Source organism: Xenopus laevis, chromosome 4L (assembly GCF_017654675.1).
Source record: "Xenopus laevis strain J_2021 chromosome 4L, Xenopus_laevis_v10.1, whole genome shotgun sequence".
Classification (NCBI taxonomy): Eukaryota; Metazoa; Chordata; class Amphibia; order Anura; family Pipidae; genus Xenopus; species Xenopus laevis.
Genome location: NC_054377.1, coordinates 51,606,654 through 51,750,832, shown reverse-complemented (window position 1 = coordinate 51,750,832; position 144,179 = coordinate 51,606,654). Strand labels below are relative to the sequence as shown.

The 144,179-nt window shown below is 40.5% G+C and overlaps 2 protein-coding genes and 1 pseudogene across 5 annotated transcripts; 1 reads left to right on the top strand and 2 right to left on the bottom strand.

The window, feature by feature from the left end:
• Window positions 1–33,296: 33,296 nt before the first annotated feature.
• slc22a31.L (solute carrier family 22 member 31 L homeolog) lies at window positions 33,297–43,668 on the top strand. Its single transcript, XM_018241501.2, has 9 exons — window positions 33,297–33,763; window positions 37,915–38,018; window positions 38,684–38,838; window positions 40,492–40,660; window positions 41,242–41,387; window positions 41,477–41,585; window positions 41,748–41,956; window positions 42,038–42,149; window positions 42,307–43,668. The coding sequence occupies exons 1-9, from the start codon at window positions 33,482–33,484 to the stop codon at window positions 42,695–42,697; spliced, it is 1,677 nt and encodes a 558-aa protein (XP_018096990.1). The 5' UTR covers window positions 33,297–33,481; the 3' UTR covers window positions 42,698–43,668.
• Window positions 43,669–43,861: 193 nt separating this feature from the next.
• Window positions 43,862–95,009, bottom strand: cdh15.L (cadherin 15 L homeolog). Of its 4 annotated transcripts, XM_018241500.2 has the most exons (14): window positions 74,198–74,341; window positions 53,953–54,123; window positions 52,320–52,475; window positions 51,704–51,848; window positions 51,457–51,617; window positions 51,208–51,333; window positions 50,645–50,830; window positions 49,077–49,330; window positions 47,940–48,082; window positions 47,541–47,780; window positions 46,305–46,544; window positions 44,992–45,128; window positions 44,174–44,338; window positions 43,893–44,093 (listed from the first exon to the last, which is right to left on the bottom strand). In XM_018241500.2, exons 1-14 carry the CDS (start codon window positions 74,249–74,251, stop codon window positions 43,893–43,895), a joined length of 2,379 nt encoding a protein of 792 aa, XP_018096989.1. In that variant the 5' UTR covers window positions 74,252–74,341. The 4 variants fall into 4 exon arrangements, with proteins under 4 accessions (XP_041446098.1, XP_041446099.1, XP_041446097.1 ...); XM_041590164.1 differs by lacking the exon at window positions 74,198–74,341 and adding an exon at window positions 94,929–95,009 and having other exon boundaries at window positions 43,862–44,338; XM_041590165.1 differs by lacking the exon at window positions 74,198–74,341 and adding an exon at window positions 76,668–76,716 and having other exon boundaries at window positions 43,862–44,338.
• On the bottom strand, window positions 94,273–111,049 carry LOC108704820 (annotated as a pseudogene).
• Window positions 111,050–144,179: the final 33,130 nt, after the last annotated feature.

The window sequence follows — 144,179 nt, the reverse complement described above, 5'->3', positions numbered from 1 at the left end:
TCCTTTGATCGTGAGAAAAGGAAAAATTGGTATAATATAGCTGATATATTCACAGATGAAAGTGAAGATGAGCCAGAGCAATATATATCTGCCTTCAAAATTACTGAAGGATTCGGTAATGAACTGCACAGAATGGATGGTTACCATGATGCGGAAGTTTCATATCCAGAAAAGGAGTCTTTGCAGTCTGAAAAACACAGAAAATATTCTAATGACAAGCAGCATTCAGGAGAAAAACAGAGAGAGCGTGACTTCAAAGAGAGAAAAAAAGATAAGATACAAAATGATGTAGGGAGGGAAAAAAAGGACAAGAACAATTTAGAAAAACATAAAGACAAGAAGGATAAAGATTCTGTTGAAAAGTCACGCAAAGACAAGGTTTTGATAGATTCTAATCAAGATAAGAAATGTAAGCAAAAAGGACAGAACGAGAAAGAGAAGCACCTCAATGAAGATAAAGCAAAAAACAAACATAAGGATAAATTTGAAAAGGATCATTTTAAAGACCGAAAATTTTCAAAAGGTGATGCAGAAAAAAGCCTTTTGGAAAAACTTGAAGAGGAGGCACTTAATGACTATAAGGATGATTCAAATGATAAAATCAGTGAAATATCTTCTGACAGTTTCACAGATAGAGCTCCAGACCCAACTCTAACAAACATGTTTGATACTTCTATACATACAAGTATAGAAGCATCAGAAGATAAATTTAAGGATTCCGTACCTTTGCAGTGTTTAGCTGAAAAGCTCAAAGATAGAGAGAGAAATAGGCATTCCTCTTCATCATCTTCAAAAAAGAGCCATGACAAGGACAAAATACGAAAAGAGAAATCAGATAAAAAATCTGAAAAATTGGATGATGTAAAGGATCCCTATATTAGGAAAGAGTTCTTGCAATATGATGAGGAAACCCCTCTACCCGATGCTGAGGCACATGTTTTGCTTCCTGACAGAAATGAGCCTGAAGAAGAAGTTGATAGAAGTGTAGACTATGTGTTCTCTTCTGAGAAAGACAAGCATGATCTGGAGCGTGAATCTTCTAAAAAGTCTGAGCGTGAAAAGGCTTATAGTACCACCTCTTCTGTTGTAAAAGATAAGAAAAAGAAAGAGAGGCACCGTGAAAAAAGCAAAGATGAAAAACACAGAGACAAACATTTAGAAGCATTTTTTAAGCATCATAGAGATGAGCAAAAAAATGTAATAAGAGAGAAGGAATTGGCACAGGTTATTCTAAAAGACAAATCAAAGGACGAGGTGGTAAAATGTGGAGGGATTAAGCTAAAAGAGAAAACAAAAGAAAGTGATAAAGAGAGATCTGACTCTGTCCGAATAAGTAATGGCAATGAGAAAGTAAGCCATGTCAAGGAATCCAGTAAAAAAGACATTAGACCTAGAGAAAAACTTCTGGGTGATGGAGACCTGATGATGACTAGCTTTGAAAGAATGCTTAGCCAAAAGGACCTAGAAATAGAGGAGAGGCATAAACGTCATAAAGAAAGAATGAAGCACATTGAAAAAATGAGGCATAGGTCAGGAGACCCTAAATTAAAAGACAAATCAAAGAATGAAGATTTCCGTAAACGAAGTTTAGACTCCTCCTCCAAAAAGCCACTAATTGCAGATTCTATACAAAAGGAGAAAAAGGCAAAAGAGTTGAATTCAACAATGTCAGAAAATAAAGTGCAGTCTGTAGTATGTAATGATTCTAAAGACTGGCTAAATGGTCCACAAACAAAGGAAATTCTTACTGCATCTCCAAGGCCAGATCAAAGCCGTCCAACAGGGGTCCCTACTCCAACATCTGTGATCTCTTGTCCAAGCTACGAGGAAGTGATGCAGACTCCAAGGACACCTTCATGCAGCACTGAGGACTATCAAGATCTGTTTGAGTGTTCAGATACACAACATTCTTTGCCAGTGTCTGCCATGTCTATGAATGCTTGTTCACCAACATTTTTTGACAGATTCTCAAATACATCTAGTGGAATTTCGGAGAATCCTAGCCAAACACCAACTAGGTCAGTTTCCTCTGCCAACCGTAGTCGATCTATATCTGTTGACATTAAAAGAGCACCTGAAGATGAGTTACACTTGCCTGAAAAGTTTTTCAGACAACAAAGTGTTCCAGTTTCTTTGAGCTGCAGTTCTCCTGTTCAGATGTCAATGGATGACAAGGTTCCTTTACCTGTACTCCCTGCTGAGAAATATCCTTGTCTTTCTCCAGGTTATTACTCTCCTGAGTACAGGGCTGAATCTCCTGGTGTTAATAAAATAGTATCAGTAGATGGTGGCAATATTACTGTTTCACCTGAATGTGTTTATTCATGTGTACCTGGAAAGTTGTCAACACCAGAAAGAGATGATTTACTAGAGCCTTCCACGGAAAGTGCCATTCCTCCAACTGAGTTACCCCTTCCCTGTGATTCTGCAGAAGCACAAAAAGCAACGGAGTCTATTCTTCCTCAAGAGGAGAGTTTTTCACCACCTGAATCTAATTTTATGCCACACGAGTCCTATCTACCACCTGAAAATAACTTTATGACAAATGAAAATAGCTTTCCTGCAGAATCTGACTTTATGCCACAGGAATCCACTTATTTACCCCAAGAGACCACTTTTTTACCTCAGCAGTCAAGCTTTATCCCCCAGGAGTCAGGCTTTTTGCCACCAGAACCTGCCTATTTAGCTCCGGAGCAAAGCTTTGCAGTTCAATCTGAGCCTGATTTTGCCCCAACTGAAACTGCATATTTGCCAGATGATGCGGTTTTCCAGACACCGCAGACTGAAAGCACTTTCCTAACACCAGAACCGGCTTTTATGCCGCCCCCATCCGAATCAAATTTTATTCCATCGGTTGAGGAAAATGCATATTGTTCCAGCATCTCAGAGCAGAACCTAGAATGGTCCAGTTCTCCTGTACAGAACTCTGAATCTACAATGCCAACTAGTCTCCTTGGAAACACCTTAGAACACCCTATCAGCTGGGCAGTTGGGCCTGATTTACTGAAGTCTCCCCAAAGGTTCTCTGAGTCACTTAAACATTTTTCTTCATCAGATAAAGGCAGTGATGCTGAAGTTCCTTTTATTCCGTCAGAGTCCCCTTACTCAGCTTCTCGAATATCCTATCCAATATCAGAACAAGCTTCTGAAGGAAATAAAAATGACGCAGATATTATACCGCAGCCTCATGATCAGCCCCCTTATATGTCTCCTACACCACTTGCATCCTTTTTTACCAACTGCAGACAAGAGGAACCTCAGCCGCTGTCAGAAGAGTCTCTTTGTTTAACAAATGAGGCTCAGACAGAGCCAATGGATACAGAGAACAATAACTACACAGAGTCCACTGACGTTCGTCGTCCTGATGCAGAAGAGCCGGAATCATGGTCTGATCCATTTTCAGCTGCAGATGATGATTTAGATCTTGGGCCATTTTCTTTGCCAGACCTTCCATCCCCAGTTAAAGAAGATGCAGATGAACTAATTAGTAGGCAGCAGATTGTTGCTGGAAGTCCTTGCATAGCCCATAATGAGTGTGACACAAATGACATGAACCCTGTTAATATTAATTTTCAGGGGGCCGTAACTCCAATTGAAACAGATAATGTAGTTGATGTGGAAAAAAATTTACAAATTCAAGATCAGAAAAGTGACCATACAGAAGACACGCCTGTAGAGCCTATAAAAGTTGCAACAAACAACTCTGACTTTGAGTCTGTAACATTTACACAGTTATCATCACCAGAGCAAACTGAGAGAGAACAGACAAATCTTCCTCTGAATGGCAATTTGCAAGAATGTATAGGACCACCTGAAGACTCTTCTACAAAGTTGGTGGAAGAATGTAAACCTGTTGAAAGTGTTAGTCATGATTCACCTGCAAATGCTGAAACTCCGTTAATAAACACCACAATAGAAGACCCAGAGCAAACTGCAAAAGTTGATGTTCCCAAAGCACCCAAAGTCGAAGAAATACCTCAACGGATGACCCGAAATAGGGCTCAGATGCTTGCGAATCAAAATAAACACAATGCATCTGCTGTTGAGAAGGAGATGCCTGCAGTTACAGTGCCATCCACACGCGGAAAGAGCAGAGCCACAGAGGAAGAAGAATCACAAACCCAGCACCCTCGCAAGCGAAAGCTTCAAAAACCTAACCAACTACAACAACAGATTATAAGTAAAACCAGCCAACAGACTAGAGAGATGATTCAACAGACATTGGCTGTCATTGTCGATGCTATAAAGCTGGATGACATCGAGCCATATCACAGTGACAGGTCAAACCCTTATTTTGAGTATTTGCAAATAAGAAAGAAGATTGAGGAAAAGCGGAGAATCTTGTGCTATATCACGCCACAGGCTCCTCAGTGTTATGCAGAATATGTGACCTATACTGGATCGTATTTGTTAGATGGCAAACCTCTCAGCAAACTTCACATTCCAGTGGTGAGTTATTGAAATTCTCCTTTAATGGGTCACTCACTTCTTTAAACCTTTACATTTTATTGTGCATGTAAATTAAATAAACATTAAATTATATAAGATTCTGGTTACAAAAAAATATGCTTTCTTGCTAGGCATTAAATTAGCTATAAACTCCAGCTAGATCTTGCATTTCAATAGCCTGCAATTTATATTCCTTCCTTAAAGGCATTGGCAGGGCAATTAAGGTAACAAATCACTCCATCACCAACTATCTAGTTTAATGGCACTCACTTAGACCTAGGGGTGCCCGGCTGATCAGGTAATTTTTGTGAATAGCATTGGGAATGGATGAACACAGGAGTTTTGTATTCTGTCCTTTCTGTAAACACATTTTCATTATCTGACTTGGCATTACTTTTTATGTTAATATCGCTTTTAGAAAGTTTTTTTTTTCAAGCTTAGTGTATAGAGTGATACAGAGAGTACACATTAATGAATAGTAAAAAAAAAAAAAAAGAAAAGCAGTGTTTGCTACTTCTCTTAAGTGGGTCAAAGTATATTAAATACGACTGATACAACTATTCTTTAACTAATATTTATAACAAAGCAGTTTCTGCTTATTACAATTTAGAGGCAGCAATATTTTTTTATGGTTGGACTTGGTAATCCCATCATGGGGATATTGTCCCTCATGGATGACTATGCTGTAATCCTCAATAAAATTAAAATGTAAAAAACCAGATGGTGGGAACTGTGATTTAGCACACACTCTTAATAAAACTATGTGCAAGATACTTCCTGTGAACTTTCTACAAGGAAAAAGCAATGGATAGCGTTACTCAGCCACACTGTGTTCAGGATTCATGGGTATTTTCCACAATTGACTGAAAACCTGCTGGCTGGCACTTACCTTATACCGTCACAACAAAGATAAGGACATTACTATACTCTTCACATACAATTATTTATACAAGGTTTTTATTCCTTTATTTTTAGTGAAAAGTTTGTTTGGCATAAATTGAGCATTCTAATACATCTCCTCAGTGTTTCAGGATGATTGGCTTTGGTAATTCTAGGTTTTTGTTGTATTGCTTTTTTGAAATACCTTGAATATCCATTATAATCTTTGAAAGGGCAGTTTAGTTTGAAGGATGTGTATACAGTTAGGTCCATAAATATTTGGATAGAGAACTTTTTTTCTAATTTTTGTTCTGTACATTACCACAATGAAAATGCAGCCTTTCTGTCCGAAGTTTAGTCTTCAACAAGTGAAATGCATGCTCAATTGGGTTCAGATCAGGTGACTGACTTGACCATTCGAGAATATTCCATTTGCTTTATTAAACTCCTGGGTTGCTTTTGCTGTATGTTTTGGGTCATTGTCCATCTGTATTATGAAACGCCTCCCAATAATTTAACTGCATTTAGCTGGATTTGATCAGACGGTGCCTCTGAACACCTCAGAATTCATCCAGGTGCTTGTGTCCTATCATGGATAAACACTAGTTTCTTGCCATCATTCTGGTAGATGTTGATCTTTGTTTCATCTGTCCAAATTATTGTTTTTTTTCTAGAACTGTGCTGGCTTTTATAGATGGGTTTTTTTTTTTGTTTTTTTTTAGCAAAGTCCAATCTAGCCTTTCTATTCTTGAGGCGTATGAGTGGCTTGCAACCTTGCAGTGCACACTCTGTATTTACTTTCATGCAGTCTTCTCTGTATGGTAGACTTGGATATCAATACGCTTACCTCCTGGAGAGTGTTGTTCACTTGTTTGGCTGTTTTGAAGGGGTTTCTCTTCACCATGGAAATGATTCTGCGATCATCCACCACTGTTGTCTACCGTTGCTGAGTTCACCAGTGCTTTCTCAGGATGTACCAAACTGTAGCTTTTGCCACTCTAACACTCTACAACTAATATTGTAGCAATTTCTCTCAACAACTAATATTGTTGCAATTTCTAGAATGTTTTTCGCAGTTTAAGGATGGATTCTTTCACATGCATGGAGAGCTCCTTTGACCGCATGTTGTCTGTTCACAGCAAAATCTTCCACATACAAGCACCTCCCCTCAAATCAACTCCAGGGCTTTTATCTGCTTCATTGATAATGACATAACAAAGGAATTGCCCACACCTGCCCATGAAATAGCCTTTGAGTCAATTATCCAATTGCTTTTGAGCCCCTAAAATTAAGTGATTGTTTTAATAAAAAAGCCTTTAGTTCCTCATATTTTTATGCAATCTTTTTGTTCAACCCACTGAATTAAAGCCGAAAGTCTGCACTTCAACTGCATCTGAGTTGTTTTATTTAAAATTCATTGTTGTAATGTACAGAACCAAAAGATTTATGGACCTAACTGTATACAATCTCAAAAGTGACTTACTAACTTGATTACCAAATGTTAAATATTGCCTACTGCTTTCATGCATAGAGAAAAATTGTAGCAGGGAAGGGGGGGGGTTAAGTATAACATGTGACTTGTAAACATGTAGGCAATGCATTGCCAATGTTAATACATTATTATATATTTTTTTATTTTTAGATCGCACCTCCGCCGTCGTTGTGTGAGCCTCTCAAGGAGTTGTTTCGGCAACAGGAGGCTGTGAGAGGGAAGCTTCGCTTACAACACAGCATTGAACGGGTGAGTACCAGCTACTTACAGGTACACTGGAGAAACTGTTGTGTGTGACATTAGACAAAGTGTTTTGTTGGCTGTCATTTCATTTCCTCTGGCTAAAAAAACCCTTTGTGGAAAGAGCAAACCATCACTGGTTCAACTTCCATTGTTTCCAGAGAGACACCATAAAATGTAAGCATTCCTTTTCATTAAAGCACAAAGATTTTACAAAAAAATGTGTTCACCGGCTGCTTAAAGGAGAAGGAAAACTACTGAAGCAGTTTATTGCCAATATATTAGCCACAACCGTGCAAGCTATAACACTATATTAATTCTGCAGAATGCTTCACAATACCTGAGTAAACAGCTGTAGAGTCTGTTTGTTTAGGATAGCAGCTGCCTTATTAGCTTGGTGTGACATCACTTCCTGCCTGAATCTCTCCCTGCTCACTCGTAGCACTGCAAAAGAAATAACGAAATAACATTTGTAGTAAATTATTTGTTTTGAGATATTGGCGGCCCGCAAATTACAAATCTGTTAGATTGCTGTAAGAAGAAAAAAGGCTGTTTAGTATTTTAAAGTTTCATGTTATAATACAGGAATGACTGAACGAAATCTTTAATGATTTCCAAGTGGAATAAAAATGTTTTAAAAATTCATTGTTCAGCCATATTGAAAACCAGCTAGAAATCTCATGTTCTTCTGGAAACCGGGTAAATGTACAGGTAGACATTTACTACAGTCGCAATTTGTAAATCAATGACTGAACATTTGTCTTGGTCCCACAGGAAAAGCTCATAGTGTCCTGTGAGCAAGAGAACCTACGAGTTCACTGCAGAGCTGCCAGGACAATTGCCAACCAGGCTGTGCCTTTCAGCGCCTGCACGATGTTGCTGGACTCAGAAGTGTACAACATGCCTTTGGAAAATCAGGTCAGTTGTCCCTTAGAACACAGAGTGCACAAATCTATCTATAGATCCTTCCCACATAATACTTAACCAATATTTAACTAGCCGTTAAGTTTATTTTTCAGGAAAAGGCATTTTTATATGAAAATGTTTTACATATCAACTGTTCTGTGCAATATATTTATGCTGGGGGCTATAGATTCCCTTCAATTTTCCCAGATAGACAGCACCACACGTTCAGAAAAATTCCTTAAAAAGCCTTTATTAGCAAAAGGGTTTCTGTTGTTGAGTGCTGACTCCTTGCATTATCAGCAATTTCTTGTGTTTCTGCAGGGAGATGAAAATAAGTCTGTCAGAGATCGTTTCAATGCTCGTCAGTTCCTTTCCTGGCTGCAAGATGTTGATGACAAGTATGACAGGATGAAGGTGAGTTTATTCACTACAACTCCGGAAGATATTCATTTTGCAAAACATAAGCAGTTCTAGTTTACAAAGGACAGTGTTGCCCTGAAATGTTGTTTCCATTTACTGTTACAGGAGATGATTTATGTATGGGTACAGAAGGGATGAAGTATTGCGGTGGTTTCTATGTGGTTACTGTACCTTTTAGTACACTCTAATTTAACTGTAAGGGATGTTATCATTAGAAAACAAACATGTTTCTGTTTATTGTGATGCAAAGCAAGTGGCCAAGATGGGAATATATATATATATATATATATATATATATATATATATATATATATATATATATATATATATATATATATATATATATATATATATATATATATATATATATATATAGCAACCTAAGGAGACATAGACTTTCTCGATGAAAATCATTATGGCACACCAGAAAATGGCATATTTATTGGTAGGTTAAAGGGGCTTGTGGTTCAATTCTTATCTCGAATAGAATTTTATATATATATACACGATCCGTAAGTCCTCCGCACACCATTACGTTGCAATTACCCAGTTTTTACCAATAAACATGTATTATTCATAAAAATTATTCATAAATTTAAACTTTAATTGTTATATTTAAAATCAGCCAACGTTTCGGTCTCCACTTTGACCTTTATCAAAACCTAATTCAGAATAAAAGGACAATGATTTAAATAGTTAAAACATGTGACACTCACCCAATCGTGTGTAATTTGGACAGCGGAAGCAACTCACTTTCACTCCCTGGAGCCAACTTTTAGGCTGCTTTTGATAGCAATCGTCAGGATCGCTTTTCACTAGATCATCTCTCAAATTGGTACCCCGTCTACAGCAAACCATAGGGGGCTCTGGGGCCACCCGTTGTAAGTCAGGATCAGCACTAACAATTCTCCAATTGTCCTTCAGACACTTAACCAAATTTTTTGAACACTCATTAAATTTAGTGCTGAACACCAATCTGTCACGTTTCTTACATAATTTACCTATCTCTCCACAGCGTGTCCTGGCTATATCCAGAGCCTCCTGTAACATCCTATCGGGGTAACCCCTCTCTCTAAATTGAGTCCACGTGACACTCAATTGTTTCTCTGCCTGTGGTTGCAAGGAATTGTTTCTCAAGACTCTACAGAATTGAGAGATTGGCAGTGATTTTTTCATAGGGCCAGGGTGGCAACTTTTAAAATGTAGAAGTACGTTTCTCTCTGTGGGTTTCCTAAATAGGGTAAACTCCAAATGATCTCTATTAATTGATATTTCCACATCAAGAAAATTCATTTTAACCGGATGAATTTCAAATGTAAATCTTACTGGGGACTCAATGTTGTTAAGTTCATTAAACATTCCCATGTACTCAGCTTCTGTCCCTTTCCATATCATGATCATATTTTCAATATAGCGACAAAAAAATAATAATCTATCACCCCATCTAGGTATTATGTATTTCTGCTCATATTGATGCATATACTGTACAAGTTGGCATATGCAGGTGCCATGGCCGCACCCATAGCTGTGCCAGCCACTTGAAGATAAAAATTATTTTCAAAGCGGAAATAATTTAGTGATACGGTTAGATTTAATAAATCTAAGACCAACGGAATTGGGGGACCTTCATATTCAATAGATTCCTCAAGGAAATGTCTCACCGCCTCCATACCAGCCATATGGGGAATTATGGTGTACAGGCTAACCACATCCATGCTGATCAAAACGCATGGTGTATCACTTGGCAAAATTAACTTTTTGATACAGTCTAATAAATGTGGTGTATCCCATAGGTATGTGGGGGTAGCCTGCACTACTAGTTGAAGTAATAAATCAAGGAAAATACCTATTGGGTGGAGCAGGGAACCCCGCTCTGACACAATAGGTCATCCAGGGGGTAGTATTAAACTTTTATGGACTTTAGGGAGTGTGTATAATATGGGGCAAATAGGATAGTCCATTTTTAAAAATGCCCACATATCTTTATCAATGACACCGCACTCACTGTTGTTGATGAGATTTAAGTGTATTAAAAGCAGATCCTTGATCCCAGCAGTACAAAGGTTTCGAAGTACACTGACTCCTTTTTCAAGCACATGGGTTAAATAGTTACAATGAGATACAAATCAGTACATCCCTTTTAAGGTATCAAACAGGAACTCACTATATTTTATACTGCTAATATTATGCTTTTTCCTCAGAGGTGCTGAGCTGCTGGAAGATCAAAAAGCTTAGCAGTGCAAAGGAAAGAACTGTACAATACTTTAAAACATGTAGCACAGAGAAAGCAGGATTAATATAATAACAGAACACTACACAGGAATATATAAAAAAATAAGAGTATTATACTACTTTAAAGTATTTAGGATGTGGGGTTAATGTTCTCAATAATCAATGTACCATTGTTTACAAGTGAAGTGTATCTATGGCTTTTTAATATACACGCTAATGGCAAATGATCTGAAGCTAATGACAAAAATGGGCATTTTTTCAACGGTATATATTAGCTGGCAGACAAAGCCTGAATCCCACAATGCAGTTACATAAATTGAAATTGCCTGACACAGCACTGCAGACAGTTCTCCCAGAAGCACACACAAGCATTTTAATAACAACTTTACTAGCAGTTTTAGCCATATCCATTAGGACTGTGGCACAATTGGGTGTGTTTGCTCAAGATCAGAGGCAGTTAAATTACCTAGTTACTATGCCTGGTGAGTGATGCACATGGAGTAGTGAAAGGCAGGCCTCCGCCTGTCAACACAAGTAATTGTCTATTATGAGCACACGCAATACTATAAGTGCAACTAATTTGAGTTCAGAATGCCTCATTATTAGAAGCATGACATTGTTCTCTTTCTCTTGCAGACTTGTGTATTAATGCGACAACAGCACGAAGCTGCAGCCTTGAATGCAGTGCAAAGAATGGAGTGGCAACTAAAGGTGCAAGAGCTGGACCCAACTAGTCATAAATCTTTTTGTGTTAATGAGGTTCCCTCTTTCTATGTGCCAATGGTGGACGTTATTGATGACTTTGTGCTCTTGCCGGCATGACAAGGTGGATGACCAGTCTTTATTTGTTTTGTGTAATTTTTTTTTTAACCTATAAATGGTAAGGGCCGGCCCCTTTGGCTGAGAAGAGCTCAGATTTCTCTTGCATCTTATTGCTTGCTTATGAATCCGCTGCTTAAGAGGAGGAAGCATCTTGGTTCACAAGAATGGAAACATTATAGAATTGCACTTTTTTCACAGCTTAACCCCAGCACCCTCTCTGAAAGCAGGCACGATCTTGCCACCATAGGAAGGACACGCGTAGGTCACAGATACGGATAGATGGAAGAGAGCAAGGGATCAAGGACATTCCATGTGTGCATTTATCTGTACATGTGTCTGCACCTCCAAAATAACCACCAGTGCTCACAGTACTGGCCATGGACACGCACAGAGAACTTTCATTTGTTGGAAGGAGATGCAGCTTACTTTTTTTTATTTTGACTTTCATTTTGATTTTTTTCAGCTGCAGATCAAGGGATCTTAGAATGACTATGGACGTACATCCCCTTGATGTTTTGTTTTCTCATTATAAACATTTTTCCACAGGATGAAATGCTGACTACCTCAGGTCAGCCTAAACATCTATAGACCTCACTTATTTAAAATCAGTGACGGCTTGTTTCAAATCCATCTTCTGTTTCTCCTGTAAATGTCCTCTCTCCCCCATGCTGCAGGGAAGTGGAATGTGCAGCTCCTCCGTTTATAATAACCTGGTTAGTTTTATTGTCACTTGGTTATTTTTATGTTTCCCTTTTAATCTTGGGCATTTTGTTTCTCGATTTAGAGAACATAACTTGAAACACTACAGAGCCAATACTCCTATATGTAAAAAATATATATAGAAAAAGGAAAAAAATCTGGTAAATTCTGTACAGTTTTTATACACATTATCCAATGTACTTTTGCTGCCTTCTAGATAAATTATTTTGCAAACACATTACTGCACAGTTGTAAATAACTTATGTACTGTAACATCACTTTCAGTTTTGTGTAAAGAAATAAATACATTTAAAAATGTTGTAATATATATAGTTCACCCCTAGGCAGCACTTTCCCACTCTCTGAGAAATTCTGGGAGCCAAGCATCAGTTGGGCCATAAAGAGTGTGGTTCTGTTCAGGTTTTTAGCATTATTTCTTCCATTAGGTTTGTTGTGTTGCAGTGTCCCTGCCAAAGAATTTTTACCCTTGGGACAAACACAGACTTAGGCAGGGGCAGCGCTTGGGGACAAGTTCCAAAGCTTTGTTGGTTCTGCGGGGGAGAGGGGGGGGGGTCCCAGTTGTAAGATTCCATAACAGCTGAACTTTGCAAAAAAAGTAGCAGCTGCACATCATAGAGCTAAAAGACATTTGGAGACCTCAGCTTTGTATGGTGGGTGTCTGCTACATATTTTTAAATGGGGATTATAGTATAAGAATATTTGTTACAGATGGTTTAAGCCTGGTAGCTTCAACACGTAAGTAATTCAGATATTGAATATTGAGCAAAGTCATTGAAATATAGGAAAATACATTTTAGCCAACAGAAATGCACTTTGAAATGCTCTACCTAACTGTCAAGCTGCCAAGCCTATACACCAGAACACGATTGGTTATTTTAATTTGGTATCCCAAGCTGAGTAACTGTCTCCTATATTAGACTACGATTAGAACAAACGATTCAGCGGGATTAAATGGGTTGTATATTACTACAATTACATAAAGTTTAAAGCTAATGGTGCATGGGCAGGTTTCTGTGCTGGCATATGTATATCAGTGGAGAAAAGCCAATGCACTGCGTTCTGCATCCGGTATGCATGTCTACCTGTCGCAGAGCATCTGCATACTTTAGCATTTGCTGTGTGTGTGTGCTGACAAGCAGATCCCGTGCCTGTAGCTATACACACATACAGGGTGTGGAAGGCAGCAGAATGATTCTATATATGCCGGCAAAGAGTAAATAGCCCCTGTGTCACTAGCCCCAGAATGTGACAATATGACAGTTTGCGGTTGATTAAGCTTCTTGTTTGTGTGGCTGCTTAAAGCCTATTTCATTGTAAACCACTTTGGAAATCACCATTTCCTGTAGTGCTTTTTAAGTTTAATTCTAAATGTAATGATGAAATAAGTGGCACTTTAGTCCAGTAGATATTGCATCACCATTTGTTACATTCCGGGACTGCAGTACCCATGCTGTTAACCTGATGCCTATGTACTGTATACATGAAGCTGGCAGGTATCTGAGCACTAAAACAGCCAGACTTGTGGGGTCTGGAGTTAAGACAGGGTTAAATTGTAAGAAAATGACGTGGGGATGGGTTAGATGCTGTGCTAAAGCCTCCAGCTGCAGTAGCATCAAGTTGCTAGATTTTACCGTTTAGTTGGAGCTTCAATTTTGTGTAAACCCACATATAGGAATGAATGACCTGCAAATCATTCCACAATGCTCCCCTCCTGGGTTAAAACAGAAAATTGGATTCTAAATGAAAATGCTAAATTGGTTTGTTCTCATGATTTGAAAAAACACCCCTGAAAGCATTCTAAGCATTTTGTGCAACATGTTGTTGCATCAGGAGGGTCCGCACTCCAGTTAAGAAATATCTTAAAGTAACAGTAACTTCTAAAAATTAGTGCTTTAAAGGAATGGCTGTATAATGCTATGTTGTCCTGCACTTGGTAAATTTGGTGTGTTTGCTTCAGGTAGACCCCTATAGCCATTCAAGCACAGGATATACAGTAGATAACATGAGCTCTGCAGGATCCAATTGTTTATTACAAAGCGTATCTGTTATCTGCTGTATATCCTGTGACTTTTCTCCTTTTTCAGCTTTGAATGGCTGCCCCCACGGCTACACAGCAGATTGTTTATATAAACTATAATAGAGTTTCTGAAGCAAACACACCAGATTTACCAGTGCAAATTACATTCATTACTTTAAAGCACTCCGATTTTTTGGTGTTCCTGTTCCTTTAACATCCATTCATAATACCAGCTGGAGTACTAGAAGTACTCTGAACTTTTAATGCTAAACTGTCTCTTCGTTTCCCTTGTATTCAAATAGACCCTCTGACATCCACAGATGGATGGAGATAAGGAACATTGTGCCCAATGCAAATAAAAGCAAAGCACGGTCAAGACTTGCTCCTATCCTTTATAACTTCTGGGAATAGGTGGTAGAAGTGTATTGCTCCATAGTTGCTTTCATTTTATTCAGATTTTGCGAAGCCTAAATATGTGTTTGACTTTATAACATAAGCGGTTTCCAGGAATCTGCTTCAGAAAAGTTCTCTGGTTCAAAAAAAAATTCAATCCCAAATTCTGCATTAGGATTATTTTCAACCAAGCAAAATGGTTTAAATAATAGAATGGCAGAGCTTTTAGATTGTACGTGGTGTAAATGCCAATTTTTTTTTTTTTGCAACCCCATTTCCTGCCAGTGCCAAACCTTACATTCCCAGCAGCACCAATCATTTTCTAAATTTCTCTCCTTCTACCTCTGTGAGCTTATGTTTTGTCTTTATGCCATCGAACTGATGAGCTCTCATACATTGATCAGACTCTTCCATTCCATCCCTCTCCTTTATTCACCTCTGTACGTTTAAGAGCAGCTTCCCAGCTAGTGATAATTTGTATTTGTTTTGCTGGCTGCTGCATGGCCTCTATAGTGCTTGCTTATAAACTGAAAAGCTTTTAAGTCTATTTGACATTCTCCACTGGCCTTTAGCCTACAAAATATCCATAAACATTTCTGTAAAAAAAAAAATGTGTTTGTCCTGAAATGGCATTTTTTTTTTCTTTGTGTATTCTTTTTGTTTTTTAATGTCAAGCTTTATTGTTCTTAAACCGCCACATTTTTCTTTAAGGGCAGTGGTGCATGGACAGAGTTCTGCTTGCTGAAATACACGGCGTCAGAACGGAGCATATAGGCAATGGTGATCAGGTTCATGATACTGTGGTGAGTTAAATATGGCAGCCCTCATGTCATTGCCATCACTTTTTATATTATCTGTATAAGATGACACCATGACAAACTGCTAAATGCGTTCCACCCCACGTCTGTTATTCCGTTTGTTTTTAATACTTCTTGAGATTTTTGCCAGTCTACAGATTCAATCAGTGATAAGTGGAAACTGGACTTTCTTTTCTCTACACTTGTGGTATGTGGATTCATGTCTTGGCAGATTGTACATTTTCCTCCTGTAATGATTTTATGAGACTATGTAAATATATGTAAATAGTGATCTAGCAGGTCGATCCACACCCTATTTGTAACGGTTCACTTCTGTCAGTGTGTGGAGTAATACAGCGGACCGGTTGCGTTGTTGGTTAATGTAACTGTGTACATTTTTTTTTATTTTTGCCCAAATTTTCCACATCTGTGTAAATATTGTTTGGCAGCACTGGTGCTGCCGCTGCACAGCTCTGCCCTTTGCAGTTCAGTCATTCAGCTGTATACAACCTCCTGCAGGATAAATCACAATAAAGTGAATTTTAAAAAAATTGTTATTTTCTACAGTTGCATGTACAGAGAAGTACAGAAATGCTGTCGATCCTCAGAGATAATGTTCATAAATAAATGAAGCAAAACAAATTTAATATGCTTTTTCTCATGCATTTAAAAAAAAAAAAAATTGCAGGTGATACACAGCTCCATCCATTGCACATTTTAGTCAGTAATGGGCTGAAGGCTTTGAGCTGAGATTTCTCTGATCTGTGCCATTGGTACATGTTGCTGCTCCCAACAGTAAAGTATTATTAGCTCATTCTCCAAACCTTTTACACTCACACTCATCAGTCATGATCCATACAAAGGAATATTTCTGGCACCACTCAATGAGATTAATCTGAAAGGGGGCTGCTCCATTTAGCTGTAGGTCAGGCCATGGGTCAGACTGGGCCGCTGGGTCACTGGAGAAAAACCGAATTTCGCCCACAAGGAGTGAAAGTATGGTGCGCAGTGGGAGAGGGTAGCGCTCGCAATTGGGATGGGGCCCCCTTATGTGACAGCTCTGGTGGCCTCCAGACATCCCACTCCAGCACTGCCGAGATACCTGACGTGAACTCCGATCCCTGAATCTGCACCGAGGGTTAAGTAAAAAGTTAGGGGCATTTGCCCGGGGTAGTAGCTAGGCGGGAGGGGGTAATAAGAGGTTTGTTTCTCCTTAACTGAAATCAGATCTATTTCTAAAATGTGGAACCAAAAGCTGTAGCACTTCCTAGCCAGCAAGGTAGTGCCTGTATTTCTTTCCCACCAGAAACTTGCTTTGTCTGATTATAATCACAAGCACTGCATGTATACATCACAAGCACGCAATCTGTAAAACTTTTTGTCTGGTCGTTTCCATCTGGATCCCAGAGAATGAGTTATACAATCCCAAGAAGGCACACGGAGTGGCTGTTCCCACCACAAAACAAAATCAAGAACAAAGTATAAATTTTACAATTGACTTTTCATGGTAGAGAATGGGCATTTGTTTGTTGTGGTTTATCCAGTAGCTGCAGCGAGTCTCACACCAGCATTTGAAGTGTATATGTGCGTGACAAAAGTGTGGAGTGCACAAAGCTTTTGTATGTACATCCAAACTTTGGTATTGGATCAGACCAACCCCCTGTACACACGCTGTGGAGTATCCGTGGAGTCCACAAACACTGTAGCAGACAGCACCAACAGGAATATCTGTTTAAAAAGCCTTTATTTTGCTTTTCTTAGGCTTAATGATCAGGACAGTTGCAACGTTTCAAGCCAAACAATCATCATCATCATTTATTTATATAGCGCTGTCAAGATACGCAGTGCTTTACAATGGCCCTTTATCAATGAAACGTTGTAAATGTCCTGATCATTAAGCCTAAGAAAAGCAAAATAAAGGCTTTTTAAACAGATATTCCTGTTGGTGCTGTCTGCTACAGTGTTTGTGGATTTTCAGAGTCGGTTGGAGTGGACACCGAATGACGTGCACCTAACTACTAAATTGGAGATTTGAGTTCCTGGTGATTGCTGGCTGAATTGTATTCTGCTGAGAATCCGTGGAGTAACAGATGTTACTGGGCCCCACAGCAAATTCAATTTAGGGCCCCAAAATATTGATAAATTGGCCTATTCTACCAAGATATATTAAAGGAGAATAAAAGGCTGTATTTACAAAAGTTAGGCACCCCCAAGTGATTGTATTTACTTACTTGAAACCCCGGGCCGGTGCTCCTATCAGCAGAAATCTGCACCGGTCTGGGGGTTCTTCTAGCAAGCATCATGGAGTGATCAGCTTCTTTAACAATGAAGAAGTCAGCTATTTCGTTCTACTGTGCCTTTGTCTGCCCTGGTAAATTTGAAAGAAGAAGGAAGCTGATCCGTGGTGCTCGCTGGAAGAAACCCCGGACCAGTGCAGTTTTCTCCTGATAGGAGCACCGGTGTCGGGTAAGTATATATGATTTGGGTGCCTAATTTTTGGCATCCCCAAGTGTGTTCCTTCTCCTTTAAACTTCCTCATTAGTTGGCGCCTCACTAGTCCCCCTTCCCCTGCAACCGCAGGATCTGCTTTATCTGTAGTTACACCCCTGTGCAGAATAGAGTTTTTACTGGCATGGTGCACAATAGGGATGCAATGAATCCAGGATTCGGTTCGGGATTCTGCTTTTTTCAGCAGGATATAGGCCAAATCCTTCTGCCCGGCTGAACCGAATCCTAATTTGCATGTGCAAATTATTGACAGGAAGGGAAATCGCGTGACTTTTTGAAAGAAAACAAGGAAGTAAAAAATGTTTTCCCCTTCCCACCCCTAATTTGCATATGCAAATTAGGGTTCGGTATTCGCCCGAATCCAAAATAATGAATTCGGGGGTTCGGTTGATTCCAAAATAGTGGATTCAGAGCATTCCTAGTGCACAAGAAGTAAGACAATGTTGTGAGCTGCTCTAACCTGTTTCAAAGACTGAAAGAGAAGAATCTATTACTATATCAAACACCGTATCAGAAACATAAGGACTTATGTAATAAATTTTGCAAAGTTTGCTACTGGGCTAGTACCAGAACCACGCAGCCTTTTGCGTTCAGTAAATTCTCCATGTCTATTGGCTGCTATAGGTTTCTACATCTGGGCAAACTGCACATTTTATGACATTTCCCCGAGGGTATGATTATGGTGCTAAAACACCTAGGGGGTTATTTATCAAAGTTCGAATTTATCCCAATATTTTCTGAAAAACTGACCAAATCTGCACGGGTTTTTTTTGCCTTATTTATCAATACACTTTCCCAAAAAAAAAATACAATCGTACAAATTTTTCGGATTTTCCACCCGAAGACTTCGGATTATTGCACAAAACCCTGCGCGAATCAAAAAATCTTTGGGACATCTCCCATTGACTTATGCAGTATGCAACCTCGACAGGTCTGACTTGCCGGATATTCGGATTCGTACCTTTTCCATCCTCAGGGTATAATAAATCCTGAAAAAATTATGTTCTTTTTTTCACTAAAAAAACAAATTTTTTAGGTTTTTGACATTCAGAGTTTAGTAAATAATCCCCTTAATATTTCGTCAATATATCCAATGACACCTGATATCCTTATAATTCCATTATTAACAAGCCTCATCTATTATTTTTTACTATTTGCATGCTGGTTTTTTTTAAATCTGGATCCAGGCAACTCTTAGTGACATATTTATTATGGAGTGTAAAAAAAGCGGTTTAATACACCACATATCGCCAGGCTTCGGTGTGTTAAAATGCCGTCAAATTTTTACATGTTTTTTATGCTGTTTTTTACATGACAAAGCCTGGCAATGTGTGCTATATTAGCTTGCTGGGTTTTTTTTTTTTACACAGCCTTATAAATTTGCCCTTTAAGAGTGACGTCTGCCAGAAGCAATGTAAAATATAAGCGGCAAAGCTGGCACTCGCATGTCGTAACATTCCACACAATTTTTTTTTTTTTTTTGGCAAATTTCGTTTTACACAGCATTTTATTATGCTGTGGAAAACGAAATTTCCAAAAAAAAAATGGTGCCCCTTGTCTTTTACCAAAGAACCTGAAATCCATGACCCTAGTATCTGCTGCACGGCTTCTCTTTATCTTGGCAGTAGTGTCTGTTTTACTATCTATTTTATGTAAGGAGTTAATGGATGATCAATATTTGTGTTGTGTGTGTATGTGTGCTATAAGATGCCTCAGGCAGTAGCTATCCTTTTGGAAGAACCTTTTTTTTTTTTTTTTCTAATCATAGAAGTGGATATGATCTTTATGTGTGCAATTCTCTCTGCTAACCACTAGGTGGAACCATGCTTCAACAAAGAGCTCAGATTTCTCACTAGCCTCTCAAATAGGGTTATACATTTAAGACATAAGGCAAAGTCTGTATTCATTTAAATACACAAGAAACATTACTACATACACACACACTGACACCAAATTTAGACTAAATGCCAGCAACTTCCAGAAAAACAGAGATGGGCATTTCTTTGACGTGGTTTGCAGCAAAATTACACTGGAGAATAAAGACCTTATTCAAAAAGGTATATAAAAAAAATACAGCAAACTGCCACAGTACAAAGTATATATCCCCCAGGTGATATGGTTCAACTTTAAGTGAACTTTAAGCATGCTAAAGAATGGCTAATTCTATGCAACTTTTCATTTGGCCTTCATTTGATCTATTTTATAGTTTTTTTTTAATTATTTGCCTTATTTTTCCGACTCTTTCCAGCTTTCAAATGGGGAGTCGCTGACCCCATCTAAAAACAAATGCTCTGTAATGCTACAAATGTATTGTAATTGCTACTTTTTATCACTTGTCTTTCTATTCAGGCCTGTCCTATTCATATTCTCATCTCTTATTCAAATCATTGCTCAGTTGCTAGGGTAAATTGGACCCTAGCAACCCGACTGCTGAAACTGGAAAGCTGCTGAGTAAAAAGCTAAATAACTCAAAAACCACAAATGATAAAAAATGAAAACTGAATATCACTCTATAAATCCTAATAAATGTTCATTTTGTAATGAACACCACTCCTTATATATACCTGAGTTATTGCTTAAATGGATACTGTCATGGGGAAAAAAATAATTTTTCAAAATGAATCAGTTAATAGTGCTGCTCCAGCAGAATTCTGCACTGAAATCCATTTTTCAAAAGAGCAAACAGATTTTTTTTTTTATATTCAATTTTGAAATCTGACATGGGGCTAGACATATTGTAAATTTTCCAACTGCCCCAAGTCATGTGACTTGTGCTCTGATAAACTTCAATCACTCTTTACTGCTGTACTGCAAGTTGGAGTGATATCACCCCCTCCCTCCCCCCAGCAGCCTAACAACAGAACAATAGGAAGATAACCAGATAACAGCTCCCTAACACAAGATAACAGCTGCCTGGTAGATCTAAGAACAGCACTCAATAGTAAAAACCCATGTCCCACTGAGACACATTCAGTTACATTGAGAAGGAAAAACAGCAGCCTGCCAGAAAGCATTTCTCTCCTAAAGTGCAGGCACAAGTCACATGACCAGGGGCAGCTGGGAAATTGACAAAATGTCTAGCCCCATGTCAGATTTCAAAATTGAATATAAAAAATCTGTTTGCTCTTTTGAGAAATGGATTTCAGTGCAGAATTCTGCTGGAGTAGCACTATTAACTGATGCGTTTTGAAAAAAAACATGTTTTCCGATGACAGGATCCCTTTAAGTAGCTAGCTTAATGTCAGAACTGTGCCTTAATGTCTACTGCATTATTCCCCAAGCTGAAGGACACTGCTGAGCAGTCTGGCAACACCCACACATCTCCCCTGGCCGAGTTGTGCAAATAAATGTTTCTGTTTCAGTGTAACAAGATAGTACCCACAACTTATTTTGGCAGAATCAGCAGGAACACTGGGTTTTTCAGAAACTACTCGTGTGCTCTCCTCCGCTCCTCTATGCAGACAAAAACTAGGAATTAAGTGTTGTACACAGGGGCCAAGAAGCAAATATGGAAAGGGAAGAATTCGTACCCAGAATAATTTCAACTTTCTGTTGCTTCCTGGAACATGCACAGAGCCTTGTGTTATAGAGCTTTCCGTTATTTGTCTGATGCAATGTGACCAAAATGACTTACAATATTAAGGGCTCAATTTAATTAGGGCCAATCATCTGGCTTGAAAAGTCCCATTCATGGCAAATGCAATTAAAAAAAAAAAACTGGAGGCCATGCATGTAGGATTGCATAGAATTTAAGTCCGACTGTCACACATAACATTTAATTTTCCATATGTATGAAAACCATAGGGCCAAGAAAATACAGCTTGCATGAGGAGGCTAGGGTTTATTGTTGTTATGTGTTTTGCTTGTATTGCTTACTTTTTTTATACCATTCTGACATCTTAAGTGCTAAAGAAGAACAAAAGTTACGTTCCCCCAGCTATTAAAATAGCTTACCAGATACCCTGGGCTAGTACTTCTGTTTGCTAAAAACTGCCCCAGCCCAGGGTAGTGGCAGCTCATCTGTCCATCTTCTTTTTAATTTTTTTTCTGGATTCTCTTCCGCATGTAGGATTGTCACCTTGAATACAACCGACCTTCAAGCTGGGGAGTGGGTGGTCATGTCTATGAGGTCAGGCAGAAACATAACTATCAAGATACAATTATAGATCAGCACCACAGGCTATGGAAAAAACAAATAACAGAACCTAGTGCAATATTGTTAATATTCAGTGCAGCCACCAAAGTGTTACAACACTAATCTGTGTGTGCCTTGGACCATAGAAAGTCTATGCACAGATTTTTTGTGTGTGTTTTAATTTCTCCAAATTAAATTTGTAAGTAAGTCAAACAAAGTGATCTTAGTGCTGGCTTCAAAAGGTAAAATGAATTCAAATAAGGTGCAATGGTGTTTTCTTCAACCAGTAAAAATCAGCATGTGGCTTCTCCATTCTCTGGTGGGATTAGCAACTTACAAGATTCCTGATTTCCAAACAGCATATCAATATCAACTCCAGGGTATTCCTTTTTCTATAAAGACATTAAAAGGCAGGGACAGTGCCCATAGTGCAATTTGCCTTTATTTTTTAAAAAGGTTTTATAACTTATTGCACTTACATAAGTCACACTTCTAAGCGCGTATCAAACAATCCAGTCTTATCGTGCAGATCATGGAGGTGAACCTCTGCAATACAAAGTAACATAACTATGACTGATCGCTGGTGAATTTGTAATTCCGGGCTAAGTCCTAGCTGGGGATCTTCCTCCTGGGCTGGTCAAATACCAATGGCAACCATAGGTGAATGCCCAGTAAAGCAAAAGCTGAATTTGGGGGAAACAAACATTTTTTTGCTCCAGATCCGCCTGCCTATGCCCCAGAAGAAAGTAGAAGAGGAAGAATATTGGACTGAAGGAGCCGAATCAGCAGCTAAAATCTGCCCATGTAACTGGAACATTACTCAGTCTAAATCATATTAAATATTAAAGTGCACTAGTCTAATCATCCTTTTCTCCCAGTCCAAACAATTATAGTGGTCTGTTTAGTGTTTCCCAAGAAGGCAGTGTTGGTATAAGATTAGTGTGTTTGTTTAGCAATTAGCAGTTGGTTGAAGGCCATAGACTTAATCATTTTAATCCACCAATATTCCCCATTTAATCCCAGGTGTGGCAGTTTCCCACCACTCAGTATCTGATCAAAAGCAAGAGATTTAAACTGAATCTGTACAATGACTTTAACTGATACAGAGTTCGGCATATGCAACAGCAGGGCAGAGAGTGTGGTGTGAGTGGGACTGAATCAGGTGCATTGGCTGTCTTTGGAAATTGACTAAGGGCTCTTACTCACGAGCGGTTGTAGCTGCGCTCCCCTGCGTTCCGTTTTTCTGCGTTCAGCCGCAGGGGAGCACAGGAATAGACGCGTTACATTTTTTCCAATGGGGCTGTACTCACACAGGCGCGTATAGGTGCTGAACGCAGGAAAAATGCAGCATGTTGCGTCACAACCTGCATTCGGCGCCTACACGCGCCTGTGTGAGTACAGCCCCATTGGAAAAAATGTAATGCGTCTATTCCTGCGCTCCCCTGCGGCTGAACGCAGAAAAACGGAACGCAGGGGCGCGCAGCTACAACCGGTCGTGAGTAAGAGCCCTTATTCCCACTGATTTTTGCACATACAGAAGAGGGTTTTGCTGGAATTTTGGAAATGCACAATCCGCCCTGCTGTTCACTCCAATAAATCTTTGGAACCAGGGCGGAAAATTCTGCCACTCTGCCTCTATTCTGCCACTTATGCTGGATACTTATTACTACTGTATATTTTACATTCACATCAAAGCCATCATCTTTGCATATAGCGGCACTTTAATGGGCCTGTATACTTCCATTAGTGTATTTCCAAATGGGGTTGCCCAGTGGAAATATTAAAAGCTGAATAAAAGAAATTTACTTTGTTTCATGGGGACACATGTTACAGCAGGGTCCTATACTGCCTCAAGCAGGTAATAAGCAACCCCCCCCCCCCGTACTTTGCATCCATAGGAGAGCTCTGGAGAGACCTGTGTTCTAGGCCTTTTGCTGGAACAATATCCAAGGTACAAGCAACACAAAGGAGGAGAATGAATCCGCTCTGCACAGGGCACGGGAACTCTAAAACAATCCCCTTCAAGTTCAGGGGAACTTCTACTATATCTACTATTGCAGTCCATTATGGAGGGACTGTAAAACAGTTTATCCCAGAATATTAAGGGTAAAGCCACGTCAGGCTATTTGGGTGCAGGTTCATGGAGACCATTTCCACACAGAAATCCAATCTGTGTGCATGTACCCGGTCCAACACCGTGCCTCTGGGTGCAGGCACATCAGAAAGCTCATCAGAGCATAGGGGTTGAGCCTCGGCCTACATTTAAAAGCAGGCAAAAGAATCGGCCTGGTGTGCAATACCCTAAGCAGGAAAGTACTGCATGAAATTGCACCAGCACAATCAGTCCTGCTACTGATGCAACTACTTCTAATTTGGATTTATAATTACTGCTGCAGGTTGCACTCAGCCTTGTGAACCTTTAAACACCAACACAAAAATTGGCAAATTAATGTATTTTTTCAGAGCTTATCCATATGAACGAGTACCGCGAATCTGTAGCTTAAAAGTGATCATATTACATTATTTTATCTGTGATTGGACTATATTGATTTCATCTAGCAGGCAGCGACCCACTTCGTTCATTATACTTGTTTTATAACAAATATACTTGTCACGGTGTGACCAGGCAGTGGGCTAATAACATGGGTCATGCTAAGTTATATGGACCCCCTTGTACGTGTAAAAAATCATGTTTTAAAATTAGTGAATATACTGAAATACAAGTGTTTTGTAGGGTCACTGTAAAGTTTTCTGAAACAGGCAATTATATAAATAGGTTGCCTTAACCTGAAATTCCTGCTACACCAACAGCTTTTCTTTGCTTATTAGTGCAACTTGTATTGTATTGTGATGTCTCACATTCCAGTGCTTCAGGCTGCTCTATTCTGTACAATCTATAACTTAACCCATTTCCTGAGAAGGGAATCCTTTTTTAAACCCTGCAGGGGATATTTATAAATCTACACTGGCAATAAAAAAAACCTTCCTTTCATATAGGGTTGCATTTACTCATTGCTTTCTGCCCCTAAGATCCCTTACAGTTTACAGACTTTCCCAGTCCCCTTCATCTACACAGTTTTTATAATGGACAAAAGAGATATACAGTATGTAGACACAATGAGAGAATAGAGGATGAGTGAGGAGAGGAAGAACAATTTTTTTCCCTGTCTCCAGTGAGAGGCAGTTGCAGATTTTGGGCATTTTGATGGCTTCCGTTCTCCAGGAGAGCACAGTACTAGGCAGATCCTACTGTGTGCCGTAGGCCTTACTAAACCGGTAATGCTGAGGAAAACAAGCCATAGGAAATAATGCAGAACCAGTAGCACAGTTCCTATAACATATACAATAACATACTTGCAGATACTGCAGCTAGAGATGTGTACACAAATATGAAACAGATGGGTATCTGTCAAGTTATCTAGCTATTAATGTAAAATCCAGCAATGGCACAAAGGTAGAATTACGGAATATATCAATACTGAAAAAACTGAACAATATCTCAAATAGGCAATACTTATTATAGAGCTCAGATGTGCTGTTTCCTTCCTGTGGGCTGAGCCCTACCAGGTAAGGGAGTTGCCGATTTTGTGCAGTGAGAAACATCTCTACTTAAAGCTCATATTTCCCATCCTATTATTTAAGCTCATATTTCCCATCCTATTATTTAACACTGAGAAAAAAACAATAAAAACATTTGTAAAATATTTTTTTATTGTTTTTTCCTTTACAGATGAAAGTTCCTGTTCTCCTAGTTGTGTCTCTCCGGCCAGTTATTAATACTGCAGTGTCACAAGCAATCGTACAGTTCTTTCATCTTGCATCTTTCAATTCACTTCATCTTGAGCAGGAACTGGCCAATCCCTGAGCAGAGCTTCCACTATGGGAATGTCATCCTCTATGGAAAGTAATGAATCCCCTCACTTCACAGCAACTGTATAGTTCAGGAGTTAAATTTGGTATTTTTTTATCCCAACGCTCACTGTCCCTAAACCTTTGGTATTGCCTCACCTCCAAATATCATCAGGGGTATCAGTTATTGGCTGTTCTTTTCATAGGTTCCCTTGTGCAAATGTAAAGAACACAGCTGGGACAGCTGAAAGAAATATATGTGTAATGTGTATATCGTAATAACAATTAATGCAATGGGAAGAGAGATCGTCATTTTATTCGATATGTTGCTATAGCAGTCCACCATGTTTCCATATCAGCAGAAGCTTTCCCCAGGTAAAACATCTGGATTGCTGAGAGAATTGATTTTAAATGCACTACAGACTTAGAATGCTAACAGACCTTGACGTGACACGTGAGCTTACATATTTTGGCCAAAGTTTGATGCTAACACCTCATTTTTTGTAATAATTATTTTTAAAAGCAAACCATGTCCTGACAGTCTTTCTACTTATTTTTGTGTACATATAATGGCTTTTTTAATCACTTCTTGCAGCTGGTCAACTCCAGAGTGTGGCAATTTCTCTTTGTGCTTTGCTGTAGCTAAACATTGCTTCCATTCAGCCTTTAGTATAAGGGACTATTTACAGGTGTATATGAGTTGGCTGGGGCTTAAAAGCTCCCTGTTCTCGCATTAGAGCTCCTGGGTTAACGTGGTCTTACTACTCAGTCACACTGTTTGCTGGATTACTTAATTTTCATGCTAATAGATAGTATAGGACTCACGTACAATGAGGGGCCTTGAACTGGCACATGATCTTACATATTTTGGCCAAAGTGCAGTGTAATAACCCAGTAGCGATCCTAGAGGGGGGCGGGCCCTGGTGCGTGACGCGCAGCCGGGCCCCGCCCCCCTCCGTACGGCCGCATTTTGCCCGCATTTGTCAGTGGCGCACGGACTGCCAGGGGGCCCTGAGGGGGTGTGGGCCCTGGCCCGCTCGCACCCCCTGCTCCCCCGGTAGTTCCGCCACTGCAATAACCTCATTTTTTGCAATGATTATTTAAAGGCAAGCTTTGCTCTGGCAATCTTTCTCCTTCTTTTTGCAAACATCCAGATTGATGCATTATGCCGCATCTGAACATTGCGTGACCTGGGACTGTCTTGTATAAAAGGGTGAGATTCCAGTGACAAATAATCAGCTGATCAGCTGCATTCTGAGAAAGTTAAAAAAACAGGTTTAGATTTTCTTTTGTAAAGATTTCATACTTCAAGGGAATTTTAACATCCGGGTACAACCTTGCAGGCGGGATCCTAACAAAACTGCCTAGAGGGTGTGTGATAGGGACCGTAGACAGTTTGTGTGTGTATATATATATATGTATGTATGTATGTATATGTATGTATGTATGTATGTATGTATGTATATACAGTATATATTACTCTAAGTTCTGGGTTGGAATTCAAAATGGGCTCTGGCATTCAGGTACACAGAGATCTAAACAGCCCTCAACCAGCCTAATAACTAGAGACTGTCTATGGCATCTTCAAGCAGCCCCTCTGGCATTTGCCTGAATCCACAGATTGCCAGTCCGAACCTGGTTGCACTTATTTTAAAGGGATCCTGTCATCGGAAAACATGTTTTTTTTCAAAATGCACCAGTTAATAGTGCTACTCCAGCAGACTTCTGCACTGAAATCCATTTCTCAAAAGAGCAAACAGATTTTTTTATATTCAATTTTGAAATCTGACATAGGGCTAGACATTTTGTCAATTTCCCAGCTGCCCCTGGTCATGTGACTTGTGCCTGCACTTTAGGAGAGAAATGCTTTCTGGCAGGCTGCTGTTTTTCCTTCTCAATGTAACTGAAGGAGTCTCAGTGGGACATGGGTTTTTACTATTGAGTGCTGTTCTTAGATCTACCAGGCAGCTGTTATCTTGTGTTAGGGAGCTGTTATCTGGTTACCTTCCCATTGTTCTTTTGTTTGACTGCTGCTTGCAGTAAAGAGTGATTGAAGTTTATCAGAGCACAAGTCCCATGACTTGGGGCAGCTGGGAAATTGACAATATGTCTAACCCCATGTCAGATTTCAAAATTGAATATAAAAAAATCTGTTTGCTCTTTTGAGAAATGGATTTCAGTGCAGAATTCTGCTGGAGCAGCACTATTAACTGACTCATTTTGAAAAAAAATTTTTTTACCCATGACTGTATCCCTTTAATCTTGTAGTCTCAACAGAAATGCTAACTGTTACTGAGCAGCTGGCTGTGGATATCAGAGACTGCTGGCAAATGGAGCAGAGTGACCAGTGCCTTATTGTGCACTGACACTGACAAACGGCTCTACAGGGCATGGCAATCTAACCCATAAAATCACGAGCAAAAAAACAAATGACGGTGCAGTGTTGCATGAAGATCTTCTTCAGCCTGCACCCTGCTATGTCTACAACATCCAAAGGAGTTCCGCTTAATACATCACAGGCCGGTACCAAAGCCAAAGAAAGAATGTTAGTGGCACAAGCCCAATGAACTCTCTAACACAGGGGTCCCCAACCTTTTTTACCCGCAAGCCACATTCAAATGTAAAAAGAGTTGGGGAGCAACACAAGCATGAAAAAGTACCTTGGGTGCCAAAAAAGGGCTGTGGTTGGCTATTTAGTAGCCCCTATGTGGACTGGCAGTCTACAGGAGGCTTTACTTGGCACCATACTTCGTTTTTATGCAATTAAAACTTGCTTCTAAGCCTGGAATTCAAAAATAATCACCTATTTTGAGGACACTGGGAGGAACATCCAAAGTGTTGGAGAGCAACAGGTCTGGACTGAGAATTAAAATAGGCCCTGGCATTTCAGGTACACAGAGGCCCACCCAGCCCCCACCAGCCCACTAAATAGTGACTTTCTATGGCACCTTATAGCAGCCCCTCTGGAATTTGCCAGAACCTACAGATTGCCAGTCCGGGCCTGGAGAGCAACATGTTTCTCACGAGCTACTGGTTGGGGATCACTGCTCTAACAGAATGGCCCACAGATGATAGCTTAGTTTCAGGCACCAGGCTGCAATTTTGTAATCAATTAGTTCTATTTCTTCATAGTACAGATGGCTTATAAGCATTATCTGATTATTGCCCAGTGGCGTCAAATATGTAACAAAAGCATTTTTCTATGGCAATATCTCAGTATTTGTGTGCCAAGGCAAAGGATATTAGTGAATGGGGTATCCTTATCATCACTGTTATAGCTTGTGTAGTACAGGCCCTGGTGCAGGTAAGCAAAGACTGTAATGGTGGCGCTACATTGTTTATTGATCATGCTGTGGGTTGGATAGGTGTAGATTCAGTCCTCTTGGGGGCACTGCTCATTCAATGACTGCACTTTAAAGGGATAATATACCCAAGCTCAGTCAATTGGGTGTAAGGGTGGCCATAGACTCAAAGATCCGCTCGTTTGGCGACATCGCCGTACGAATGGATCTTTCCCCGATATGGCACTAAACAGCGTGGCTATATCGGGGGTAATTCGAACGTTCGGCCGTATGGCCGAACGATCGAATTACGATGCGCCAAGGGGCTCCGACGGGTCGGTCGGGTAAAAATCAAACCTTCCCGATCGATATCGTGGCCAGATATCGATCGGGAAGACCCATCGGAAGCCCCCATACATGGGCAGATAAGCTGTCAAATCGGTCCAAACGACCGATATCGGCAGCTTTATCTGCCCGTGTATGGCCACCTTAAAGGTGCCTAAAGAAACAGTAACACCAAAAAAAGTGTTTTAAAGTAATGAAAATATCATGTACAGTTGCTCTGCACTGGTAAAACGGATCTGTTTGCTTCAGAAACACTACTATAGTTCATATAAACAAGCTGCTGTGTAGCTATGGCAGAAATTGAAAAAAGACTATATGGCACAGGTGAAATAGTGGATAACAGATAGCACAATTATGTTCTACAGAGTTTGCTGTGTAATTGAGCCTTTTTTCCTTTGAATGGCTGCCCCCATTGCTACACAGCAGCTTATTTATATAAACAATAGTAGTGTTTCTGAAGCAAACACAGCAGTTTTACTAGTTCAGGGCAACACTGCATTATATTTGTATTACTTTACAACACTTTTATTTTGGATGTTACTGATCCTTTAAACACTATCTGAACTTGGCTTCCAGGAAAAAATGTAAACGTATTGGCTTATACAGTCATACCTGATTCCACAGAATGAAAGGAAACCATGATACTCTTCTGAACCATTTTCCCCCCTTAGACTCACAGTATAAATCAACCTCGCTTCTTCACCTTGTTTGTAAAGTGATGGATTCTGTTTTTTTACATATAATAATGTATATATATATATATATATATATATATATATATATATATATATATATTTTATTTTTTTTTTATTTTTTTTTTTTTTGGAAGGTTGCTGTAATGAATTCTCAGAACAAGGCTGATCCAGGGACTGGAGTCACCCATCTTCGGGTCAGAAAAAAATATTCACCCTCTGTTATGTCAGCCTCATCTACTATGAGTACAGCTTTGAGGTGTGGTAATTATATTTTATTATGAAAATGCAATAGCCACAGCTACTTGGTTATTTCCTAGGACTGTTTGGTTTTTTTTTTTCCCTTTTCAGAATAATTCTGGCTCAGTCTTGCCCCAAAATGTCAGTGGTCTAAAATGTCATTGTCCACTATCTTATATCACAACACATTGGCCGAAGCCTAATGCCACACAGAGGCTGATTCTAGGCCTGCAGAAAATAAGCAGTGTGAGAATGAGCCCCTACACACTGGCAACTGTGGCAGATTTTGGCAAAGAAATGCAAGCTCTCAGACAGCTTTTTTAAGCAGGCCGAGATCAGACTCTTGTAGCATTCACATAATGCGCAGGAGATAATACAAACAATAAAACCTGTATATTATAGTATGCCGTTTGTCTTTCCTTATCTCCCCAAGCTCTAAAGCAATAACTAGTAATTTAGATAAGAGAATGCTAAATAGACAGCTAGAGAACACCTACTGTGATAGGGGAGAGAGCACAACTGGGCACAAGAACTGCACCTTTATTGGTACATTTTTTTTGGAAGCTGAAATTCTAAGGAAAATGCTGTTGGAAATAAAGCATGGCTGATTTTTTGGACTTTGTTGCTTGTCTGCTGCTAAATAAGCCCTATGGATATATATATATACAGTATACTATGGAACTCACGGACATTACTATAGAGCAGTGATCCCCAACCAGTAGCTCGCGAGCAACATGTTGCTCACCAACCCCTTGGATGTTGCTCCCAGTGGTCTCAAAGCAGGTGCTAATTTTTCAGTGCCAGGCAAGTTTTAGTTGCATAAAAACCAGGTGTACTGCCAAACATATAAAGGCTACCAAACAGCCCTTATTTGACATCCCCATGGAATTTTTCATGCTTGTGTTGCTCTCAAAGTCTTTTTACATCTAAATGTGGCTCACAAGTAAAAAAGGTTGGCGACCCTTGCTATGGAGGAAGCAGACTACTCTTAGGGGCACATTTACTAAGCTCGAGTGAAGGATTCGAATGAAAAAAACTTTGAATTTCGAAGTTTTTTTTGGGTACTTCGACCATTGAATAGGCTACTTCGACCTTCGACTACGACTTTGATTCGAACGATTCAAACTAAAAATCGTTCAACTATTCGACCATTCGATAGTCGAAGTACTGTCTCTTTAAAAAAAACTTTTACTACCTACTTAAACCTACCGAGCTCCAATGTTAGAAAACTTATGGGGTAGGTCCCCATAGGATAAGCATTTTCTGATTGAAGGAAAATCCTTCGATCAATGGATTAAAATCCTTCAAGCGATTTTTCCTTCGATCGAAGTATTTGCGGTAAATCCTTCGACTTTGATATTCGAAGTCAAAGCATTTTACTTCGATGGTCGAATATCGAGGGTTAATTAACCCTCAATATTCGACCCTTAGTAAATGTGCCCCTAAGAGTGCTCAGGAGCTACAGTTGGACCACCGACTAATATATATTTGTGAAACATGTCCGAAAGACAATTTTTAAGAACTGATTTTGCTTTGTTGGGGCCCAGACAATGGAATAACTTCTAGTTACACTGCTAGTGGCTCTCCAACTCTCTTCTATTAGCTAAGGTGGATGATGATGCTGGGGGGTATAAAATTTCTAAACTCTGTAATAGGGGAAGTGGTCTGTGATCAGGGGGGCATGGCTTATTGGGAGGTGGGTGTGGTTTGTGTCAGAAACTTTGACATTTTCTTTACTTTCAGAAGTCAAACATAGTAAGATTTTCTCTGAAGTCTAAAGGTGGCTGAAAACATGGATGGATGAAACAAATTTGATCTTTCCTGGAAAAAAGATTGTTCATTTCAATAGAGGTGGCCATACACAGGCAGATAAAGCCGCCAATATTGATCCTTTAGGCCATGTATGGGGGCTTCTGACTGGTCTTTTCTGATCGATATCTGGCCACGATATAGAATGGGAAAGTTTAATTTTTCTGGTGACGACCCGTCAGATCCCATTGCTCCTCGTTGTAATCCGATCGTTCTGCCCTAAGGCCGAATGCTCCGATTATCCTGATATAACCCTGCCGTTGGTGGGCATATCGGGGGTAAGATCCACTCGTTTAGTGATGTTGCCAGACGAGTGGATTTCTTCGTGTATGGCCAGCTAGTGTAGAGCTGAATCGTCAGATATGCAGATAGAAGCAATAGAAGTCTGACAATTCAGCACTAATAGTGGCTGATATTCTGGTGCCTTCAAAGGCTCCCCATCAAAATTTTCCGCCTGGCCCGATCGACGAGCCGACTGATATCCAAGTCTTCTGCTGATACTGGTCGGCTCATCTCCCACCACTCGCGCCAAATATTATACAAAAATTACCCTATTTATGTTTTGTTTGTCATGTTAAAGTTCAGCACAGTATAGTCCAAAACATAGGAAACAAATGTGATTGAGCTGCTGAGCAGTGTTGTATTGATGATACATTGTGGTATGGAGAATGGCAATGGGCTGGGATTTCTCTATTGTTTGAGGAAGGCTTAGCTCTGGACCAATCTTAAAATAAGTGTCAAAGGTTAACCAGCAACTCCCGGCATCTGCTGCCAGCTAAAGCCCATAGGTGCTGGGAGTTGTTGCTCAAGGTCAGGCAGCGGTGCAGCAGCTCAGTAATAACGCAGAGCCGAGGAATAAGGGGTGGGGGAGGCATCTGGAGTTGAATAGAAACTATTTCTCTGCTCTGCATAACATTCCCGAGCTGCTCCAAGCAACCCCTGAACCGCACTTGTGAACTCCAGCAGCAGCAGCAGCAGCACAGAGACAGAGACTTATATGTGTTCAGCTCCAGGCCCCGCCCCCGGCTTTGACTGATGTGCGCTGACACGACTGGCTCGCTTGTCTCCGACTAAACCACATGCTATTATTGCCGTGTTGCCGGGGAGGGAAGCAGAATGTTATAACGAGTACAGAGCCGACAGGTTGGTTGTGCCCGCCCAGCTCCCCACCCACAGTTGAGCCTTCCCAGTCAGTCAGCGGCTGTCCCACATCTCTTCCATCCCGGGGCCCCGTTGCTCTGGCTCTTGACTCTTCATGGAGTTTGACGTGCGAGTGTGGCCCCGGGTGGGGGGATTCGGCCGCTACACTCGGCTTCTGACGGCTGCTACTTGGCTGCCCAATGTGGTCCTGGCGATGGGCTTCTTCTCCGAGTTCCTGTACACGGCTGTGCCCAACTACCAGTGCCAGGGGGAGCCCGGGGGAGCCTGTCCCGGCAACAGCAGCTGGGAGAGTCCGAGCAACCAGTCTGAGCAGCGCTGCCCGGGGGGCTGGAACTTCCAACCTCAGGGATGGCTCAACGGCAACATCGTCACGCAGGTGAGGGCTCGGCCCGGGTGTAGCTTATATACCTGTATATATTATTATAAGTGTATATTATATGTGTATATTATATGTGTATATTATATGTGTATATTATATGTGTATATTATAAGTGTATATTATATGTGTATATTATATGTGTATATTATATGTGTATATTATATGTGTATAGCTACAAACTACTGACACGCGTGTTCTGCCCACGGAGCATCGGCCTGGCACGTAGCGCGTGTTGTACATAGAGTGTGTGTCGCACTGTAACATATGCTGCCGCTGCCCGAGCCCTTCACCTGGGAGTTACCCCATGTACATGTTACACTCACACTGGCTCACACTCTCATACACATTCCCACAGCTATTTGCCACTTGCATCACAAACGTCCCACCCTGGAAAAGTGGAGAAATGGTTGTGCCCTGCAGAGAGGAGCCAGGGGAGGATTTGCTTGAGTTCTAGCACAGAAAATGCCAGTCATGTCTCTATTATTCTCATTCCATGTTCGTGAAATTCCCATAATTCCCTGCACTTGGGGCCCCATAATTCCCTGCACTTGGGGCCCATACACCAAACACTTGCCTTAGGCAGTGACACCTTGTTATAGTGATAAGACCAAGTGCAAGATTGTCATAAGAACAAATGGCTTGAGCCGTATCCTTCACCCGCTGCCATGTCAGCTCTGTACCGACTACACTTAATTGTGATTTATATATCACACTGTGCCATTTGGGATCTTGTTCTGCTCAGTAATACTCCTATAAGAATCATTACAGCAAGGGGTTAACGTGCACAATTCATGCCCTGCCAGGCAGGTCTGGACTGGGAGTCAAAATAGGCCCTGGCATTTCAAGTACACAGAGGCCCAAACAGCCCACTAAATAGTGACTGCTCCATACAGCAGCCCCTCTGGCATTTGCCAGAACCCACAGATTGCCAGTCCGTATCAGCTAACGTATCAGTCACCTTCAAATGTACATGATTTCATATGTGATGCTTGTAGGCAGTTTACATCCACACAGGAGAGATGCGAAAAAATGGATTATATATGGAACCCCCTCTCCAAAAAGAGAGTAAAAATGTCCAGTTGGGAATGATCTTAGAATCCCACTGTGCACTTTAAAGTCAAGGGGAAGTGTTCTCTGCCTGGCAGATAAAGGGTAAGGACTCACAACCTCACAGACACTGAGTGGGTATTGCCTAATTGTAAATGTTAGTCACTATGTGACTAAGAGGTAATGAGTGAAGCTTTCTGCCACTGAATGGTTTTGGAAAGCACAACAGCAGATGTTGCTACATTAAGGGTAAGGACACATGGGCAGATTCGGGGTGATTAGTCGTCTCTGGCGACAAAGTTCCGCTTCTTCGCGGCGATAATATCCCTGAACTGCCTTCCTCCGGCTATAATGAAAAATTGCCAGCAGGGTGGCACTCGCGGCACTTCGTTTTCCGAAGTTGCCTCACGAGGAAACTTCTAGCCGGTGGGAAGGCAGTTCGGGGAGACTGTCGCCCTCAAGAAGAGGTGATTTGTTGCCGGGTGACCAATCTCCCTGAATCTGTCCGTGTGCCCTTACCTTGAGTAAAACCTTCCTACAGCCAATTAACCTTGCGCTGCACCCGCCTTCCATCTAATAGTAAACTTTTGTTGAAAATTTACATTCTGCTCCAAACCCTCCTGAGAGGCTAAATCTATATATATATGGCTTCAGTACACATATAGGTAAATACATATATGATGATTAAGGGCAGCTCAGGTTCCATCCTTGACTGATATCTTGGTCACTTAATGTGCTCAATATGGCCGCCCCATTTGGTTATTTTTGCTCTTGTTACAAGTCTGTGCTTAATGATTATAATGAATTTTGAGACCCCTCACGACCCCTGTATGAGCATGTAGGAGGAAGCAAAATGGCCAATTTGTGACCACTTTTTATTTCCTCGTGCTTCAGATCACCGGCTTACATTGTCAGATCTATGAGACATATATATATAATTTCCAGACACCTAGGGCTCTTACTCACGAGCGGTTGTAGCTGCGCTCCCCTGCGTTCCGTTTTTCTGCGTTCAGCCGCAGGGGAACGCAGGAATAGACGCATTACATTTTTTCCAATGGGGCTGTACTCACACAGGCGCGTGTAGGCTCCGAACTCAGGTTGCTGCATTTTTCCTGCGTTCGGCGCCTACATGCGCCTGTGTGAGTACAGCCCCATTGGAAAAAATGTAATGCGTCTATTCCTGCACTCCCCTGCGGCTAAACGCAGAAAAACGGAGCGCAGGGGAGCGCAGCTACAACCGCTCGTCAGTAAGAGCCCTTAGTCATTGCAGATGATGCCATATGAGAACTGCACTTAAAGGGCACATAATCTGCACATGGTTTTATTCCCAGGGACAGAGAGTCAAAACCACAGACTGTCCCTGACACAGCTGGCAACATATGAAAATAAACACAATGATAATATATTAAACTTACTGTATTGGGTTTCCAGTGTGGGAGCCCAGGGAATGAGTCTCTGGAACTACACTGTGTGTATATGTTTTTAGTGTATAGTGTCCTGGTGTGAAACAGGGGAGAGACTGTGTCCAGTATGTCAGAGGTCAATACCAGCTTAAGCTTAAGGTCAAATTGATGGAATACAAGCAGGGGGTGACCTTCAGATGGTGTTGATCGTATCACCAGTATATGAGCACACTTTGTGTTAGTAAATAAACCACTGTGTTTTTCTGATTTTCCAGTTTTTTTAGCAGAGATGTCCTCAGGGACTGGGATCTGTTAAGTCTTGCCACGCTCATTAGTTTATCTTTTATATTCATATATTCATGTCTGTCCTACTTAAACTACTTGCAGATCACACCTATACACCTGGGGGCAGGGGAGGGGTATGCAGGGAGAAGCAGCACAATAGAGATCTACAGCACTAAGGGGTTTTGTTTGCAATACAGACTCCAACACATCTCTGCCCTTGTTGTTTCTTCCCAGTGTTGGACTGGCAAGTCTGAGGCTCCCCGGGGTCCCCACACCCCTCTACAGGCCCCCCCGCCTCAGATGCAACCCTCCCTCCAGGCCCCACGCATACCTGTCCTTTAGTTGCAGCAGGAACAGAATTAGGGGGGGGGGTGAGATCGGGGGCAGCGTCGACTGCAAACTGGTGCGGGTCTGGGTTGGCTGGGTGCACAAGGTTTTTACCCAAAGTCCCGCCGGCCCAGTCCAACCCTGCAGCTGTGTCGTGTCTCGTCAGATGAACGCTGCAACTTCATCCAACATTTCAATCTCTAACCTTATTTCCATCGCATCCTACTTAACGCCTGCGGTTATGTGCAGCGTGTCAGATTGCACCAAAATCATCCGTGGAGTTGCTCCCTTACCTTATTTCAGTCACATTCGACTTGACGCCTGTGTTTTGTTGGAGCACATCGGATCAGACCGAAAACGCTCGTTTAGTTCTACCCAATATGAATTGCTTATTAGCCATGCAGGCTGTTTATTCCACATGCTCTCCATGACCACAGGGTCTGCTGCCTCTATAGTTACTCCATTAAGCACAAGGCTACCACAACCCTTAGTAGTGAAGATCCATGCCACAGAAAATTCTATCCAGTGTCTCCCCATCTTTTTACTCTGCTGATTCAAAACACATGCTCTGGGCATCTAATAGTTACCTGAGCTTACTAACTTAAAAGATATTGTGTATATATACATCGATGAGGTACTTCACTCTTAGCTTTTAATATAATGTCGACTCCAGCTCTCCAGTTTAGAATATCAGCAGCTATCTGGTTGCTACGGTTCAATATACCCTAGCAACCAGCCATTGGCTTGAATGAGAACAACAATAAAAGTGTAGGCTCACAGAGAAATAGTTTTTGACTGCTGTGGTTAGTCCCCCCCCCAATTTCCTAGCTGGAAAGAGGCAGAAGATCGTAGGAGGTCATTCTATAATATACTAAAAGTTAACTTGAAGGTGAACCACCCCTTTATTAACCAGTCCTGTAAGTATCAGCTTCTATAAAGGATAAGAAGTCAGCACTCACCAGCTGAAATTCTCCTGTGTGGTGCTGTCTAATTGAAAATAGTATCAGCTTCTGTGACCTCGCTTTCTGCTAATGTTGTGATGATTTCCATTCTGCTTAATCATTTTGCCCATTTGTGCTCTGACAGTGGGAACTAGTCTGTGACAGACAGTGGAAGGTGCCCCTGGAAAAGATCTCCTACCTGATTGGCTGGCTCCTTGGATACATTATCTTTGGCTGTATCTGTGACAGGTAATGCAGTCTGCAAACTGACCCTGGAAAATGTTGACTTTATAGAAACCATAGTGGTATTTAAAGTGGAATGTCTTATATCTTCTATAAATATCTCCTGAGATTTTGCCTATGGCAACCAATCAGCAATTCAATTTAAACTGTCACCTACAAGTTAGAAAGCAAAAGCAAAGATCTGATTGGTTGCTATGGGCAACATCTCTGGTGATCTCAGGAGATATTTATCTCCAATGTTAGTAACCATGGCCCCAGGTCTTTATTGTTTATTTGGGTGGATTGTACAGTTTTAGCCTTTCTATTCTGACTTTCTGTGAACACATTACATTCATTTACTTTACACACAATTTACATTGGGCAGTGTGACAATGACTGACACATTTCATGCCTATAACATTGACACTATCTCTAATGGCACCTCTAATATTCACTAGTCTCAAGCATGACTCCTCCAAGACTCACTAGGCAAAGACATGGCACCTCTAGTTTATAAGTGTAATAGAAGGATCACCAACCTTTTTGCCCATCATTATAAAACTAATAAGCCTGATGTTGCTGTACAATGGGCTGCCATTACAGGTCACTAAATGCTTCATTTACGGTATATATAATGTGTGGCTTCAGCTTCATTGACTCTGGCATTTCATTGTACTATTTTCTCCTCACAGATTGGGCCGACGTGCTGCCTTCATTGGTGCACTGGTGATGGCACTGCCCCTCGGAGTAGCTGTAGTCTTCTCTTCCAGTTACTTCATCTTCTTGCCCATCAGAGCAGGATTTGGGGCAGCTCTAGCTGGAATGTTCTTATCATTCTACATTTCAAGTAAGTGCAAGATATCAGTGTTTCACTATTAGGGTCAGGGCACACAGGCAGATTCATAGAGATTAGTCGCCCAGTGACAAATCTCCTCTTCCTCGAACTGCCTTCCCCTGCTTTCCCGCCGGCAGTTTTGGGCGACTTCGGAAAACGAAACGATCTGAGTGCCATCCCGCCGGCGATTTACATTCTACCTGACGGGAAGGCAGTTCAGGGAGATTAGTTGCCCCAAAGAAGAGGAGATCTGTCGCCAGGCAACTAATCTCCCCCCGAATCTGATCTAAAGATAAGAAAGTCTCTTGGGAGAACTTCAACTCACAGCTTAAGAGTCAGGGCACACAGGCAGATTCAGGGAGTTTACTGAGGCAACTTCGGAAAACGAATCGCGCCGAGTGCCACCCCACCGGGATTTTAGCTGGCGGGGAGGCAGTTCGGGGAGATTAGTTTCCCCCAAGCAGAGGAGATTTGTCGTCCGGCGACTAATCTCCCTGAATCTGCCTGTGTGCCCTGAGCTTTGTATAGATTGTATAGAAATATCTTTGGAAACACAGTTGGCAATACAAATGGGCAAATTAAAGAGGTCCTCCACCCTCCACCCAAAAAAAAAACTTTACAGAATACATTTATGATACATCTTCACTGGTTTAAAATGTATTTGTAAATGCTGTTTTTATTTTTTTTCTCTGCACTTCTGGTTCTGACTCCAAAAATAATGTAGCAGAGACCAAGTGATTGACAAACCTGGATGAGAATTGACTGCTGCTACATTCTCTCAAGAATCAGAGAACAAAAAGAGAAAACCAAATACTGATTTCAACAGCGTTTACGTTTACACATAACTTTAGCCATTAGGGTGGACATTAATATTTCATATCCTTGAGTTGTGAAGTGTCAAACTAACACAAAACAGAAAGCAGTTGCTTTTTTCCCTCTGGTCTCACCCAGCTAACACTCAACCCCCAGCAGTTTGTATTTTGGCTCTTTGACATCCATTGTTTGCTTTCCTCTCTAACCTTCCCCCTGGCGGCTCTGGATTATTTGCTCTGGGAGGCTCCATCCCTGTGTGACGTTGCGTTGTTTGTTGGCTCTTGGCAGCAACTTTGTGACAAATATGTGGAATTGTGAGTGGTGGGAGCACTTGAGTTGCTTGAATACTCTAGAGCACTTACTGAAATAACAGCCTCTCAACCTTTATCCTTCTCTGCAGAATGTAGGTCCTAGATTTTTTTAACCCCTTGATTAGCAGCCACCTACATACAACTGAGTCTTTTAACACTAGCTTTTTGTGCATATCATTTTCTCTAAAAATGTCTCCTTGAAGCTTTTTGTCATATTTGTTATTGTCTTATCTTTCCCGCAAGCTGCACATATGACTGACTCACCGGTAGGTACAGTGCTACGCAATATGTTGGCGCTATATAAATACATGTTAATAATATTAGGTGGCACTGTTGCTTATGTTTTTACATATAAATATACTTCTATGGGGATGTCCGGCCTTTGCCTTTCTAGCTGTTTGTTGCATCAATAGCAGGTTGACATTCCTGTTGTATTACAGGCTAATGGCTGTGGGTAAATCAAAGTGATCTGACTTTTCCAGAACACAGCACCAGCTCTGATATAGAACATTCTCTAATACCAAACATCTCTTTCCTCAAGGGGTAGAACTGTGCAGCCCTAGTCAGCGGCTGATGGTGACAATGATCGGGGGCTTCTTTTGGGTGGCTGGAGAGCTGCTGTTACCAGGTTTGGCAGTTCTGTGCTCAGACTGGAGGGTTCTACAAGGCTCCATCACTGGGACCTTAATGCTGCTGGGAGTTTACTGGTGGTGAGTTATCATTTCAGTCCAGTTTTACTGTCAGTGGAATTTATTTTCTGAAATGGATGCTAAATTGCACAATAAGGTTAGTGCAGATCCACTGGCTTGCTGCTGTGTTGGCCTGGCTGCAGACACATGGAGCAGATTTTGGTGCAAAAATCCATACGTGTGTTTCCACACCAAAATCTGCTTTGTGTGTCTGTACACAGACCATCACAGCACCTCTCGATGCAAACACAGCAGCAAACCTGTCTTGTGCTAATTCCACACAGGCCTGGGTTTATCCACAGACTGAAAACCAACCCCGAGTGGCAGTGGTCTTGGGTAGCCTTGTCTTGTTCATACTATTATTTCCAGAGGTATTCAACTGTTTGATTCTCGCAATGCACTCTTAAAAGGGCCAAACTTCCCCTACCAATGTTCATTTATAATGTTTTATATCACGAATGACATCAATAATGAGACGGAACTTGTAGGGTGATTTTCGCAGGAGAATCATTTTGCATCTTATAAAAAGAATACTTTTTTGGGAGGTTGTTCTTTTATCACACAGGGGGTGTCACTGATTATTATATCCATTTCCCATCTAGTGGACACACACTCTATCCAGAATCACCCCGCTGGCTCCTTGCCACCCAGCAGTTGGAACAGTGCAAGTCGGAGCTGCGTATGTTTGCAAGAGCCAATGGGATAAACACTAGCGACGATGCTTCTGGTCAGGACACTGTTTTCACAGGTAAGACAACTCTGCACCCAGTAGTATCATTAACACTGCCCTATTCTGTTCATCCGCAGTCACCACTTGTATCTCTCTGATTATCATAGAGATCGACTCTTTGTGTGAAGGCTTTCCTCGACCGCGTTATTACAGCATTTGCAGCATATTTGGGACACGTTTAATCTGGAGAAACGCACTGATCCTTGGCTTTACATCGTAAGCCCATAAATACATAATCTTAACATTTTCTTTTACAGAGACTGTATAGACTGATTCTACCTTATTGTTCTTTCTTTCTTACTGGTCTAGACACTACTTATTCAAAATGTAATAATCTGCTTGCTTTGAAGAGGGACCTAACTCTCATTCCTTTTGTAGGTTTATTGGGTGTGGTATCAGACCATGCTTTGCTCGGAACCTACATATTTTCGGCCCCTACATTCCATATTTCCTACAGGCTGGTAGTGAGATTGTCGCCTGCATATTGATCTGCATCTGTGTGAGTCACTGTGGGAGGCGATCTGTTCTCCTACTCTTTACCATCCTGACTGGGTTTTGCTCCCTGATGCTTCTTGCCCTCACACAATGTAAGGGAACATGTTTCTCATATCATTCTTCTTCTTTCCATTTTATATGAGCTTTTTCCTGACACTGTGTTATGTCAATAGATCTTTTTACTGAAGCCTCCATTGTGATATCAGTGGTGGGCTCCCTGTGTTCCCATGCTGTGGTGATGCTGAGTGTATTTTATGCTTGTGAGGTGCTTCCAACTGTTCTTAGGTGAGTAAGACACTTATTTAGAAACACCCTTTTAAATATTCCTGCTTTTACTTTTCTTTATTTTGTTAGTCTTGCATCTAATTGTAATCTTTCATTTTTTCATTTACTGTCCCTTGATATAGCCATTAATGATCTTCCTCTGTTTATCTCTGTACAGGGGTTCAGGCCTGGGTTTGATTATGGGAGTAAATATGTTGGGCCGGGCTGCCCTTCCATTCATTGAGCTTCAGCACAAGTCTGGGTATTTTCTGTACCACGTTGTTCTATCGTCCTTCTGTATTCTCTCTGTGCTCAGTATCCTCCTACTGCCAGAGACCAAGAGGAAGAGTCTTCCTGAAACTTTAAGGCATGGTGAGAACCTGCGCCGACCTCCTTTGCTTCTCCATCCTACTCAAGATACTTTGCCACTTCTTAAACATGGCAAAAAACGTACTGACTACAACCCTGATAGCTATGCTCAACTGGCAAGCGCCACCAAGAAGATGATCAGGAGTGACGCAGCAAGTTCCACAAATGGAGAAGAGAACAGAGCTCTGAGCAGTGATTGAATGATGGAGGACGCCATGAGCTTGGATTGCAATATGGGCTAAAGGCTGAAAAGCAACTGAATATAGTTGAGAAAATGATGCTCTCCAGGAGACCAATAGGGAGCAAATAACCCATGAATGGTGTCCTATTGGCATAGGGGTTATTATTTTTCGGAGGCATCACAGAATACAACTCCAATAAGAAGATTTTTTCAGCAATAAAAACTTTTATTATAAGTATAAAACTTTAGATTATGATGGAGTGCTAAGGACTTTAAAGTCTACCGCCAACTCTTGGGTACCAATCAGCTAGGCAGATAACAATGTCACCCTGTTTGTATTTGTGCCTATGTCTGTGCCATAACAATGCTCCTCACTAACTGATCCATACTCGGACCTTCCAAACCTCTTCCATTCTCTACTTTCTGCTCTTCCTGAAATTTGCTTTACATTATCTGTAATGGGCCTGAAAGCTAAACTCCCTTCTCAATTTCTACCAAAATCATCACAAGACCGAGGCTTCTTTGCCTCATTCTCACATCCGAATTTCATCCAGTACTTGTAACCTGTTATCATTCTGCTCATTTTTAACATTCAGTGCCATAGCACAGACCATAATACATGTTAGCTTTTCCAAGGATCACTAAGAGTTGAACCAAAGGAATTGCAGACAACCCATAGCGTCTTACTGACCAATAATCAAGGACCTGGTTGGCTCTTCCACCATGTGTGCGCCTTTAGTAAGCAAGGAATACTTACATTGGCCAGGGTCATAAAAAGTGTGGCCAATCCCTTCTATAGTTATAATTATGTCTTTGGTACAGGCAGGAGTGTCCTTTAGCATAACTAGGTCATTCCTTATCCTTTTTCATGCAATATGATCACATGTGATATGTCTTTAGATGAGGAGGTGTTTGCAGTGCTGCTGTAAACTGGGTTTCTGAATTAAACAGTTTGGTCCCTGTTCTTTGGACCATAAAGTTCTACCTTCACTACTGAACGACCTTGTTCCATCTTGGCGCTAAGATCATTTCAAAGTCAAACGTATAAAAATTCATCATAAAAAGTCTTAATATAAACTGTGTGTTAGGTATACGCTTGAGAGATTTTTTTTTTTTACCGGTCATCAAAGTGTTAAATTACCCACAAATCATCTGTGTTAAGGCTGAACATGTGACAGTCTGATTATAGCAGTCTCTTCTGGATTCTAGGAGGCTCATTGGTGGCCATACATGTCTGCCAGCCGGCGGAATCGCGGCCCCCATTCATGCAAATAGTCATATTCCTGGTCACTGTCATCTTCACTGGACAAAATGGAGCTGAGAGTTCCAGCCACCGATCCCTCCCCTTCATAGTCATAAATGAGAGCTGTGTCGTATGGGGGAGCACTCGGGTCTGAGTCAGCAGCTTGCAGTCCCTGTAGAGATATATGAAGAACGTGCTGTTATTATGGCCTGGAGACATGAGTATAATTGTTAAGGTAGGAGAGACACTTACATCCTGTATAAAGTCTGCTATATCTGAAGGGCGATCAGTTGGTCTGCGTGGGTAGCGAGGTAAAGTCTGGTTGTAGGGGGTATCCCTGCGGATTGGTGGTTTCAGCCTGGGGGAAGGAGGAACTGACAACCCAGGGTTCCTAAGCCGCATCATGTCATAACCATCCTTTAGGGGTTAAAAAAAACAGCTGGTTCAACATTATGTTTTCCCTACATCATGATCTAAGAGGCAGGTTTATCAAGGGGCAAATTTTGAATACTTTGAAATTGGAATTCAAAAAGACCAACTGCAATTAAATTGAAGTTTTTTTTGGTCGAATAGGTCCATTTTGCGATCAAATTCGAATCATACGAATCAAAGTAACCCCCCCCCCTAAAAAAAACAGCAGGTTTTAGATGGCGAATGGTCGAAGTCGAATTTTTAAAGAGACAGTACATTTTTTTTCAAATTCAAATCGAATTTGGACTATCCCCTAGTCGAAGTATACAAAAATTTGAATTTTTTTCATTCGAATTTTCACTCCGACCTTTGATAAATCGGCCCCTAAATGTTTGTTGTCTAACTGTGTAGTGACACACTTGTTCTTCTGTACCACAATGATGATGTTAATAATAATGACAATGATAATGATAATAATAATGTCAGTGGAGCCCTTGGGCTGACTGTGGACTGTAATACCATATCTCACATGCAGTTCTACATCCCCGATCCAAATACTGAAATAAACTGAAACTGAAAAGGGCTGAATTGGTCTTTTAGAGCTGAGGCAATGAAGGAGCAAGTCCAGCATTTATAGCAACAGCCCACACAAACCATACCTGATCTTCTTCTCCTCCACCTTGCTCATCGTAGTTAAAAATATTATCTCTGACATCATCCTCAGAGTCAGCGAGTAGGCCCTTGTGTACATGGCCGGGCCGGGAGCAGCGGAACAGGAGCAGTAACAGAACCAACACTGAGACAAGGAGCAAGATATACACATACATTATATATATATTGGTTTAAAGGCACAACAACACAAACAGTACTCACATTCAAGTGCTATTTAAAAAATAGGTATTTTAGTTGCTTATGCATCTGATGCAGTCATATGGTAGATTCACGTAGAACGAGCAACATGATCAGTTCTGCACACTTTTGTATATCTGTTCATGTTAAGGTTCTCTACTGAGATAAAATATCTTGAGTGGGTAGTTTATTCATACCTTTAACTCTTCTATTTGGCTGGGTGGGTGGGTAGGGTAGTAGTAAGGTCACATTTTTAGTGGCAGGGCAGACTGAGCTTCAGTATTTGGTACAGATCTCACCAGTCTTCATTTATAAACAGTAGGCAAGTTTGCACCGGGGCAGTAACCCATGGCAACTAATCAGATGATTGCTTCCAGTGCTCAACCTGAAGCTGGCTGACAAAAGCTAATGACTGATTGGTTGCTATGGGTGCAAATTTGACAACTGTTTATAAATGAGCCCCAATGTGTTTGTACAGGAAATATACCTAGCACTAGTTAATTATTAATCTTCATAGAATTGTTAGCCTATTTCCAAAAGCTGCAAATTTTATATGTGTCCAAAATGGAGCTTCAGGCAGCAGAAGCCACCGTGTTTCTATGTTTTTCATGAATCAGGTCCTCGACCCACCTTTAATAATAGAACAAGAACTTGTTATACTGATAACAAGGTTATAGATATATGAAACATGGCAGTCAGGGGCTTAATTATAGAGGAAGCAGACCCTGCAGCTGCAGGGGGGCCCAGGAGGTATAGGGGCCCCATGAGGCCCAAATTTATATATTCAATAAATATTGGTAAAACTAGTCAACTTCTAAACATTTTGGGGGCCTGAAAAATAATTTTGCTGTGGGGCCCAGTAATATGTAGTTACACCACTGATGGCAGTTTTATTTATACTGCTGTCTACTCATGTAATGTTTGAGAAGGGCCTTCTGATCTGATTCTTTCTGCAGCCTTTGTTATTGTAAGATCCCTGTTATAAATTATTTTAAAGTGCTTTGTAACTTGCTATATAAATAAATGATGATGATACTTTGGAGCGGCAACCGCTTTTGGGGAATTTGTGTTTTAGAGAACGTTCTAGTAAATGGAATCCGTGTGATATTAATGCTGCACTTACCCAACAGGAGGGCGATGCTGCTCATGATGATGATGAGAGCGGTGAGGCTTATTCCTGTTCCAGAGCCAAACAGAGCCACAGCATTACCCTTGCAGGTACCCAGAGCATCACACAGGCACACAGACACATTCAGGAACTGGACTTGAGCAAGAGGAGGGTTCCCTGAGTCAGACACCCAGAGGGGCAGTGTATAGACACCATCTTGCACATCTGCCATAAGCTGGAGTAACGCATGAGTATCTGAATAATGGAGATACAATACATAGTGCATGATTGGAAGTGGATTCTCAATCTCTAAACTACAATCCATTGTAGTATTAATAAATTAATAACATAGTAAATGTAAAGATTAAACCATTTTGGGGCTACCAGTTATTAGCTACACACATACTATACATGCCGGTTACAGTGTGTTTGGTGGTTATTGTGTTTACAGTCTCACAAATCTCACTGCTTTGTCAAAAGGGGTTGTTCACCTTTGCGATAACTATTAGTAAGATTGCAGAGAGGGATAGTCTGAAACAATTTGCAATTAGATTTCATTTTTTATTTGGTTTTTGAGTTATTTGGCTTTTTATTCAGCAGCTTTCCAGTTTGTAATTTCAGGAATCTGGTATCTAGGGTCCAAATTACCCTAGCAACCATGCATTGATTTGAATAAGAGACTGGAATATGAATATAGGAGAGGCCTGAATAGAAAGATCAGTAATAAAAAGTAGCAATAACAATAAATGTGTAGCCTTACAGAGTATCTGTTTTTTATATGGGGCCATTAGAAAGCTGGAAAGAGTCAGAAGAAGAAGGAAAATAATTTAAAAAACTAAAAAAAAAAATATAATGAAGACCAATTGAAAAGCTGCTTAGAATGAGCCATTCTAGAACATACTAAAAGATAAAGTTAAACCACCCCCTTAATAATAGGGATGCACCGAATCCAGGATTCGGTTCGGGATTCTGCTTTTTTCAGCAGGATTCTGATTCGGCCAAATCCTTCTGCCCAGCCTAACTGAATCCTAATCTTAATTTGTATATGCAAATTAGGAGCGGGAGGGAAATCACGTGACTTTTTGCCACAAAACAAGGAATTAAAATATGTTTTCCTCTTCCCACCCGTAATTTGCATATGCAAATTCGGATTCGCTTTGGTATTCGGCCGAATCTTTCCTTAAAGGATTTGGGGGTTCGGCCGAATCCAAATTAGTGGATTCGGTGCATCCCTACTTAATAAACACTTACCATTGACAGGGCTTAGACTCCAGTTACTTGTCAGCTCTGTGAATGATGGGTCCAGCTGAAAGTGGAATGGATGGGCTTGTGGGGGCAAATCCTCATCAGTGGCACTCAGTAGCAGCATCCCGTTGCCTTGTTGGGAATTCTTGCACAAATCACCAGAGTGTGACAGGAGGACGGGGGCCTGATCATTTACTTCCTGCACTTCCACAGACAGTGTCCCAGTAGAACTCAGTGGGGGGACAGCTGCAAATAAACCCAGTTTGTAACATTTGCACCAAAAGAACATAGCACAGAATAAAAGCTTATTGCCGATTGGTTGTGCTGGGCTACTGCACTGAGCAACCATGTTACCTAATGGGGATGAGAGCTAAATGCACTATCCCAGAATCATAGCAAAGTTACCATTGTCAGTTGCAGCAATCAGAGCCGTGTACCATCCCCGCTGTAGGAAAGGAGACTTTCTGTCTAGTAAGTATCTTGCACGGAGCTGCCCAGAATTTTCATCCAGACTTAACCAATTTGCGGGATCAGACACAAGAGAATATCTGCCAAGGAAATAACCAACCTCGGTCAGTTGCCTACAACCAGTAGCAAACATTTATAAAACTGTATTTAAGCCTTAATGTATCAGTTTCTTATTAAAGATTTTACAGACTCCCACCGTCCATCTTCCTGCTTAAAATATAAATGAAAATACATAAGAGCATAACAATATTGGTAACATCTAGTGCACAACTGCCCCCTTGTGGCTACTCCCCAGGGTAAAACATGAGTTACTCAAGACTCCTTATACCCAGTCTGGACCGTTACAGTGAAACTGGTGGGAGTCAGAAGTTTTTGCATAAACAATGCCTTTTCGCTGACAATTTACAGTATTTTATTTCAAAATGAATACAGGTATGGGATCCTTTATCCGGAAACACTGTATCCAGAAAGCTCCGAATTACAGAATGGCTCCATTTTATCCAAATAATCCAAATTTTTAAAAACGATTTCCTTTTCTGTAATAATAAAACAGAACTTTTTACTTGATACCAACTAAGATATAATTAATCCTTACTGGAGGCAAAACCAGCCTTTTGGGTTTATTTAATGTTTACATGATCCAAATTAACGATAGGTCCATTATCCGGAAAACCCCAGGTCCTGAGCATTCTGGATAACAGGTCCCATAGCTGTACACATAAATACTTGCCATGGCTCACTAAGTCACTTCTGGAATTTATCAAGGGGATTAAACTAGTACATCTTATACTGGTGCAGCATCTCCATTTTGGATCCTACAATGAACCCCTGGAATTGGCGCAACTTCAATTGTTTGTAAATAATCCCCTCATATGTGATAAACGATACTAACGGGCCTATTTATCAAGCTGTTTAAAAAACGAGGGGCAAAAAGACCAGTAAATGCTGCCTGCTAATTGCTTGCTACATATTTTCCATAATGTGAAATATAAGAATATGTTTCCTGGTAATTTGAATCTCTTGATATATTGATAAACTGGGAATTTCACAGGTGTGCACACACACGGCTCTCACCTGATCTTTTGTGTTAGCTTGTTATCTGGATCAACTGCTGTATATACAGTGATCTCACTCCCTGCAGCCAGCCTCTCTTTCACTCTCACCACCTTGGGGTTCTCCAAGAAAACTGGAGGCTCATTTAGGTTTTTCACAGTGATGTTCACTTGGGTTTGGGAGCGAGTAGGACGGGGAGCTGAGGGGCTGAGCTTGGCCTCGTTCTCGGCTGATATTGTCAACTGATAGAATTCTTGCTCCTCATGGTCCAGAGGCTGAAAGCAGAGGGGAGTTTGGAAGAAGTTAGTGGCAGGAAGGTTTATACTTCAAAAAAAATCCCACATGCATGCTTATAAGATAAAAATATTGTTTTATTAAATCATTTTAAAATATCAAATACTCCCCACGTGGAGCCTAACGCATTTCATGCTTACCTAGCACTTAGACATAGGCCATCTCTGATGCTTAAATGTTATGTGATATTCAATTTATTGATGATCGGCTGAGAACATTTCCAACCTGCACATAACCCTAACCTTCTGCTGGCCAATCAGATCCTGAAGATCATCTAAATGTTTTAACCCATACTCAACCTGCTGCAGCAGTGATGTCACAAGTAGGCATGGTTAGAATGGTGATGTTACTGAAGCAAAGGGGGCAGGTCTGAGTGCATCATCCATGGAGAGGGACCTTGCATTAAAACTGATCTTCTACACAACCAAATGCCCCTCTACTATTCATATTCCAGTCTCTTATTCTAATCAATGCATGGTTGCTGGGTCATTTGCTGAAATTGCAAATTGGAGAGTTGCTCAATAAAAAGGGAAATAACTCAAAAACCACAAATAATAAAAAATTAAAACCAATGGCAGATTGTCTCAGAATATCCTTCTACACTACAGTAATGATGTGCCACGGGGCAGGTGGGTTTGGGCCAACCTTGCTGCTCCTCTTGCGGGTCGCGGGTGACTTTATTATTATTGACATGTATTTATATAGCGCCAACATATTGATTAGCACTGACTTTAGACTGTTGACAACCAGATTCCTGTTTTACAGGCTCACGTCTGCCCCACCCCTTTTGTGATTCCTATAAATGGAGGGGGAAGGTGGAAGTGGGCAGGTGCAGGTCCAGGCCGAGTGCGGGTCGAGTTTTTCTCAAACCACACATCACTATTCTACAGCACCATAAAAGTTAATCTAAAAGTGAACAACCCCTTTAAGTGTATCTGCCTGACCTGCAGGTAAACCTGTGGGGCCCTTGGGTTTCAGTATGACCCACCCATCACTAATTCATGTCCATGTTTTTAGAACATCAAATGTGAGAATGGCTGCTTTATCATTACAGAAAATGAATCATGTCGCATTATATGCTCTGTCCCTGAATTATTTAAATATGGTACCATTTTCCCTTTCAGTATCATGCAGACCTCTTCCATCTCTTTCCCCTGCTTTCTACTTTCTTCTGCATATAGTGGATTTAACACTCCCAAATTAAAAAGAATGGCTGGTGCATTTGCTTACTTTATCCACTAGGGGTGCTATGTCCCTTGGTAGTTTAGTTAAAACCTTTGTATGATTTCAGTTACCTTGATTAGAAACAATATTCCCTCATTTGTTTGTGGATCAGTCTGGATAGAAAACGCTTGTTTGGAATCTCCTTTGGTGATGAAGTAGCGCACCCTCCAGTTGACAGAGCCAGGGAGGTCTTTGTCTGTAACATTCACCCTCCCGATGCCCAAATTGCTTTTATTCTCTGGCACCTCCATGGAGAACTGAAAACAGAACAAACAATTCATAGATTAAGGTTTTTTTTTTACACCTAATACATTAATATGTTGAAAATTATTTACATAAAATGCACCCATATATACCTTATATTGATCTTTGAATGAAAAGATTAATAAAATGTGCCTGACCCATACCTGCATCAATAAATAGGCTTCAATAACTGTGCACAAAGCAATACACACTATTACAGCCCCTGACAAACAGCAATATGGAACCACTGAATAGTGAAGTTAAAAAGCCTTTACTGAGAACATATGACTATTGATCTTTGACAACTGCAATGTTTCTGGCCTGCTCCCGGCCCATTATCAAGCTAACAGCAATATGGAACTGCATAGAGGTTTATGGCTGATGTTTTTACCTCCTGCATAAATTCTGGAGGGTTGTCATTGATGTCCTCAATGATGATAATAGCTCTGGCAGTGCTGGTTAGCCCTTCCCCTATCATATCCGCCACTTGGACAGTTAAATTGTACGATCCAACTACCTGGAGAAGACAAGATGTTGCAAATAAGGAGCAAAGTTGTGCCACTCCATGGAGAAAATGACACAGTATCACAGATTCTTAAGGGCTTTTTACAATGACTGGCCACTTTATCAAGTGTTGTACCTCTCTATCCAGTCCTACTTGAACAGTTCTGATCTCCCCTGTATTCTGGTTTATACTGAACATTTCTGGAGCTTCCTGCTGGATTATGGAGTATCTAAGTTCAGCATTGTCTGTCCTTGGATCATCTGCATCAGTGGCTTCTACTTTGAGAACAAATGTACCTGGAATAAGAACATTTTACAATGTGTTACAGCTATTAGTCCCCTTCCTATCCAGCATTTAGGATTTTCTTGGATTTTGAGTTTACCTGGTATGGCTCCCTCCAGCAGACGCCCAGTAAACTCTTCTTGCACAAACACTGGACGATTGTCATTCTGATCCAAGACTACAATCTCTAACTTAGTGGGGTCCTCTAGCGTTGATCCTCCTTCGTCCACTGCAAATGCTTCAAGCTTGGTGGGGAAAAAAGAGGAAGAAACAGAAACAAAGTGTAACTTTCAAGATAGTGGAAGCCCAGCCTATTAGAAACCTTGTTCTATGTACCATTCAGTTTTAAATTCAGTTATGTCTCCCTATTACCCATACCATGTCTCAGTGGGGGGGTATAATATACAAACAGACTAAAGGGGTGTCATTTGTTCACATGGCATTATGTCCTTGGTGCTACTATTCAATTCAAACACATATCCGAATTCCATCAGTTATGATGTTAAGTTAAGATACCATAAAACACTTATGCTTCACTGCCCAACGTTCTTTTATCTTTATAAATGATACCCCTTAGCTGTGTGCCTTGATATTTCAACAGTATTGTTCTGTTGAGACAATCTTCCTGTAAATTCCAACAATCTGTTCGAGGTGTGTTGTAATGTTTATCAGACAATGAGCGATCGATGTATCATATCCAAATTCCTAGAGCATACCTTGAATCGCTCGATCTTCTCACGGTCCAGAACGGCATTGAGGTAAACCTCCCCTGTGTTTTTGTTGATAGTAAAGATTCCCCGAGGTTCTTCATCCACCCCTGGCCCTTTAATGCTGTATATGACACTGCCATGGTGCTGTTTGTCTGATTTCAGCTGAGGGATGAGTAGAAACATGTGTCAGCGCGTGAGGCTCCATAAAGGTAGCAACAAGAGCATTAGGGATGCACCGAATCCAGGATCCGTCTTTTTCAGCAGGATTTGGCCGAATCCTTCTGCCAGGCCGAACTGAACCCAAATCCTAATTTGCATATGCAAATTAGGGGTGGGAGGGAAATCTTCCAGACCCTAATTTGCTTATGTAAATTCGGATTCGGTTCGGTGTTTGCAAAGGATTCAGGCGAATCCAAAATAGCGGATTCTGTGCATTCCTAAAGAGCATACATATTGGGGCTACACCAAATTCTTTACATTTGTATTTTGCTAAAATGCAACAGTCAAGAGATTTGTCTGAATCGGAAACCGAATCAAAACCATTTTTTTAATATTTGAGACAAATCTGTAAAACTTTGTATCATCTGTAAAATAGTTTTTACCTTTAGTTGACCAGCGAGAAGGAGAATTGGGTGGTAGGTGTGAGCGGAAGGGAACGGGTATAAATAGATTTTGTGAGAGAATGACCAAAGAAATGTGGCAAAAGGTGAGTTTTCCCTTTGAGTTCCCATAGTGGAGCTTCAAGGGAGATGCTGCTAAATAAAGAAGGCTTTATTTGTTTAAAGGATTTTTTTAAAGACATTATTTCTTATTTAAAGGGGAACTATCGCGAAAATGACACTGAAATAATAAACTTTCTAAATACAATCAATTAAAAATTCTGCATTGTTTCTGAAATAATCAAGTTTATCTTCACTATTCCTCTCTCAGCATCTGTTTCTCTACATTCTGTCTTCATTCAGGGTGTCAGATATTCATTGACAGTAAGATACAATATATCTTATAGGGGGGGCTTCCTTTCCTAGCAGATGAATTAGAGCTCACTCAAGTAACTGATTCCAGTACAAACAAAATCTTAACAAAATAACCGCCTTTTGCACGAATCCTGCATGTAGACATGATGTCTTGTGATTTTAATAGAGTGACCTCTAATACATCTTCTAGGCAAAAGGAGACCCCCCCTATAAGATATATTGGATCTTACTGTCAATGAATATCTGACAATTGGATCTGTTAATGAATATCTGACACCCAGCTCCTGAATGAAGACAGAATGAAGAGAAACAGATGCTGAGAGAGGAATAGTGAAGATAAACTTGATTATTTCAGAAACAATGCAGAATTTTTAATTGATTGTATTTAGAAATTTTATAATATCAGTATGCTGAATATTTTATTGAATTTTCATTTTCACAATAGTTCCCGTTTAAATAAAAGTTTCAGCAAGTCATGTGACACAAGTTATATCACTAAGCATCAGTTATAGCTGATGACATCACTAAGCACCGTTTATTAGGATATTTATGACTCTTGTGTACTACATGACTAAGTATGTTCCAATCATTATTTGTTTAACCCTTTCTGTTTTGTCTCTGGGTGATGAAACAATCTCTTAACACTCTTAACATTAGTTACATACCTGTACGAGAAGCATAGGAATCCTCCTGAAGTTCTCAGGCACGCTAATTGGTGGAATCACCCAGGCTCTTTTAACCCGGTGTCCCTTGCCAGTCCCTCTGCCTCGCTGTCTCCAGGGAAAGAACACCGGGGTTTCTGGAGAATTCTCATCCCAAACCATTAAGCAATGCAACTGCAAGGAACACACAGAGGGAATAGTCAGCGAGGTTGTGTGTGAGGACTTGAGCAGCCTGCATGTTAATATAAAAAGCTGCCTATTCTAGCACCGTAAGGTTGGCCAATTTATACCCAAACTGACTCATTTGGAGTCTTTGGAGGAAAATAACCTGACTCATGAGTAGGTGCCTGGATTCCAAGGTGAAATGTGGTTCCATTTGGCTTATCATTGAATTGCGTGTAGTGTAAACAAAGTTTCTGCCCTTTATATTTGTAATGCTGAAAACATGAGAAATAATATTTGTAGAAAATAATTCAAATCAACTGGACTTGCTGTGTTTTTGCTTAAAGACGTTTCACCAGTCATCCGAATGGCTTTTTCTATTCAGAATAACTTGTAAAAAGATCTCTGGAATAAATACCCTGGAATGTTGCTCCAATCAGCATAATCTGTTTATCATAATCAGCAAGGATGTCATGAAGTTAGCTGTCGACTGTATTAGCAAGATCGGAGCTTTGAGGTGTTATTAAATATATTGGATAATATGGTCATATGCCGTTTTAGAGTGAGCAACGTGCTTGGGTCCAGAAGCACAAAGCAATTATTCAAAAAAACTAAATATGCACGTTATCTCACTTCAGGCATTTATTTGTGCAAATTCACCAAACTTGTAATAATTTTGTGTTAAATAAATATATTAATTACATAGTGCATGGCAGTGTCTTATCTGTGTCTCCAAACCTCATACAAGCCACACCCTCCTGGTGTTATTAAACCTTCCAGGGAGAGGAGCCATAACAGCAGACAATAGATGTTGCACCCCCTCCAACTCTATTCAAACTTGTTTTTTCAATTTTTACATATATGGCTTCTTTAACATCTCTTTTGGACCAGTCACTCTCCCGGTCTAGAATTTGGATTTGGCAGTCTTAATGTGTGTCCTTTTTCTTTTAGATGTAGGTCCTGACCAGAGGAGCTGACTCTTCTGTGCTGCGCCATACGCTATTGCAACTGCTGTTTGTTTTCTCCCACATACAAATCCTCACTGCCCTGCACTGCATACACAATGTTAGTCTTCTTGTGCTTTGGGGTTGGGTCTTTTGGGTGAACTAGTTGTGCCTCAATGTATTGCTGGGTATAATGCAGACAGTGGCATGGTGTTTATTAAAAATCCTTCTAAGTTTTTCTGACACCCCAGCAACATATGGGAGGACCAAGTTCTTTTGCCTGTCCTGTTTTCCACCTTCACCAGTAGTCTTGGTGTTATTGCTTCTCTTTCTACCAGTCTTAACAAAAGCCCAATCTGGATACCCACACATCTTAAAGGAGAAATTCACCCGTAACTAAATAAAAAACCCTACCCTACGTAAACCCCTCTCCCCCCGGTGAAATGCCCCTAACTTTTTACTTTTGGCGCTGATTCAGGGATCACAGTTTACCACAGCCACAGCTGAGACTGAGATCGGCGAAGCGGCTCATTCGCAGTTGGAGCAATTTACCGTTTTACTGCGCATGTGCCGAAATGGACGGAAATTGCCAAAACACCGGAAGAAGACACGAAGTCCCGGAAGATGGCTGCGGTGAACTGCGATCCCTGAATCTGCACTGCGGGGTAAGTAAAAGGTTAAGGGCAGCTAGGCTGGGGGGTTTACTTAGGGTGGGGGATAGGGTTTTTTTTTTAGTTATGGGTTGAATTCTCCTTTAAGAGCCTCACTCTTTCACCTTAGCCTCAGTGCTGGTGGGGATCTTGTCTGCTCTGTGATGTAGGGTTCGGATACCCCCAGTGTGTGATCTAGTGGATGGTGGGAGACAAACAGCAGGTACTGGTCTGTGTAAAAAGCCACAAAAAATACAGCAAATCTAGTTGCTTTGACTTATTTCTACAGATATACCATGACATGGATGAATGAGAATCTTCACAAATGAGTAATAATGCCCCCCCCACAAAAAAAGTAAAATATCTGAGAAATCAACCAGTCCTGCTTCAAAGAGCATTTTACTAGACTTAGAACCTACTAATAAGCCTTTATGTATAACATTTCAGAGCCCCTTGTCAGGAAAGGTATGTGCTGAAAATGCTGAAAACAGAATACATTTTATATTCAAGGATCAAAGCCAGACTTGTAATGATTATGATTATTATATAAACATGGGTGTATCCTGTGCATAGTGTCTCTACATTTACATAACTGCTGGACTGAAGAGACAAGGGGAATTACAGCACATTATGCCACCCTAGTGGGCATGTCTCAGGTTACTTGTGTTATTATGAATGGAAACTTGTGAGAACACCAGGGCCGTGCCAGTCACTCACTCCTCACTCAGATATATAACAGCACAGACCTGACACGTTTCACCACTGGGACCAAGTCTCTGCTAAGTGATATCTGATTAGACTTCTGACTGTTTGTGTCACACAGGCCTAATTAACCCTCAATCCTGAGTTGGTTTCTGATGAAACATGTGAAACATGATGAAACATGTTGCCTTGTAGTATCCATCTCCTTTTAGCAACAGGAAAAATATTCCCTATTCACAACTATTGCTTATCTTTGGTTTTTCTCTCCATAGACAGAAAGACATATAAAGCCATTCTGGCATTTAATGACATTTCTTACATTTAAAGCAGGGCTACAATAAGGCTGGATCAGGCCTCTAGAACACGGAGCAGAAGCTGGTGCTGGCTCTATTCTGGCAGGGGGCCTATAGAGTATTAATAATACATTGGTGACCAGAGGATTAAAAAAAACACACACAAAACACACACACACACACACATTGGTGTTCAGTGGAATTGAACTCGTGGCTTCAGGACTTCAACTTCATCTCCTTTTGTGACTTTGGGTCTTTTCGCCCCTTCAGAAATTAAATTTCGGCTGTTTTCATGACTTCGGGTGTTTTCGCCGCTTTGGGACTTTGGCTGGATGGCTTTTTCGCACTTCTGCATTTCGGCTGTTCAGGACTTTGGAAGGAGGAGGCACTGCTTTGGCACCGTTTCAAAAACATCAGCACTGCCAGGCCCCCCTTCAGGCCCGGTAAACTTGTACCCCCTGTGCACCCCTGATGGCGGCCCTGTATTCTACAGTAATTTTCAAGTAGTCCTTCACAGTCCCTCATCATCAATGGCATGTCTAATAAATGCAGGTTGAGGGGCTGCATAGATTTCAGACTATTTAAATGTGCCGTCCATGAATTTTCTACTAGTGTCCTAGATCTGGCTCAGAATCTGGTAACAAAAGGGGAGCCGTGAGCAGGTTTGGGAGTAGTTTGGGCAGATCAGGGATGTGGCCCAAATGTACATTCTGCTATGTTGGCATTTAACAATATGTGTCTGTGTTGTTCTAGCAAGGTCCCTTATTGCACATTGGAAATCGTAATTCTGTATTGTACAAGTGCTCCATGGCATAACAAGACGGCTCAGAGTCTCTCCTGTCTCCCAGTGTAATACACAGTTCTTGCTCTGCCTCATTACTCTCATTACTCTCATTACTCTCATTACTAGACAACAGTTGTTTAAATTAAGCAAGGATTGTTCTAGCAGAATACAATTCACAGCACTGATCCAGCTGCAAATCCGTTTCATCAAGGAAATCCAAGTTTACATGTTAAAGGGACAAGAGGACGAAAATTCATTGGGGAAGGTTTGTCCCAGGTCTAGTAACCCATAGCATGTCTTTCTAGAGATACACACAAATGCTCATATGACATAATCTGCATTCAAAATAAATATTGGTGAAACTGAATTTGCAATGAGAGAGCGTGCAAGATATATTTGTAAATGTTTCCATATCTTTATAGTATGTGAGCTATGTCAGCCTTTCAGGAGACTTCTTCATCGAGCCGCTGGTGCTAAAAATGTTACCACGAACCCCCGCCAATTCCATTGACAGATTTAGAAGATCCCTGAGCGGTGCTGTGTCAGTCTTATGAGTCCAGGCTGCTATTTCAGTGACTGGAGGTATTTATCACTCATATACAAATGAAAACCTCAAAGATTGCCATGGGGAAATACTAATATCACTCAGGCATCTGTATCCCATCGCTATACTTGCCCTTGGAGTTTGCCAAGTTTCATTTAGTGCCCCTTGATGTTTATATAAATAAGCTGCTGTGTAGCAATGGGGGCAGCCATTCAAAGGAGAAAACGCTCAGGTTACACAGCAGATAAGCTCTGTAGAACATAATGGTGTTATCTGTTATCCACTATTTAACCTGTGGCATATAGTCTTTTTTTCCAATTTCCTTCATTGCTACACAGCAGCTTGTTTATACGAACTATAGTATGATATTTCCATTACTTTAAAACACTTTCATTGTTTGGTGTTACTGTTCCTTTAACCGTAACACATTCTAGTGCAATCATTTAAAGGGATAGGTCACAGAGGGCATCATTGAGGAATTCTGCATGTGCACGTGTTGAGCAGGTTAAACTGTAGATTCCAGCGGGGCTAGGATTCTATACATTTTTGATATACATTAATAAGTCTTTTTAAATGTAATTGCAATTAAATGCTGCATTTGTCTGCCCCTTTCTGACAGTTGGTTCTGACTCTTGACACAATGTAGCAGAAGTCAACTTTCCTCTATTCACAACTCAATTTCCCCACAACGTCTTGCATGATTCATCACCGGTCTGGCTTTGGCTACATTGTTTCAGTAGTCAGAATCAGCAGTGCAATCAACAGCAGATCGGCACTGTTTGCAATAGCATTTACGTTAATTTACATATAAGTCTGAAACCGGTAAACATTTTATTAAATGTGCATTTGAAAGCTGCTAAGGATGATATTTTCTTTAAATAGGCAAATGTGTGTATGGCTTTACAAAACATAGTAACAAAGCAAGTGAGGGAATAGAGGGTTATGGGAGATAGCGAATAGTACAAGTTGATCCAGGGACGGGTCCCATTGCCATTTTGGAGTCAGGAAGGAAGTTTTCCCCTTCTGAGGCAAAAGGAGAGGCTTCAATGGGTTTTTTTTGCCTTCCTCTGGATCAACTGGCAGTTAAGCAGGTTAAAATACAGTTCAAAGTTTGAACTTGATGGACTCGTGTCTTTTTTCAACCTAAAGGTGGCCATAGACACACAGATCCGATCGTACGAATCGAGGATTCGTACGATTTTCTTATCGTGTGTGGCGTGTGCCAACATCTTTCGTCCGGCGGAGATTGGTCGATCGTTCAGGTTTGATTTTGACCCGACCGATCCCGCCGGAGCCCATGGCACATCGTAATCTGATCGTTCAGATTACCCCCGATATAGTCATGCCTGTTAATGGCATATCGGGGAAAGATCCGCTCGTTTGGCAACATCGCCAAACGAGCGGATCTTTGCATCTATGGCCACCTTAACTTACTATGTTACAACCTCTTAAAAATGGGATAAACTTAGAGCTGTAGATATAAAGGATTATAAACAGTTGTTTTTTTGTTACTGCTGTATTTTGCCAGTAGATAGCTGGAACAGCCCAGCAGTACTGATACACTGGGCACAGCGAATGTGCATTATGCAAATACTTGCCTGGATTAGAACATTTCACTCCTCGATGACCAGAGAGTCCGCAGCCATGGGCAGGTGTTAAAGTGGAGAGCAGTAATTGATTATCCAGCTGCCCTGAGTGGGAGGATTAAGTTGCACTGAGAGGTCCCCTGTGACCCAGAATGTACCAGCTGCTGCTCCTCCCCGCCCTCTATTCCCTTGGTATGGTCCTGTTACAGGAGTCACAGGAATTTACCTCATTCCAAACAAGAAAGGTTCTGAGGAATGCACTGCGCCAAATGGCTGAAGGGAGGGGGGTCGTTATTTATATAAACTGGTATTATTTGCACGGAATTCCATACACAACACACACTGCATTCTCACATCTGCCATTGGAACATGTTTATTTTATTGTGTTCTCTTTTGAAGGGAAGCTACTACCTTGGTAAACAATCATCTATACTTTTTACTTTGTGTAAATATTTATATTTGCCTTTGCAATGGTGGTTATTGTGCCTTTGGGACTTGACCGATCCCTGCCCCATCCATTGGAAGTGCCTGCGATATGGATCTCCATCAAATTCGGGAAATGGAACAGTCCTGTTTGCCACTAGCCTTACATCAGATTGTGAAGTCTCTGCCAATGATTTGTCTTTCTCAACTGCATCATTTCTCTACTAACTACATTAACACATATTCTCTCTTTGCATTATTCTTATGACAACATTAAGACGTAAATATTTTTTTCACCTAATGAGGTTGCTCCCCTGGATACAATAAAGGTGTTAATAGCTTGTATTTAATCATTTTCTTGCTGATACTGACTGGTCAGACTCAATGTCACAAACTTATAACCGTCCTCAACTCTTCTGTTGCTTTGCATTCCCCATACAAGAAGCCAGATGGCTAACATAACTGATACGTAGGGCTTAGCCAGCTAAATTACAAATTGGGTTCCTTGGTTTTTCCGCACCTTCTAACCACCCATCACCACTGTTTAGAAGTCCTGTAATCTTAAGGTGGCCATACACGGGCCGATAAAAGCTGCCGACAGACCGAGTCCGAGTATCGGGCCCCCCGACGGGCTTCCACGATCGAGATTTGGTCGAAAGTCTCAGCCGCATCTGTTCGTTGATGCGGTCCCACGATCCGACCGCCCATTCCCGTTCGTTAGGATCCGATCGTTGGGCCCTAGGGCCCACAATCGGATCAGCCCAATATTGCCCACCTCAAGGTGGGCATATCGGAGAGAGATCCGCTCGTTTGGCGACATCGCCAAACGAGCGGATCTCTTCGTGTATGGCCACCTTTAGACGTGCAGACAGCTGTTAAAAATCAACATGAATCTGAACCAGAAAGAAAGGAACTGCAGAGAAGAGCTAACGAGGTCGCACAGCCTTGTTAATAAATATAATTAGATTGTGTAACTTGGAAACCATGAAAGAAATAATTAATGCCTTAAAAAAAATTTTTTTGATGAGTGCAAATAATTCCATTCAAAATAAATTCATTGTGTCCACACTTTGATGTGTTGTCATTATTATCTCTTGTGATAAACAATTAGGAGTTAATAAAGTGCAATAGTGTAAGGGGTGCTAATTACATAAGCAACGGTTGGCATTCCATTAATCTGTAGAAGAAGGAATCACTCAATAAAACATAACATTTAATAGTTCATTTAAAATCAAAAGAGGGAATTAATGAAATATAAAAACACTTAAAAATATGATGTACCCCGATCTGGTTTCACAGTTGTAAGGATTGCAGTATATCTGAGTAATGAAAATACTGGTCAGCCTATATGCCCCAACTCATACTACTATTTAGAGTACTAGTCTTTTTAAGGCATTAATTATTCCTTTCATGGTTTCCAAGTTACACACACAATCAAATTATATTTATTAACAAGGCTGTGCAACCTCGTTAGCTCTTCTTTGCAGTTCCTTTCTTTCTGGTACAAATACATCTTAGCCAGCTAAACCATTCCATACAACTCTCTTGGCTTTCTATAACCTGCATAGAGAGTTAACAATATAGATATTGCTGGTACTAAGTACAATTTTGCAGGAGGGTATAATGGCCATCTCAGATGAAAGAAACCTTAGATTTGTCCTGCTTGCAGTATTATGTTTTTGTCATACAGTGCAATGTCTAATATGTAAGCCCAAGCTGCCCTCTATAGCTTATATCTACTCACCTTCCAAATATGCATACACATTTTAAACTAGTTCAGGAAAGCAGGAAAGATCAGCATATTGTAGGTAAGTCATGTATATACATTTGTTTTTTTAAATAATTAAAAATTGTGTTACTGGTCCTTTAACTTGTGAAATGCTAGTAATGAGGAAACGATGGTGATGTAGCATCAGAAACAGTTCTAGAACTGTCTCCAGAGTCACAAAATTGTGGTCATTAGCTTCCAGTGTCATTGTGGAGGTTACACAAACATTTGGAGTAATACAACCACTTGGTAGTTCAGGCAGGATAACACTAAAAAAACCTCTCACTTGGAAAATGTACTTGTAATGGTCTAAATCTGAATTTATGGTCTATATACCTGTATATATTCCCCTATGGAAATCTTTTACTTATTTAGACTTTCTTCAGTCTTCAGGTGCCTGTGTGTCCCTGCTATGTGGGAACACATACCATAAGTAGCAGACTGGCCTACAGTACAAAACATATTATAAGTAGCAGACTGGCCTACAGCAGAGAACATACCATACGTAGCAGACTGGCCTTCAGCAGAGAACATACCATGAGTAGCTGACTGGACTATAGTAAAGAACATACCATGAGTAGCAGACTGAACTACAGTACAAAACATACCATACGTAGCAGACTGGTCTAAAATAGAGAACATACCTTGAGTAGCTGACTGGACTATAGTAAAGAACATACCATGAGTAGCAGACTGACCTACAATACAGAACATACCATGAGTAGCAGACTGGCCTTCAGCAGAGAACATACCATGAATAGCTTACTGGACTATAGTAAAGAACATACCATGAGTAGCAGACTGAACTACAGTACAAAACATACCATACGTAGCAGACTGGCCTAAAATAGAGAACATACCTTGAGTAGCTGACTGGACTATAGTAAAGAACATACCATGAGTAGCAGACTGACCTACAATACAGAACACACCATGAGTAGCAGACTGGCCTTCAGCAGAGAACATACCATGAATAGCTTACTGGACTATAGTAAAGAACATACCATGAGTAGCAGACTAGATTACAGTACAAAACATACCATACGTAGCAGACTGACCTAAAATAGAGAACATACCTTGAGTAGCTGACTGGACTATAGTAAAGAACATACCATGAGTAGCAGACTGACCTACAATACAGAACATACCATGAGTAGCAGACTGGCCTTCAGCAGAGAACATACCATGAGTAGCTTACTGGACTATAGTAAAGAACATACCATGAGTAGCAGACTAGATTACAGTACAAAACATACCATATGTAGCAGACTGGCCTAAAATAGAGAACAGGGGTGCTTCGCCAATGAGGCGAGTTGAGGCTGTTGCCTCAGGCGGCAGCGCCCCACTAGGTACCAGGGGCAGCAGAAATGCTGCTCCTGGTACTTTAAGAGCGAATTTCTGGGGGGGGGGCAGCAGCAAGTGCTGCTGCCTCAGGCGGCGGAGGGGCCAGGATCGCCCCTGATAGAGAACATACCATGAGTAGCAGACTGGCCTACAGTACAGAACATACCATAAATAACAAACTACATTATAATATTTTGCATGCAATCTAGTTGGAACAAAGTATGTGGAATGGTCGGCCCTCCTGGGTATATCCCCATCATTATATAAATCATTGCTTTTTAACCAGTAGTCCTGCAGTTGTCATTGAATTACAACTCCCAGCATCCTCCACCAACCATTTCTTGGACTATCACTCTGATGAACACACTATTCACACCACTCACTAAACATAACAAGCACACTTTTTTTTTTATCTGAACCCGTAAGTACATATGACTGTGCATTTCACTCTACACGACACAGACACATATATATATATATACATAATGTACATATATATATATACATATATACACATATGAACAGAACCATGACGGGTTGGAGCAGCACAATGTCAGCACATCATACACAGTGTAATACTGGCACACCAGGAAGATTCATGTTTGATTGAACTGTACAAGTCAGGGTACCTCATTTCTTAGGCATTTTCTTGTCAATTTTCTTTGTCAACTTTTTATGATTGGGGGTGGCAGGGTGGTGGGCAGTGGGAATGTTATTAGTTGTGGGATGGTATTTTCCCAAGGCTGCTGCCAAGGAGTCTGGAATAGACTCAGTTCTGATATACAGTGCATAAGACGTGATGTATGAATGTCTGGGAATGTGCACAGCTTCTTAACATTACACAGAGCTGGCAGCACTCTGTAAATATTCTACATATGCAAATCTTCCAGTGCTCACTATTAAGCTCTGTGGTTAAAGGAGCAATATACACCTACAGTCAACAGCCCAGTAAATAGGTGTTAATAAGTCTTATAGTAGATGAGTAAACACCACTCATCCATCAATATAAGAAAAAATTCTAAATGATACAGGAGGTACTGACACAACTCCATTTAATGCTGACTCTAATGTGCCTCAAAGAGGAAAAATGTATTCTTCCTGTATAATGTAATGTCTCTGAAGTATAAATACCAGTACCCCTGTATTAAAAAACATTCCACCCTTTCTTCAAATGATCTATTGTACCTGCCAATACAACATTATAATAAAACCATAACATCTCCTTTCTTATCATTTAGAAGGAATGATCTCTTGTCCTCTTGAATGATCCACTGGTGAATATAGAAAAATGAAAACGTCTAATGTACCGTACTCTTCATATTTAAGCATAAAGATTTTTCTGCCTTAAAGGAGAACTAAAGCTTAACTAAAGAAGTAGACTAGAAATGTTGTACATTAAGTTTGGGGCTTCTGTACCTGCCCAAGGCAACCACAGCCCTTTAGCAGTAAAGATCTGTGCCTCCAAAGATGCCCCAGTAGCTCCCCATCTTCTTTTCTGTTGATTCACTGCACATGCGCTGTGCTGCTGTCACTTACTGAGCTTAGGGACTGACTCAAAATATACAGTACATATAGAATATGAATACAGATAATTACTACATGGCAAAACAGAAATGCAACTATCATCAGCTTTTTAATTTGCAGTGATCCCTGAGGTTAGCTGCTCAGAGCCCACTGAGCAAGTGAGTGTCACAGACACTTTCCAAGATGGTGACCCCCTGTGACAAGTTGAAAGACCTGGATCATTGCTGCTATTGAGAAGCTGAGACTTTAGGCTGGTGCAATAAGTTCATTATATAAAATATGTAATTTTTATTCATTTTTAAGGTTTAGTTCTCCTTTAATGGGATACTGTCATGGGAAAAAAAATCAAAATGAATCAGTTAATAGTGCTGCTCCAGCAGAATTCTGCACTGAAATCCATTTCTCAAAAGAGCAAATAGATTTGTTTATATTCAATTTTGAAATCTGACATGGGGCTAGACATATTGTCAATTTCCCAGCTGCCCCAGGTCATGTGACTTGTGCTCTGATAAACTTCAATCACTCTTTACTGCTGTACTGCAAGTTAGAGTGATATCACCCCTTCCCTTTTCCCCCCCAGCAGCCAAACAAAAGAACAATGGGAAGGTAACCAGATAGCAGCTCCCTAACACAAGATAACAGCTGCCTGGTAGATCTAAGAACAACACTCAATAGTAAAAACCCATGTCCCACTGAGACACATTCAGTTACATTGAGAAGGAAAAACAGCAGCCTGCCAGAAAGCATTTCTCTCCTAAAGTGCAGGCACAAGTCACATGACCAGGGGCAGCTGGGAAATTGACAAAATGTCTAGCCCCATGTCAGATTTCAAAATTGAATATAAAAAAATCTGTTTGCTCTTTTGAGAAATGGATTTCTGTGCAGAATTCTGCTGGAGCAGCACTATTAACTGATGCGTTTTGTAAAAAACATGTTTTCCGATGACAGGATCCCTTTAAGCACCTCTTTTCCAGTAATCCTATTGGCCAACCTAAATTCAAGACCCTCCAGCTTATTTTAATTAAAAGTATATAGAATATGCACATAAAGCGTGATCTAATCTTATACTTATTGCATCTCACTGTCAACAGAAGAAGAAATTGAAATCTTTAGTCACACTCTTTCTCACAGTGCTGTTAACTGTTAATCAGGCCTCTATAAAACTTGAATTATACTTGTACATGGCGAGACAAAAAGCCAACTTTTTTAGCTCTGTAAATATTTTTTTAAAACAATGTTGGAATATATTTCCAATATTTAGCCTGTTTGTTGGTTTCATGATGAACACATGGAGCACAATACGTATCCCTTTTATTTATAATTACTCATAATCTTACATAGGACTTTGGCTACACACAAGCTACTTGCAGGATATCTGACTATTTATTCCTCAGGATATTTGGCCAGGCAGAAGGATACCTTAATCTATTGGCAGAAGAGTGGGGACTACAGATCTGGGACAGCCAATAACCTAACACAAAACTGTTCATCATGGAAAACAATTACGGTACTAATTATATTATATATTATATTAACGGCTGTGCAAACCTTGTCGCCTGATGTTTTTCATAAACTCACATTTTGGAGTCTTTAAAGCTAATCCTACAGCTTCTACATTCACATTTCTGTCTGACTGTATTTATTCAAACCCTACAGAGAATAGAGTAACCTTGTTCTGCTCACCTTAACATAGTTTGCAGCATTTGAAACCAATTTCAAGGCAGACTCAAGGACATAGGAAATTTGTAAACGGATGAGAGCATGGAGGACACACTCTCACATTACACATACACAATTGTGATTATTACAATTACTCAGCCGTCATATTATCTGTTAATATGTTATAAATGGACCTGATGTAATTACGTTTTCCTTATTTATTATATGTATTTTTTACTTATTAACCTATAACCCTATTTCCAGTCTAAAACAGAAAATGATGTCTGGCTGTCAGGGGGTAACTGTTCCCAGCAAGTCACTATAAGCAGATCTATAAGATGGAACCCGGAACACACTACTGTGTGTGTATGGTGGCTGCCAATCCTGACTGATATTCATAAACTATAAATAATGGTTGGTTTGGGCAGGTTTGAAACTTGATCTGCAGATACACCAGGTTGACTTGCATTTGATGCATTGGCAGATAAACAAAAAACAGGAAAGTTGTGCTCACCACTAAATGTTAAACTATTAGGTGGGGGTGGAATGAGGCTGTGACCACAAAATTCATACAGCCAAATACAAGAGTCCTCTGCACTCAACATCAATATATTTAGGACATTGAGACATTTCGTACATTAGGCTACTATAAGGGGGTGGCACACGGGGAGATTAGTTGCCCATTGACAAATCTTCTCTACGCCGGGCGACTAATCTCCCCGAAATGCCTTCGTAATCTTGCTGGCGGGATGGCATACAAATCGCTTCGGATTTCCGAAGTCGCCTCATGAGGAAACGATTCGTATGCCATCCCGCCCATGATTCTTATTCTTGCCGGCGGGAAGGCATTCAGGAGATTAGATTGGGCGACTCATCTACCCGTCTGCCACCACCCTAAAATGCCTTACCCTTTAAACATAACAGGGATTGTTTGTCCATATATTGAAATATATTAAGAGATGAGCAACTATGTCAGTCATCCCTGTTCTGCCCAGTCCTGCACTTACTTTCATCTTACTTGTTAGGAATTAGCAGATAAGTAAATGAAGAGATCTTCGTGTCCTGCTTTTCTAATGATTTGTGTTCTTTGAAGGAACAATTAGAACAACAGAAAAGAAGCCCTTCAATTTGGCATGTGGTCTCTTCAGTCAGAGAGTGTGGGGGATCTCCCGTATATGGCCACTCTTAGCGACATCAAGGTGATATTATACCTTTAAAGACCTATTATATCATTAAGGACCTATTTTTACCAACGATGGCTTACTAATCATAGAATGAAGACATACTGGCAGTTAAACACTTGCCTGCAGTTTGTCAGTTTTATAATCTATGATATGACAAAAATACCCTGATAAATACAATTGAAAAAACAGGACAGGCCCTGATCAATATGTCTGCTTTGCTCAATTTAGAATAGCAAACAATGTGTCATGAAATCCTGCAAACAAAGCACTATAAAGTAAAAACAAAGGATACCTAACTCAGCAGAGACTGCCTAACTTGTACCTAAAGGTGGCCATACATGGGCCGATAAAAGCTGCCGACAGACCAAGTCGGCAGCTTATTGGCCCATGTATGGGGCCCCCCCCGACGGGCTTCCCCAATCGAAATCTCGATCGGACAAAAAATCCCGTTGGATCGCGGCCGCATCTGTTCGTTGATGCGGTCCCGCGATCCGACCCCCATTCCCATTGGTTAGGATCCTATTGTTGGGCCCTAGTGCCCAAGATCGGATCAGCCCGATATTGCCCACCTCAAGGTGGGCATATCGGAGAGAGATCCGCTCGTTTGGAGACATCGCCAAACGAGCGGATCTCTCCGTATATGGCCACTTTTAAAGGAATTCATAAACTCATAGAAAAAGAACTGGAGAGATCAAAATGTTTACTTTGGTATCATGGAGCAAGATCACCATCTGGTTGGTATTTTCCCAGCATGCCTAGTAAGAATTATGCTAGCTGCCAATGTTATTAAAAGGGCAGAAAATTAAAAATATAGGAAGGCCAGTATTTTTTCCAGAAAATGTAGAAACCCTATGTAGGAGCTCAGCAAAAGCCTCTGCTCATCTGTTGGCATTTTGTTGGTTAAAAGATTGAGATTCATTTTTAAAGTAAGACAAATTGTCTGGGATCTATTACTCAATATGCTAGGGGGAGCAATGATTTCTAGTTCAGCACATTTTCTCATGGATAATGCTTGTAATGCTCTTCTGTTGTTGGTCATACAAGACAACAAGTATTAGGTATTAGTATTAGGTATTAGTATTAGTAATCTTCTGTGCATCCTGTTTAATGTATATTGATAACTGAAACCTCACCCCCAACTACCAAATATTCTCAGTCTCACAAGTGGGTAGAGGATGTGGTTTCCAGCCCTTCTTCCAAAGGGGTATGCCAAAAATGTCCAGCTGTCAGCCTCTCATATTTATAAGACATGGATGGTAAATGGGTGTGGGGGGTCGGGCTGGAGTAAGTTGGGAAAAAATAAAACAAAAGCGAGGAGCCTGTTCTCATACATTTCTGAGATCCTTGTTGGCTATTCCTATACCTCAAATATAATAGCGGTGCATATGCTTCATTTAAGACTTACTATGATAAAATATAGGTAGGTTTCTAAAGTCTGGAAACCGGTTATCCAGAAATCTCTGAAATGTGGGCATGCCATTTGCCATAGTGTCCTGTGTAAACAAGCCATTTTCCATTTTAGGTGAAAGGGTTGCTGGGCATGTGTGAATACCATGAACAATAGTTCACCATGACTCAGTACAAGGGGCATCCTGCATGTAATAATAAGATATGTGGAACATTCTCCAATAATTCATCTGTGAGGGTTACTCACTAATAATCCATGGGCATATGCTGTGCACCTGCTTGACTGACAAGCTCAGTTTGATATGGGGCTGTTTATGGAGCTGAGGATCAATGTGCGGCCAGCCTCCGCTTGTCACATGCAGAAGAGATTCTTAGGGGTTGACATGTTTATAGGGGCATTAATGGGTAGGGCATAGAAGCCACTTTGGCCACCGGTATCACAGGGACATCTGGAGGAGAGAAATGACCCGAGATATATTTGTCAACAAATAAAAAAAAAAATATAAATTTTTATACCTCATGGGTATCATTCCTGCAGCTGGGGTTTTGCAGGTTGGACATCCCTGAATTACATAAATCCTCTCTATTGTATGACTGTATCTCAGAGTTCAGAGTGGAAAGGTCAGCTCCTAGTTATTCACAGACAAAAGTGTATGACATCCATCTCTCCCCATGTCTAAAAAGAGCCACATTGGGTCACAAACAAAGCATTCCTCACATTTCATGCCTGTCACACATTCCTCTTGACAGTGTGTGTGTATTTATTAGGGAGGCAGGATGGGTACTATGAGCTAAATATAATTCTTATACCTAGAAGTATTGCTGCTCACGGTCTTACTATGACCAACAGATCCTTCCCATGTACCTCACAGCCGAGGCTCAGTGCCCCTCCCGCTGCTATTCACAGATGAAGCATCTCACAGGTAACAGACTGGATGTGCCCTTGTATGTGCATAATATAGACACAAAGGAGTTAAAAGATACGGTATAATCCATTTGTGAGTCACCTTCCCAATGCCATATGCACTAGAGGATTCTGGGTGAGGATACTTCATTTAATAAATACATAGACGACATTTGTCTGCACTTACATCTCTAGATTTTCCACGGGAGGAAACATTGGGCGACTTTGGAAGATGAACCAGCGTCTATGTTTTTCCACTGGCAATTCTTTTTATTGCCAGTGGGAAAGCATTTTGGAAGATTTTTCACCTGTGATAGTGAAGATTTAACTGCAGGAGACAAATCTCCCCGATTTCCATCACCCTAAAGTAAAGGGGAGGTGAGTTCAGTGAACATAGGCCAATTTTCAAATTAGTGCTTTATAACAGCAAAAAAGTAGGGATGCAACGAATCCAACATTTTGAAATCAGCCGAACCCCCGAATCCTTCACGAAAGATTCGGCTGAATACCGAACAGAATCTGAATTTGAATAAGCAAATTAGGGGTGGGAAGGGGAAAACATTTTTACTTCCTTGTTTTGTGAGAAAAAGTCAAGTGCTTTCCCTCCTCACCCCTAATTTGCATATGCAAATTAGGATTTTATCAGGCTGGACAGAAGGATTCTGGCCGAATCTGAATCCTGCTGAAAAAGGCTGAATCCTGGCCGAATCTTGAACCGAATCCTGGATTCTGTGCATCCCTACAAAAAAGACACAATGGTGTCCATTTAAATGAATACCTGTCTCTGAGTATATGGAGGCAAGGAACTATATGCACAATTACTTAATCTCATATTTAACGATCAAATAACAATAATAAGTTTTGAGTTTCCAAATTACATATAGAGAAATACTGTAGGACTGCCAGTGTGTTGCCCCACCAACCCTTGTGCAAGGCACAATACATTTCAATCTTCAGCTCCCTGGTAGATCTAAGAACAACACTCAATAGTAAAAATCCATGTCCCACTGCGACTCCTTCAGTTACATTGAGTAGGAGAAACAATATCCTGCCAGAAAGCAGTTCCATTCTGAAGTGCTGGCTCTTTCTGAAAACACATGACCAGGCAAAATGACCTGACACACACCGATATTGCAACTAAAAAATATACACTTGTTGAGTTAGGAATGACATTTTACACACTAGAGCGAAATATCTCTAAATATTTAAATCTATTCACAGTATTGGCCAGTAGCACATGTAGCAGTAATTAGTCCAAGGGAGGAAAGAATGGGATTTTGGCCATGTATTTAGAAGTTGTACTATTTCTACACAATCAGTTAATGAGTGAGTGTCTGTACCAGAACCACAGCAGCTGTAAACCAGGCTTTGAACTGTAACAAAACCCACATCCACTTGTCCCTGGCAGAGCTCTGATCTCATTGCATTTGTGCATTCTTATTCATCATCTTCTTTAGTCTCAGGCTCTGAGAGTAACAAGGGAGACACTTTGATCTCAGTAGTCAGTGAAGCTTCAGTAACTTGGCACTAGGCGTAAGTGATACTGGGCCCCACAACAACAACTTTTTAGGGGCTCCTCATCCCCAAACTTTAGGGAAGATTATTTGTTCTGTGTGTGTACACTGAAAATGAGCATCAGTCAGGACCCCCACTGGCACCCTATATCGCATGGTTTGCTGATGCTGCTCTACTTAATGTGGTTGTTCACCTTTAAATTAACTTTTAGTATAATGTAGAGAGTGATATTCTGAAACAATTTGCAATTGGTTTTTAGTTTTTATTATTTGTGTTTTTTGAGTTATTTAGCTATTTATTCAGCAGCTCTCCATTTTGCAATTTCAGCAATCTGGTTGCTAGAATCCAAATTACCCTAGCAACCATGCAATAAAAAGAAGAGTAATAAAAAGTAGCAATAACAATAAATGTGTAGCCTTACAGAGCATTTGTTTGTTTTTTTTAGATGGGGTCAGTGACCCTCATTTGAAAGCTGGAAGAAGATGGCAAATAATTTAAAAACTATAAAAAAAAATAAAAAATGAAGGCCAGTTAAAAGTTGCTTAGAATCATCCATTCTATAACATATTAAGGGGCAGATTTATCAAGGGTCAAATTTCGAAGTGATAAATACTTCGAAATTCGACCCTCGAATTAAAATACTTCGACTTCGAATATCAAAGTCGAAGTATTTTTCAACGAATTTGGCCATCGAACGATCAAAGTAAAATTGTTCGATACGAACGATTAAATCGTTCGATGCGAACGATTAAATCGTTTGATATGAACGATTTTAGCATACGATCAAGCGATTTTACGTAGATGTGTAAAGACTTAGAAAATGGTTGTAGAAGGTCCTCATAGGCTAACATAGCACTTCGGCAGGTTTAATTTGGCGACGTATTGAAGTTTTTTTTAAAGAGACAGTACTTTGGTCGAATATTTGAACGATTTTTACTTTGAATCGAAGTCTAAGTAAATTTGAAGTCGTAGTATCCTATTCGATGATCGAAGTATCCAAAAAATTACTTTTTTATACTTCGAAAATTCCCTCGAATTCACTTTGACCATTGATAAATCTGCCCCTAAAAGTTTACTTAAACGTGAACCACCCGTTTAAGGGCAAATGATAAGGAGTATTCTAAAACCAGAGGCACAATAGGTATTTTTTCACACCTGTGTTTCTAGAAATCTGCTTCATGTGAGCGCTCATAGTACATTGATTACATGGAGCAGATCGGCCTGCGATTCTATGCAGGTTAAATAAAAGTCTGCTGTGCATACTTCTTAGCATTTGCCTTTACACCACCAAGTCAAGAAAATAAAAATAATAATGCAGGGTAATCTGGCAAAACATTATCAGGCTTGGCTTTGTTATTACTGTTGTTTTTGCTTACTCTAATTCCCAAATGTCATCCTTTGCTATAATAAATATAATATATATTTCTATGTGACTACGTATATATCTCTTATGGTCCCTGAGCCAAAAACTACATAATGAACAGGGAGCTATGTACTCCAGTTGGAAGAAGACACATCCACAGTCCAATTCGGTCCTTGACCAACATGATTTGTAAACCTTCCCTATAACTTTAAGGCGATCACACACAATATATTGGTGAGACAGAATTTTGTTCTAGATCCACACACAGGCCAATAAACTGCACACTTGGTCTAGAGCGGAAGCCAATGTCAGCCCGGGGAAAGGCAGATTTAGATTTATGAACAGAGTGGAGCCTATTCATTCTCAGCGGCCTCATTTTTATCTCCATTAGTGCCAGCTAACTCTTGTAAATGAACTACCAGTGTGACGTATTGCTCCTCTGAGATTACTTCTCTGGGAAAAGAGGGAGTTCTTTAAAAATAAAAACACATTGCAAAGTATATTCCACAGCCTAATTTATTTATACTGGAGTTTAGAGCTCTTTGATCCATTTTCATCCATGTTTACTCTCAGTCCCAAATTCACCAATAACAGACAACTATAAAAAATGAATTTCCATAAGCCTGATATTGAGTACTCTCCACGAGGAATAGTGAATCTAGTGTTTTTCTTTAACAGCATCAGAATGCACACAGTCCTAAGCAATGTCTGCCATCTTTAGTACTGCACAACGTGTTGTCCATGGAGATGCCATCAATAGACAAAGATAAACAGTAGCACTGAGCGTGTAACAAATCTTAATTATCTACCCTCTTAGTCTATGAAGTTATACAAAGAGCAAATGTTAGCACTTTCTGACCCTGCCTGCATCTGGGAAACACTTTACACCCCCCTCTTTGTGTTTATGGCCGACACTGTAGGTGTTACAACTAACCCCATTTTATACAAACGAATCAGAATAAAAACAAACTGACTGGCCCTTCTTCCAGAGCCAACAAGTAGAGTTCATAAAGTATTTTATAGCAAGATAAAGTCAGATGATGGACTGCCATTCTATGGGTCACTGTTAGATAAGGGATTGAAGTTCACTGAACAGTGATGCTAAACATGGGGAGTACTGCTCGACTAGGTGCTGTGCCCCTCCAGTTGTTTCTGAACTTCAAGTCTTTGAGAGCAAACAAATGCCGTGGGCTGATGGGCATTGCCATTTACCGACAGTTAGTAAGCCACGTGTTGGAAAGCAGTGATTTTACACATCCGCGACTTATAAAATCACATAGAGAGAGAGAGATTAGTCAACATTTCTCATTATCAGGATATCCAAATCACTAAACTTTACCACCATAGCTGGGAGGCTACTCAAATTCACCAGGACAAATATCCCAGAGCTAAATAAAATACAAGACAACAAACATACTAAATTCCCTCTCTGAGCAGGTGCTTATCACACGTAGTGGTATATCAAGTTGTCAGTAAGGAGTGGGTGCATTACCTGGCACAAGAAGGGCATCAGAAAGCACATGGCAAGCAGGCTCCTGCTCTCCATCCTTGCAGGGATGAGGGGCTCTCACTGGAAAAGGACAAGGGATAGTGTGTCCGGCTATCTGTGCCACTAAGTCCCTCTCCTGGTGTGACTGACAGCACAAGTGTTCTGAGACTAAAGGAAACTTTACTCCACTGTTAGGGGTGGGAGGGGGAACCACAGGGGAGCAGGGGGAGTGATCTGGGGGCAGGGAGTGCTGCAGCTGTGCCCAACAGGCTGCCTTCTCTCTTCAAGGTCACCTGTTTGCTTAAATGTTGAGGTGATTCTGGGAGAGGAGACCCTTCCTTTCACTGCAGCTGCTACCTGTCTGTGTCTCCCTAGTAGAATATATATATATATATATATATATATATATATATATATATATATATATATATATATATATATATATATATAGGATCTCCCAAGTGCATGTATTGTGCCTTACCTACATATTACAGTACAGTTACTTAAATGGTTAAATGGACAATCCTGCATACAAATGTGTAATACAGCCATGAATATCCTGTAAATTATATCCTTATAAACGGTGACTAATGATGTCATCAGTTATAAACGGTGAGTAGTGATGTCATTTTTCTCACATGACTCACTAAAACTTGTGTATTATAATAAATAAAGTGCCTCTTGTTGGAAAATATGAGGATATTAGAAGTCACCTCAGAGTTCCATGACCTGTATAAAAACACTTTGCCTTTGCCTCGTGTTTTTATATGGTCATGAAACTACTTAGTAACTTATGATATCCTTATATTTTACAATAGGGGTTACTTTATTCACTATATAATACACAAATGCCATGAATATCCTGTAAATTATATCCTTATAAACGGTGACTAGTCATCAGTTATAAGCGGTGAGTAGTGATGTAATTTGTGTCACATGACTCTCTAAAACTTATGTATTATAATAAATAAATGGCCCCTTGTTGGAAAATATGAGGATATTAGAAGTAACCTCGGAGTTCCATGACCTGTATAAAAGCCTATATATGGTCATGGAACTCCTCGGTAACTTATAATATCCTTATATTTTACAATAGGGGGTACTTTATTCACTATATAAAGATTCAGCCGAATACTGAACCGAATCCAAACCCTAATTTGGATATGTAAATTAGGGAGGAAAGGGGGAAAGAGAACTACGCGTGGTTACATTTTTTTTTTACTTTGTATGACGAAAAATCACATAATTTTTTGAATTTGGTTTGACCAGGCACTTTTTCCGAATCCTGTTGAAAATGAAAAACGACGAAACTTGGCCGAACCGGATACTGGATTTGGTGTATACAGTATATATAACAAACAAGGGAAAGTTATACAGGAGCAGTGACCAGCTCCATGTTGTAGCTCCCACCCTTCCCAACTATAGTCAGGTGATCCCACTGGTGTCTAATAAAAGGGCAGCCAAGTTTGGGAGTTTTACTTTGAAAGCAGCTAGTAAGTTGCAGGTAAAACTTAGTCCCTTTGTAAAATGTATAATGAAGGAATAGAATTCTTAATGAATCAGATAAAATTGAGCATAGGACTTTCCAGATATGGGATGACTTTAACGTAGTTGGCCAGCTTAAATATATTGCAATATATGGACAAACAATCCCTGTCTTGTTTAAAGGGTAAGGCATTTTTCTTCTTGGCTTTGAACATGCAGAGTTACAGAGCAGGTGCAGCTAGCACAGGTCCCATGGACACCCTGATTCACCCATCAATGCCATGTTGTTAGAATACATTTTTGTGGACACAAGGCATGCTGAGCAGTGACACTAGAGTGAAAAAATGTTTCAGTAGAGTTTTTTCCTGACTGTCATTTAACCTTACCAGGCTTGAACTAAAACTGCTATCTTGTTGATACGGTCACAAGCCCTAGCACAAAATGGCATTTTCAGAATTTGACATCATGCTTCTAAAGCTAGGGCATTGGGAAAAACCCTATTATAGAAAGTTATGTTACCTCTCCTAAACCTAGTTAAGAGCTGGTAAACAGACGGAGTATTCCAACTCCCTGCAATAGACATGGACTGCAAGTTTAAGGGTGAAGACACACAGAGCTACTAGTAGCATCTACTTGTGACGGCTACAAAATAGACAATAGTGATAATTGGCTTTGCTAAGACACTACGTGTGTTTCAGCAATGGCAATTCTCAGTATTGTCTATGGCAGGATATTTTGTATGTAGACACAAAAATGAGCTGCTACTAGTAGCTCCAGAACAAGTAGCAGTAGCCATAGACAATACTGACAATTGCCTCTGCTAAAACAAACATAGGGGCCCATTTATTAAGCCTCAATGTTTTTCTGGTAGAGGTTTTTAGGGGGAAAACTGAAATTTTTCATGGAAAAATAAAAACTCCAAATTTTAGAGATCTATCATACTCCAAAGCTGCTAAAAATCTGAATCAGAAAATATGCCATCTCAAACCTGTCGAGGTCATGTAGAAGTCAATGGAAGATTTCCCTGAAGTTGTTTCTTGACACTGTGATCTGCGCTGGATAATCCGATAAAGTCTGGGTTTTTGTTCGATAATCTGAAAAAGGTGTAAATTTCGGATCGTCAATCATATGATATGAATTGACACTCAATTTTGCTGAGATATGTTTTTTTTTAAAAAATATTGATAAATGAGTTCAATTCTTGGAATTTAATTTGGTTGACTTTGTTTTCATAAAACAACTGAGGTTAATTGGAATTGAAGTAAATAACCCCCATAGTGTTTTAGCAATGCTAATGATCACTATTGTCTATTACTCCTCTCCGGTAGGGTTTAAGTGGTTGAAGGAAGCCATGAGTGCAGAACTATCAGCAGCCTGGCATTCTGGATCTATGCACATTCTTCGAGGCTCGTGGGAATTTGCGGGTCAGGTTTGGTTTACAGACTTGAAGGGGAACCTGTGACATGGCAGCTGCTGCTAAACTGCACTAAACAGCTGTTAGACGTTGCTGAGCATTCGTAATCAAAATGGATTTGTTTTGCCTTTCTCCGGAATTTTAGTAATATGATCTGTTTAGGGCTGAATGTGATGGATGTGTCTTCTCTCAGCCTCAACTACTATGCAGTATTGCTACTGGAAGTTCTGATGAGATAAATATTTTTATAGAAATACTTTTCTATAATACAAAAAATACATACATTTAAAAATGTAGAGGATGAGCAAAATAAAAGTAAAAAAAACCTGCTTTACGGAATTAGGGGCTGACGCCCTTGGGCTTAACTCTCCTGTGTTTTAAATGTACCAGGGAGGCATTTTGGTGCTTCTGATAAAGTGCCACCTAAAGCAATACCATTATAGAAGTGGCCATTTCTGGGATATAGGACAATTCTCCCATACAGAATGCCCCAGGGAATGAAAGAAGTTGAAACTGAAGGAACAATTTTCTTCCCATATGCCTAGAGTTTAGCAATATTCAATTCTAGGGTTAATGGAAACTATGATAAAGGATTTCCCTGGCCACTTAAAGGGGGTGGTTCACATTGAAGTTAACTTTTACTATGTTATAGAATGGCTTGTTCCTAGCAACTTTGCAATTGGTTTTCAATGTTCATTTTCTATAATTTGATACAACACCCAAAACCTATTGCTCTGAGGCTACAATTTTCTGGCTATAATATTTTTTCTTAATTTCTATGCAGGCCCTCTGCTATTCGTATTCTCGTTTCTTGTTCAAACTATTGAATGGTTTACTAGGGTAAATCAGATCCTAGCAACAGGATAGCTGAAATACCAAACTGGAGAGCTGCTAAACAAAAGCTAAAAGGAGACATATAGGATAAAGAAAAAAACCCTTATTTAATAGGCAATTCTGAGTAATCTATGGTATTGCTTTTACATGGTGCTAAAAATTAATATTATCTTTAAAAATAGCCCCTTTATTGGAGCTCCCTATAGATGTTCACTGGTCCCTGTTTTAAATGAAGGGTGGGCGTGTCCTATTGGTCCCTGCCAGAAGCACAGTAGGAGGGGGACAGCCAATCACAGCCCTGCAGTCACATGCAAAGACAGGTGTCAGTTCCCTATCAGGTCCTGCTACAGTGCAGTGTGCTGAGAGCCTGCACAGCTTGGGAATTCAGGGATCAGGAAGTGGAACAGATGGGTGGGAATAGTAGGGTTTTTACAGAAATTTACAATAAATTAACCAGAAACACAACTTTTTCAAGCACATTCCTTCTACTGTATAATGCACTGGTACATTCTTTTTTTTAATATGTCTCCTTTAATTACCAATAAACATTTTTTAAAGAAATAAAGACCAATTGCAATTGGAGAATGTACTAGAATATCAACTACATCATACTAAAAGATCATATAAAGGTGATCCACCCTTTTAAAGGGGCCTTGCTGTAAATTGTGCAGGCATATTTCTACAATGAGCGTATCCCCAGTAGAAAGTGGTCCACTAGGAACAGAACAAAACTAGAACAGAGGTCTAGGAAGCGACCTGTTTAACTAAATTTCATAGGGAGTGGTTTCATGGAGAAGAGCTTATTGTAACCTTCTGACTCCCCCAGAAGTATGACTGGGATGAGTAAGTAAGTAAGAACTGGGATGGCGCTATATGGTTTTTTTCTTGGATTCTCGTGGTGAGGAGTATGGACCTATACCCATAACCTGAAAAGGGTCCATTTGTGTGAGGTTCTAGCCAGTATCAGGGACAGATTTTAAACCAGATGTGTTACTAGCACAAGATATTAAGGGCTAAAACTACACAGAAGATCCTGATCAGACTTTGTGGGTCAAGATTTTCTGGGATCCTACAAAATCTGACCTACTGTAATGGAAGTCAGATCAGATGAAGTTGGATGGTGTGTTTTATTCCTGCATCTACATCTGACAGGCAGTGTACAGGTATGGGACCTGTTATCCAGAATGCTTTGGATTAGGGTTTTTCCAGATAATGGATCTTTCCATAATTTAGATCTTCATAACTTAAGTCTACTAGAAAACCATGTAAATATTAAATAAACCCAATAGGCTGGTTTTGCTTCCAATAAGGATTAATGATATCTTAGTTTGGATCAAGTAAAAGCTACTGTTTTATTATTACAGAGAAAAAGGGAATGATTTTAGAAAACCTGGATCATTTGGATTAAATGCAGTTTACGGGAGATAGCCTTTCCATAATTCAGAGCTTTCTGAATAATGGGTTTCCAGATAACAGATCCCTGTATTTCAATGAGAAGAAAAAGCCTCTTAGACACTAATGGATTTCATCATATCGGATGCAGACGCAGCATGCAGTGTTCAATTCCAAAAGGCACATTGTGTTTAATGGCAACACTCCAATGTAGTTTTGCGTCAGAATTTTGAGTTACATTATTTTTTGACCCATACAGGCCAATGATAATGAACTGCTCAAAGGTTGGGGTTTGTTTGATTAATGCTAGATAAGGAGCTCTGAAGAAATTGCCCTGTTTATAAAGGGAAGAGGGTCGATGTTAAGTGGAAAAAAACTTTTGTTTTAGCATGGAAAAAATATGGATTTTTTTAAACTAACAAAAAAGGGACAATGTAATCAATTATTACAAATTATTGTGCTACTTTTTAGCAAAGGTATTTTTAGGTGTATATTTTTGTCCATTTAAGTTCCTGCACTGACTGAACCACCCCAGAAGCAGCACTACATGCAGTAAAGAAAATATGTGATGCAGTTCCAGTGCTGAAGCTCCACTTCCAGGTCCCACAAACACTTGCTCTTTGCTCTTGAGTGATGCATCACTTGCAGCTTTCTGCACTCTCTAGATCAAGATCTCTTGTGTCGCATTTAAAAATACATACCCAAATCATTTTTATATATTTAAATCATGATTTAATACATGTAGTCCTATATAAATAAAGACATGTATACATATATTATTTTCGTTTCTTTCTTCTGCAATAGCAGTAACATGCTTTTGTGTTTCTCCTCTGTGTAGCTGCATTTCAGCCAGAGCAGTGCCTGTCAGTGCAGCCAAACATGGAAGTGCATTGGAGTGAATCCACTTCTCTTCTCTTGACTACAACATGCAGATGGAGAGAAGCAGATCATATGCTTAGTGTGACTTTGGCTATAGGTTAAAACAGTTCATATTCATGAGCTGTCCCCAGAAGCCAGAACGCTTCATACTTTATAGAAATTGTGCCAAATTTTTAAAGGTGCAGAATAACCACACACTGGGACAAATTCAGTTCAATGAGAATAACTTTGCTCATGGTTTATCATGTGAAAAAGCCATTAATGTCTATTGGGGAATCTGGAATTGAATTAGGAGAATATGTTTTCACATACTGAATTGAATCTGGACCATTATGCATAAATGTTTTCATGTCTGTTGTTCCTGGCCCTTAATAAATCTTGCCCACTGTCTCCCTTTACATCGTCTCAGTCTGCAATGTGTTATTATGCATTCCTTTAGCAATGAATGAGATACTGGGAGAGGCACAGGCAGCTGCTCTCAGTGACTTATGGCACACTATCATTTGCAGTCATCACATATGTCAAAGCCAGATTTCTACCATTATACTATCCATACAGAACAAATTAAATTAAAGAAAAAGGGGATTTGCAAATTCAGTCATTTTGTATGCTGCCATTTTGCTAAGAGGATCACTCTAATCCAGATACCCATGTGCCAGGACCCGAATTAAATACAGACAGAGGGTACCTTATAATGAAAGCACAGAGTACAGACATTCCAATCTAGACTGTGTCCTTTGTGTCATTAAATGAGTGGAATCAGTTGAATGTGTGGCGCTCTTAGGCTAATGCCACACTGGGTGGATTCTCAGTCTGCAGACAAACACCGGACGAAAATCAACCCCTATGTTAGAATTAGCACTTGTCTGTGCCTGCACCAAGAACCACTGTTTTAGCCCACGGCCAGGCACTTGGAGTGGATTTTAATGTTGTACCAATGAAGCGGTTCAAGGTACAAAAGAGTGCTGATTCGAGCATAGGGGTTAGTTCTTGGCCTGTGTTTATCCTCCCAGTGTAACCACAGCCTTAGGCAGAGCTAAAACAAATGCAAACTTCGTACAACTGAATTATGCCTGGGTACAGACACAGGTATTAGCTGAACCACTTGTTTGTGTATCTTGCAGACACCTTCATCTGCATTGCCCTTGTGGGTCAGTACTGACAGCACCCTACCTAATTATGCACAATCAGGTACAGAAAATGTTGTTATGGCACCTGATCCTACAATTTACACACTAATGGTGGCCATACATGGGCCGAGAAAAGCTGCCAACAGACAAAGTTGGCAGCTTATTGCCCAGTGTATGGGGCCCTCCGATGGACTTCCCCTATCAATATCTGACCATCGGATGAAGGACCGCATTGATTTGTTGATGAAGCCCTCGGCCATAGACTATTAGATCCACTTGTTTGCGAGCTTGTCAAACGAGCGGATCTTAACCCGATATGCCCACTAACAACAGGGCTATATCGGGTTGGACCGAACGATCGGATTACAACAAATTTAAAGGGGTGCTGACGGGCCATAGGACTGCATCAACTAGCAGGTCCTCCAGGGGCGATTCTTGCTATAATGCCGCCTGAGGCGGCCTTCTTTCGCCGCCCCCTTCCCTCATCCCGGCACTAACCTTTATAGCGCCGGAGAGGGCAGGGGCGGTCCGCGACGATTCGTGCAGAGAGCGCAATAGCGCTCTCTGCGCTAGAAGAGCCGAATTTCCGGTTTGAAAACCGGAAATTCGGCTCTTAGTTACCAGGAGGTTTACTTTGAAAGCAGCAAGTTAAGTTGCAGGTAAAACCAAGTCCCTTTGTAAAATGTATAATGAAGCAACAGAATTCTTAATGAATCAGATAAAATTGAGCATAGGACTGGCCAGATATGGGATGACTTTGACGTAGTTGGCCAGCTTAAATATATTGCAATATATGGACAAACAATCCCTGTTTTGTTTAAAGGGTAAGGCATTTTTTAGTAGCAGTATGCACAAAATGTCGCTGTCTTAAATATATTGATAATGGGTTGAGTGCAGAGGACTCTTGTATTTGACTATATGTATTTTGTGGTCACAGCCTCATTACACCCCCGCCTAATGGTTTTAAAAAATAGTGGTGAGCACAACTTTCCCTTGTTTGTTATAGTTTATACAGGAGCAGTGACCAGCTCCATGTTGTAGCTCCCACCCTTCCCAGCTATAGTCAGGTGATCCCACTGGTGTCTAATAAAAGGGCAGCCAAGTATGGAGGTTTACTTTGAAAGCAGCAAGTTAAGTTGCAGGTAAAACCAAGTCCCTTTGTAAAATGTATAATGAAGCAACAGAATTCTTAATGAATCAGATAAAATTGAGCATAGGACTGGCCAGATATGGGATGACTTTGACGTAGTTGGCCAGCTTAAATATATTGCAATATATGGACAAACAATCCCTGTTTTGTTTAAAGGGTAAGGCATTTTTTTAGTAGCAGTATGCACAAAATGTCGCTGTCTTAAATATATTGATAATGGGTTGAGTGCAGAGGACTCTTGTATTTGACTTAGTTACCAGGAGCGTCATTTTTGCCGCCCCTGGCAACCAGGGGGGTGCTGCCGCCTGAGGCGAGTGTCTCAACTCGCCTCATTGGTGGAGCGCCCCTGAGGTCCTCAATCGAAAGGAAAAATCAAACCTGCCCGAATTTTGGCCTTATATTGATCTGGGGGACCTGTTGGAAGTCCCCACACATGGGCAGATAAGATGCTAAATCATTCTAAACTGATATCGGCAGCTTTAATCTGCCCATGTATGGCCACCTTTACCAGCGTTGAGATCTGATCATTGGGCCCTAAGGCCCATGATCAGATCAACCCGATATCGCTTTCTCAAGGTGCGCATATTGGGGAGTGATTTGCTCGTTTGGTGACCTTTTAGTAGATCTTTTAGTGTATGGACCCCTTTAGTTGTCCATTTGCAAAAATGCGTTAGCAGGTGATAATGACTTGCACCAGAAATAAAAATGTCACTGTAGACAGTTTGAAGCGCACGTCTTCACCAAATATTGCATTTATATTCAGTTTAGAACTAAAATTATCAACGAATCACAGCAAAACTGACACCAATTATTTTCCGCTAGGCTAGAGGATAATATGTGGCATCAGTTTTTTAACAGTGAACACTAGTGAATTCATTGGGAATGATAATACTTGTAACGTATTATTAGTAAATTCATGGATAATAATGAAGATAACAGGAAGACCGATTACTGATAGTACAGTTTCATAATATTATTAACTGCTAATTACCTTAATGAGGGTGGTCATTTGGAATGATGATGCCAATAAAAATCTGAAAAATACATAGTAGATTAAAGAGACTGTAAATAGACACCGAAAAAGGGAACAGGCACAAATAGCCCAGGTGGTGATTATCTCCTAATATTGCTGATGTAGGCTTTAGGTATTTGTCCCTGTTTGACTTCTTCTGAAATTAGAATTCCCTAAATATCTTCTATTTATGCCATGGCACAAAGCCTTGCAAATTACTGTCATTACACATATATTGCCATCTGAGAATATTAAACAGTGTATTAGAATTATTGTCCAGATGCCTTAAACAAAATCTCTCCTCGTCTGACACATGTGTGGCTGACACATATGGAGCTTGTCTGAAAATAATAAGAAACTTATGACAACAAATCATTTAGCTCAGTGGTATAACTAAAGTTACTATGCCCCATTCCCAAAACAATGGGCAAAATGATGTGCTGAACATGTGTGTATTTTGAAGTGGGTATCAGTAGAGATTCCCATAAGGTAATCTATCCTCCTGGTACCTCCAGAACCCGCTGGACTTGCTCTCTCTGTTGTTAAACCCTTGAGCTAATCTATATCACTATATCTACACTTCCAAGTTAAAACAGAGAAAGCCTTGAGTCACTGAAATGGTTAATGTGTGTAATAATAAGAATGGAAAAGTTTAGTCAGGAAAGAATGAAGTGTGTATCCCTGCGCTGATGCTCTGCATGAAATCTGATGCCAAATTTAATATTGAGAAACCCTTGATTAGGAGCCAAACCTATTGCCGAAGGTGTAAGGATAAAACTGTGAAAATAAAGTTATAAAACGGCAAGGTATAAGAGCAAGTGATTAAATCATGACTGAAACTGAAGTCGCTCTGATTTAATTGTCTATAAATTCATTGAAAGGAGCATACAAACCTTAAAAGACAAAATGTGTTGTTTATAAGTTTTTCATCTAAACCAGTAAATGTAAGCAATGCAAATCCAACCTGTAACTTGTTACAGCATTTCCCAGCAAGGCCCCTGTCTCTCCCGACTACAAAAGCAGTGTGTGAAAATGGCAGAGCCCAAGGTAGCCTAATAGCTTGGATTAACCCAACATATGGAAGAAATTACATTTTAAACCTCAAAGGACGGAGCTTCAAGTACAGAAGGTGTATCATATAGCATTTTATAGCTTCCGTGCTATTTCAAAGAAATCCTAGCTACACACATTCTTATTATTCAATGAGACAGGGATAACAAAGGAACACTTGAACTACAACATCCAGGAGCTTTTAAAAACATCCAGCCTGAGGATTTTGGCTGCAGAGAGACTTTTTCTGCCCTTTCCTATTATGACCACAAGGTGTCATAAGTACATTATGTAATTATATCCCTGTGCTTATTATACATTCCTCTGCTATCACCACGTAATGCACTGTACCATACTGTAGTGCAATGTACTGCATATGTCCATTTAAACAACAAGAAGAATTACTTTCTCAGGGTCAGGTATATAATGTAAATAGTCTTGTTCTTATTTCACAAACAAAGCAGCCTGATAACACAGTGATAGCAATAATATCGAAAGTAAAGGGGCATTCGCCTATCAGCACATGTAGTCAAAAGAGTGGGCTGAGCAGCTGCAGGCCATGTTGCTATAGAGGGGCTCCTGGCTGTTTCTGTCATAGCTCATATAATCAGAGGCAGTGTGATGTAGAGGATGCCCGCAGGCCATGCCAGCTTGTCTTGCTGCATATGCTCAACTCACGTGACGGGAGTTTGGGGTTACAGTAGCAGAAAAAGGTAGTGTGGGCCGATTGCATAGCCTGTAACCTGGTCATTCAGTGTCTTTTATGTGCCTTGTGCTCAGGTCTAACATTACTGTCAAGGGCCCAATACACTAGAGTCGTACTCTCCCCTGCTGGCATAGGGCCTATGAATGGGACCAAAAACAGCAGCTTTTCTGAATCCCACAATTCTGCTGTATTGTTTGTAAAATAATTTCCGCAAACCATTTTAAGCTATTAGTGGGTTCTCTAAATCTGTGTTCTCTACATCCAACTCTCGGGCTTTGGGAAAAACATCTTACATATAGCATGAGGCCACAGGTATAACAAGACACCAACAGCAATGAACTCAGGCCAGTTCCCCAGAGTGACATGTCTGTGTGATGTTAATAATATTTAATAATAATATTTTTGTGAGACACTTAAAGGGGTTATTCACATAACTTTTAGTATGAAGTTAGGAGTGCTATTCTGAAATAGTTTGTGATTGGTCTTCAATTTTTATTATTTGTGGTTAAATTATGTAGCTTTGTGTTCAGTAGCTCTCAAGATTGGAATAGCAGCTATCGGGTTTCTGGGGCACAGTTTACCCTAGCAGGCACGGGTTTTAACGAGAGACTGGAATAGGACTAGGAGAAGAGCTGGATATAAATATAAGTAATAAAAAATAAAAATAACTAAATAAAATTGTAGCCTCGCAGTGCAATGACTGCTGGGGTCAGGAACCCCTATTTAAAAACTGAAAAGAGTCAGAAGAAGGCAGCAAATAATTAAAAAACCATTTGAAAAAATGAAGACCAATGGAAAAGTTGCTTAAAAATGGGCATTCTATAACATACTAAAAGTTACTTTAAAGGCGAACTACACCCTTAAATCCAAAATTGCTTGACATTTGTTTATTGGGTACCAGTAATGGAGCCTCCCAATTTAAAAATAAATGATTTTATATATATATATATATATATATATATATATATATATATATATATATATATATATATATATATATATATATATATATATATATATATAGACAATCCAGGTGATAACCTGAAAAAGGGTTACTAAAGTGTGTAGTTGGGTTTGTTACCTACAGCCTGCAATGGATGAATAAGAAATATATGATTCCTTTGTCATTTAGCTTGGCTGACCTCTCACAACCCCCTAGTAATCCAGTTGTGTGCTTTTCCAAGTAACACTCAATCCAGCAGCCCAGTATCTGAATGCTAAAAAACATTTCTCGACTGGGTCAAGGAAATGGGTATTTGGGTTGAGTGGGACACAACAACAGAGACTTTTGATCTGCAAATAGGGACTCAGCTCCCTCAGTACAGGGAAGTACCAGAAATAATGGGTTATGGGCATAGGGTATTTAATGGGCTCAGAAGTGGGACTAATTGATGCATAACTTCAGTGTGTGTGTGAGGGATCACATTATTTTTTTCAAAGATTCAAATTCAATAATAGTAATAAGACCACATTTAGAGGACCTGGGCTTTTGAGTTAAGAAACGCACAGCCTGACATCTATGGTCCACTCTGCTGAAAGTAGCAAATTCTGGGTGTCCATCGTTTTGGCTACAGGATGCTTTATATGTGGTGTGAAAAGGACATGAACATGATCTGTGTGTACAGATCTAAATCTGAACACTGTGTGTGTGTGTATTTTATTGCTACATCCCAGATGCAGTATGTATAACCATGTGTAAGTATGTATAAAGGATTCTTTTTGTGTTGAGTTACACTGGTTATAGTATATTGTATGTGCTTAATGCATAGGATGTTAAAGAGGTACTGTATGAATACAGAAAGGCAGGAAATGCATTAAATGTAAGTTTCTATGCAAACAAAACCCAAAGATGTTTCACAAAAGGTATTCTCTCTGGAGGCTGGATCCTCTTTATTAATAATGCAATGCAGTAACAGTTGTAGAGTGTGAGAACATTCCAGACAGGCATCATCTGGTCCTTGACCTCCAGTTGAATAAGATCACCAAGGTGAAACATCAGGGCAGACCCAGGCAAAGTCACTATCCTATAAATAGCTTTCCCCTCTAGCCTGGGATAAGACAAATAAGATTCAAGCATAAAGAAATAATCTTCTGTCCCATTCTTTCCTGTTGTCTGAGTGACATTATGCATTTATGGAATTTAATTACATTTTGTCCAAACAATATAGTGAAATTAAAACTAGGATTAAGTTTATGTGATATTGTGCATCATAGACAGGCTATACTATAGTGAAAGAATACTGGATTTAAGATACAAAAATGTATCCTAATAAGGAACAATGAGTATTCAGGTACACATAGAAAAATAAAGGCTAATCTGTTCATGGAGAGTGAAAGACTACAGGATGCTGTATGCACATCTGTGGATGGGATTGGATTGGGACGATATCAATGCAGGAGTGTGCTATGTGTGTGTGTGAATGAGTATTGGATATTGTATGTACATCTATTGTTGGGTATGTAAAGGCTTGAATAGAGAAGCGTGGGTTGGTATAGGGATCCTGTATATAGTTGACAATAAACCAAATGAATTAAAGCAAGGAACATTTCCATGGGGGAGCTAAGACATCAGCCAAAAGCAAAACTATTCAGCTAAGCTTACACACACAGTAACTAGGTATTATGGTAATTCTAGATGTAAGAAATGATCCTGGGAAATTATATTGGATGTGGTTGGCCTTGGACCAATATAGAAAGCCAAAACATAATATTATTTATTAAAGGGATACCGTCATGGGAAAGAAAAATGTTTTCAAAATGAATCAGTTAATAGTGCTGCTCCAGCAGGATTCTGCACTGAAATCCATTTCTCAAAGAGCAAACAGATTTTTTTTATATTCAATTTTTAAATCTGACATGGGGCTAGACATTTTGTCAATTTCCCAGCTGCCCCTGGTCATGTGACTTGTGCCTGCACTTTAGGAGAGAAATGCTTTCTGGCAGGCTGCTGTTTTTCCTTCTCAATGTAACTGAATGTGTCTCAGTGGGACATGAGTTTTTACTATTGAGTGTTGTTCTTAGATCTACCAGGCAGCTGTTATCTTGTGTTAGGGAGCTGTTATCTGGTTACCTTCCCATTGTTCTGTTGTTTGGCTGCTGGGGGGAGGGAAGGGAGGGGGGTGAAATGACTCCAACTTGCAGTACAGCAGTAAAGAGTGATTGAAGTTTATCAGAGCACAATCTCAAGTGAATCGTTCAACCAGCAATTCTATTATTTATGGGGGGCTGGCTCAATACTCAATAACTCATCTAATTTCCCTGTACTTAAGTAGTTCCAGCTTACAGTATAAACCAGTGGACCTGGGGAATGTAAAGCAGGAATGGCCCCCACTTGAAAGGAAAAGTGCTGCTTAAATACACACACATATATAAATATATATCTAAATAATAACATTAATGATCTTATGCAGTGGCTCTCAGGAAGATTTAGTGCCCACAGTCAAACGTGGCTCCGCAGTGAATATCCCTGGTGTAGCCACATATAATTGCAATTATTAATTGAACCACAGAAATCAAAAGTAATCACATTACATTGGCTATTCAGCAATGTATACAGCACATTTAATAGGTCTCCAAATCAATATATATATATATATATATATATATATATATATATATATATATACAGTATATATATAGTGCCCCCCCGCAGTCTGGCTTTTGCTCCTCATTGACAGGAGGTATACTGAGTGTAGGACACTGATTTTTTTGGTGTTACTGTTCCTTTAATATAAAGTTCAACAATCCTGCTATACGGGTTATAAGAAAAACTGTATGTAGAAGTCTTGGCAACCCCTATTTTCTAGAGAGATGGGCCATAAATATTTTGCAATGAGATACTTATTGAAATAATTTACAGCTGAAAATCAATGGGGGACTGACTCAACACATAACTCACTTTATAGAAAGAGGTATACAACCAATAAAACATACCTAACAGAATACAGAAATGTTTGGAATATGATTGGGTGTGTTCGCTTGGTAGCCACTAATTTGATCCTTGTAGTACATATGACAAGTACATATGGCCCTTTATAGTGATTGGGATGATATGCCAAGGTAGGGAGATGCTACAAATATGTGATACTATTGCAATAAGCAATTTGGACACCGCTGGGGATATCCTTATGTTGCTTGAGCCCCCCTAGCCTAAGTATGTAAAAACCTTGCCAGTTAATTGGCATTTCCTAGCTAAGCTATAAGTGGCCATCTCTCTCTTCCCCGTGTTTAATGTTTATGTATTACCATGGCAGCAAGCTATTCCCTTTTAGGCGTGTGGCTAGTGGATTGAATTTATTTTGGATTTTTGCACAAAGACACATATGCCCCTTTACTTCTTGATATATATGTACAGTATGTGGCTTTAGCACACATACTTGTATATATTCTTAAATAGATTGAGAGTCAGATATACTCTAAACTGGTCCCTTACTTTCGGCAAAGCTGTCATAATGCCCCTACCTGTTGCAGCAGCTGTCACTTTTCCCCTCTACCTGTCACTACAGCTGTCACTCAACCCTTCTGCGTGTCACCACTGTTGTCACCACTGCTGTCACTCTGCCCCTCGTCTCTGTGCCCTTGATGAATGTCATCAAGATTTTGATTATTCTGGTGAGAGAGAAGCCAATTTCTGTTTCATTATCCCCCGCCACACAAACATTCTGTGCTTCGCATCACTGAGGATCCTCTGCCCAGAGGTGTCGCCCTGTGCCCTCCTTCTCTTCCCCAACCTTTTTACAACCCAGCAGGATGGGTCAGTTCAGCAGATGTTGCCTGCCACTGGCATTCTCCGGTTTGGGCATGGCCACATCACATCACATCAATTCAGTGCAGCACAAAGCATATTGTCCTCCACACCAGCTGAAGGATTTACATTCTTCTGGGCGCATCACCCTGAGCTTAAGGAAGGAAGTCAGTGCCAACAACCTCCCACCTGCTTCTCATGGTGTAGGGTGCCAGAATACGACTGCCCCACAGTTATATTTTACTGGAATCAGTAAGTCAAATAACAAAGTAGTATGTAAAATGTTAAGCTGAAACTGTACATGTAAGAGGGAAATTTTGCCTATATTATGCAGATATTTGGGGGGATTGAACTTGTGCACATAGATGTCTGTGATACTTTCAGAAGCTGGCTGGTGTACAAGTTTAGAAGGTAATTCTGTTTGCCTTAATTTGGATTTGTTATATATTTTCAGGTAAGGGACAAGGCCAAGCGTGGAACTGCACCCTAAGTATATAAAGGGAGTCTGAAAATGTTTTTGTATATTTTTGCATTACACTGGCCAGTCTTTTAAGTCATAGGAGGGAGGGTGTTATGGGCACTGAATGAAAGATGCTGGGGTGGTAAAGCCCCCTCCTTCACGAACAAGAGGCAGACGTATGCTGCGTGCTGTCAGGGGAAGAGATCCTGTGAGGATAGGATGAGCTGCACATATAGTGGCAATAAAACCAGCCGAGCCTGGAATTTTTATCTGGCAATAAAAGATAATGTCAGCCATAAAGCAACTTGGAAGCCCAGCACCCCCCGGGCACACATTCCACCGTCTGCTGAGCGTTGCAAACGCAGCATGGGCACGGCACTGGGTGCATAGGGAAAAACTAATGGAACACAAAAAGCAAAACATAGGGCACAGGGAACACAAAAGTTACAGTACAGCCCTGTGTGCATGGGCATTGCCTAGATAATTAGGTACAACCTCGCTACACAAATCAGATTGCAAAAAAAGTTGGGTAATATAATAATTCATTACACAACACAAACACAACACAATTCTCATAGCATGCACACAGGAGAACAATATACAGCACACTACATGGAGAGCAACACAGCCCTGGACGCACAGAACAGCCAACATGAATAGAATAATATTTTATCTGCCAATTCCATCTCTCCAGATGGAACAGGAAGCCCAATGACTTGTATCGTGCTAAAATATTACCTTTTAACAATTGTTATGCATCATGTTGTGCAAAGGATCACATCATATGGGCATAAAATCTGATCATCTGAGGATCGACATTGCACAAGCCCCTTGCATTATTCGATTGTTAGCCAAGGGCCAGAATGTTGGGATCAGCTGAAACCACATGGGTGGCTGAATGAGGAAAATAAAGCATTGCGGTTCTTATACATAAGCTGGTTATAAAAATGTATGATTATCTTTTATATAGCCTACAGACACACAGCATGGGTACAAAAATAAACACATTTAAATATGAGGGTCACAGTTAATGTTGTGGTTATTAAATTCCCCAAGCACCAAATAGATTGTCATTGTCTAGGATAGCCACTCATACCTAAACCTGGGCACTGGGCTGCGTGTCACTGGTATTATGAATTATATATATCAGTAACTAAGTGGATTCTGAGTGTCATTAGCCTGGTCCATTATTAGTATCATTGACTAATCAATTTTGGTAAAGACAACTGGATTATTAGTATCAATGATGAGCTGTTGATCATGGACCAGTTGGATTTGCCCCCCCTGCCTGATCAAAATCAGAATATACACCAATTAGCTATAATTATAGACTTTTTCACAAAGACTGTCTACACATGGATTTGGATTGGGCTGTATTATGTAAATATAAACTTGAGCATACACATTGAGTATATCTAAGCACCTTCTTCCAAACTATTCAGTGTGCTGCAGTACACTTTATATTGCATCATGCAGAGCCCAGGGCAAGTTGGGGAACCACCTCAGGCACTTAGGTATCATCATATAAATCTATATCACTGAGTGATCATATATGGGCTTCTAAAATGATGACCGGAAACAGCGGATGAGTTAGCAGCCAATGTCTTTCCCTACATACAGTTTGGCTGTTATTAGGGATGCACCAAAACCAGGATTCAGCCTTTTTCAGCAGGCCTTCTGCCTAGCCAGACTAAATCCTAATTTGTATATGCAAATTAGGGACGGGGAGGGAAATTGCGTGACTTTTTGTCACAAAAAAAGGAAAGGATTCAGATTCGGTATTTAGTGGAATCTTTTGAGAAGGATTCAGGGGTTCGCCGAATTCAAAAGAACACACCACTTCATGGGTAAGATGAATCCACCCCTTTGTTATCGGTATGGATAAATCATCTATCTAAATTAAGAAAACAGCAATTGCAAAGCACGATATGCTACGAAACAGCTAAATGTGTCCATTATACCTGCTCTATAAAGGGAATTCATTTTTTCCTCCAGTCCCTGTGTGTGGATTATGTATATTTTGGTCTGTGCAATTTGAGTGTCAGTGTCTCTATGGGTGGGTCACAAGGTTAATTGCAGTGAGGGAGGCTACACACTTTCATTTTAAGTCCCATTTATCAAAATGGATTCTGGAATTTTATTAATGATTGGACACCCCCTCCCTCTTTCTCCAACATACTCTCCCTCGTTACCTACGCATGGACTGGTCCAGAGATGGATCATTAGTGGCTGGCCTGTTATTTATTCCCTGCTGGGTTTAGCCTGTCACAAAAAGAGTTATGAATGAGGCCGTGCTCTGTATTGATCAGGTACCCCAGGCCAGTCGATGTGTCACTGAATAGAGGGGGTACACCAGGGAGGACAGGACAAGAATTAACCCTTCACAAGCACTCGCCTTATAATTTCAGTAAATTCTTATACATAATATAGATTATACTTCTCCGTTCCTCCAAGGAACCAATATCACAATAGCAGAATATATGTCTGGCCCTAAAACTACAGTATGAGGCTGCCCATTATAGAGCTCTGTATTTGAAGTATTCTGTTTCTATCCATGTCTGTTTTTAAAGTGAACAAATATGAGATATGATCAATTCCACTTAAACATATTTCTGCTATTAAGTACCAGTTTCAATTAAAATTATGTCGGTTTAAAAAAAACAGAAAATGAAGGGAGGAAAGAGACTTTTTACTAAGCTTGATGGCAATGGCAGTTGTGCATTTCCTGGGCCTTCAAGAATCAAAGAGAGAGCTGAAAGATAACATTATTCAATAGGCAGGGCTGGTCCTATCAAATGTGGGGCCCAATTGGGACCCTGTTGGCGGGGCCCCTAGACAAAGGGCTGGGCCGATTCATCTTGGAAACAGGCTTGGTTGGATTGGGGGCAGGCAGGGCCTATCAAGGTTGGAGGAAAGCTGGGCCTATGAGAGTTGGGGGCAGGCTAGACCTATGGATTTGGGGATGGGCTGGACTCTCAAAGTTGGGGGCAGGCCAGGCAGCATCATGTGCTGAGGGAAATATTATCTGTGCTGCCCTGTGGTGCGGGGCCCCCCAGAGGTGCGGGGCCCTATTGGGCCTAATTGGTCCAATAGGCCTAAGGCCGGCCCTGTCAATAGGATAACTCGCATTGTCTTTAGAAGGTGGGAAGCTAGCCCCAGAAAAGACTGGTGTGTGCAGAAATGCCCTGTATGTATTTGCTGTGAGTGTATGTGAGCAATCGTTATTTCCAATTAGAGTTTAATCCCAGTTGTTGTTGGGGTTGCTATTACCTTGCTTAAAACTGCATTCACTTGCAGAAAGAAAAACAACCTTATTATTCACTGTGAATGAATTACATATAGATGGCCTGTGTATACTAGTACTAAAGCTGGGTTAGAGTTTCACTGGGTGTGTGAGAACTAACCATATGTATATCTAGTTTGGTTGATCAATGTGTGTAGAGGTTAAAACATGCAATTGAGAAACAAATCGAAAAAAATCATGTAAAAAATAATTTTTTTCCAGGGGTGATTTTTCAGTCAAAAATTTGTCTCTTTTAGTGTAGAAAGAGGGATTCTAGAGAGAAGAGTTTGCAAGGCAATGCAGGTTTCCTTTGTGCCCTATTTGCTTTATCCGTACAAGACAAATAAAAAATTTTGACAACCGTCGAAGGCCTGGTAGTATCATTACAGAAAAAATACGATTTTAGTAGGGTTCCCAACAAAGTGTATGAGTATGTATGATATACTAGGTGTAATTGGGGATCATTTTAGTGTTATCAAAGAGGGTTCCCTTTATTTGAAGGGGGTTGCTCTGGCTATACTCCGTACTCCAGTCCTCCACTTACTGGGCATAGAAATGAACCAGCAGCTGCTTTTTATTGATTTTTCCCATCTGGTTTCGGGGAATTTCTTCCACTCGGATGAGCTCAGCAGGAATGCAGTACGGGGCCATGACTGCCCTAAATAAGGGAGATGAGCTTGATTTAGTCACTTACTGTGTGTAGGCGCTGCTCTATACTGTGGTACAGACAGCCTAGGGATATGAAGCACCCAACCAACCCCATTTGTTTAAAGAAGACCGACAAATACTAGCATGGGGATCGGCTTAAAAGTCAATTTGAGGCATCAGTGTCTTTTCTCTCATATCATTATAAAAATCAGTGGTATATTAACATGGGAAGCAGTTGTAAGAGATCCGGAACACAACCTGACCAAATGTATAAAATGTGTATATAACCTCAAACCCCATATTAAACTCCCAAAACACACATAATACCCTTATGTAGATATTATTGCAGTACAACATATATATCTGTGACAGTCCGAGCAAAAATGTAAGGGAGAAAGGAAGTCTGGTGAAAATACTGGGTATATTAACCAAAACAAATATGCTACAATCAGAAAATGCCTTCCTAGGATGGGTGGGGGAGGGCCAACAAATAGACAATTGCTCTGGATATTTTAAGGCTCCTAAATAGAAACACTAATGTCTTTACCTGCTTCAATTTACCTGGCCCATTCCTTTAGCTCCTGAAATGACAATGAATGTCCATCTCGCAGTTTAACAATTGCTGCTACGCGCTGGTCCCATGTCACATCTGGAGCTCCAATGACAGCCACATCTGGGGATAAAGATCAATCATTTTTGCAAATAAAATATCTAACAATAATGCATACACTATTTAGCCCTGGCCTAATGCAATTTAGCGCCATCTGCTCTTCTGTAACTTTCAGTTCTGCCATAAAAAACAGCCGACTCCTCTAGTCACTTCATGTTCTAATGCAAGAACCCGAACGGAGTCATTCAGATCTGAGCAACTAAGACTTGCAGTGAATGGTGCTGTATGATGCTAATTAGAGATGCACTGAATCCACAATTATTACATTTGTCCAAACAGCAAATCCTTGCCAAAAGATCTGGCTGAATACTAAACTGCATCAGTACACTAATTGCATATTCCAGTTGGGCAAAATTCCCCAAAAAGTGTATTATCTGAAAAACAAATGTTGCCTGCAGTTACTGTACCCTGACTTTAAGGGTTTAAAAGACACAGTAATACTAAAAGATTAATAAATAAAGGAATTAAAATCTAATGTACGGTTGCCCTGCTCTGGTAAAACTGGCGTGTTTGCTTCAGAAACAGTATTGTAGTTTATATAACATGCTGCTGTGTAGCCATGGGGGCAGCCATTTAAGGTTTAGGTTACATAGCAGATAACAGATGAACTCTGTATCACATACTCTGAATTACATACAGAGCTTATCTGCTAAGTAACCTGTGCATTTTTTTCCTTTTCCGGCTGAAATGGCTGCCCCCATGGCTACACAGCAGCCTAATCATATAAATTATAGTAGTCTTTCTAATCACATAATTTTTACCAATGCATGGCAGCAGTATATTATATTTTAATTACTTTACAAATGCTTTTAATTTTTGGTTGGCTAAATCAAAATCCTGCAAGTGCTATGACTTCCCAGACCAAATACTGTATTTCATGCATCCTTACAGCTGATACTAAAGACATAATGGGTTGACTTATATAATCAAAAAAATACACTATACCAATCATTTTCTCGAGTGTGCACAAGCTCAGGTATGTTTGTAATTTCATACCATTAATGCTGGGATGTCCCAGGAGATGGCGCTCCACCTCTAAGGCGCTGACCTTATATCAACCACTTTTAATAATGTCCACAGATGTCCGGCCCAGTATCCAGTATGTGCCGTCCTTATATATAGCTGTGTCCCCTAAGGAAATACATACAAGTACATGTCACATATTATACAACAATTGTCACATAAAGGCTAAGGTGTTGCTCTCCATGACATGCTGCTACTGATCCCTGAAAGAAACACTATTTAACACGTCTATGTCAACTTAGTATATGTAAAGAACATATGTCATATGCACACAAATGATGGTGCACACAAAGAATTTTTTGTGAAAACATAAAATTTTGTATTGGTTCTGACCTGAGCACACAGTTTAAAATGCACGCACAAAATATTTTTTTTGCACACACAGCCGAGAAGGAATTAGAGGGAACATTGTTTGCAACCTAACTCTGATGTCAGAAAGCAATAAAATCATGACCCTGGAAATTACATTATTATTCAAGTGTGGGGTGAGATGAAAAATTTGTTAAAATTTTTTTTTTTTATTTCAGGTACTCATGGGTATCAAACCTGCAGGACCCCAACGCAAGGTAACATAGTGACTGCAGTGGCCTAAACTGGTGTCCCTATCTTAATGTCAGTGTGGGTCTGGGATATCTACGTAACAGTAACACAAACTGCTCTATCTCTGAAAATGAGCACATCAGATATTATTTAATCATAATACACACAGCTCTCTATCATAGTTAAAAGTCACAGGTGTATCATCTACAGTTTGCTACCACTAACTTGCAGTTAGTAAGGAGCACAGGTGTGCCTATAATAATGTCATTCAATAAAGTGTACAGGTATCTCTTTAACTGTAACAAACACCAACCTCTTTAGTAAAGTGCATAGCTGTTTATTTAACAGTTTTCAACATGCCCTGTGATCCGTCATTTGCTACGTGAAGCACAGCTATCCATCATCGCTTGTAAGATGTACTGCTACTGCTTCAGCTAATTCATGCCTGACCCTAGAATGCAGTCTCTCGGGTAATAAATACGACAGCACTCCCTAGGGAAGGTTCAGGATGAATTAGGAGACTTCTCCTCATCTGTTTTCATAAGCAGTCTGCATGATCTGCCAACTCAGACTCAGGCAGCAGCTTCAGCAGCTGTATTTGGGCAATGCAAAGCAGATTTTCTGCTCAGGAAGGTGCAGGTTATTGAACCAAATAACATTTGCTATATGGGCTATAATGATGTGCGAATAAAAGTCCCTACTATATAAAACAATTGCAGTTACTGCTTTTCTGGTTCAAACTACTAAAACTGTAATGCAGATCTATCAATTTGTCTGTCAATGGTTTTCTTTGAGATTCTTTGAGATTCTGTACATCTGTACACAATGCCGTGATCTGTCTTCCAACTAAAAGTGACGCTTTCCTTTTTTTTAGACTATTACAGTATTATAAGATCATTCACTTAGAGGGCATAGCAATAAAAACAAAGTGAATCTGTCATACCTGCAATAACAATTCTTTTTGTTAACCAATGTCCTGAGTTTTTGACCCACAGAGAGAAGAAGGAGAACCAGTTAATATTATAGCTAATATAGTGCAAACAGCACAAAATAAACGTTAAGAACATACATATGATTGGTGGATCAAGATGCTCGTTGGCTTAAGACTGCATGTGAGCCTAACAAGGAGCGAGGGCAAAGGTACAGTAAGTATTAAATGGGGCAAACACCCCTGTGCAGTCTAAAAGTGAGAGCAAGAATTGTGGTGGAAAAGAAGGAGAGGAGGCAGTTGGAAATGCAGCGAATGATGATAGAGATGGGAACACATTGCCAGAAAATGACCATGTTCACTTGTGATAACCAAGGTGATCCCTTTCCAGATTTTTTTTCAAGACTACACTGATGAATATGACAAGTGTGGCCACCTATTATAAGGAGATACTCAGAGAACAGCATTGCCACCATATTAGCCGACAGAAAGCCAACTGCAGCTATTTGCCATGTGGGAGAAGGGCTAAACTCTCAATTTAGCCATGTCACTAAGGCAGAATGCATTATAAATTGTTTAGTTGCCTAATCATAAATCAATACAGAGAACCTAAGCAGGTGCAAAACAACACTGTATAGTGATAACATGTTTAGTTTGTATATTTATATTCTGACCAGTTAGAGTTCACCCTTTTTAAAGATTTCACAATGTAGAACTGTGGCCTCCAAATATATCTTCTCAACAGGATCTAAAATTCTTCTGGAAGTGTGTGTGCGTATGCACTATCCCCCATCTCTTCCCCTCCCTTCACACATAGAACTGCATCAATAGTCCTCCATCTGTTCGCATACATCACACTCTTCGTTTAAGTTTATTAGCTGAAATAAATCATAAATATTTCATTGTACATCAGCAAGGCCGGCAGGGGAAGCCAAGTCATCCATCTCACGCCCTGCTCCCTGAGACCTGCCACCCGCCAATAACCCTTCCAGTCTATTAAACAAGATTGATACAGTGCTGGAATCCGCTTACTGAGTGTCAGGGGGACACAGAAGGGCAGAAGGCGTAGGGAACCCAAACAAATGAGTGCTGCAGCGGAACCCTTGGTTGCTGGAGTTGCTTGCTAATAGATGTATATGCACAAAAAAGCAAGGTGAGATTTTGGAAGGAGCAGAGACAGCTTTTGTATTTTTTCCCCAGCATAACTTTTATGGTTACATTTTTGTATACACTTTACATCAGGCCTCCAGTTGTTAAATTACTCCCAAATTCTCCAAACTGTCCAAGGTTGCTAGATGATGCTGGGAGAGTTGCAGAGTGGTATTCCTTATGTACACATTTATTGTGCATTGTCCCTGCAGAGAGATTAATAAAGCAAAAAGTTCATCATTAATTATTGGTTACTCATATATTGTCTCCTTATTGATGCTCCACTGAAACATGGGCAGATATTTTTCCAAGAAACAGATGTTTGCTTTCCTTAGGCTAACTGCCTAGACCAGTAAAAGCTAGCTGCTGATAAGCTTCTTTATGTTACTAGCTAGAGGTACAAATTTGGCAGTGTTACAGAACCTCAATTTGACCGTAGCTACTTCATATACATGGTAACCACAACTGCAGACTGCAAGGCACTGTAAAGAAAAAAAGGCAGATTTGGAAACACAATTTCTCAATCTGGATGTACAGAGAATCTACTACTTCTACTACATTCAGTCAGAACTCTGCAGCACCTTGGAGCACAGCATGTGACATACTTGAAAAATCAAGAATGTGAATGACTCTGTTCCATATGGAAAGAGAGACAGGCTATGTATGGACAGAAGAGAATTCTGTGAATGGACAGAAGAGAATTCTGTTAAGGAACAGAAGAGAATCCTGTGAATGGACGTAAGAGAATTCTGTTTTTGGCAAATGTAAAAATGACACTGCAGATTTGAGTAGGTGTTTCTGTAGGCGATTAGCTGAAATCCTCCCACTGTCGTTGCACTGCATATTATAAAGCAAATGATTTTCAGGCTCTTTAATGTTAAGATTCTACCATTATTTGTCCAATACCCCTTAAACCACAACATGAAAGCAAGGTCTTAGTAGTAACCAAATTACTCACCTACAATTCTCACTGTACATGACTATAAAGCTGGTGGGCAATAGGGTCTTGGGGGGGGGGGGTGTTACCTCACAGTTTTGGGACCATTGATATAGAGCAAATTAACCTTCCCTGTAACTCTGCATGGGAATGCACCCAGACAGACTTATGCAGAAATATACACAGCAGCATGTTAATTTACCAACTCAATTTCCAGCAGAGTCTGCCATTTTCCTTACCTGTTTTAAACCAGCCATCTGAGGTGAAAGATTCCTGCGTCTCATGCGGTTTGTTCCAATATTCTTGAACACTGCAGGCCCCCGAACCTGAAGCTCCCCTTCTCTATTCTCCAAACCAACTAGGACCTGGAGAAAAACACCTGGAGTTAACCCCTTAGGTAACATTCAATAACCAATCCCCTTTGGTGCAGATGGTGTTGACCTCACGCTATTACTTCAGCTTGTATAACGCGCCCAAATCTTTAGGAAAACATCTGCTGCGCACGGCATCTGCCAGTTGGGAATCTTGGCACAGGCTGGTGCCAGTTGGCAGTGATAAGAGGGGAAAAGAAAACAATAACACAAAACAAAGCACAAATCCCCGGTCTGTTTGTAATACGGATGGTTTCCTGCATCAACTGTCTTAACCACTTTCTTGCCAAGAAAAAAATGCTGAAGCACGAGAGCCAGGTGCTGTCGTGTGTGGATTATTGCCCGCTAGGTGGACATCTTGGATTTTAAAATCTCGTATGCGTTATGAAATAACTCCAGCAGAGTTTTGCATAATAAAATGTTCAGATCTCTTTGATGAAATCTCAAGTGCATTTTCCTTCTAGTAATATTAATGATATGATTTTACAGAGTGTTAAAATCTGAAAAATTGTGGAATAAAGACTACCAACAAGCAGAATATGGCATACATTAGCTAAACATAGCTGCTGGAAGGCAAGTCTTAATAACCATTATTCCTTCAAAGAATTTCATGGTTAAGTGGCACCTACTAGATACAAAAATAAAATAAACTTGTTAAAGTCCCAAACTAAATGTGCTCTCCAGTTCAGTAACAGCAAAGGTTCTCTCCAACCTCCGATAAAATTCAAATATTCCAAAAGGTGATACTGATCAATACCTAAAAAAAACGGAAAATGGAGAGAAAAAAATCAAGAAAAAATATAGTGTAGCTAGCTTGATAAAATTATGTCTCAATGTGATACATTCACAAATTATCAGTGTTAAAACCCCACCTCGAAACTTTTTTGCAAGTGTACTACGGTTTTATGTATACTCAAAACACCATCAGATATAGTGCGCTTGTGCTGATTAAAGAAGAAAAAAGTTTTTTTTACAAAAAGGGTAGGTACCCACATGGTTTTAACTCCTTTTCTGGTAGTTGATTATACTCACACATGACAGAGTTTGTTTCACATATCAAGGGTATGAGTTGTTCCCCGAATCCTTCCTTTGGACAACAAAGAGTGGCATGTGCAGAAAGCGTTCTATAATACTTTAATAAAAATGTATTGCACTTACAATGTTTTCTTTTTTAAAATCACTTTTAAAACCAAAAGTGGAGTTCCTCTCCTAAGAGTGGTGCCTCCTGCAGTTAGGGTTGCCACCTGGCCGGTATTTTACCAGCCTGTTTGGTAAAAATGATGGCTGATCCCAATGTTATTAATAGGGATAAAAGATGAATATGTAGGAAGGCCGGTATTTTTTTCTGGAAATGGTGCCAACCCTACCTGCAGTGTGTATTTAGGTGTCCGCGGCGTATCTCTTTAGTGATCGGTTGCTCCGCTGTGTGTGCTGAGAAGTCCGTGGCGTTCCTCAGATCCCACTGTGCTTGTCTGTGTTGCTTCTGCTTACGTCACAACTGACGCGTTTCACCAAATAGGTTGGTGGATACATAAACTTAAATCCCTATCTCCAAATGGTCTAAATGTAGACTTTAATCTGTAAGCTTTCCCAGTATAAGTATAAAGTTTGACTGCAAATGGGGTAATGTTACATGTAACATAAATGTATCATTGTTGAAAATACTAGTGCATAAATTTTGAGAATTGATGTATTATAAATATTTCCGTTGAAGGTGTAACATTTTGCTGCTATATTTTAATGCCTGAACTGCCATCATAATTTTTTTGATAAAGTTGTAAAATTCAAAAGACCTTGGACATTTAAGAGTGGACACACGGAGTAATCGTCATCGCTCAAGGAAGAAGGCTATTTGGCGAAACGCGTCAGCGTTGACATAAGCGGAAGCAAGACGGACATGCGCAGTGGGATCTGAGGAACGCCACAGACTAAGCACACGCGGCAGAGCAACCGCTCACAAAAGAGATATGCCGCTGACACCCCAATACACACTGCAGGAGGCACTGCTTTTAGGAAATGAACGCTACATATGGTTTTAAAACTGGTTTTAAAAAGGAAAACATTGCAAGTGCAATACATTTGTATTAAAGTATTATAAAATGCTTTCCACACATGCCACTCTTTGTTGTCCAAAGGAAGGATTAGGGGAACAAAAATGAGTAAAATCAACTACCAGAAACGGGGTTAAAACTGTGTGGGTACCTACCTTTTTTTTAAAAAAAAAAAAAAGTTTTTCTTATTTAATCAGCACAAGCGCACTATATCTGATGGTGATTTGAGTATACATGAAACCTTAGTCCACTTGCACCAAAGTTTCAAGGTGGGGTTTTAACACTGATGTGTGAATGTAATCACATTGAGACATAATTTTATCAAGAACGCTACACTATATTTTTTCTTGTTTTTTTTCTCTACATTTTCCCTTTTTGTTTTGAGGTATTGATCAGTAGCACCTTTTGGAACGCATTCTAGATACATGAGATGTCAATTATTTGGGAAACTAGTTAGTTATACCCAAAACTTCTATCCTGAAAACAAAAATATTCTCTTGTGCCAGACAAAAGCAGTTCATACCATGGTGCCTGTAGAATCTCCCTGAGCATTGATAGTGTAGAAAGTGCCCTCTTTCCTGGGTTCTAGGTGATAATAAATACTTCAACACCTGGCAGGAGGGCACCAGCCGCACCTAGCAAAGGAAAAATAAAGCCTTGTTACCAATTAATCCACTTTTCTTTCCTGTTACCACTGTATCCTAAATCTAAGCTATAGCAGATTGTATTTGTAATCACATTTTACAATGCTTTGTATTAGTTCTGGAACTTTACCATTTCATTTAAATATTTTTTAATTGTGAGACAAAAGTTAATTAAATGACATTTGTTGGTTGCATAAATATTCAATTGAATTCATTGAATACATACTTAGAAGAATCATCTTCAGCAGCATTATAGCTGAGAGTCTTTTGGGGTAAATACTAGCTTTGTACGGTGCTTTGGAGTAATTTTGGCCTACCCTTACAGACAGTATTTCTCCATGTTGTACAGGTTAGTTGACTGATGCTTGTGCACCTCACCATTTCTAAATTGTTGCACAGATTCTCAGCTAGCGATAAAAGATTTAGCTTTAAAAAGGACCATTTTAGAACATTTGCCTTTTTGTTCTTGAGCTACTCTTATGTTACTTTCATTTTCCTTTGGAAATATTAAGTTTCTCCCAAAATTCAGGTTTTAGCACAAGGAATCATCTTACTCTTCAGTATCTAAAAAGATGCCTAGACCCTTATGATGAAAGCAGCCCAACAGCATGATGTGATCACCAACTTACAACACTGTAGGTATGAAAAAAATAAAAATAAAAAAATATATATATATGAAATCTGCATCAGTTGATATGTACTTACCAGAACAGACTCACAGCTGTCTGAATTTGCAACCAAAGATAGTTCTACACAGGACTGATTAACTCTGATCTAGAATAGACATATTTACTGTAACTAGCAGTTGCTGTCAGTGTTGTTCAGAGAGCTTGAAATCACACTACTGGCAAATAATAACAGTAATAAACAACAATAACCATAATAAATGTAACTACTAGTTGCACATATAATACCTTGTTGATGCTTACTGAAAGATATGGTACAAAGTCAGAACTGATACTAGATTCTCATAGCACCCACCCCAGACACGCAGAACATATTGGCTTAACTACCTTGACAACAGAGCTTACTTCAGGCACAAAATTCATCTCAGAAAGAATTCAATCAACACCCATACCAGGCAAAACACATCCACCTCACTTCAACTTTAGGAACCATTAGCAAACTCAGCTAGAAAGCACTCATCTCAAAATCTGCAAGGTTATTAAATTAGGGTGCTGGTGCAGGGCACAATGGAAACCCTGACCTTAATGCATAACCAATAGCAGAAGTAAAATAGAGATTTCCCTTGCATTTATAGTGCCATGATCTGTGACTTGTCCATTAGTCACAATTGACACTAGTCCAAAAGTGACAAGACACATTTTCACTTTTTTTGTACCTATCACTATGCCAGCTCTACACAAAAAAGGCTCGGTACAAATGATACACATGTACTCTTGGCAATTATACTGGACCTAGCTACAGAACATATCATACCCACAACGTTTGCATAATATACCCACCCCATATATTTAATACCACACTTACAAGCCTCAAACCATAATCAAAAGAACAGATAAAATAAAATCAATTACAAAGATCACACAAACGACCGAACAGAGATGCTCACCTAATGAATTCTAAAGCCCATTCACTGCTAATATACTATGCTTTATAAAAGCATACTCTGGGCAGAATCTGTTATCCACACAAGGATAACAGATTTTTATTGCCCAGGTTATACAGCAAGCCATAGGCAAAACAGAGAGGGCTGACTCTCGATATAGAGGATAATCCCTTGCAAGGCCATTATATAAAGGACACATACATATAGCTCATATATGCCCTAGATGCACACAGCCCCTTGCACAGCTTTGGTTTGTGAGGACAGAGCTGTGTAATTGGCAATGCGATGCATGCGCTAGGCTTTGGGGGGTCCACATGCTGCTGTATATGGAGGGGCCCTGGGAGGATTGAGACAGGCCAGTGATAAGACACACTGCGATCCGCCTGTCACAATGCGCCAGGTCCCTGCTGGAGCAGCTATTAGCCAACTGTGATCTAAACCTCCAATTAAAGCACTGATTAGACCCGGCGAGGCGTGATCTGCCCATGAATAATTCATAGCTTTGTGCATGAAGAGTAGAGAGAGAGAAACTCAGAGAAGGCAACATCATTAACCCCTTCAGAGTTTAAAGAGTCTGCACTCAGTCTATATAACACTAGACTCTTTGCTAATATTTTCTTAGTTCTAGTTGTACTGCAACAGAGAAAGTAAAGTCGTTTGTTTAAAGCCCCAAAACACTGCCAGTGAAAATGAAAAAAAAAGCTTTCAAGATGAATGTCATTGCTGTGCAGTGTTTGTGCTTTTACTTACTGCGCCACTCCCTCTAACAGATTGCGAGCTGATAGGGACTATCTGGCTGTACTGATTTAAGCTTGCATATATACATATTATTATTAACATATATTTATATAGCGCCAACATATTGCGTAGCACTGTAAAGTAAATGTGATTATACAACTAAATCACACGAATTATATACATAGAACATATGGAGTTACATATATCACAATCAATACCGGATGGTGCATGCCCAAATCCAGTCTTAAAAAAGGGACACAGAGAAAAGGGCAGATGAAGGACGCTAACTGAAACCCAAATTGGGGCACTACAGTAAAACACTTGTCAGTCACTGCAGGTTTTCAGCAAATCCTTCAGCAGGAGCAAAACCTCTAGAGAACCATAACTGTCAGTCACCCCTCTACAGTGTTCTGGAGCTGGAGACTGTTAGCTTTGCTATAAATGAGAATATGCAGCACCTAAGACCTTTAACAGTCTGTCTATGAAAATCCATTTAAAGAGGAATCGTGATGCTAGCCTGATACGAGTGAACTCTGCAGACCTATAAAGAATGAATATCTACCCCTGTGTATATTATGGCGCACTAATGAAAATATTATCAGCTACAAAAATATTCTCTGCAGAGCAGGAAAGGAAAACCACACCATGAATATGAAAAAAAAATAAAATAATAAAGGTGATATTAGAAAAAAAAAAAACCTTTTCAGTTTCATATCACCTCTGCATAGAGACCAAGACTTGGGCAATGAAATTTCTGTCTGTAGCCAACCAGATGATACACCATGCTCTGGCGAGGGGTAAGCTACACAAGAAAGGGCAGCGATTGGAAGCAGGCCAGAGGCATGTAAGGACAACACCTAACATTGCACTAAGCTCCAGCCAATAGATGCACTGTTGCTTTTACATTCAGTATGGCCAAACTTGATTGCTATCTTATGGCCAGCAAAGCCAGCATTTCCACAGAGACAAGTCAATTTCATGTCCATTCTGCATCTTTTAGCGATGAGTGTCTCTCGTTACATTCCTCATTTTGTTGCACGATGGTTGCCCCCAAAAAAGTGATCTTTTTCTGATATTCTTATAGGGCCTAAATGCAACAAAAAAGTAACTATGCAATCTCCAAGCCTTTTACGCAAAACCATCACAGGTAAGAGATATTATTAACTCATTTATTATTGGATTTAGATATCCTATGCAAAAAAAATTCCCTAAAAGGGACAGTATATTAGCATCCATTTGCACCTATGGACAATGAGGCAGAGGCGCCTGGCGTGTTTACACAAAGACACTGTTGTTTTTGCTCCCGTTCCACATTGCCTGATGAAGCAGGAAATGCCTGTGAAACGCGTTGCAATACTGTTTTGTGAATAAACTATTACTGAAAATTACCACTTTCGTTGGTGTCTGCTTGGAGGAGGTAAGTCCACTACTATCTCCTCTGAATTACCCATTGGGTTTTTAAGTGTTTTTAGCTAATTTTATCCTTTTGGCGCCTCTGTTTTGTCTTACTACTGTATCGAGTCCACCCCGAGTGGAGGGGTATCATCCCCGTTTTCTTCTTCTACAGAGAGCAACGTCTTATTCCTGAGTGGGGTCAGTATAATTTCCCCACCTGCCTATACAGTGGTTGCCTATCGGTAACCCTGGTTTGTGAGTATTAACTTGTTTACTCTACCATTACTCCTTTTAAAAACATATTACACTATTGGGGCTCTTGGTGTTCCTTTTTTGTCTTCTATGGACAATGATGGCCAATCTAGTTTATATTCGTTTGTGGGTTCTATTTCAATTTTATTATAGTTGGAGATCTTTGAGTATCTATTCAAGATTCATTTAGATTTTAATAAATAGGTTTAGATGCTAATAAATAAAACCTCACTCACATTCTATTCATTTATATGGGATTTTTGGAAGCATATTTATCAAATTGTGAGTTCTAACTAAAAATCCCATAGGAATGAATAGAACTTGTTGAATTTTTATTACAGATATACAGAATACTACAGTTCCCAAATTGCATATGCAACATGTTACAGCGTAATTTCCTCTGTGTGTGATATAAGTGATTGCTTATTGGTTCTGGGTTGCTTTCTGATTTGTTAATTCCCTGTTTCCTTTTCCTATGTGTGATCTTTCTCTGAAGCTGCATGTTCCTGCATTAAACTGAATAACAGTGCTAATATGCATCTCGCCTAAATAAAAGTTATAAGCAGCAAAGGTTTGTGTGGAACTACACCACTCGGTGCCAGAATCTGATACTAAGGAACTCTGGTAAATCATCTAAACCTGAATATTAAGAGTGTTGTACTGTATAGTTGCAACAGAACTTGGATGAGTTTTCATTTATTAAAATCTAAACTCACATTTTGATAAATCTGCCCCTAAATGTGAAGTAAATTCTAAGCTATGCACTGGATAGAACATGTAAAACCCATTGAACACTGTACTGTATGAATATTTAAATAGCTTCCTTGTATACCAGGCACACGGTTTCCATGGAGTGGATTGGTCAAAGCCATTCAGATTTCAGTCATGCCATATCTTTCCAGCAGGGTATCTCTTGCCATTGTTCCAAAACTAGCACAGTGGAGCCCGATACCATTAATCTGGATAAAAACAACATGTTTAGCAAACAGCAATCATGACCTCTAATATCATCTTTTGTACATGAAGGATTTGTATTACCTCTGCAAAAAATCTAATTTTGTAGAACGGTAGGGAGCAATGATTCACGGCTAATTTCTTATTGACCTCCCATAACTCACCCAAACCTGCCACCTTTCCTTGTTGGGATATAACTAATAATGGGTACCTGATTTTCTCCTTGCAAGCTGCCCGCACAAATTCCCGTACATTGGAATGGGTAAAATGCTGCTCGTAGTAAGCAATCAGCTTGCTGTAGATGGTGGGCACTGCCATGAAAATGTTGATGGAGGGTGCATCTCTGTTGAGAAAGTGCTGCCAGATCTGGTGGAAGATGAAGGACAGGGGTTATTGAAGGGCGTTTGACATCCATATGCCAGGACAAAACAAATTCATATCAAGTCACATGGCAGAGGCATCCGTATCGTAAGAAAACTGGGCAGAGGATCAAACTATGTCATTTCAATTTGCTTTCTAATCCAATCATGCCCAACATAGAGAATCTGACTCTCCAAACTTATTTCACAGTGATGCAGATACAAAACTAAGTCTGTAGTTAGCTACAAAATAAAATCTATCAACAAAGCCAGATTAATCTACCTATCACCTCTATGACACTTATAGAGCTTCTTATCATAGGTATGCATGGGTATGCAGACTGAACTATAAATTTCAGGCATTTATTGGGAGCCTTATATATCTATGATCAGAGGGCTCTGTAAAGCAACATAAATTATAACTAACAACTCACTGTCTGCCCAAAAAATAATCTAAATATAGTAATTCAGAAAGGCTACCTATCAGTCTAAAGGCCCCCATCAACGGGCAGATATAAGCTGCCGACTGATTAAGTCTGCAGCTTATTGTCCAGTGTATGGGCCTCTCTGACGGTCTTCTCCGATCAATATCTGGCCAAAAGTCATTCAGATGTCGATCGGCAGGCTTAAAAATCCAGTCGGAGCGAGGACCACATCCCATCAACGGATCGGATCAGCACGAAAGCACCAAACCCAAGGTAGACATATCGGGTAGAGATCCGCTTGTTTGGTGAGGTCTCCTTATTTATGTCTACCTTAAAGGCACCCACACACGGCAGATTTAAGCTGCCAATTTGGGTCCTTTAGATTCGGCTGTGTATCTGCCAGTATATGGGTTCCCCTGACAGTCTCCCAGACCAAAAAATGTCCAGATCTCGCTCGGACAGGTTTGATTTTCCTGCCCAAGGACAGTATCATCTAGTTGATGCGGTACTTGTCCCGTTGACTAATATTCACACCATTGTAATCAGATCATTTGACCTTTTGGTGGGCATATCGGGGGGAAATCGACACATTTGGCGACCTTGCCTTTATTATAGTTGGAGATCTTTGAGTATCTATTCATGATTCATTTAGATTTTAATAAATAGGTTTAGATGTTAATAAATAAAACCTCACTCACATTCTATGCAGGGTGAGAATAGCTCACCAAGAAAATACCATGAGGATCCAGGTGCCAATTATCCCTCCTGTTCCTCCTGCCAATGCCATAGTCATACCAACATTCAGAAGATTAGAAACAAATGGAATGTGAAATGAAAAATCAAAGGAGAATATAATAAAGAAAGGGGGAACAAAGGGAAAGAAGGGATCATTGGAGAGAGGATGCAGTGGCAAGAACAGAAGAAGAAGTCATTTAAGAGGAGAAAAGAAGAAATATATTTTGGAGATCACTTGCACCCAGTTCAACAGCGTGTCTATGGAATTATCAGAGATGTATCTGGGCATAGACACTATGCAGTTAATTAAAGAATCTACAGCTTTCTCTCACATCCCTATGCTCCTGCCCTTTGCACACTGCTGATTTATGCCCTACCTAATAAACCCTGAAAAGCCGATCCTCTCCTTGTCTCTGCCTAGAACAGGAGACTCTGCAAGAAGAGAGGAGCATGGACAGGTTAAAGGTGAATATTTCCCAGGCTGAGCACATTGATGCCCATGAAACTTATGCACAGAACCCTGGCATTTCTATTCCTGTGAGCTGTTTAAAACCTGCCGCCCTCCCCCTTCTCCTTCTCACACTGCTGCTCCAGAACAATTCTCTCCCAAACACTGCCAGTATTAACGTGCTTTAGTGCAGCTGAGAGAGACATCAACCCCATGGAGAAAGCTCTAATTCAGCACAGCAAGACAGAGAGAAAGGTATGCTGGTATCTAACACTGAGATATAGCTGCTAATAGCACATATCTCACAGCTCAGTGAAGCCTTAAATATTTTTACAGTATAATGATGGACGTATACATAGTGCTTTTTGTGGCAGTATCCAGCAGGTTTCACGGCTGCTTTAGATATATAGGTTAAAATTATATACTGTTTGACTCTATTGGCATTATTCCGCCACTTAATCAGCTTCTACTGTGGGTCATGCAGTTGCCCCTTTTACTTTTCAGTGTCTTTCTTTTCCCCTTGAAAAATGTAGCGGATGAGACTTTTCATATCGCACTGGCTCATTTTTACTCCACCTCTGCTGATTTTTATGTTCATACCTTTCACTCTGTGTAATATATTATTAGTTTCAAAAGTGTTTTTTTTTTCAATATAAATTGCTAAAGATCTACCATTCTCTATCATACTCCAATATTCTCCTAGAGTCTGTTGCTAGAGAGCTTGCCTTGTCTGTATCCCATTGGCTCTTGTGATTCAATCATGACAATAATATTGTATCTCTAGTTCTTAAGCTTAGAGTATAATTAACAGAAGCAAATGTACAGAATTTTGATCTCACAGAAAATTGTGTGACAGCCATCAGTAATATATATAAAGCAAATATATGCATTGAATTATATAAATTTACTTTTTCAATAGTCTGTAGGCACAGAGCCTTTGGTAAGTTTAATTTCTTCCTGCTGAGTAACCACACCCATACATGTTTTTAAAGATTATACATAATTTATATATGATTGTATGGATGTTTATATTACTATGTATTGAAAACAACAGTTTTTCAGTCATTTCAGAAGTCATATGTATGTATTTATATAGTTATATGCATAGTCACATGCAATGCAATTTACAGTATATACCCAACATCGCAACTGATCTAACACATAGACATAACACTACCAACTTATCCAGACACTGTAACCCTTATGTTTCTCTATATCATGGAACTAAAGGCAGTCTGCATGAAAATGCTTCTGCACACCAAGAATTATACCTACCCTTCCTACATTCCCTGTCCTGATTAGTCTGAGTTTGGGATGTTAGGTATTTTTATTTTGTCTATCTTTTCTACTTACCGTTTGTGGGCAAAATTCTGGTAGCATCACACAGGTTGCTCCTACCCACAAGGGGCACTTCAACTTGTTTACCACCCCATGAACATGGTGAAGGGGCAAAACATGAAGGATGATGTCTTCTTTTGTCCATCCCCACTCACTGACCAGAGATGCAACCTGTGCACAGCACCAAAGAAAGTGCAACATATGAGTACTGATCAGTTGAGTACAAGAGTAGGTTATAGATTTATTCAGAGCTAGACCTAAGCACTAATACAAAAAAGGCAAAAAAGTGATTTTATAGCATAAATGCTAAATTGCCATTGTCAGCAGCAACCAATCAGACCATTGCATTCACTATCTAACTTGTATTAGACTATTTGCTGCTATTAGCAACTGCTGTGATGCAATTTAACACATTCAATAGTAAATCAGGGCCACAAAGGTCAACACTCCCTATAATTTCTTATTATAGTGTACACTGGAGTCCTGCGCAGAACCAATTTTTGAAACCTGGACCCTCAACCTGCATTTTTAACCCCCTTGGACCCACTACCTGACCTGAGACCCGATCTGCAAACCACTGACTACCATTAAACAGGAAATGCAGATGCTGCAAACTGGAAGTAACATAGACAGGGCTGAATTTCTTTTTTTTTTTAATGTTTAAAGGAGTAAAATATAGATAACATAAGAAATATAAATAAGACCCACAAGGCCTGCAACCCGCATCTATACTTGACCCCTAAAACCGCAGGGTACCCTTTTTTTGTGGGTAACCTGCAGGTACCCAACTCCCTACAGGAATGTAGTGTCCTTTTTGAAAACCACAGCAAAGTATTAGGGTAGGACTTCACGGACGATTTCCACGCAATCCGACTCGCTTTGCAAAAACGCAGGCGTCACGTTGGATGCGACAGAAATAAGGTAAGTAATGTAAATGTTAGATGAAGTCACATTGTTGATCCGATGCGACATGCTGTCTCTGCATCCGACAGCCGTGTCGCGTAGGATCAACGCTGCGACACCATCCGACAATGCATTCCCTTACCTTATTTCTGTCGCATCCGAGGTGACGTCTGTGTTTTTGAGCAGCGCGTCGGATCCCGCGGAAATCGTCTGTGAAGTCCTACCCTTAGAAGGCAATCGAGAAGAGAGGTGACTCCATTGTAACTGATTATATCTGTGGATTACTAATCTTGGTCAATACACTTGCCAACAGTGGTGTAGCTAGAAAACACCAGGCCCTCGTGCATAAAAAAATCTTCAGGAGGGGCCTGTTGTGCACAGTGTCTCCTGAGGGCAACACCTAGGGAGGAGAGGGGCTGGGAAGGTGGCTACTATACAGAAGAGACCACAGTCCAGTCCCCTGTACACATGCGACCACGGGGTCTGCTGTAATGTCGTTACGCCACTGCTTGCCAAAAAGGTACATGTTTACACATCAAATCACATAACAAGCTTGGCAGAGTACAACAGTTTTAATTCTTACATAGGAATATAGAACAGTGGTCAAATGTCATTCATGGCTTTCTACAGAACTATAGACCCAAAAAACTTCATTCAACAGGATTGTTGCCATGAAATAATTGAGCAACAGATACAAACTTTAAGGCTAATGCCATACTGAGTTGATTCTCTGCTGGCATCTGCTCTTATCTGTATCTGCATCTAGAAGCACTGCTTCATTCTGTGTGCAGATACAGAGTAGAGTTTGGCGACAAAGCATGTGATTATGCATTTTCTTGCAAAAATCTGCTCCGTGTGTCTGCACCCTGGCTGACACAGTGCCTCTGGGTGCAGACACAAGAGAGAAGAGATGAGACCAGAGGTGCTGTTTCAGCCCAGTGCAGCACTACCCACATGGGCCCTGACAGGCAGTTTGTGTACACAAAGAGTGGATTTCATCACAAAAATTAATGCTTTCAAGTTTCCATGAGGTGAAAACTGCTCAGAGTGAACACAGACTGTGCTTATCAATGCACTTACAGCAAGGAGCAGATGGGAATGTACCCACTTGGATTTTTTCTGCCTGCATTTCTACACAGACAGATAAACAGCCTAGTGTGCCATTAGCCAAAATGCACTTTTTGATGTTATTGTCATTAATAGGAGTAATTAATTGTAAATTATAGAATGGTTTAGTCCATTGTATTCTAAAACAATCTGTAATTTGTGTTTACGGTGTGTTTTTTATAAATGATTACATTTCTTTGTTCTGCAAGTTTTAGTCCAATGACACTCGTGATGTTTTGGCAACAAAAACAGCAGAAAATTCCTTGATATAGGGGGTACTGATTGCTGCAGGAACACTATTGATTTGGGTGTTTTTCAGTGCCCACTGTGGCAGGGATTTTTTTGCCATTTTGTTGCTGTGTTTTTGTCTGAATGAATACAATAAATAATATTTTCATATATTTAAAAAAAACAAGCAAACCTTGTTGGGACCACAAGTCTATTTGTTTAATGTAAAAAGCACTTATATAAGTTCTGTGTGTAGCTGATAACTGTTCTCTGTAGAATTCAAGCTAAATGTTCTTACCATAGAATATAGGTTGTAATGGGTGCTGAGAACACCCTTGGGTCTTCCAGTAGTTCCACTTGTATAAATTATCATGGCTCCTCTGTCTTTCCATTCCAACTCAAGTTGTGATACTTCAATTTCTTGTAACTGTTCTGAAGGGCAAAGGCTTTGAGACCCTGACATAGACAGCATTGAAATTCCCAACTGCTCTGCTAGTGGCCTCAATACATTTGTGTTACTTTCCTCTGCCACAACAAGTGCAAAACATACTTTAGCTCAGAAGGTGGATGACTCTTGCACAGAGCAATGGCACCACTCATCCATACTGCCCATTGGCACACTACATATGATGAGTTGTTGGGACAGAGAAAAGAGACCCTTTCTGGGGAATTATTACGACTTAGATGTCCCAAAAGCTGGATTATCATTTTGGATAAAGCTTGGCTCCGGATATACAAGTCCTTGTATGTATGCTTCCCATGTTGGTCCACCACAGCTGTTCTTTCTCTAAAATAAGGTGCTCTGGAGAAAACTGGAACCACGTGAGATGAAGAGCTAGGTTTTGAAATATGAAAGGAGCAACAATGCTGAGGGGTCCTTGTTCTGACCTGCACCCCACGGATATGTGAGCAAGAAAAAAGGAATCGCCCCAGAAAGGCTCCAACACGCATCTGTGAAATTAAATGCCAGCTCCCCCTGCCATAGCTCAGTCAAAGATGTCTCTATAATCCTCAGGCTGTGAAAGGAAAATAATTTCATTTCATTGAAATTGCATCTCAACTGATGTCGTCTGTGAGTCATGCCATGGGTTCTATTCTCTTAAATCTTCTACTATTAATAAAGAAACCATGTGTTACATTAAGCTGCAGTCTTAAACTTTATAAATAACTAACTTACAAGTATTTTACTAAAGGAGTTGGGTGTTTTCAAACTATATAAGTCTGAGATGCAGGTCTAATGTGCGTCATCCTTTCCTTCCATTTTCCTATTTGTTTTTCTAGCATATGTTTCATACAGGTCTTTTGTTTATCAAAGTAATGTATCAAGTAAAACTAACAGTATATATAGTATTAAGCATATCTACAAAATGAGTTAGGGTAATTAAAAAAGGGGCATTTAAGACACAATATACCTGCAATAGGTCTGTATATAACACATATCACTAGAAGCACACCCTCTATGCAAAGTTGTGAATCAAATGCAGACAAACGGAGCGGATTTGAGTGGTATATATGTATTTTTGCAATAAAATCTGCAGTGGCTTCAGGTGTAGACACTGAAGACTGAAGATATGAGTAAAGCATAGATTTTTTTCTAATCAGATGTAATGTATTATAATACACAAAAGCCATGAATATCTTGTAAATTATATCCTTATAAACGGTGAGTAGTGATGTCATCAGTTATAAACGGTGAGTAGTGATGTAATTTCTGTCACATGACTCACTAAAATTTGTGTATTATAATTAATAAAGTACCCCCAGTTGTAAAATATGAGGATATTATAAGTTACCTCGGAGTTCCATGACCTGTATAAAAACACTCGGCCTTCGGCCTCGTGTTTTTATATGGTCATGAAACTCCTCGGTAACTTATAATATCCTTATATTTTACAAGAGGGGGTACTTTATTCACTATATATTGTACAGTTGCCAAGACTAAATATGTGTGACCCTTTTTTAGTAGTCAGGGAGCACATATAAGGTCCATTTTCATCATCATTGATGGCCAAAACCAAAAATGCTCGCTTAGCTTACAGTCAATATGAAATGTGACAATAGAATTCCTCCCCTTTCTCTGCTAATTTATGCTACATGTTGACGTTCTCCCAAACATACAAATTACCATCTAATGAGCTGCAGCTCGTATGGCCCATCTAATTTATCCAGTATTATATATTTGAACACTGCAAGAGACTGTCCTCGACCGTAAAAGACTGATATTTGCTTTATATAGTCATTATATTCACAGCAGGGCTCTGCAATGAGATTACAAAGCAAAGAATAAACAATGAACCCAGACCAAGGCCCCACTTTTGAAAATGACTAGGGACGATACCAAAACAGCAATATAAAATCAGAAACACTAAAATAATTTATATTTCTATATTTCAGAATTGTGATTCCTACAATTACTTAGAAATAAATGAATTAATGAAACTAAAATATCTAGCAAAATACAGGAAACACCTGAAAGTTTCACAGTTGCTCAATATTTTGGCTATTTCTGCAGCTCAAATGCTCTGTTTATATGCAGGCCAGGAATCAGCTTGGTGTGACACTATCCTTAAAGGAGAAGAAAAGGTGAAATCACGGGGGTGGGGGTGCACCCCCCGCACTGCCCAGTTATAGAAATCACTTACCCAATATCCCGGGCTGGTGCTCCTGTTAGCAGAAGACTGCAACGGCACAGATTACTTCTCAACAATCACCAGGAAGTTAATCTTTTACTTCTCCTTTAAACTCACAGAGTAGTACATATGCAATCACATAGTCATGGGCAGCAACACAATTCAGAAAACTTTGTTTCACAGAAGTGTTGTATAAGAGGAGAGCACAAATATATTGTTTTGTAGCTCTGTAATTGGTTAATTCAGTGGTGAAATTAATATAGGCCCACTTACAAAACTTTGGGAGGTTCCGGTACACGGAGTTCTCCTCCACTGCCAGCTGCCCGAGACAATTTGCAATTTTTAAAATTTTTTGTGGTTTTTGAGTTATTGAGTTTTTTATTCAGCAGCTTTCCATTTTGCAATTTCAGCCGTCTGGTTGCTAGGGTCTAAATAACCCTAGCAACCATGCATTGATTTCAATGAGAGACTGGAATATGAATAGGAGAGGGTCTGATTAGAAAGATGAGAAGTTACAATAACAATACATTTGTAGCCTTACAGAGCATTTGTTTTTAGATGGGGTCAGTGACCCTCCATTTGAAAGCTAGAAAGAATCAGAAGGCAAATAAATAAATAAATAAATAAAACTATAGAAAATAAATGAGGACCAATTGAAAAGTTGCTTAGAGTTGACCATTGTATAGCATACTAAAAGTTAATTTAAAGGTGAACCACTCCTTTAATCCTGCTGCAGGGATGTACATTTGTCTGGCCTCCTGATGCGACCCATTCTGTCCTCTGAACTGCTGGTTCTGACTCTGGAAACAATATAGCAGAAGTCAATGTAACAGATCTAATGAAAAGCATGCAGGACAGTGTGGAAACTGGAGTTTTGGCAGGAAAAAAAAACTGGTATGTTTTTTACATTTCTCATAAGACGGAACCAGCACTGTTTAAAAAGCCAACAGTTTTTAATTGCAAATAGAAGGGAGAGATTCACTTGTTTTGCTCTAAGATAACACACAATAGCTGATATAGTGCACAGTGACTCATATACAAGTTGTTCTACAGTGTGCCAATCATTTCACGTGTTTCACGTAGGAACAGAGCCACAACTTACTGCTTCAAAGTCACTACAGACTTCCCAGCATTCACTAAGTTCACTGTAACACACTGTATATTGCTGCTCTACACATGGGTTGCCACAAGTGACTGTTCACCTCACAAGGGATACATTAGCTTTCAGTTCACTCCTCAGTCTGGTCTGGTAGCTGCTGATGGCTTTGTCACTGGCTTTCTCATTCAGCTAACCCTGTACTCTTGTCAGCTGTATTTCCTGTCCTTCCCAGCTAATCTGGAGAACTAAGGCAAGCGCGGAGGGCCAAAAAGTATAAAATAGTGCTCCAGAAACAGCGTGTAGAATTTCACAAATTCCTTTGCACTCGGTGCCAACTGTGTTTTGAATAGTTTATTCTTTCTGTCTTTTTAGGGACATTTTTTGGGGGAAAAACTTTTAGGACAACCTACATTTTACATTTCAGCTCTGACAAGAATATCTCCTGTGTCTTTATGAACAGTTTAAAACTCAGAAACATTACAGGCTCTAAATACCAAACAAGGTTTTTTGGTTTTTTTTTTAGTAGAATATATTAACAAGTTTCCAAAGCAACAGAAATGGGCATATTTAGTTTGCCAGTCTACAAATTCCACTCTCTGTTTACCTCAGGAAACCAATGTATTTTATGAATCTGCCTTAAAATTGTCTACCCAAAACTACCAAACTTTAAAGCTTTGATGAAGTTGGCGTTTTTTTCAATGACATACTGTACTTGAAACTCTCCTTGAATCAAATTCACTCTCACATTCTATCTTCCACATCAGGGGTTCCCAAACTTTTTGCAACGAGGGGCAGATTTGGTGAGGTGAAAATGTGTGGGGGCCGACTATTGAGCCCAAAATTCTTTGAACCATTAACATTAAATGACAGGAATCGAGTAATGGTAGCAGTAATATTTGGGCACATTAGGTGCTGAAGGTGTTAGCAATAGAAATGTACTGGAATGTAGTGACGCTATACTTCTTTAGTTTACTGTACTGGCACGTTAGTACGTCTATTGAGTGCGACTACGTGTCTATTGCTAACACCTTCAGCTCACAGGCAGCAGTATAGACCAAGTGGCAGATCATTTCACTAATGTGCCTTAATATTACTGCTATGGGATTCCTGATCGCACTGTGCTGGGGAGCCTCATTATTATTAATTTCATGATGGAGGCTGAGGGCCGGTGTAAATCTGAAAAAGGGCCGCAATTGGCCCCCGGGCCACACTTTGGACATGCCTGTTCCACATCATCAGGTACAAAGGTAAAATATCCTCAGGCTACTGTCACCATGGTAAAAATGCATTACATGCTGAAATCTGCTCCATGGGGCAAATTCACTAACCTCTGTAAATTTGCCAGCGACGGCTTCGCTCACAACGCAACCCTGGCGAAGTTGCGCTAGCATTACTGCACCAAGCAAAGCGAAGTTACGCTAGTGTTGGCTAACTTGCATACGGTGGGAAGTTAAAGTTGAATGGACATATATGTTGCAGCAAATACATTACACTAAACAAGCACAGGGAAACCTTAATAAAATTAAATAGAGTTGTGTATAGTTTACTGTATGTGCCATATGGTAGGAAATGTATGGGGGAGCCCGGGTACCCAAAACATTTTTATGGACTTTTTCAGTCTATCACCCTGAAAAAACTAAAAGACGCCAACATTGAAGAAGCCCTATACATTCCATTGCACTTCGCCTGGTCTGAGCTGGCGAAGGCAAGTCTGGCGGAACAGGTAACGTTCAGTAAAATGCGCATCTTAGTGAATTTGCAAAGTAACGGTCTTTCGCCAAAGAGAAACTTTGCCTGGCGTAAGAGTGCGAAGTAGCACTAGAGTCTATCTCCTTCGCTAGCGAAGTTACGCCCGAGCCTGTTAGTAAATCGGCAAAGTAACAAAATGATATCACGCTGTTGAATTTTCGCTAACGTTAGTCACTACGCCCTTTAGTAAATTTGCCCCCATGTGTGCACTGACAAATGGGATAGCAGCATTCCGGCACACTGCTTCAAAATGACTTGTGCTGCCCATATTGCCACATCCCACTGTGGGGACCCTGGAATTACCACCACCTTCAAGGTGGTTAGTGGCATAACTACTGGGGGTGCACTAGGGTTGCCACCTGGCCGGTATTTTACCAGCTTGGCTGGTAAAAATGATGGTTGATCCCAATGTTTTAATAGGGAAAAAAGATAAATATATATGAAAGTTGGTATTTTTTTCCAGAAAAGGTGGAAACCCTAGGGTGCACCCAGGGCTGCACCCTCTTGGGTCCTGCCAGAGGAGGGACAGTGTGATTTAGAATGCTAGTGTAAAAAGGATTTTGCACACATCCTGCCTTTGCTGGGCCCTAAGGGGGGTGCATAGGAGGAGGGACAGTGTGACTTAGAGGACTGGAATAAAAAAGATTTTGCGTCCAGGAGGGTAAAGGGTGCAAGTCCAGAGGAAGGGGGTGGCCATGGGGGCCTGAGTCCAATACCTGAACCATGGCACCCTGGTTACACCACTGTAGGTGGTAGATTTAGGGATGAATTGCAAATTTGCACAATTCATTTAAAATACTAGGCAGGTGCAATGTTACTCGGCGCATATGCAGAGAGCTTGTACTTACTGCCTGCCCAGCTAGACCCAGAGTGCAAATATTTCTTAAAAATCGATCGGTTCAGGAAATGGGCTGGTTTAGAAAAGCTCATCAGCTGATGTACCATGTCAACCAGGGCATGAAACATGAGCATATGAGGAAGTGAGAAGCTACAGCTACTCTTCAGTTCCTGCTGTTCTGATCGCTTAGAAGGTATATCTAATTCGCCTGTAGATGGCTGCCTTAACTGATAGAGAGCAACAACTCTACATACTGTCTCCATTTCTAAAGGCAGAAAATAGACTAAATGATCTGCCTTCTTCCCCTTAAAGTGGACCTGTCACCCAGACACAAAAATCTGTATAATAAAAGTCCTTTTCAAATTAAACATGAAATCCAATTTCTATTTTTTATGAAAGCATTCATAGCTGTTGTAAGCTCATTTAAAAATCTCAGCTGTCAATCAAATATTGTCTGCCCCTCCTCTATGCCAGTGGCATAGAGGCGGGGCAGACAATTACTTTCACTTTCCATTCAGCACTTCCCAGATGTCACTGCTCTCCACACATTCCCCAGTTCTCTTTACCATTTAATTGTGTAGCCAGGACATGGGGATGGACATCGGGTCCCCCATTCTGGTGCACAAACAAGATTTTGAGATGATACAAGGCTTGTCTTAATAACAGTGTCCACAAAATGGCTGCTGCCTGCTTGCAATAATTTTGAAATCCCAGACTGAAGGAAGCAAGATTCAAATAATTTATATAGTGTTATTAAAGTTCATTTTGCTTGACTAATGTGATAAAATAGGATTTTGAATATTTTTTTTGGGTGACGGGTCCCCTTTAACTTTGTTCCAGTTTTTTAACATTTGTTTCAGGCAGGAAATACTTTTGATGGAGCAGTTTTATTGGAAAACTATGCAATAACTTCACATAGGTATGGTTTATAGATTACGATCAAAGAGCATTTATCAGCTCAGGTAATAGTATATGCATAGTATATAGCATATATACCCCTGCACAGAAATGCAGTTCCACTGCCTTCTATTACCTCAGTCAGGGCTGATCCTATCAAATGTGGGGCCCAATTGGGACCATGTTGGCGGGGCCCCTAGACAAAGTGTTGCTGGCTACTGACACATCAAGTATTTAGGAAAATAAGGGCATACAGGCACAAAATAGAAAGGAAAGGGGCAGACAAGGTAAGAGAGTGAGAGGGATGAAATAGGGGCACATAATAGGGGCACACAGGGTAAGAGAGAGAGGGAGGAAATAGGAGAGTGGACTGGGCCAATTAGTTTGGGGCAGGCTGGGCCGATTCGGCTTGGGAGAAGGCTTGGTTGGATTGGGGCAGGCAGGGCCTATCAAGGTTGGAGGAAAGCTGGGCCTATGAGAGTTGGGGGCAGGCTAGACCTATGGAGTTGGGGGATAGGCTGGCTTATCAGAGTTGGGGGTGGGCTGGACCTATGGATTTGGGGATGGGCTGGACTCTCAAAGTTGGGGGCAGGCCAGGCAGCATCATGTGCTGAGGGAAATATTATCTGTGCTGCCCTGTGGTGCGGGGCCCCCAGAGGTGCGGGGCCCTATTGGGCTCAATTGGTCCAATAGGCCTAAGGCCGGCCCTGACCTCAGTGTGGTGGCAGGCACAGGATCAGCCTGTAAGTGCAGGCAGAGTGGATCTTGTTGCAGAAATGAATACTTAAGCATTTACATGCCAAAATCAAACTTTACAACCAGTTGCAATTTGCAGAATTCATTTTGTTAATCAACAGAAATACTGAAGGATCATGGATCCAAAGCACAATTATCATGAAGCATGATAGCAAATTGCACAGGCACAAAACATGCATTCAAGTCCAGCACAGACATATAATCTATGGATAATTATTGTACTGCCTTGACCCCAGAGGTAAAGTTCTTTCATAATTCTGGTTGTTTCCTCCAGGGACTCCAGGGTTTCCCCTGCCCCTATGTGTGACAAAATGAACACAATTGTAAAGAAACTGTTTGAGTGCCAAGGCATGTGTCAGCAGTAGATGAGCAAGCACTTGGCACAGGTCTTGAATTTCAAGATGACGATCTACTTGGCACACAGAACACGTCAGGCACATCTGCCTCCTACGATAGCAGCTGTGCCATGTGTTGGCACACACTGATATGTGCTATGTTATTATCCCAGCATGAATGAATGTGTCACCTACCTGTAGCTACAGAATACTCTCTCCATAAGTAAACAGTGCAAATGCATAAATGCCAATGCTTTGTTGTGTGATGTGGAAGGATAACAATGTTTGGCTGTTTGTAAAGAGAGCTTGGTGCTTCTGGGGTTTTGTTGTTCCACATAATGTTTGTTTGCACTAAAGAATATTTTATTGTAGGTACCTCAACACAGTGTTTATAGATGGTACCTCTGTCACTGAAACACCAGCTTCTATATAGATATATTATAGCAGATGTAAGTTCATACACAAGGCTAACAATCGCTGTTTTAGCTCAGAACCTGTTTTCCAGTGTTGAGAACCCTAGGGATAACTGACTATGCAGGCAGTGCATTGCATTGCCAGTTAGGGTCGCTGGCACTTCGATTTTCAAAGAGAGATGCTAAACTGAAATCCTGGTATTAAAAGTCTTCCCCCATATGCAATAACACAAAATTAAAATAACAACAATTTTGCCCAGGTATAGTAACCCTTAGCAAACCTATAAGATATTTTTTCAAACAGCTGACTATTAAATTCCCTTTAAATCAGTATGGAGACTTTAAGGCTAGTGCCACGCTTCCAGCGTGGACACACTTGGCTGATTTTGAGACTTTGCATTTCACTCCAAAATCAGCTGTGATTTCTCTTATGCCTATACTGTACACTGTTTCTGTCTCTTTAAAATATATATGTGCTTTTTTATCCTAATTAACAGTTTGCTACAAATCTATTAACCTATCAGCAAGATCATCTATTTTAAGCTAATGTCACATGACATAATTCATTTGGATCTCAGCATCTAAAATAGTTTACATATTGCAATCTGGTTTCATCACAGGAAAATGCCTTCTTCCAAATTTTTCCACGATTAAAAGGGTAACACGGCATGTTCCAATCACTGGTTGGGGTCATGAAATGAATACAAATTTATTGGAGTACAAGTCAGACATAGTTTGAGGAATATCTAGAAGAGCAAATACACATTCACCCCAAACCTCATCCTAACTGACCTGCTAGCTGTATCTAGGAGAGCAAATAACCATTTTTTAATTCTTAGCATAAGTGGCTCTCAGCCTGAGCCTTACACATGCCACTGCTCCAAGCACCCCGGCCCACCGTTTTATGGCCATTGGCATACTTACCATTTAGACCATAAATATTATAGTCATTGGCATACTTACCATTTAGACCATAAATATTATAGCCATTGGGATACTTACCATTCATAGATTATGGCCAATTGTGTAGGTCATATATATTACAGACGTTAAGGGCATTGGAACTTATTGTGCTTTATGCATTGGTGTGTGCAGAAATTAGATAATAGAAACCGGCACACATGATGGACAATCAAACTACTGACATCTAAGTATTGGCATTGGTACATATAGATTTCACAGACATTATGGACTTTGGGATATGAAGCTTACAATGTTTACCTGTTGTAGGTTGATCATAATCATACCTGCAATTTTTCTGTTCTTGAATCTTGCCTAAATATTTTCTACTTGCACTCAGAATTATATCTATAGGGCATTAAGTATTTCCTTATGCCTGTATGGGTCTTATCCTGCTTATTCATGCAGACAGTGTCACAATGTAAAAGTAATATAGAACTTATTGCCTAGTTTGCCTAGTGTCTTGAGTTCATCCTGGGGTTCATACAGCATTCTATATTCGTCACAAATAACAAAGGATTTGCTTTTCTATACCAAATCATAATAAAGCAGCAAATATATACAATATAATATTATAAGCTCACTATAAGAACTTTTACATGGTAAGTCCTTGCACTACCAGCTTCTTCTAAAAAGTTGTATATATGAAAGTGTAAATTCACCCTAAACATACTTAAACATACATACATGGCTTTTGTTTAACAGTGGACAGTAACGTAACTATGTGGGGGCAGGCCGTGCACCCAATTTTCTTTGCTGCTGCAGCGGGGCGCAAGCTGTCGGGTGCGGGCCATGGTCCAATTGCAACCCCTGCTCCCCCGGTAGTTACGCCACTGACAGTGGATTTAAATTATATAACAAATCTGAAAATTAAAGACCTACTACAGTTTTTTTTGATTACTATCTACAAGTCACTTAATGTGCATTTTGGTGTAATACACCAGTAACTGTAATTCACTTAACCAATGTAGGGTTAATTTGAAAGGGAGGTCTTTAATCAGGAGCCAGTTCCTTTTTTGATCATTTCACACCTTTACTTTAAACAGATTTCTTAACATTTTCACAAAGGACTGATCACACTGTTTTTTTTATGAGTTTGCATTTGTGTGTGAATAGTTTAATTATGGTCAGTGATACTTCTACTACCAAATTATTAGCCAATTAGTTAAAGAGAAAACCTTCATTTTAATATTATGTGCCCTTTTGCAGAGCCCAGAGATGTGAAAGTCACAATGTTAGATAAGGACTTTCCTGTGTTCTTTACCAGAATGTGTAATGGACACACATGCAACCCTTGCGCTGATTTCACTTTAAAATAAAGTAAAAAGAAAAAAAAAAAACAACATTTATTTGTTTTGAGAAAGGTCTCATCAACATGCCGAAATGTTGACAATTTTTTTTTTTTTTTTTCACTTTTAAAGTCCCAGTGTGTATAATGCTGTTACATGAATTAGTACCTGGGCAGTTGCTTACCATAAAAATTGAAATCTACAATATGAAAGCACTCATGGAATATTAGAAAATGTATTAATAAACCACAATCCCATAGCAAACAAACATCATTTGATATTTTTGGGTACCAGGATTAAAAAAAATAAAGGATAAATATATTTTTCCATGTAAATATAACAGTGGTATTCATTAGACCTGATATCATAAGCTATTTCTTTTTGACTACTTTTCTCTCATCTGCTTTACTGCTTAATAATTCATAGACCTACCAAATCTCCTTTGCAATGTATAACTTTCACACAAATTTCAGCATAGGGGTTATAGGGGTTACTTATCAAAGGAGAGGTTTGTAAGATTTTTTCTACCTCGAATAAACTTACAACTTGAATGTTTGCTTATTCATGAAAAAAACCTGAATGTAAACTTGATTGAATTCAATTGCGGGGAAAAACTTGAATACTCAAATTGATCGAGTTATCTGTGAAAAAAACCTCTAATTGATCAAGTTTTCAAGAACAAACCACCAAAAATACCTAAACATCATGCAGGCTAAAAACATCTTCAAACGGTTCGAGGGATTCTGGCTTTTTGCAGCTTCAGGGCATAATAAATTTTGAAAAACTAAAATTTTTCAGGAAAAAACACAACTCTACCTTTAGTAAATAACCCCCTGTATGTTACACATGCAAGTGACTAGTTATATCCAGTAATGATAATAGTCCACCTTAGCACCAGACTGATTCCATTATGTTTGGCACATTGCGGTTACTCTCATTCTGCAAAAAGACAAGTGCTATAGTCAAAGCAAACATGGGCTTCAAGTTTATGCCAATTTTTTTAGTATTCAGTGGGTTAACTATTCAAGCTGCTACATAAATATTCCAGAACCAGAGTCCCTGGGGTACTTCAATCAAGATCCTGCTGCAGGGAGGACATGCCAATTAGGGATTAACACCCCTTAGGAGTTTGGGACACCTTGTCAGTGATCAGCACACAGCGGGCAATTATTCAAAGTCCCCAACAGAAGTGCCTGCAAACTGAAGAAGGGAGGAAGTGTGATACATCAGCACTTTTACCACAATCAGCTAAGATGTCTATTAAAAAAGGAACCCCCCAGCTAAGAGAACAAGTGTTCAGATTGCTTTTGAAATAAAAAAGAGACAAACTGCATCCATGTGCTAGGATCTTATATAAATATATAAATATATATATATATATATCTATATATATATATATATATATATATATATATATATATATATATATATATACTGTATGTATAAAGAATCACAAGGGCCACACAGGTACCCTCAGTGCCTAATCGGCCCACAGACGCTCAAGACAGAAATAAACGAGCCAAACAAGTACCCCCTGTGTCTGATTGGCTCACAGGCTGACCATATGGAGAGAGTACTGGGGGCCACACTGTATGGCCAGGCCTTTCTTTAGTTCTGATTGTTCATGCAGAACAAACAATTAGAACAGCAGGAGCTGCGGCTCCTCTTCACATCCGGATCTGTGATGAACTGACCAACATGGTGCATTGGCGCATGACAATTTCGAATCTGCCTGATTCTATAATCAAGCGAAATCCACAGTAAATGGATATCGTTTGGGCCCTGCATGGCACCATACATATAAATATGCATATAGAACACAGGCAGAGAAATGCACATCCCCTGCTATGTGTACCTTTAGCCTTTCCTTTCATTTGAACCAAGGGTCCTAGTCCAAAACAATAAAAAAAAGAAAAAATAGCCACAGACCAGTATTATTCTGTACAGTCTGCATAATGCATTCAGAGGCAACCAGCAAACTCATACTAGTTTTTTAAATGTTGCAGTAGAACCTGGGAATCTTCAAAATGCTCAACTAACTTTCTCCTAATATTAGAAATCTTTACTATATGCATAAATGGGAGGTAGACGCAACTCTCTCTACCAAACAATGATTGCAAATCAGGCTAACCACATACAAAGGAAGCACCTGCATATCAATACTAGAACATAAACTCTAGGTTACATAAACTCTACTCAGAATTCAACCCTCAATGATCCAGAGGCTGCGTTCATGATAGAACTGTTTGCTGTATGTGGTGGGAATGCAGGGTGGTCTGAAATGTTTGGGATAAAGTTGTGAACCTTCTCAAGGGTACTACATGCCAAATTTCCAAAAGATCCTTTTGGATTTTTACTGTGGACAAAACAAATACATTTACCAACCCACACGGACTGGAGAATACCAACAAACAAAATAACAAAAATAAATGAAAAACGAACCTGTGACCTGGAAGCATACAATAAGATATGACTACCATAGCTATCCCATGAGAACAACCCCCAACATTTCTTAGCGATGCATGTATAACAGCTAAATAACAGGAGATTATTCTTAACCAATTGCATTTATTTGTAGAACCAAAATTATACATACTGTAAAATATGAACTAAATTTTTTGATTAAAAAAAAAATGTTGTAGTGGAAATGTTGAGGTCCAAGCATACAGATAAAATTCACTTTTTTCTTGACTCATTTTAATAGAGCAACATAGCAACTGACCTGAACTTATTGGAAACAGGTTGAAACCAGGTCCAGATCATCTTCAACTGTGCATACTCCTATGGTGATCTTCTGCTGGGAGAAGATGGGGGGGAGGGGGTATAGGGAATTCAGTGGTGCACTAACTGATAATTAGTCTCAATGTATGTATATGTACCAAAAGTTTCCCAAATTTGGCTCTAAATTATTTTGATTAAGTAACTTCTAGTTAGGCCACCACCTGGTATTATTTAATCATCCCAAAATCTTACAGGCAGTGTTGATTGTGATTGGGACTTTAGACTGTACTGAATGATGTGAATGATGTAAAATCTTTGTAAACCAAAGAACCTGCCTAATAATCTGATGAGGTATTGGGACTCCAGTCTGAATGACAATCAGTTTAAATATATGTTTATATATAATCTTCCTCTCAAAGTTTATTAAGGCCTTATAGGGGTTGTTCACCTTCCAAACATTTTTTTCAGTTCAGTTGTTCTCAGATTGTTTACCAGAAATAAATACTTTACTCAATTACTTGAATCACTCTCTACACCAAGGATGTCCAACTGGCAGCCTGTGACCCCCCTTGTGTGCCCCCCCACATGAAAATCTGCCTGTTGTGTGTGTTTACCATATATAATCTTTAAAAGGTATCACTACAGAGATTAACTGGCTCCTGCATTTTTACATCTCAAATTCAGACTGTAATCCCCTGTATTGTTCACACCTGTGATCCCCCTGCATTGTTCACGCTTGTAACACCTCTATTGTTCACACCCGTAAAGGCCTGTACTATTCACTCCTCAATTTCAGACTAAAACTGCCCCATTATTCACCTGTCCACACTACAAACTGCTGAAGGGACACAAGCACTGCGTCACTGTATGTAGTATATCTTAGAGTGGTGTACTCCTGCTCTGTTCTGCATTCCCTATGGAGAGAGGTGGTATTTCACGATAGCGGACTATGGTGATCTTTAACTTCACTTTTTGATAAATATACCCCAATGCCTGTCCTATTCTCCTTGTGTGTACCATACTCTGCCTGCCCTGTGATCATTGAGTGTGTTATACTCTGCCTGTATGTGCCATACTCTGCCTTACCTATGCCCCTTGTGTGTGCGCTTCTCTGCCTGTATGTGCCCTTCTCTGCCTGTGGAACATAAGCCTGGTATTTGTTCTGGGGTTTTGTTAGCATTTGAAAATTATTTTTAGGGGCTCCTAAGGTGTTTAATCATGTGCTGGGGTACTGTATTATACACAGGGGAGGAGGGAGCATATGGATTTAAGGGTGTGTCTTAATATGTCTTAACTTTTTTTCACATATGAGTGATAAGTGATATCCCTGCAGTGAGCACCAACCATTTGGTTTTTTGATGTGCTACTACAATTAATGTGGACATGATCTTGTGGTAACATGGGTGTGGTTTAAAGGGGTTGTAGTTTAAAAACAGGCAGTGGTCAACACTGGCTTCCATTATCGGCCCTCCACCATGTAGGCCAGAAAGATGTTGGCCCTCGCTACCACAGAAGTTGGACAGCACTGCTCTACACCATACTAAAAGTTAATTAAAAAAAAAAAAGTTAATTCAAAGGTGAACAATCCCTTTAATGGGTTGTTCAACTTGAAATTAACTTTTAGTATGCTGTAGAGACAATTTGTTTTAATTGGTTTTAATTTGTTATTATTCGTGTTTTTTGAGTTTGAGCTTTTTATTCCAGTTTGCAATTTCAGCAATCTGGTTGCTAGGGTCCAAACTACCATAGCAACCAAACATTGATTAAAAGAAGAGACTGAAGGCGGGGGCGGGGCCAGCAGCCGATGTGAGGAGACGCACTTGCTGAACGCTCCGTTGCCCAGACCTATACCCCTGTAAATACAGCACTATACCAGAGCAGCTACGGACCGGTATTGCGACCAGAGAGCCCCTCTACTGCATCGATCAATAATGGGGCAAAACCGGGCTCAGAAATGCGCTTCAGAAGCAACTAACCGGTTTGATTGTTAAGGGAGGGGGAGCAGGGACGTCCAAGATGGTGACAAGCCTTCAGAAGCAGCGCAGCATGGTGCGGGCTCCCGGCCAGCATCACCAGCAGAACCAATCATGTAGGACCTGTTACTTGAGATTTGAGAGATAAAGGTGGATCTATCCATAATAAAGCAGGGCATTCAGAGACTGCACGAGCGCACGATAGAGACAAGGGCGGAGGAGACAGTGCGGCCTATACCCGGCGGGGTCCTGGATCTGCGCAAAGCTATCATGGAGTGACAGCATAAGGCGGACGACTTGGAGAATAGGCTGAGAAGGAACAACCTCAGATTTGTGGGGTTCCTGGAGTGCGAGGAGGGCACTGCTCCGGAAAGCTTCCTTGAGGAGTGGCTGAAAGAGGTACTGGGGGCGCCTAACCTGTCCACCACATTCACCATAGAACGGGCCTATAGAATTCCCTCCAGGCCCACGCCCCCGGGGGGTCCAGCCAGGCCGCTAATTGCCAAGCTGTTAAATGCCAGAGACAGGGATAGCATCTTAAAGCTAGCCCACAACAAAGGCCCACTTAGGTACCAAGTGCATACTATATCGATCTATGCCGACTTCTCAACTGAGGTACAAAAGCAGCGGGCTAAGTTTTTTTAAGCCAAAAGGCGACTCCGGGAGGCCAAGTTTGAATACGCCATGATGTACCCCGCAAAACTGAGGGTCATAGTGGATGGCAGAACCCTCTTCTTCACCAGCCCAAAAGAGGTAAACAACTGGCTGGATGGCAGGCAGTAGGGGACAAGGCGAAGCAACATACTCCCCCACCCCGTGACAACCCCACACAAGGTGATACTCTGGAAGAAAATGACTGGAAGACCTATTGGAAAGCCGCTGGAGAATACCAACGATCAGCTTATCAGGCTTGCTGGGGCAGGAACTGACCCCTAAGTCTCACTATAACCCGTTCCAAGCCAAAGGCTGCCTATGCTATGGATTAAAAAACTTGACTACCCCAGAGGATGGCACCATTGGATTACAAATTTGGTTTATTTTACTGATCTTCAATTTCGGGCACCAAAGTTGATGTAGAACATTGGTCTGTAATGATGGACTAATACGATGGACTATACCATTGGACTACAGCATGGGCTGAATGTACGGAACTGGGACGCTGGGCTGAGGAAACGGAAAATACCGTGGGTTAGGCATGTTGAAGCCTAGCTGAAGTTGGGAGATCACTCCACCCCAGCATGACTTGAAGGGGCAAGTATATATATGACGGGTGTGCCGGGGTTAACTAAATTAGTTAGAAGGGGGAGGGAGAAGGAAACCAGGAGGGGAAAAAAAAAAATACCAGCAACTATGTTGCTGAAATATTGAATAGGAGAGAGCCTGAATAGAAAGTTAAGTATTAAAAAGTAGCAATAACAATACATTTGTAGTCTTACAAAACATTTGTTTTTTAAATGGGGGTCAGTGACCCCCATTTGAAAGTTGAAAAGAGTCAGAAGACAGTTGAAAAGTTGTTAGGGGCATTAGGGCCAGATTTATTAAGGGTTGAAGTGAAAATTCGAATTCAAGTTTTTTTATGGCCAAAACTGTCAAATAGGGAATTGTTATAATTCGATTCAAGTTTTTTAAAAATTCAAATTAGATTTTCGAGATTTATCATACACTGGCCCTTAAAGAACTCTAATTCGACTATTCGCCACCTAAAACCTGCCGAATTGCTGTTATATTCAATGGAAGATGTCCTGAGATCAATTTGGAGTTGCTTTTAGCCTTCCTGACATTCAAGTTTTTTTCAGAGAAAAAACCTAAATAGAATTCTTAAAACTCGAATCGAATTCGATTCGAGTTTTCGGGTCAATCTTATTCATCCGAGTTTTGAAAATTCGATTTTCTTTTTTAAATAAATTTCAATTGGTCGAATTTCAAGTTCACGGAAATTTTTAAAAACTTACATGAACTAGAAATTCGATCTTTAATCCCACTCCTTGTATTAACCTATACACTGCTGCATGTGGGATTGTGTGTGTGGGGGGGTCCTTTCATGTATAGACAGCAAATTAACCCAGCATTTATTACTAACCACAATATTTCTAACACATGGTATCCTGGAAAATATGCCATTTTCTTTATCCATTAAATTACCTAAACAGTAGTAACTGCACCTTGTATGGGTAAGCACACACTGCAAAGTGAAATTTGAATGCTAAAAGTCTGAAATTAAAATGAAATGCTATACATTGAAAAGGGGTGCATTTTCACCACAAGCGTACCAGTGCATTTCTATTACATAAAATAGTGGGACAACTGTCTTAATAAGTAAATCTATGTACCTGACCATATTCATTTCAAGTGTATCTGAAACAGATATGTACATTTAGTATGCGACTAGTAAACTAACATTGCTCATCACTCTCAGTATGATTAGAAAACACACAACACTGCTCATACTCGACTTGCATACAGATTTGTTCTGTATAACCTTGAATTGAATCTCAGATATATGTACTGGCAATTCTTCACTGAGACCTTTGGGAAAAGGTGTATTAGAGTAAGAGTAAACATTGATTTTTTTCTATGTAAGGGGTTTGTTCTTTATCGTGCTGGTTATTCCTATTCAATAAACATGGAATAAGCTCAGCAATACACCATAAAATTAGGCATCTCTTGAAATATAGTAAATGTCTATATTGTATGATGGGTCCAGTTATGTCCTATTTTCTCACCATTAAGTTCTATGTAGTCTGAAACTGTTTATTACTCGTCTATGTACAGTATAAATACATTTGTATTTTCCCCAAGGTATGTAACACATTTCCAGGCATATTTATCAATACTCTTGTCTTTGCGGCAAATTGCTTAAGAACAATGGAGTTCCTAAGTAATTTCACAAGGCAGCAAAAACAAGGCAGCATTATAAACCTTACTGGCCCACAACTAGAAAAGCTACATAGTAACATAGTAACATAGTAAGTAAGGTTGAAAAAAGACACATCGAGTTCAACCTTTTTTTTTGTTTTTGTTTATTAACTACCTATCTGCCAGTTGATCCAGAGGAAGGCAAAAAACCCATCTGAAGCCTCTCCAATTTGCCTTAGAGGGGGAAAAATTCCTTCCTGACTCCAAAATGGCAATCGGACTAGTCCCTGGATCAACTTGGACTATGAGCTATTTCCCATAACCCTGTATTCTAATGCATCAGCCTGTACGACTGATTCAGGGAGAGAATTCCACATCTTCACAGCTCTCACTGTAAAAAACCCCTTCCGAATATTTAGGCGGAACCTCTTTTCTTCTAATCGGAATGGGTGACCTCGTGTCAGCTGGAAAGACCTACTGGTAAATAAAGCATTAGAGAGATTGTTATATGATCCCCTTATATATTTATACATAGTCATCATATCACCCATTAAGCGCCTCTTCTCCAGCGTGAACATCCCCAATTTGGCCAGTCTTTCCTCATAGCTAAGATTTTCAATACCTTTTACCAGCTTAGTTGCCCTTCTCTGTACCCTCTCTAATACAATAATGTCCTGTTTGAGTGATGGAGACCAAAACTGTACGGCATATTCTAGATGGGGCCTTACAAGTGCTCTATACAGTGGAAGAATGACCCCCTCCTCCCTTGACTCTATGCCCCTTTTAATACAGCTCAAGACCTTATTTGCCCTTGATGCTGCTGACTGGCATTGCTTGTTACAGCCATGTTTATCATCTACAAGGACTCCAAGGTCCTTTTCCATAATGGATTTGCCTAGTGCAGTCCCATTAAGGGTATAAGTGGCTTGGATATTTTTTTAAAGTTGGGTGCACTGAGTTCCAGAACAAAATCTATTTTAATCACATCGCCAAAGCCTTCAAGAAAGTAATCTGTTTTGCACAGAAATATACTGAAATTGCAGTCAGGAAATTCATTAGGTATTTTATACTCCTGCATCCCATCCCCTGCTAGTTCTGCTTACACCCCAGGGTAGATGATTGTGCCCTCTTGCCCCATTGCCTATAGAATGAGGGAGAACCCAGTGGTGCTCCCTTGAATCACATAACAAGAGGCTCTCATGTGTCCTCATCCTTATTTATATCCAAAGTGCTTTAGGGTGAGAAGCATTTAAAATTAATTTGCTTGGTTTCCTAAGATTCTCTTACCTTCACCCTGTGAAATGGGTGACTAAGGGGATCAAGGGACCCTGGTCCCTTTTCTGGTTACAGGTCAGGAATACTTATAACTATTATACTAATGTTTTAATGGATCTCTTCAGCCGGCTACAAGGACAAAACATGTTGGGCATAAATAACTATCGCAGCATAAATGGGGTGACTATATTCTATATATATGCTTCGTGCATCTTGCACGTAAAACCCATATGTGAGATTAGCCTGCATTAATAACTAAATGTAAGTACACGGCACATACACCTGCTCCTACCATGAGGAAGTGTTACTTCCTGAACTTCCTGAACGCACCCACACAAACATATGACTTGTACCTAGTGAATTCAACATAAATGCCATCTTTGATGCCACGTGCATCTAAAGAACCATTAATGCACAAACTGAAAAGCCATCGTTGCTACCTGCATGCAATTTAGCAACATAGGAGTGAATATATGCCTGCACTGGTAGATAACACCCAAGTTATAGCTCATGTTACTTTCCAAGTATGCAATTTTGTACTAGGGGGGAAGATCTAGATTAGAGTGCAAACTTGGTTTTGAGTCATTTTCAGCAATTTAATTTTGCACACTCCCAGGTAGTAAGGAGGAAATACAATCGAAAGACTGTGCAAGGGTTTGTACATTTATGCATTGTGCTGCATTTATAGTAAGAGGTAAAATGCAGAATACCAAATATTAGTGTCTCATTTACTGTATGAGAAGAAGTGAGCTGTGACTCACATTGATGATTCTCTAAGGGAGTCCCCCAAATCAACACATTGTGAGCAGCTCACCAGGACACAATTTGCAAATATAACATTAACTTTTTTAAAGCACTGTCAAGCATGATTGGGCAATAAGTATTGAACAGTATGTGGCGTAGCAATTATTTGGAAAGAAACAATTCATACCAATCACTTGAAGTCTGTCAGGTGACCTTGCTGCATGGCAGACAATGGCATTTAGAAGGGGTGATTACAAAGGAATGCCGAAGTAAGAGTTCCCAAGTGATCTCTGTCCACCAGCATAGCAGTTTCCTTTTATTTTTTTAATGGGAAGCAATTATATGCTGGGAAAGGGCATTTTGGCTGCGGCAATCTCCCGGAGTGCACCAGAGCAGTCAAATCCCCTATGAACCATAACTATTACTAACCAACTATGGATGGGGCTGATATATTTTTTAAGTGAAGCAAGGGTAGCCTCCATGTCTAAAAGACAGACCACATGTATTAACATGATTAACATGATCATTACGGGATATGGTTACATTGTTTATTTTATCTTGGCATTAAAATATACAATAAGAAATGATACTTTGTAAGCTTAAAAAAAGGACCTGGAAATTCCAAAAGTTTGTGAAGTTGCCGTTTGTGGCAATAAAGGTGGTCACACACGTGGAGATTCTGGGAGATTAGTCGACTCACAAGGAACCTTCGGGCTACTTCGGAAAACGAACCGCTCCGAGTGCCATCCCGCCGGCGATTTAGATTCTAGCCAGCAGGAAGGCATTAGAGATTAGTCGTCCGCAGAAGAGGCGATTTGTCGATGGGCGGCTAATCTCCCCCAAATAGCTACCCTTAGAAGTAAGGTATGTGAAGGTGAACACATCAATTTGCGTGCACCCCTTGGAAGAATGTTTATAACATGTGCTGGACAACTATTGTATTGTGTATTAAAATATATAATGCTGATTAATCATACTTTAGATAATGCTGTTGTTTGTAGTGCTGTCAAGCATGCAGGTACCTGAAGCATTGAATATTATAGAAATGTACTCAACATGCAGCTTACAGGCAGCATGTTTTGCTGAGCTAAGATAATGATGTCTCCTGCCTGACCATGCTAAACACTGCCTTTGGCATTTGAATAAGTGTTTCTCAATTCCGGGGCTGGATTTACATAGCGGACACCGATAGGTCCACTGATTCGTTCATTGCCCCCGTCCCCTCCCTTTTATTCCTGCAAATTTTCATCATCGGGACCAGAGCAATGGGGATTTGAACATGGGAAATTTAAAAAACTATTTTATCTCCTGCGTATCCCCAGTGTTTCTGAACCAATGTTGGGCAGCATACCGCCCCCTAAAATCCTGCCACTCCTGGCCTGCTCAATCCCATTCAAAACTCCAAAGGTGTCAGTTTTGGTCATGCAAATTTCCCCACAGTCAGTTGTGTGGGAAATCCCATTCATTATAGGTACTTGCTTTAAAGGGCATTCAATACACTTCTGTATAGTCCTTCTTGCCTCCTGTTCTGAATCAAGCACAGTTGTCCAGGGGAACCCTGGACTCCTGGAGCTGCCACCAACTCCAGTAGTAGCTCCCAGGAATGCCACAACACAGCTGCAGCAAAAGAATAGCAGCACTTACACTGTGACTGACAGAAATGATGCCAACAGGGCATAGAAAAATTGCAGCACAATTGTGTCCAATTTGCATCGAAGTGGGTGTGCATGAGCTCTAATCCTTTTGGTCTGCTGTAGCTGCAACCGCACCTGGTGACCGCAACAATGGTGCATGGGGGAGGAGGGAAATGCTTGTACTTGAAATTGCACTTTGTTCACAGTCATAGTAACAAAGTAAGTTAGGTTGAAAAAAGACACACGTCCATCAAGTCTTTACAGTTAACCCCTGATGAGTTGTCACCAAAAACCAGCATAGGGGTATCTAAGTTCAAATGACCCAAAATTCCAGCTTCAATCTGTTTTTAGACTTTCAAAAACATTTTTGAAGTGGCAAAACTTCAAGTAAAGTATTTGTGCAACCTAAATTTATTTTTAGTAATGTTCTTGCTGCCATGCAAGTCATAGAGAAATACACATCTGGCCCCTTAGCCTTTGCATTATACATTAATTTTTTTTCTCTGTGTATACCTAGTAGAGATGTCGCGAACTGTTCGCCGGCGAACTTGTTCGCGCGAACATCGGGTGTTCGCGCTCGCCGGAAGTTCGCGAACGTCGCGCGACGTTCGCCATTTTGGGTTCGCCATTGTTGGCGCTTTTTTTTGCCCTCTCACCCCAGACCAGCAGGTACATGGCAGCCAATCAGGAAGCTCTCCCCTGGACCACTCCCCTTCCCTATAAAAACCGAAGCCCTGCAGCGTTTTTTCACTCTGCCTGTGTGTGCTGAAGAGATAGTGTAGGGAGAGAGCTGCTGCCTGTTAGTGATTTCAGGGACAGTTGAAAGTTTGCTGGCTAGTAATCGTTTTGATACTGCTCTGTTATTGGAGGGACAGAAGTCTGCAGGGGTTTGAGGGACATTTAAGCTTAGGTAGCTTTGCTGGCTAGTAATCTACCTTCTACTGCAGTGCTCTGTATGTAGCTGCAGTGGGCAGCTGTCCTGCTTCTGATCTCATCTGCTGACTGCTGCAATAACAGTAGTCCTTGTAAGGACTGCTTTTATTTATTTTTTTGTTGTTTTACTACTACTACTACTACTACTACTATAAGAGCCCAGTGCTATTAGTCTAGCAGTGTTGGGGAGTGGGACTGGTGTGCTAATCTGCTGCTCCTAGTAGTTCAGCAGCACCAACTTTAATTTTTTTTTTTTAATATTCATTTTTTTTATTTTACATTTTTTATTTACACCTTTAGTATTTACTTGACCTTTAGGTTTTGCTTGTATTCCACTTTTCTTAAACCCGCCATGAGCTGTGATTGTTCATCTGTCTAATATTTATACCGTTCAGAAAACCGGAGTACTTTTTCAAGCAGCATATATATTACGTATCGTATCCCCGCTGTAGTAGTGTACTTGCTTGTAGATTATTTGCACACTGTTTTCTTCAACCCGCCATCGAGCTGTGTGACCTTGTTCCATTCTGTCTAAATATCCATAATATTACCGTCTCCAGAAAAAACACCGGAGTCACTTTTTTCAAGCAGCTCATATATTTTACGTAATCCGTATCCACCGCTGTAGTAGTGTATACGTTGGCCTTGTAGGCATTATTTGCACACTGTTTTCTTCAACCCGCCATCGAGCTGTGTGACCTTGTTCCCATTCTGTCTAAATATCCATAATATTACCGTCTCCAGAAAAAACACCGGAGTCACTTTTTCAAGCAGCATTCATATATTTTACGTAATCCGTATCCACCGCTGTAGTAGTGTATACGTTGCCTTGTAGGCATTATTTGCACACTGTTTTCTTCAACCCGCCATCGAGCTGTGTGACCTTGTTCCATTCTGTCTAAATATCCATAATATTACCGTCTCCAGAAAAAACACCGGAGTCACTTTTTTCAAGCAGCATTCATAATTTTACGTAATCCGTATCCACCGCTGTAGTAGTGTATACGTTGGCCTTGTAGGCATTATTTGCACACTGTTTTCTTCAACCCGCCATCGAGCTGTGTGACCTTGTTCCCATTCTGTCTAAATATCCATAATATTACCGTCTCCAGAAAAAACACCGGAGTACTTTTTTCAAGCAGCATTCATATATTTTACGTAATCCGTATCCACCGCTGTAGTAGTGTATACGTTGGCCTTGTAGGCATTATTTGCACACTGTTTTCTTCAACCCGCCATCGAGCTGTGTGAGCTTGTTCACATTTGTCTAAATATTGATAATATTATCGTCTCCAGAAAAACCACGGAGTACTTTTTTCAAGCAGCATTCATATATTTTACGTAATCCGTATCCACCGCTGTAGTAGTGTATACGTTGACCTTGTAGGCATTATTTGCACACTGTTTTCTTCAACCCGCCATCGAGCTGTGTGAGCTTGTTCACATTTTGTCTAAATATTGATAATATTATCGTCTCTAGAAAAACCACTTGAGTTACTTTTTTTCAAGCAGCATTCATATATTTTACGTAATCCGTATCCACCGCTGTAGTAGTGTATACGTTGACCTTGTAGGCATTATTTGCACACTGTTTTCTTCAACCCGCCATCGAGCTGTGTGAGCTTGTTCACATTTTGTCTAAATATTGATAATATTATCGTCTCTAGAAAAACCACTTGAGTTACTTTTTTTCAAGCAGCATTCATATATTTTACGTAATCCGTATCCACCGCTGTAGTAGTGTATACGTTGACCTTGTAGGCATTATTTGCACACTGTTTTCTTCAACCCGCCATCGAGCTGGGGACTTGTCACATTTTGTCTAATTTGTATATTTCGCTTAGAAAACCACTTGAGTTACTTTTTTTAAGCAGCATTCATATATTTTACGTAATCGTATCCACGCTGTAGTATGTAACGTTGACTGTAGGCATTATTGCACAGTTCTTCAACCGCATCGGCTGTGTGAGCTGTACATTGTCTAATTTGATAATATTATGTCTCTAGAAACCACGAGTTTTTTTCAAGCAGCATCATATATTTTACGTAATCCGTATCCACCGCTGTAGTAGTGTATACGTTGACTTTGTAGGCATTATTTGCACAGTGTTTTCTTCAACCCGCCATCTAGCTGTGTGTATTATCGTTTCCAGAAAAACCAACTGAGTTTTTGTTGTTGTTGTTGTTTTTTTAAAAATAATGCCAGGCAAAGGCAGGCCGCCACGCAGAGGCCGTGCTAGGGGCCGTGCTGCTATGCAATCCTGTGGCCCTAGCAAATTTCCCAGTTTTAAAAAGCCAATGACCCTGAACTCCCAAAATGCTGAAGAGGTAGTTGACTGGCTTACACAGCACACCCCATCCTCTACCGTTTCTAACTTTACCACAACATCCTCCTCATCCTCCACTGCTATGGCCACCCCACGTAACACTTCCTCCACCACCGGTGCCCCTTCTTCACTGGGGTCAGAGGAGTTATTTTCCAATGAGTTTCTTGAACTGAGTAATGCGCAACCATTATTGCCAGAAGAAGATGAAGGAGATGAGGACCTTACACCAGATTTAATTCTGGCAGAGAACACGATAGAGATGGACATAATGAGTGATGAGGAGGAGGTCCCCGCTGCTGCTTCCTTCTGTGATGTGTCAGAAGAAATTGATGCATCTGAGGAGAATGATGATGAGGAGATTGATGTTTTGTGGGTGCCTAGTAGAAGAGAGCAAGAGGAGGGTAGTTCAGATGGAGAGACGGAGAGTCAGAGAGGCAGTAGGAGAATAAGACTTAGAAGAAGCAGGGAGGACAGCCCGCAGGGATCAGCAGGGCAACAACATGTATCGGCACCTGTGTTCAGCCGGCCAACGCACCCGCCATTGCCGCCAATACCGCCAACTCCGCCAACTTCTACTGTTACCGCCAGATCGCACACTTCCAAAAAGTCAGCAGTGTGGGATTTTTTTAATGTGTGTGCCTCTGACAAAAGCATTGTAATTTGCAATGAGTGCAGTCAGAAACTGAGCCTTGGTAAGCCCAACAGCCACATAGGTACAACTTCTATGCGAAGGCACATGAGCGGCAAGCACAAAGCACTTTGGGAGCAACACCTCAAAGGCAACAGGCAAACTAAAAGCCACACTCCTTCTGGTCCAGCATCTTACTGCTCTACCTCTGCTCTCCTTGACCCGTCTGAACCACCCTCCACTCCGCCTTCCACCTTGACCACCTGTTCCCATTCCCAGTCATCTGCCACCAGCCAAGTTTCTGTGAAGGCCATGTTTGAGCGTAAGAAGCCAATGTCTGACTGTCACCCCCTTGCCCGGCGTCTGACAGCTGGCTTGTCTGCACTCTTAGCCCGCCAGCTTTTACCATACCAGCTGGTGGACTCTGAGGCCTTCCGCAAATTTGTAGCAATTGGGACACCGCAGTGGAAGGTACCCAGCCGCAATTTTTTTTCTAAAAAGGGAATACCACACCTGTACCAACATGTGCAGAGCCAAGTTACCGCATCTCTGTCACTTAGTGTTGGGCCAAAGGTCCATATGACTACTGACGCATGGTCCTCCAAGCATGGTCAGGGCAGGTATGTCACCTACACTGCCCACTGGGTGAACTTGGTAATGGCTGGGAAGCAGGGAATGGGTAGCTCAACAACAACAGTGGAGTTGGTGTCACCGCCACGGATTGCACGCGGTTCTGCCACCACCTCTACTCCTCCATCGCTCTCTACCTCGTCTTCTTCTTCTTCTTACTCTGCTGCTGGGTCCTCCTTCTCCTCCTCCACACCTGTGCACCCCCAGCTCCCCCTAGGCTATTCGACGTGCCAGGTACGCCGTTGTCACGCTGTCTTGGGGATGACGTGCCTGGAAAGCAAAAACCATACCGGATCTGTACTCCTGTCATCTCTGCAGTCACAGGCCGATCGGTGGCTGACCCCACACCAACTGCAGATCGGAAAAGTGGTGTGTGACAATGGAAGCAATCTGTTGGCAGCGTTGAGACTAGGCAATTTAACACATGTGCCCTGCATGGCACATGTGTTAAATTTAATAGTCCAACGTTTTGTCTCCAAGTACCCAGGATTCCAGGACGTTCTCACCCAGTCCAGAAAGGTGTCGGCCCATTTCAGACGTTCCTACACAGCCATGGCACGCCTTGCTGACATTCAGCAGCGCTACAACATGCCAGTCAGGCGTTTGATTTCTGACAGCCAGACTCGCTGGAATTCAACGCTCCTTATGTTGGAACGTCTGCTGCAACAACAAAGGGCCGTCAACGAGTACCTTTTTGAACTGGGTGGTAGGACTGGATCTGCACAGCTGGGGATTTTTTTCCCCCGTTACTGGGTGCTTATGCGCGATGCCTGCAGGCTCATGCGACCTTTTGAAGAGGTGACAAATATGGTCAGTCGCACCGAAGGCACCATCAGCGACCTAATACCCTTCGCTTTCTTCCTGGAGCGTGCCGTGCGACGAGTGACAGATGAGGCTGTAGACCAGCGTGACGAGGAGCTGGAAGCGCACGATTTCTGGTCGGAATCACCAGAACGAACCCAGGCACCTGCTGCAACGCAGGGAGAGGTGCCAGAAGTGGAGTCAGAGGAGGAAGGTGGCTTTGTGGAGGAGGAGGAGGAGGACCAACAGGAGCAGGCTTCCCAGGGGGCTAGTGGTGACCTTTTGGGGACCCCTGGTCTTGTACGTGGCTGGGGGAGGAGACCGTGGATGATGCAGTCCTTGATAATGAGGAAGCGGAGATGGATAGCTCTGCATCCAACCTTGTGAGAATGGGGTCTTTCATGCTGTCATGCCTGTTGAAGGACCCCCGTATCAAGAGGCTTAAGGAGAAGGACCTGTACTGGGTCGCAACGCTACTAGACCCTCGGTACAAGCATAAAGTGTCAGAAATGTTACCAACATACCACAAGTCCGAAAAGATGCGGCATTTACAAACCAGCCTGCAAAACATGTTGTACAATGCTTTTAAGGGTGATGTCACTTCAGGAACTCATCAACATTCCAGGGGCAGAGGTGCCAGTAATCCTGCCACGAGCACACCTGCAAGGACAAAGCCCTTTGGCCAGTCTGTAACGTCAGACATGCAAATGTTTTTCTGTCCAAGGCAGCGCCACAACCCTTCTGGATCCACCCTCAAAGAACGCCTCGACCGGCAGGTAGCGGACTACCTGGCATTAACTGCAGATATCGACACTCTGAGGAGCGATGAACCCCTGGACTACTGGGTGCGCAGGCTTGATCTGTGGCCAGAGCTGTCACAATTTGCCATGAACCTCTTGTCTTGCCCAGCCTCAAGTGTGCTCTCAGAAAGGACCTTCAGTGCAGCAGGAGGGATTGTAACTGAGAAGAGAACTCGCCTAGGTCACAAAAGTGTCGATTACCTGACCTTTATTAAAATGAATGAGGGGTGGATCTCGGAGGGTTACTGCACGCCGGAAGACTTGTTCTGACTTCTATGCAGCTGTCCTTCTCTTCAAGCCTCATGACTCCACACACAGCTGTCCTTTAGCGTCCTCCTCCTCCCTCCGCCACCGTTACAAACTAGGGTGCAAACCCTACTGGTTTAATTTTTTCTGGCCTCTGTGCTTCAGTGGCTGCAACCAAAAAAACTGGGCAAACAATGTCTACAAGGTCAACGTATGGCAAAAAATGACTATTTTCAGCATTTATATGGCATATTTTTTCTGGCAACTGTGCTTCAGTGGCTGCGTCCAAAAAAATGCATATTTTCTGCATTTATATGGCATAATTTTTCTGGCAACTGTGCTTCAGTGGCTGCGACCAAAAAAATGCATATTTTCTGCATTTATATGGCATAATTTTTCTGGCCTCTGTGCTTCAGTGGCTGCAACCAAAAAAATTTATATTTTCAGCATTTATATGGCATAATTTTTCTGGCCTCTGTGCTTCAGTGGCTGCAACCAAAAAAATTTATATTTTCAGCATTTATATGGCATAATTTTTCTGGCAACTGTGCTTCAGTGGCTGCGACCAAAAAAATTACTATTTTCAGCATTTATATGGCATATTTTTTCTGGCCTCTGTGCTTCAGTGGCTGCGGCCAAAAAAACTGGGCAAACAATGCCTACAAGGTCAACGACGTTGACCTTGTAGGCATTGTTTGCCCAGTTTTTTTGGCCGCAGCCACTGAAGCACAGAGGCCAGAAAAAATATGCCATATAAATGCTGAAAATAGTAATTTTTTGCCATACGTTGACTCAACGTATATGGCAAAAAATGACTATTTTCAGCATTTATATGGCATATTTTTTCTGGCAACTGTGCTTCAGTGGCTGCGACCAAAAAAATGCATATTTTCTGCATTTATATGGCATAATTTTTCTGGCCTCTGTGCTTCAGTGGCTGCAACCAAAAAAATTTATATTTTCAGCATTTATATGGCATAATTTTTCTGGCAACTGTGCTTCAGTGGCTGCGTCCAAAAAAACTGGGCAAACAATGTCTACAAGGTCAACGTATGGCGAAAAATTACTATTTTCAGCATTTATATGGCATATTTTTTCTGGCAACTGTGCTTCAGTGGCTGCGTCCAAAAAAACTGGGCAAACAATGCCTACAAGGTCAACGTATGGCAGTTGTTTAAAGAGAACAGTAGATTACTAGCCAGCAAAGCTACCTAAGCTAAAATGTCCCTCAAATCCCTGCAGACTTCTGTCCCTCCAATACAGAGCAGTATCAAGCAGATTACTAGCCAGCAAGCTTACTATCATCTGTCCCTGAAATCACTAACAGCTCTCCCCTACACTATCTCTTCCAAGCACACACAGGCAGATTTTTCAGATACATTTTTGCCCTTGATCCCCCTCTGGCATGCCACTGTCCAGGTCGTTGCACCCTTTAAACAACTTTAAAATCATTTTTCTGGCCAGAAATGTCTTTTCTAGATGTTAAAGTTCGCCTTCCCATTGAAGTCTATGGGGTTCGCGAACCGTTCGCGAACCGCTCGCATTTTTGCGCAAGTTCGCGAATATGTTCGCGAACTTTTTTTCCGACGTTCGCTACATCCCTAATACCTAGGGGCACATTTACCAATGGTCGAATATCGAGGGTTAATTAACCCTCGAAGTTAAATCCTTCGACTTCGAATATGGAAGTCGAAGGATTTAGCGCTATCTGTTCGATTCGAAGGATTTTAATCCATCGTCTGAAATATTTTAAATCTATTTCTCTGAAGAAGTACTTTGCTATGTTAATGATAAGTTTTATGCAGTGCAGCATTAATGTATAAATTACAAGACAGCTTATGTAAGGCTGCTTAAGTCTAGAGTTGCCACCAGTCCTGTTTTAAAACCTGGACATAAAACCTGAACATAAAAAGCAGACCCAGCAGTTGCCAGGGGGCCCAAGGCAACAGGGTCTACTGCATTGTAGTCCCCCTTTCCTTCTATAAACATGTGATTGTATTTTACACAATTTAATTTCATTAAAAATAACATCCACAAGGGGCCAACAGCAGTGAAAAGGTAATGTAAAATCTGAGACAAAAATGCATCAGAATTGGTGGCACCCCAGAAAAACAGTGTAAAATGTTGGAAAATTGAGGTTTAACTGGATTTGTTTCACGTCGCTCACAATGAAGTGCCATGTGTCAGCCCAACCTTACTGACAGCTGTCACTCTGCAGCATTTGTACTCGCTTTATATGCCATGTGTCGCCAAGCCACTTACGCTGGGAGCAGTATGCACGGGGAGGGGTGGCAGTTGCCTGCTATATGTTAGGGAGGAATAAAGGAAAGGGAGAGTCGGGGGTTATTCATTGACTCATTGTGAATTGACATGAATATGACAGACGTGGCTGGGGGTGAACCCTCTACTGCACATGATGAACCAATGTTTTGTCTCTTTAGGGGACTCCTTATTCCTACTATACTGTTACTATACGTTCAGAGCTAACATACATACCAT

Coding starts and splice junctions, on each gene's coding strand:
- slc22a31.L (XM_018241501.2), top strand. CDS start 33,482: ATGGAGTTTGACGTGCGAGTGTGGCCCCGGGTGGGGGGATTCGGCCGC. Junction 41,586..41,747: donor CTGATCCTTGGCTTTACATC/GTAAGCCCATAA, acceptor TTCCTTTTGTAG/GTTTATTGGGTGTGGTATCA. Junction 42,150..42,306: donor GTGCTTCCAACTGTTCTTAG/GTGAGTAAGACA, acceptor ATCTCTGTACAG/GGGTTCAGGCCTGGGTTTGA.
- cdh15.L (XM_041590163.1), bottom strand. CDS start 74,251: ATGGAGAGCAGGAGCCTGCTTGCCATGTGCTTTCTGATGCCCTTCTTG. Junction 47,781..47,939: donor GATTGCTGCAACTGACAATG/GTAACTTTGCTA, acceptor GTTTATTTGCAG/CTGTCCCCCCACTGAGTTCT. Junction 45,129..46,304: donor CAGCATCGCCCTCCTGTTGG/GTAAGTGCAGCA, acceptor TCCTTGTCTCAG/TGTTGGTTCTGTTACTGCTC.